General features: G+C 36.0%; 6 protein-coding genes and 1 non-coding gene across 8 annotated transcripts; 3 read left to right on the top strand and 4 right to left on the bottom strand.

The window, feature by feature from the left end:
• Positions 1 to 4,648: 4,648 nt before the first annotated feature.
• Positions 4,649 to 10,391, bottom strand: LOC126970194 (DNA-directed RNA polymerase III subunit RPC8). Its single transcript, XM_050815977.1, has 4 exons — positions 10,195 to 10,391; positions 9,938 to 10,121; positions 6,483 to 6,623; positions 4,649 to 4,875 (listed from the first exon to the last, which is right to left on the bottom strand). Exons 1-4 carry the CDS (start codon positions 10,303 to 10,305, stop codon positions 4,667 to 4,669), a joined length of 645 nt encoding a protein of 214 aa, XP_050671934.1. The 5' UTR covers positions 10,306 to 10,391; the 3' UTR covers positions 4,649 to 4,666.
• A 149-nt stretch (positions 10,392 to 10,540) lies between these two features.
• Positions 10,541 to 23,466, top strand: LOC126970146 (ecto-NOX disulfide-thiol exchanger 2-like). Of its 2 annotated transcripts, XM_050815894.1 has the most exons (10): positions 10,541 to 10,694; positions 11,306 to 11,437; positions 12,379 to 12,998; positions 13,150 to 13,377; positions 13,621 to 13,804; positions 18,133 to 18,239; positions 19,057 to 19,170; positions 20,121 to 20,264; positions 21,291 to 21,434; positions 23,169 to 23,466. In XM_050815894.1, exons 1-10 carry the CDS (start codon positions 10,688 to 10,690, stop codon positions 23,349 to 23,351), a joined length of 1,863 nt encoding a protein of 620 aa, XP_050671851.1. In that variant the 5' UTR covers positions 10,541 to 10,687; the 3' UTR covers positions 23,352 to 23,466. The 2 variants fall into 2 exon arrangements, with proteins under 2 accessions (XP_050671851.1, XP_050671852.1); XM_050815895.1 differs by lacking the exons at positions 18,133 to 18,239; positions 21,291 to 21,434; positions 23,169 to 23,466.
• Positions 23,467 to 25,082: 1,616 nt separating this feature from the next.
• Positions 25,083 to 35,875, bottom strand: LOC126970155 (dynein axonemal intermediate chain 2). Its single transcript, XM_050815928.1, has 11 exons — positions 35,661 to 35,875; positions 35,012 to 35,159; positions 33,079 to 33,331; positions 30,924 to 31,033; positions 29,404 to 29,555; positions 28,683 to 28,817; positions 28,011 to 28,092; positions 27,760 to 27,938; positions 26,668 to 26,800; positions 25,698 to 25,802; positions 25,083 to 25,339 (listed from the first exon to the last, which is right to left on the bottom strand). Exons 1-11 carry the CDS (start codon positions 35,873 to 35,875, stop codon positions 25,139 to 25,141), a joined length of 1,713 nt encoding a protein of 570 aa, XP_050671885.1. The 3' UTR covers positions 25,083 to 25,138.
• A 2,915-nt stretch (positions 35,876 to 38,790) lies between these two features.
• LOC126970163 (meiosis-specific with OB domain-containing protein-like) lies at positions 38,791 to 48,466 on the bottom strand. The gene is made up of 9 exons (XM_050815937.1): positions 48,220 to 48,466; positions 48,068 to 48,129; positions 47,502 to 47,655; positions 46,471 to 46,551; positions 44,529 to 44,622; positions 43,380 to 43,546; positions 41,965 to 42,124; positions 39,779 to 39,881; positions 38,791 to 38,971 (listed from the first exon to the last, which is right to left on the bottom strand). The coding sequence occupies exons 1-9, from the start codon at positions 48,464 to 48,466 to the stop codon at positions 38,813 to 38,815; spliced, it is 1,227 nt and encodes a 408-aa protein (XP_050671894.1). The 3' UTR covers positions 38,791 to 38,812.
• Positions 48,467 to 50,424: 1,958 nt separating this feature from the next.
• On the top strand, positions 50,425 to 50,617 carry LOC126970381 (U2 spliceosomal RNA). Its single transcript, XR_007730631.1, has one exon. It is a non-coding gene; the product is annotated as a U2 spliceosomal RNA (small nuclear RNA).
• Positions 50,618 to 52,467: 1,850 nt separating this feature from the next.
• On the bottom strand, positions 52,468 to 57,462 carry LOC126970160 (DNA polymerase delta subunit 2). Its single transcript, XM_050815933.1, has 8 exons — positions 56,730 to 57,462; positions 56,526 to 56,647; positions 56,006 to 56,099; positions 55,321 to 55,472; positions 54,595 to 54,771; positions 53,993 to 54,064; positions 53,649 to 53,885; positions 52,468 to 52,600 (listed from the first exon to the last, which is right to left on the bottom strand). The coding sequence occupies exons 1-8, from the start codon at positions 57,092 to 57,094 to the stop codon at positions 52,488 to 52,490; spliced, it is 1,332 nt and encodes a 443-aa protein (XP_050671890.1). The 5' UTR covers positions 57,095 to 57,462; the 3' UTR covers positions 52,468 to 52,487.
• Positions 57,463 to 59,107: 1,645 nt separating this feature from the next.
• LOC126970169 (activating transcription factor of chaperone) lies at positions 59,108 to 98,236 on the top strand. The gene is made up of 5 exons (XM_050815946.1): positions 59,108 to 59,275; positions 62,109 to 62,214; positions 64,464 to 64,585; positions 80,996 to 81,163; positions 97,072 to 98,236. The coding sequence occupies exons 3-5, from the start codon at positions 64,483 to 64,485 to the stop codon at positions 97,824 to 97,826; spliced, it is 1,026 nt and encodes a 341-aa protein (XP_050671903.1). The 5' UTR covers positions 59,108 to 59,275; positions 62,109 to 62,214; positions 64,464 to 64,482; the 3' UTR covers positions 97,827 to 98,236.
• The last annotated feature ends 7,935 nt before the right edge of the window (positions 98,237 to 106,171 follow it).

Here is a 106,171-nt window from a genome sequence, read left to right as displayed (position 1 = left end):
AATAACCTCATATTGTGCCTCATTTTGGATGCTCGCGTATAATTTTAGGTCATCCGCGTAAAGAAGCCTATACCACAATGTATAGCAAGCAGGATGTCATTATAAGCCCTATCGAAGGCCTTACAAATATCAAAGTAAAGCACATCTACTTGTAATCATATATCTAATTGTGTTGATATAAATTCTGTTAATGTTAACCAATTTGATTTTACTGACCATCTGCATCTAAAACCATGCTGAGCATTATTAAAAAGTTTAGCTACCTGTAAATAAATTAGTCTGAGGAGAACATTTTCAAATATTTTAGATGGTGAAAATAGAATTGCTATGGGTCGATAACTTTCAACATCGGATTTATCAGAACTCTTCGGTATAGGCGTTACACGCGTTGTTTTCCATCGGAGGGGATAGCAACTTGTTTGCAAAGATAAATTAAATATATGACATAAAGGGGAGGCAACGCATGTCTTTAAATCCTTGAAGAGAAAAGATGGTAATCTGTCAGGTCCTACTGAACTGGAAGATTTTAATTTATTAATACCATATAGAATAATCCTGAGATGTGAATTTAAGTATATTTACATAGTTGCTATTATGAGAAGTGTCATTATTATTGCTTGTGCTGTATTTAGTTGGGGAATATCGGTACAATACACACTTGCAAAGAACCTGGCAAATGCATCAGCAGCTGCAGCTCCCGTAAAATTGTCACCCTGGAACTTTACCGTTGGCTCAAAACATCCATTGGAACGAAGACTTGCTATGTGCTTCCAGAATTCAAGCGGGTTAGATTTAATATTATTTTCTACGCGTATTAGATATACTTTGTAAGCCTCAGCAGCTCGACGTTTTAATGAACTTCTCATATCCGAAAAGGCCCGGAAGTCACCTGGCCGCTGGGTTTTCCTCCAATTTCTATAAAATTTAAGTTTAGTGTTACTATAATACGAGGGCGGCACTGAAAATTTCGGTAATCAAGGAAGTGACACAACATTACTATTTAAAAATGTATTTTTTGCTTTTCGAAGTATTCTCCGCGAAATTTGACACATTTTTCCATATGATGGAACCAATCATTGAAGCAATCATTCCATTCGGAAGTTCTCCAAAATGGCCGTTTTGTACGCGTCCACAGTTTCTTCAGGTGATGAAAATCTCTGAACACGCAATTTATTCTTCATTTTAGAGAAAGTATAGAAATCATTAGGGCTTAGGTCGGGGCTGTACGGCGGATGGTCTAATAATTCTATGTTTTCTTGCTCTAAAAACTATTTTGTTCTGTGCGCGGTGTGAGAACTCGCATTGTCGTGATGGAGGATGATGCGGCGGTTGCAGTTCTCTTTACGGAGTTCAGAAACGACCTGTGGCAAACAAATGCTAGCATACCATTCTGCATTAACGGTTCCTTGTCCCTCAAGAGGAATAGTCGCAACATGGCCGGTTTTGGAGACATACGTGCCCACCATTTTTTTTGCAACACTCCGTGAACAATTTTTGTTGGCTTTACCTCATTTTCGAAAACCCAAACTCGTGACTGGATTTTTGTTTCAGGTTCATACGCGTATATCCAGGATTCGTCACCTGATACGATGTTGTATACAGCATTTGAGGATCCTGCGGGGAATCTTTCGAGAGTTCTGACGCACCAAGTAACGCGAGCCGCTTTTTGCTATTCACACAGCAAATGCGGTATCCATCGGGAAAACAACTTTTTTACACCTAATTGTTCATGCAAGATTATTTGAATTTGACTCATGCCAATGTCTAAATTTGCCTGAATTTCGCGTTACGTCACATGTCGATCTTCCTCAATCAGCTTACGCACAGCATCAACATTTTCTTTGGTGACTGCAGTTTTTGGATGACCTTGACGGGGATCATCACTGAACTTGACACGTCCACGTTGAAATTGAGCAAACCAGCGATAAATTGTGGTTTTGCATGGGGCTTCATCACCCAATGCAGAAATCATTCGGTCAACACATTGTTTTTGTGTTAAACCACTTCGAAAATCATAATAAATCATCGCTCTAGAATTATCTCGAGTCAATTTCGTTTTCTCAACGACTAAACAAGTTTGACAAGACCGAGAATCTTTTTTTAAATAAATAAATGGTATTCGCTTTTTAAAACCAAGGAGTTTTCAATTAAAAAGATTTTAATATGGCAGGAACAGTGGAAATATTCCATTCCCGATACTTTTAGTGCAGCCTATGTTGTCGTATTACTCGAAAGATTCAGCGTTCAATTTGGAAATACGAAATAGTTTATGAAAGTGACACTAGATGACGTTTAATCTAGGTATTATTTGTTTTTAATTTAAACTAAGATGGTGTGTGTGTCTGTGGTTCAACGCCATCTAGTAAAGTCTAGGAAACTAACTTTCACTAGCCACAACACTTCTTATTGCAAAATAAAATAATTTTCAAAAGTAACGCTAGGTGGACGACAGGAAAATACAATGCTAATTGTTGCCTTATTTATAAGTTAACAAAGCCTGTTTTTATTTAAATGAGAAAAACGTTACTATCAAATTTTTATGAGCAGATTTTACTGTCCATATTTTTCTCATACCGGGCGCCTTATATGAAAATAGGAAAGGACTATACTACTATACTAAAGGAGTACACTCCAAAAAGGCCTTAAAAAATAAAAAAATTCAATTTTATTTCTTAGTCAACCCTAATTTTTAAAGAGAGGGCCATTTTAGGCGGAGCCCACGGCTCCGCCTTTGTATACAAAAAAAGATACCTTATGATATTAATACGAGGACGGTCCAATAATATATCCATTTTTTTACTTAATTTACCCGTGAAGAACAATTTCTTAATAGGAGCCCCTTAGAATTATCTTATTGGGTTGATAAAGTTATGCATAACATGCCAATGTCTAAATTTGCCTGAATTTCGCGTTACGTCACATGTCGATCTTCCTCAATCAGCTTACGCACAGCATCAACGTTTTCTTTGGTGACTGCAGTTTTTGGATGACCTTGACCCTGCATAACAGGGACGAGACGAGTTGGACGTTCAGCAGATGGTAGTTGATACGTCCTGCCCATTACAATGCATGCATTACTACAGGAACAAATAATCGACATTCGGGGTGATTCTTATTTTGTATTCTAGCCTCCGATTGGCATATTTTTCGATAAACTAATGGTAGGTACAATAAAAGCGCGTTCCTTTTCTTCAACTAATTACATACATAAGTGCGCACTTCACAGTCGTCACTTTGACACATAATACTTAAGTATGTGAAACACGCATGCTGCACATTTCTACTTGACCTTCGCGCCTGGGCGGCATCCTGTGCTAGAAGCCACCCACTGGTGAAAATTACTAACGAATAGTAACTGGTATTTTAATGTAGTTGTGTATCAGTCTTGTAGTAGAATAAATAAATAATAATGTAATCCATGTATAAAATATTTTGAATTGTGGAGAAATGGTAGGTAAAGTTGTTAAAAACTTCCAACCCTGAAATAAATTTAATTTGTTAAAAACTTTTTTTTAAGACAAACTTGTTTTCCAGGGTATCCTTTTGGCATATTATCATCAACATATCTTTCTATGACAACTTTTCTCAAATTATAAATGTGGCTAAATTTGACTTTTGGGTGTACGTCAATTTGCCTAAATATGGCATAATATATTAATATTCGAAATAGATTTCAATACTTTTAATGTTAAACAAAATCTTATCATATTTTTCGACCATTAATTTTTAAAAGGTTAAATCCTTCAGAGATGAAATATAAATCAGGAAATGATTCGAGCAAATGACACTCTTTTTGAAAAATAGGTTTGGAAAATTCGTCACATCTCTCTTTTGCTACGAACTGGTACTAATTCCCGTTCATTATCTCGTGTACGGGAAAGCTGAAAAAAGTTAGCTTTTTACAGATTTGCGGTGTAAAACAAGTAGCAAACGATAGACACGTCTGTTACACCCTGTAAATTGCACTAGATTGTAATTGTTCGCGTTTTTGTAAGCCGTTTACATTCACAGGTAATGACTTTGTACACAAAATACAATATTGCTAATCATTGTTCTCTGGCCCTTTTAAAGAAGGGCGACTCTATAGTTTTAATTTCTGACTATATTCTGGTTGCGTCCTTTCATCTTTCTATTTTTGACAAGCGGCTGAGAAAAGGATTGAATACTTGTCAATAATTGTATCATATTTAATGAAAAAATATTCATTGTACTAAATTATTTATGCTTTTTGCAAACCAATCTTAAATAAATAAAATAAATTGACCAGTGAAAAGTTACACCACATTTTTTTGCGTCGACAGGTAGGTGATTGACATACGACTAAGGAGAAAAGTGTGCTTACATTTTCTTTAAGCACACTTTTGTCGTTCGCTATTAGACTGCGATTGATATGTCCCTAAGTATATAGAACGTCATTGTATATTATAATAAATTTAGGTTGCATACTATTTTTACGGTGTAAAAGGTTAATGCGTTAAATGCTGATGCCAAAGTGGTATCGCTCAATTAATGCGTCAAGGAAGGGCCCACGCTGGCATTTTTAGTTTGTTTTTTCTTAAAAGTTAATCGTGACATTTAGTATCCACTTCCTCTCGTATGTCGTGTTGAATGCATTTTCTAATTCAGGAAAGATATATAGTTAAAACAATTTATTAATTTATAACGTTTATTCATCATTTTCCTGTTCCTCACTGCCATCAGCATCATCGTTCTCCGGAGTTTCCCACCACGATAATAACCCTAATCCCGGCTCATTAATACCACCAATCAGCTTATAAGGTGCAGGTACTTGTACTGTACGCTCAGAGCCCGGCGGCTTATTAGGTAGACTTTCCTCAAATGCTTCACTTGTAACTCTAAATCTAATTGATTCACCTGCAAACAGAAACATCTGTCAATTAATGTGAACTGGTGATGCCGTATACACAGGCCATGCAGATCTCTCCCGGGAAATCGTGGACTAGACCGCGAGAAACTTGTCATCTATCGAGTCTTCTGTTAAAAAGGTCGCGGGATGAGGAAAATTTAACCTTGTCCAAATTAACCGCCCAGAAGACTCAAGTTTTTACGCGTTTACCACAAAAAAAAAACCCATTTGTCGGATGACCGCTCTTCGACAACGCTTCTCTAAAAGCCTTAGTCTAAGGAAGCCTAAGCCTAAGTCTAGGACTAAGGCCTCTCCCAAATATGGCCATGACTAGATCGTCGGTCCGTCTTGTAGGCGCTCGGGGCCCTACCACTACGACTTCCGGTATGTGCCCTGCACACTGTCACTTCGGTTTCGCAAGTATCTGCGCTATGTTGGTGATCACCGGCGATCTTGACCAGATCGTCAGTCCATCTTGTGGGGGACCTACCAACACTGCGTCTTCCATTACGTGGTCGCCATTCGAGGACTTTACCGGACCAACGGTCATTTGTCCGTCCAACTATGTGCCATGCCCACTGCCACTTCAGTCTCGCAATCATTTGGGCTATCTCGGTGACTTGGCTTCTCCCACGGAGCTCATTTCTGATTCGGAGCATAGCCCTCTCCATTGCCCTCTGAGCGACCATGAACTTTCTCATCAGGCCCATAGTTGGCGAACACATCAACCTGTGACTGCAGTCTTGGTTGTGTTATTCTGGCCGACAAGATTTTACGGAGCTTCCCGAACGCTGCACATCGCAGTTGGATTCAACGAGTGACCTCTTTCCCGAAATTGGGCCTGCCCAACTGGATTATTTGTTCGAGGTAGACATACTCGTCAACAATTTCGAGAGTACAGTTCTTAACTGTTACGGGAGTAGGTGCGACATGGACATAAGCCATGATCTTCGTCTTGTCCATATTCATTGTGAAACCTATTCCTTGGGAGGCTGTATTGAGGCCAACGAGCATGTGGCTTAAGTCTTCCATGATTATGATATCATCTTCGAATCGAAGGTGAGTGATGTATTCGGCGTTAAAGACAATGCAGCGGTGAACAGCTTTGACGATATGACATCGCCTTGTCTGACTTACTGCTGCAGTCGGAAAGCCTTCGAAAACTGATACTGGAGAGACTGACACTGTGGCGTTTTCATACAAGCACTTAAACGCTTTGTTATTATATCGATAATCAATATGGCACCTCTGCAGAGACTGAGGCACCAATCAGATCTCTATTGAAACGGCTTTCCCATAGTCCACGAACGTCAAACATAGTGGCTGGTTATACTCCTCCATCTTCTATGTATGTATAACCAGCCGAAGAGTATGTATGTTGTCTATGGTGTTAAAATGGTTCGACGACTTCCAGCCAGAATGTGTCAACAGAATGGACACAATTATTCATACAGAATACTTGTGTCAAAACATACATACAACAGGTTATCAATTGCTATTTGTCAGGCAGCCATGTCCAAATTATACACACTCAATAAAAAAAAGTATTAAAACCTTGATTATCATCTTAAATTAATGCTTTGGAAATATACGGAAGTATAATTAATATTGTAACCTGAGTCCATAAAAAGGTCATGTTTTTCACCATCCTCCTTAGGATACTCCCATACCCATGCCTGGTCAGTATCATCAAATCGAGATGGGTGTTGCAGTGCATTGACAGGTATTAATATATCATCGAAAAATCCCAATGTCACTGAAACAACATAATATTGTCATTATTGTTCATGGTGTAGCATTGAAACCAGATGTACTTGGTTAAAGAATAAAAATCGGTCATCAATTAATTATTTTCGAGTGATACACTGGCAAAATGTCAAACCATACAAAACAACACACTAAAATATATACACCACATTGGAGAGACATTTAAATATTAGTTCCATATATAAAACGTTTTCACCGAGTTTAGCTATAGAAAGACTGTACCTACCTGCCTATATCAAGAGACATATTTTGAGTAGAATTTATAAAAAAACATATAAATACTACATACTTATTTATTGTTGTGGTTCATTTGACCCCCCTCTTTAAGTAACATAATTTGGTTTACAGTTGTAGGCAATTTGAAATTCTTTTATATTATATTATCCTTCGTTTCTTCATTGATTACAGTTAACAAATATCACAATTCACAAAATAAATACCCTCAAAATGGCCATGACATATATTGAATCCAAATTGAAGCGCAGTTTACTGGAATTATATTTTTATTTATTCAATAATAATATTTTAGATATATTATAAAACTATATACCTATCTTATGAAGCAAAATAATGAATAAAGTAGGAAATTCACAACATGAAATCTGAAGATTTTTATTCTTTGTATTATTATGTCGTGATAATTTATGTTTTCTGTTCAAAAAGTGGCAATTTAATATGCTTCCCAGTACTATATAATACACGTACATCATAGAACAAAAACAATAAAAAACAAGACAAAGGAAATGATCCTTCAAAGTTGTTATTCCATTTGAATGAATATTTCAAGACTTTTTTTTTATGAACGAGACAAGCAGGACGTTCAGTGGATGGTAATTGATACGCCCTACCCATTACAATGCAGTGCTGCTACAATTGCACTTGTCACCTTGAGACATAAGATGTTTAGTCTCATTTGCCCAGTAGATTCACTAGCTATGGCGCCCTTCAGACTGAAACACAGTAATGTTTATACATTACTTCCTTTACGGCAGAAATAGACGCCATTGTGGTACCCATAATCTAGCCGGCTTCCTGTGCAAGGGAGCCTCGCACTGGTGAAAGTGAAGTCTAATTTATACCAACAAATACTATTATAATTATATAATATGTCTCATATAAAAAAAATGTGTCACAACAATAGCGACTTACCAAATATTGCGTATAATTCTAAAAACAATGGAAAACTCTCGGACTCACGAATTTTTTTGTATGGAGTGTTCAATTCTATCGTTTAAGTCTATATATACTTTATTCGCCTTCATTCCATTATAAGTTTAAAGGGAATCGGATGAGGTCATGTGGATTTCGTCATTAAGACAATCGACTAAGTTAGTGAAACGGCGCCGTTAGATTAGATAAATGTTACTTGAAATTACCAAGCCCTTGACTAGGACCCGGGCAAGATTACGCGGGAGCACGGTTAACAGCTGGCACCGACGAAGTGAAGAGACCAAGGTCCTATCAGACAAACACCCCCGAAATTCACCAGAAATGTTTAGGAGATAGAAATATAATAATGCATTTTGATTTTTATGGATACTACGGAAATGAAATTTTAGCTAGTAAATGCTAAATTACGACTTCTTCTCTGACAATAAAATACGGATTACCATAATCAGCGCTTAATCAGGTTCAAACTACTAGCCTCTGCAACTCAGGATATCCTATCGCAGAGGGTAGGGCCCAAAACATTTTGTACCACATATTATTAGTTGAATAAATGATTATTATTATAAGCCGAAAGATATGGAAGGCTGGATTATTTCGAAATTACATTAAAGGTACCAGAGTACTATGAACTGAATACAGAGGCAACCTCGCTTTTAGCTCGTGATTTCAACAAGGCTTGACTATCACCTGCAATTTTAGCTGGTATTAACTCATAAATCGGTAATTTAAAATTGGGCGTCGGGTTGCACAAGCACAATGTGTGTTCTTTTGAAAGCTAAAAAAAGTTAACCAGCAAAGCTCTTGTCGATGTAATCTTTGCAGCGGCTTTTGAAGGTGGAGTTAAGCTTAAAGACTTTATGTAATAAGCTTCAACGTAGTCGGCCATTTTACCTGGATTTTCACTGTGATGATCATATGCGCGCCTCAGATGACTAGAATTGCCGAATACAAATAGTATGCCTCCCACATCTAGTAAGATATTTATAAAAAAGCAGCGTGATGCTGCAAGGAAACCAACTATTATATTGTTAGGTACTTTAGGTTAATATAAACTCATGCATTACATTGATTTGGACCAGAATGCCACATGCAAAATACAAACTCCAATATTTAGACTTCAAACTAGTACTGTTAAGCCTAATTTAGCCAAATTGCAACTATAAATAGTTATATCTACAGTGCCTTGCTAGAAAATCAATGGACACCACCTGGGGCAGGAAGAGCACCAATAGCAGAGATGAGGACCTACTACTTTTGCAACTAATTATACTTATACAACAACTTCCTTGGCTCGGAGCCTACTTTCATTACAGTGTGATACTTTAATTAATGTAACCCTAGCGACAAACTGTATGTTCACATGTCAATGACTAGCAAGTGTCAAGTAGCAAGTTGGTGAGGGGGACAGCTTCAGATGATTACAAAATGAATATTATAATGGTTACATATGTATTGGAATACATATTAATTAATGTAATTCACACTTGCACACAAAATCTCAAAAATTAGCTTAATATAGGTTGCTTGAGAAAATCTGATGACACATACACCCACACTCAACACAAAGTGGCACTGGACTGTTAGCTGAGTATCTCACTGCTATACATAGGGCATGCATGGCCTACTGATGTATGGCACTCTAATGGAGGGAAGTGAAAGTAGAATTTATTCTTAAGACTAGACGAACTACAAATAGTGCACATTGATTTCATGAAAAGTGAAGAGAGACTATGTGATAGGGGTATTAAGGAGAAAGCAGTCTAGCAAAAAACCAATATACAATATGATGTATAATCAACCAAATCTGCCCTATAATGTGTAACATGTTGAGGTAATGATTGATCATGCAAACAATCAACCATAGGTGCATTTATTGACCTAGAAGAATATCACAAGAAAACTTCTTTTACTAACAAAGGTCTAGGCCGAATCTTCGAGAAGTTTATTTAATTGACCACCAAATGGAGAGAGAGCTAATGAAAAGCTTAGATCAAGGAAAGTTAACATGAATTTCACAGTAGAGGTACATACATACTGTTTTATATTTCAAAATGAGTGAACAATGGATAAATAGGTATTAAACTTTGGAGCTTGATGATACAAACATAAATATAAAATTAATAACTTACACACCATGAACTCCTTCCCTGCTACAACTCCTTATCTTTCCAATAAGTATTTCTTCTACTATAGGCCTAAAAACAATATACCTAAATTTAACCTCTGTGTGTGATGATCCATCTCCAGGAAATATGTATGAATGCCCAATATGTGTGATATCAAATAAGGCTATACAAAGCCCAATATTTAGAACCACCTAAAAGTATATTTTATTAGTTAATTATAATAAAGGATTGGAAGAGTAATTAAAAAAAAATATAAGTAAAAACCTTGTTTGCTAATTTTCTATTCAGTAACGAAGTAATAGATTCCAATAAACTTAGATGAAAGTGTGCTGGATTTACACGAATAACATCTTTCATTTCTGTTAAAACAAACATGTTTGTATTTTAATCTCATCTAAAACTCGCAGCACACATTACTTTATAGTTATTAATTTCACAGTTCAGTGTTCACTTGAGTCGTACCTATAGGTACTCAATACTTATTCCTGTCCACACAATAATTAACAAAGAGAATTTAAACACTACGTAATACGTTCAACATTGAAGAGAAGAAGACGTAGTGTTTAAATTCTCTTTGGTAAGAACATTCAATTCACATGACATTGAGTATTGACATTTGACTGAGAATCAATGTTTATTGTTGAATGCGATGCGCCATTATCATAAAAATAATACAGAATTAGATTGATTTAATGAAACATCAAAATTAACTTCAAATCATAAGTTTCACATTTACAAATAGATCGAATCCAAAGCAATGTTAAGTGAGTATTTTGAACCAAAACAATTATAATTTATTTTGATATGATAATAGATTTCCTACCAACAGTTGGTGTGCTGAAGAGTCGTAAACTCTGTTGATTGTAAACATAAAAAGTCGAATATTTTCATGTGCATTTTAGAAGTGCGAACTGCGAAGTGTAAGTCTGAACTGGCGCGCATAAGTATACAAATGATAAAGACGTGTACGTTGAAAGTTCTATTTAAAATGGAATTTTTAAAAATTTATTTATTTAATAGAATTATCAATGGTTTTTTTCTTTTCGTGTATTAACAATCATGGCCTTTTTTATTACTTTGAAAGGTAAAAAGCTCGTATTCTATTTTAATTTTTTGTTAAGCTTCTTTAAAGTTGCATACTCCTTGTAAAGAAGTTAAACAAAAGTGTTTTACTAGATATTTGTTTATTACTTAAAAACATACTACAATTTTGTTTCCAATTTACACTGTGCATGGTTCATGAGGCACATCACTTGAAGATATACTTTCAAGTTTCAATTAAGTACTGACTACTCAGGAATTCATTCTCATATTTAATAGTGCACCCAAACTTATTGGTAATATGTTAAGGTAATAAGTTATATTTTTTTCCAAGGCAGGAGAGATAGATCAAGATCACCAAATAGTTGGGGATTTTCAAAACATTCCAAAGACAATGGCCAAGAAAACAGTTCAGACATGTCTAATACAATGAATAGTATGATGATGCCAAATATGTTTAGCCAAGGTACTTTCTTATTTTTATAAGATAATATATCTGATGGTGATATACATAATATAGCTTTATATTTATGTTAACTTCATCTTACACCTCTTGATTTAAATAATGTTGACTGAGAAAAGCAATATTCACTGAAATACTACAACTTTCAGTATAATCTAATCTATAATAATAAACGATTCAATAATACAATCTGAGCAGGAAGTTGTTTCTGTGTTTGAGAATTTTTTAACAAATTTTCAATTTCAGTTTTGTAAGTTCTATAGAAATAATTAAAACTTTTAGATCTCTAGATAGGAAAAATCTGCTGATATATAGGGCATTTCTGTAAAAATAATAACTTCAATAATTGATGTCATAGCACCATACTTTGCAATAGTTTTTAACACTTCTAATATTAAGCATGGCTTATGTGCTGACCTTTTGAAATGTAGTAAAATGAAACCAGTATTTATGTCAGGATATACTGTCTGATGGAATAACTATCACCCTGTAGTGATGCCATCCATTAGTAAAATTTTTGAAAAAATAATTTCACTGCATATGAAACAGTTTGGTTTTACTAGGTGATATTAAACTGTGGATGCAGTTGTGAGCTAATTAATAAAGGAATTGCAGAATGCTCTTGGTCTCATCTATGATTTGTCTAAGGCTTTTGATTCTGTTCAACATTTAACGCTGGTCTGGCAGCTACTAAGAATTGTGCTCAATCTTCTGATTTCATATTTAAGCAATATAATTCTGATGGTTGATGTCAATGGCAGGAGATCTTCTGGGACTCCTCTCAGTATGGGGTACCACAAGGGTCTATTCTTGGACTGTTCCTATTCCTAATCTACATAAATGATCTTCCTAAGGTGGAGAATTCGGGATTTTATTTATAGTTTTAATAATCTAGTGAATGTATAAAATGTCAATAACATTTGTCCATATTGAAAAACTTTTAGGAAATATGATGATGGGGGGAATGTATAACATGATGATGCCTAATGGTATGATGGCACAAACTATGGTACCAACTACAGGAATGGATATGATTTCTGCCTCTGGCATGGATATGATACCACAACAACCAATGGATATGCAAGCTATTGCGAGTCCATCTGTACAGGGTGGTCCCGCTAACATGGACATAAGCATGATAGGTGGTGTGATGGTGGATCCCTCAATGATGGGATTGTATTCTACCATAAACACCGAGGCAATGATAGAAAAAAAAGAGATTATCCTAAAACATTGTAAGCTGATACCTCCAGATCCCGGGGCATTAGTTCCTCCGAAGAGAGCTAGGCCTCCAGGTTGCAGGACTATCTTTGTTGGCGGTTTACCTGACAAGATTAGGGAAAGCACAGTCAGGGAAATATTTGAGGAGTATGGAAGGATTCAAATTTTGCGTCTGTCTAAGAAAAACTTTTGCCATATAAGATTTGATAGAGAGAGCTGTGTAGATGCAGCCATGGCTGTGTCCGGCTATCATATAAAGTTAACAAGTAAAGATGATAAGGACAAAGATGAGGATGAAGTCCCACATGCAATCAGTGGTCGGCTTCATGTCGATTATGCCTTGGTAAGTAACTGAGCATTTTTAATTTTATTACTTATTTAATTTGTTCAGATCAGAAGTAGTCTAGAAAATGTCATATTATCACAAATTAAATACAAATACTAATTAATAACATATTTCGAAAAATTCAATTAATTATTTTAAATATTTTTAGAGCAGAGATGATCAAAATGATTATGAAAGACGACAACGTCAGGCATTGCGAATGCAACAGCAACAGATGCAGCAATTAAATGCACAACAGGAGGCCCTCACTACCACGAGGAACATGAGCTACAATCACTCACCGTCACCTCCAAGAGTTCAGCCGTTCTGCACTTCTGCTGTTATGCAAATAGCTGAAAAAATTAAAAGTGAAGACCAATTCGCTGCTACTCTTCCTGTAAGTCTGAATGAATTCATATTTGTTATTCATTTTATTTTATTAGAGCACATCTATTCATAGTATCTCAACTGATTGCATCATAAAACTATTAAAAAAATATATATATTATTAGTTATATACTTATGGAATAATATTTTTTTTTAACTGTATATTTAATATGGTGAAATCAATTATTATAATTATAGTAAGAAGTATTATAGTAATAGTAAGAAATATAATTGTTGTTATTAAATTTTTCAGACATTGATTACTTGGCTGGAGCGTGGTGAATGCTCAAAAAAGAACGCAACTCAGTTTTATTCTATGCTACAAGCAACAAATTCTCACATACGTAGATTATTTAACGAAAAAATCATGGCAGAAGAGGAACTGGCGCAGTGTAGGGAGAGAGTTAAAAATAATATTGAACAAGTGATAAACCAACGTAAGTATTATTGATCTATGTACATATGCTACTTAATATTATATTGCTCTGACAGTTATTCCTAATCCGAACAAACATGCATCAAGTTCTTCAATTACATTTACTTATGTTAAGGTAAGATCTCGAGTGTAGACCACCAATATACCATACAACATACCACCTCATATTACTAAAGAACCTTAAATTGGACAGATGTTATGATTAAAATGATAAATTGTAACAATAGTGTAGATATTATTAGGAGACATAACTTGTTATATCTCTTATAGTTCTATATTTTATCTCTCCTCTATGATGCAGCGGTATTAATACTCAAGAATGGCTCTCGAGAATTCCCCCTAAAACTGTATGGGTATGTAAGTCATCCACTTATATAAATTACTTGGCATACAAAAGTGTTCAACCTATTGACAGTTTGCCGCAAGTACCCGAAGTGTAACGTTATGAGGAAACATTAGCCGGCCCTGTTCAGGTGTAAGAATTTTGAAACATCATTGTGATAACAACAGCTGTAAAAAACTCAAAAATCTGGCTCAAGAAAAGCAAAACAGAGAGACACAGATAATGGTGATATAGATCTTATTTGGTATAAAAACCAAGTACAAAAGAGTCAAGCATGTTTGTATGAAACAATGTCTGCTAATGTACCCTCTTAAATATTCACTTTGTCATTTACGGTAAAACCTACCACCTACAAATCACTGGAGAACTAACAAGCTAACATGGTACACACTTTGGCACATAACATCCTCTTAAGTTTTAACATGGGTCAATGTGTAAGGTTTATTCTATGTATAGGCTTATTTATAATAAAAATTTTAACGGTACCTACTAAAAGTAAAAAATAAATTGTGGATATTTTTCGTAAAGGCTGGTAAGTAGCAACACTATTGATATACTCCAGTATTACCGTGCCTCTAAATAAATTAAAAAAAAATAACTCCAGTATTAGTACAGGGGAGCGGGCATCAGTACACTCTGATGACTACACGGACTTTACTCGTATATTTTTGCATTCGTTGTATCTTAAAAAATTGAGCAGCAAGTCATTCTGCAAGAAGGCGAATGCTACTCCGATATGTACCAGTACCCTCACCCTTATGTGATCTAGCTCGTACAAGTGCATTTAGTCCGGGTGTACTCGTATAGTGAAATTCCCGTGCGCTCGTTGGCCTACCTCTGCACTTGTTATCGTGTTATCAACCAACAAATCAATTTGTAACCAACCAAGTCATAAATATAGCGATAGTATTTAAGTGTGGCCGCATACAAGCAACTTTGTTTATTATGCTACGCCACCAGGGGCATGCATTGGTTTTCCAGCAAGGTAGGCTCAGCTGTAGATCATTATCATCATCAGCTGGAAGACGTCCACGGCTGGACAAGAAGCCTCCCCCAAAGATCTCCACAACGATCGGTCCTGTGCTGCACTCATCCGACGTATTCCAGCTACCGTTTTTTACAAGATTATAGCCGTTATCTGTCAATCTATCGACAACTGCAAGTTTCATATAATTGCATTTTTCTTAGAGAATTTCGCTAGGCTGCATTACATATTTATCTAGCCTACCTTTATCTGGTAAATTGTAGGTATGCAACGCCGCCTGCGTTGGAATAGGCAGTGTTATAGAGTGCAAGTGAAAGCTTTTTACTAGGTATTTAGCGTAATCTAAAACTTACTAAGTGGGTGTTCAAAAGAAATATGTGGACTTAACACTAGTGGTATATATTAATTTAGATTTAAGATTCATATTAAGGTAAGCATTGCCTAATTGCCTATATGGAGTGCACGCCCCGGTATGCCACTACATGGCTTTTAATATCTGCATACGCGCACCCTACATAAATATATGGAGACATCTACTAGGTGAGGTTATCCATAGAAGTCATGAATGGCCAACTCAAATGCCTACATACAAGAGATAGAGAAAATACCGGAGTTCATGGAGGAACATATATAGTCATGATTCAATCCTCCACTCAAGGTAAGGAGCCAGACACTAATGGTATACGAGTTTCTGGAATGGCGTGGCCTAATAAAGCAGTTGTAGTCAATAGTTACGTCGTACCGTAGCGATCTTATTAAATAACAGGCACTGCCTTCATAATATATACGCTGGAGAGGCTATCGAAAACTAATACACTGGTTCTATTTAATGTTCGCTATTATGGCGCAAATAGATGTCTCAGGTGAGTGTACTTGGAACCTTAGAATAATAACGCTTAGAACGTGATTAGGCTCACCCGAAATGAAGCAGTTTCAATGTGGTCTTTTATGACCACATACGTTTTCCGCCGCGTCAGTGTCATTCTGTCAACTTCCATGACAATCAGTGCGCGAAATTTAATTGAAAAATTACTAACTGTGCACTGAAAGGGTGTCACAAAGCGTCTTATAATAAAAATTATGATAAGAAAATCATATTTCACACCTAAATACTATTTCACAACTTTTAATTTAAGCTTATACATTCGTCAAAACAGCAAAATATTTTGTAAACAAAACAGACGCCATTAAAAAAATATGTTGCCAGCTATGAAAATACTATATACCCCGAGTTCCTCCGCTGGAATAGTTTTTTGTGTTTATTGGTAGATATTGAAAGGAGGCTATAATGTAGTGTACATGCCACATGATGTTATAAGTATACAAAGTCAAAGTCAAATAATCTTAAGTCAATTACGCTTAAACTAAGGGCTTTGAATAGTCACTATAAATATTTCTTTAAAATTACTGAATTTACCATAGGTTTGGAAAAAGTTGAGCTCGTGAGAACATTACCGGCCACTCTTTTTAACCGACTTCAAAAAAGAAGGAGTTTCTCAATACGTCGGTATGTTTTTGAAGTGAAACTTCTTAATCGACGTATGAGAGACATTTTATAGCAAATTGTCATGATTTTCCGTTACGCGCAATTTTGTTTTTTTAAATGCAAGATGGCTGCCGCGCAAATTTATGATTTCAACAATATGGATATCGTATCTGAGGTTCTCGAGGGTGCAGAGAACTAATTTGGGATCATTTTCGAAATTTAAGATGGCCTCCGCCCAAATTTATGATTTCAATGATTTTAGTTCCATGTGGCACAACAACTTACGAATGATAAGTTGTTTGGCATTAGGGTTATCATTATAACCACCACGCATAACTCCATACGTATAAATCCAAAAGAATTTTTACCGCATTGGATTTTAAAAAATATCCCAAATTCGTTCTCTGCACCCTAGAAAACCTCGGATATAGCTGGGAACGGCGCCTCTATTGTCTCGCTTTTTCGTTTCATCGAGTTTCAAAAAACAACTATTCTAAAGAACTTCTTTACTTACACTTCAAAAATTGTTGCAACAATAGTTAAATACGTGATGTTTTTATTAAATTCTTAATTTATATTTTATTTTTTCTTTCTTTATTACATATAATCTAGCCTTTCTTGCAATTTACTGAATTAGGGAAATGTCTATTCACTTGCAACATTATTTGTCTGTCTGTGTGCGTGTTGGCTAATGAAAGTACGTGACGCTCACGCACACATTAATTATAATGTTACTTCTATATTGACAGGAACTATGAATGAAACTATCGTTCTGAGCGTTATTATTATATGCTTGGAACTCTACTTGTACCAGTGTTCGAACAATTGACATTTAAAAATAATTGTTTCACCCGATCTCTTTTTGTAACGAATATTTATAGATATGAAGAAATGAGTGTGTCTAATTATTACCAATATTTATTTTGGTCGCTAACACGTTCTTTCTATTCTATTCTCCCTACTATGGCTCCTGTGAAAGGTATACTACAAGTTTGCCAATGTCACGTTAAGGTAGACCACCAAGCTTAGAGTATTTTTGTATTCTAATTTGATTAGTAGTTAGTGATCGGTGCTAAAGATTGAAACAGTTTTTTAGTTTTGTTTAAGACACCATAAATTACACCGATACATTAACATTAATTTAAACTTTCAAAAGCATTGGCCATTTGTAATATAATGTCAAGAAAGTTACATGGCACACTCACCGTGACACTTTGGTTTGGCACAAAAAATAGCTGTCACTCTGTACTGGATAATAAACCCAGCGTATATAGTTGAGGTAAGTGGATAGAGGCGATTCAATTGATGGTTTCATAACGCGAAAAGCTGGTCTGCGGCCGCACCTATAGCTGATGTAAACTTTTCGTTGTCCTGGTGAGGGTGAGGATAATAAACCCGGGTGGTCAACTCAGTACTGGTAGGATGAAGTGCATCCGAGTGACGTCGGGTCGATCGCGCATGTACAACGGTTTGTTTCTCGCCCACGTTCTCTGCCTAACATGTTGTGAACCTCAGTCGAACAGGTGGTGAAAGTGTTTAGTGCGGCCACGCATCAGCGAGTCTGGGACCACTTCACGAAGGCGCAGCGAAAAAATATTGAAACCTGGCAAAAAATGACACTGGTAGGTCCGTTATGTCTTAAATAGTACTAAAACGTGTTTAATTTTATTATTTGGCTCAATTTTGTATTCATAATTTCATTTTAAGTAACGTATTGGGAGTTGGAATATTAATATTGCCTCTTCGGTAAAAGACATGCCTTAGACCCCGGCGGGTTAAGTCCACCTCCCAAAGGTACCGCTAGATACACCATCGTTGACTATAATAAACTTCCTAAACTTATTTAATTACTTTTATCGAACGTAGTCATATAATTTTGACCTATTGTTTTTTATATAAATTTGTATTACGTATATCGGAGCCAACATGTCCGGGAGATCGAACGTGTATGTGCACCGATTTTATATTAAAAGCTAAAGTATATATATAATATCAATTGTGATATTAGAAAGTGCTCTCTTCTGATCGCAGTTATTTGACATGATAAAATTTCTTTTTCCGAGACAGACACGAAACTCTCAAATCTATGTATGTATATTGTTATGAATAAAATTAAAGAAGAAAAAGATAACGCGCATGGATTTACAGTAATGTATAGCAGCTCTAAGGCCGAATTATTAATTGTAAGTGAAATGTTAAATAAATGAACCAATCTTTGGTGTACACTTAACTGTCAGTATCATTCTAATTCACTTGTTCATAGCTATGTGCTCTAATGAAATATAAACAAAACCAAATATATGAGCATTTTAAAGTCATCTGAACAACAGTTTCCCAGTTATTACGATTCCACTCGTCTGGTTTTTTTCATTACCTGTTAGAATAGTGTGAATCATCTATTTAAGAAAAGCACATTTAATGAACAGTCGATTTTTGCAGGAGTTCAATGCACTGAAAGAGGAATTCAATGAGAAATTCTATGGAGAAGATGAATTTAATGGATTAATAAACAGAAGTGGCGACGGTAACACTGATGAAGTAAAGCAACTGAAGGTAGATTTAGAAGAAAATATAAACACTTATTTAATGTTATAATATGCCAATATACAGTGTAATAAAAATACTGATTACATCTTAATATATATAATACGAGGAGAGTTTGATGCTCCAGATCTGCATGAGCAATTGTGTCGTATACGTGTCCGTAAATTCAATAATCTTCGCCCACGAAAAAATAAACTTTTCGTGATCCCGCTCCATCGCACCATGGCACCTATACCGCGTTCATTGTCATCTTTCAACGCGCTCTTGGACAAGAATGCTCCATTCAATGAAGAAAGGATAATTAATTTAATTATTCTTTAATATTCCTTTTTGTCTGTGATTTTTTCCTTTTTATTATGCTTTTATTAGTTTCATACGTATGTTAGTATGTAACGGAATCTTTGAACATGATTTTGACCCTCTTCAAAACGCCGGATTAACTTCAAATTTGGCATACTTATAAAGGACCGATGACAATTCAATATAAAATTTTATTGTAAAAAAAGCGTGGGGTGCTTTTCAGGATATTATAATAACCCTTCTACTCATATCTGTTCATAAAATATTTATGACTATTGATCCCATGCACCCCGCGCTTTTTTTTTTACAATAAAATCATTTTTTTCTTACACTATTTTTAATTCAAATTTATTAATGGATGTATCTATTTTTTAGATTTACTATAAAAGCGTATTGTTTTTGTTTTTTTTTTTTGAACTATTATTTATATTTTGTGTTTCGTCTCATTAGTGTAAGTGGCACTGCCGTGCTAATTGGACAATAATTAAATAAATAAAAACTTTGACAATTCTGCTGTGAAACAATTTCATTATAACAACATTTTACGAAATGATTCTTGATGTTATAAAATATTATTGACAAATTCATAAAGAACAGTATTTTATTTATTTATGTACAGAACATGGTCTGTCGGGTCAGCTAGTTATTTTGTATTTTAGAAAGAGAACGAAAGCCTGCAGTTTGAACTGGATGCGTACAAGAATGAGGTCGATGTTATAAAAGCGGAGGCTTCACAGGAAATGGAGAAGTTCAAAGCCCAGTTTATTGCTCGGCAAGCTTTACAAGGGACGCTCGACAATAACGTAAGTGGAAAAGTATGATAATTAGATTTATTGCAAATAGGATTTACAATAGATATTAAGTCTTTCGATGATTTATTATTCTTTTTGATTGTGTATATTCATGTCAGATGATCAATTGGTCAGATGGTGACATGATGACAGCGGTGGATTTACACTAGGGGCAGTTGGGGCAAGTGCCCAGGGCGGCAAATTTTTTAGTCTTATCAATGTTGCTTAATATAATTAATTAATTCTGTTAATTAATAATTTCTGGTTTAATTGATAATTCAAGAAATTCAATTTATACATTATTTGTAAGTTATAATTTTGGCACGTTTAGTAAAAATTAAAAATAAAAACGATTTAATCAATTTATTCCCTTGGAGATTTAAGATATTAATCGAATTTTTTATTTTCTGCAATTACAAAAAAAAATAATTAGTATTTGTTTTGATAAAGTTTCTGCAACAAATTAGGTATTTTAGTTTTGAAAAATAAAATATATAAACTATAAGTTTAAGTAAAATTATTGGGGCGGATTTTTTTCCGGTGCCCAGGAGCGGGATTCTGTTTAAATCCGGCCCTGCATTATGATCTAGTGTAACTATTAGTAATGAACGATGAAATGAAATTTTTGTGGTTTTGTGTCTCGGGATGATTTTAACAAAGTTAAACCCGGATGGTGGGTGTTATCAAGATCTCGGTTGTTTCTTATTTTTAGGAGAAACAATTTTACGGCCACGGCAGTAGGGTTTATTAACGAACAAGGGAAGAATGTTAGCGATTCCTACGAGTTCTTACAACAAATTTATAAATAGAATACAAGGATTCATATTTTAATTGTTTTAAATTCACATTTAAATTGACATAGTTTGTATAGAGTCGTTTACGAAAAAAAAGGTTAATTGATAATATTAGCAAAAAAATGATGATGTAGAGCAAATCAGGCACACAGCATATTTTAAATGACGCCCTTTCAATGTCACGTTAATACGAAGACACGTTCCGAGAACATGAAGTGTTAGATATGTTTGTCTGGTATCGCAGCCCCCACTACCTTCGCCGGTGTCGAAGCCTCCCCCGCCACCACCACCGCCGGAAGACATCGACGCCAAGGTTCTGGTCCGCGATGAAGTAGACGCCGTTTGTGGTGAAGCGAAACTTATTGGAGTTATGTCAGCGTTCTTGCAGGTACAGTACATTAATTATTTATTGAATATTTATCAAATCTTCTGTCTTAAGTATTCCCACGCATATTTTAGTCACAACAAACTTATTGTTTTGTATTAAGTGTACGATCATCAGTCAGAGTCAAATTCTGCCAAAGGAATATAATTTATTTTGAATTTAAATAAAGCACTTTTAAAGGATTAAAACGCGTGTAATAATTGTAACTTTAATTGTGTTTATACATTAGATTTTTGCGGAAAAGTTACATGTTTATTATTAATTTAGTTAACCCGACATTTCAAGACCTTTCCAGATCTGTCAGTCTGTTCACAGACTCACGATATTTTTTCGCAATGATTTTTTATCGTAGTGCGTGCTTAGCCTAATCTTCATGATTAAGTATATTGGTATTAAATATATCGTTGTCCGGCCCCCATAGTACACGATATGTAGTTTGGGGCAAGATCCTTTGTGTGAAAGTGCGTTATTTATAATACTACTAACTATATTATAAAGAGAAAGAGAAAGCCGATCTCCTGTGCACTCTTTTTGCCTACGTGCTTAGAACGTGTGCCCCTGAGTTGACGCCGGTGCTAACGCGTTTATTCCGGCACTCTTATTCAAAAGGCGTAGTCCCTGACTCATGGAAGTCAGCCCTTGTCCATCCGATCCAAAAAAAAAAGGAGACAGTTCGGATCCGGCAAACTACAGGCCTATAGCGATTACCTCCCTGCTTTCCAAAATCATGGAGAGCATAATTAACCGCCAGCTCTCGGTATACCTTGAGGGTCACCAGTTGATCAACGACCGGCAGTACGGCTTTCGCCATGGTCGGTCGACTGGCGATCTTCTGGTATACCTAACACATAGATGGGCGGCGGCTATTGAAAGCAAGGGGGAAGGCCTGGCAGTTAGCCTGGATATAGCGAAGGCCTTTGATCGTGTATGGCACAAGGCGCTCGTCTCAAAACTTCCATCATTTGGGCTTCCCGAGAGCTTATGCAAGTGGACCTCCAGCTTCCTCACTGGGCGCAGCATACAGGTCGTTGTCGACGGTTATTGCTCGATTCCAAAGCCCGTGAACGCTGGAGTGCCCCAAGGCTGTGTGCTATCTCCCACGCTGTTTCTTTTGCATATCAATGATATGTTGGACACCTTCAACATACATTGCTATGCAGACGACAGCACTGGTTATACCGTATACACGGGCCATGCAGGTCTCTCTCGGGAAATCGTCGACCAGTGCCGGGAGAAACTTGTGTCTTCTATCGAGTCCTCTCTCGAGAGGGTCGCGGAATGGGGTAAATTGAACCTTGTCCAATTTAACCCCCAGAAGACTTTACGCGTTTACCACTAAAAAAACCCCATTTGCCGTATCACCGCTCTTCGACAACACTTCCCTTAAAGCCTCGCCTAGTATCAGAATACTAGGTCTCGAAATCTCGATGTGTGGCGGTCCTCCACAGTGCGGTTGTCAAGGAGCTTTCTTCCACGTACTACCAATCTGTGGAATGAGCTTCCTTGTGCGGTGTTTCCGGGACGACACGACATCAAAAAAAGAACCCTTCAAAAAAAGCGCGTATACCTTCCTTAAAGGCCGGCAACGCTCTTGTGATTCCTCTGGTGTTCCAAGAGAATGTGGGCGGCAGTGATCACTTAACTCCAGGTGACCCGTACGCTCGTTTGTCCTCCTATTCCATAAAAAAAAATATATAACAGGCGGGCGACACTCATCATCATCATGTCGTGCAACAGGTACATCCCCAAGGCGCCAGCCTGGACTACGTGGTGTCGTACGTGCGGGCTCTGTTCCCCGCCATCACCCAGGCCACCATACACCACGTCCTGCAGAAACACAGCGAGGTCTTCCAGAGAACAACCAGTGGGATCGGCGCCAACATTGAGCACCGATGGAAATTCGTCGCTTTTGCGTCCTAGCCCTCGACTCCGCCTCACCAGTATTAGATTTATATGTCATAGTTTAATTCATACCTTCTAAGTATTCGATCAAATTAATTTTATGGATCACTTTGAATATATTATATTCAATAAACACACATTTTTATTATTGTTCTTTGAACTAGACGTAACCAATATAATGTTGTCATTAGTTTTTATAAACATAATATGATCTGGTAATACTAATATTCCAGGAGGAATCGGCGCATGAGTACCGATAACTATTCCACCTCAATCTCTAAAAAAGACTTCACGAGATTTTAATTTTTAAAGGTTTGAAAAAACTAAAGTTTGGTTACTTTTGACCCATGTAAAATATATTAAAAAACTAAAAAAAAAAAATTCAAATTCATTTTTTATACCTGTTTTTTAATTGTTAATTACATATTATTGGTAATTACATATTTCTGCCAATTACTGCCAACTTCTAGTTTGTAACATGCAAAGCTTCGATGCGACGCTTCTCTCTTTCATGGAAATAGAAATATATTTATTTATCATAAGGAGTCACAAAACATACAAAAATGTAATAACACAAATGGTACATGTCATGAAGCTACATCAGTTCGTAAAGGGGTTTTAACATGGAGAGAAGAACTGATAAGAAACTCCCAGCCTATCTTTTAAATCATGTAACAACTTAGCCTACTTAATATAATATTATACAATTTTAGGTGGCCTGCGCAGAACCAGACAAGAATCATGCATTATTATCCTCTATATAATCTACTAAACAATAAGTATTATTTGTCAAAGATGCTTTAATATATTTCTTTAATTTGTGCTCAGTATATCCTAGTATACTGTTTGGTATTTTATTGTAAAATTGAATACCAAGGCCTATGAAGGAGCCCTTAACTCTAGCTAACTTATTATTAAACGGCACGTGTACAGTTCTTTATTTGTTCTTGGATTAAATGAATTCAATTCACAACTTTTTGAATTCAGTAGTATTTTTTCTAATTATATTCATTGTGAGGGAAGAATTAGGATGTTTATCAACTTGAATGTTTCTCGATGCGAGTCTTTTGGTCGCATATTATAAATTGCTCCTGATAGCCCTATTTTGGAGCACAAAATACTATGAACATCGCAGCATTTCCACACTAACAAACCGTATGACACAATGCTATGGAAGTATCTAAAATAGACCAAACGAGCTGTCAACTGCCAAATTAGCTGCTAACTCAATCTATTTGCTAAGTTAATGACTGATATGTGAGCCCTACTGTAATTTACTATCTATGGTAATGCTGAGAAAAGCAGGCCAATATACGAATTCCAGAGCTTTACAATCTAGCATTACCTTTTCCTCTGTTTGTTTCATATATAGTAGTCGAAATCGAATACGTTTTTAAACTAGTTAACTATAGCTATGTGAACCAATTTAATATTTTTAACATAGTAAAATGAGGCATTTTGTTATCCACCGTATTGTATTATCGTTTTATTTTGAATAAAAGTGACGTATCATCAGCATATAAAACAATATCAGCAAGTTTCTCTACCATAAATGGAACATCGTTAATGTAGACTAAAAAGCATAACGGGCCAAAGATCGAACCCTGTGGCACCCTTATCTCTACATCTGAGCCTTTGATTGTATACCGCAAATGTCTATAAATCGCACCACATCGTTGCGCTGTCTAGTTTAGTCAATATTTTGATTTGTTATACATTGTGATAATATGTAAATTAATGATACACAAATTCAGATATTGAAGCGTGGCCGGGCTTACTAGTATGCTTCCATCTTCATCATCAAGCTACAGTGGTTTCAGTTGTCCTTCAAGCTCGCTAACAGTCTGCATGTAGTCGGCAGTGGCCTCTTCCAGGTCTCTGTCGTTCACCGTGGGGTCCGACTCGGCCACTTGCGGCGGACCGTCGCGATCTTGACGCATCTTCAGCCTCAACTCTCGCATGCGCGCCTCCAGTATACGTTCACGTTTATTTTCACGGTCTAATATCTGTGAAAGAAGTATTTCATGTTTTATTACCTACTCAACTGCACATTATTCCACCGATCAGGTTTCTTGGGTTTATTATGAGTGCATGAAAGCCACAACTTGTAAGAAAAATATATTGATGGTAAATAACAGGATAGTGGGGGAGTTTGTTGTGCTGTATCATCGCCCAGAGAGTCTTGAGTCCAAAATGGTTTTACTGACATCATAAATCATTGCAAGGAAATAAATTTTGAAAAAATAAATGACTAAGGTACAATTTGAGCAATAATAATGACATTATGGATTATACATAGATGTTAAACATTCCATTTTGAGTTTCATGGCGCCGTGTGTTATTTGGGGCATGCTTCGAACTTACGTGAGTTAGTAGTTGTTTATCATTCTTGTCCGCTGTCCCGAGGTTAGGAGATAACTCGGCTAAGTATATCGTGCCTTTGCTACTGCCACATGCCACAAGTAAACCCTGAGAAATAAATAACGGAACATATGATGAATAGTTGACTACCTATGGCGTAAATCTTGCGTCGTTGTAACTTCACGCCACCAATACACATTCCATACTAATTCTCTATTAGTTTACCATGCAATATGCTATTCTGAAAAAACTCTTTCCTTGATGACATTCATGGTTAACTTTCAAGTGGTGATTTGACATTTGACCTACAAATAGAACTACTCAAGCTGGGGCACCATCACGCTATAGGGGTAAACTTGGGCTCACATGGAGTTTTGTTCTCACCTCTGGACGATCAAGTCATCATCGACAAGATCGGTTTGATTCTTTCAAGTTACATAGAAATGTGGGTTCTCTCTGCATCCTCTACTGTATATATCACGTTGAGTGCTCAGAGGAAATGTTCATGTTGATATCAACAGCTGAATTCCACCAGCGGAAATTATATCGAAATGCGAAATTCCTCTCATATCATATTGATGTCTAGCATTCTAGACTTGGAATGGAATCAATTACCACAACAATATGCAGATACGACGTATCTCAGCCCGGCAACGCATCTCTTGAACCCTGGTGTTCGGATTCGGATGTCCATGGCCAAGTAAATGGAAAAGTGCTGAGCCAGCACTTTCCATTACTTGAGCCTCTTTCTCGTTTGCCCCCTCTTATATAAAAAATATACCTCTCATATCATATGAAGCTTTTAAATACGAATAGCGTGTAAAACAGCACAATCTTATTGCATGTGTAAAAATACATAATATTATGTTGTGTTTTAGCAGCTGATGTGTTGATTTTTCTTTTCTAAAAATCTTGTTCCGTACTTGGACATCTGAGTACAGAAATGGTACAATCTAGTGGTTGTGATCGTTACCCCTTCGTGTGGTCTTAGCTTGAGCAGAGGTTCATCACAGAGCTGTGCGGTCACGATGGGTGCGCTCCGACGACGCAACAGGTCCCAACACGACAGACATCCATCCCACTGTGTTACTAACATCAGCGAGAACCTACAAATAATTTATTCATTCATGTCATTTCAACAATCTTTTAAAAATATATGGAAATCTCCATGTACTAGACGACAAAGGTAATTTGGACAACTACATATTTATAGAACTATAAATGCACCAGTTGAAATGGACTTGGTATCAATAACACATAATAATTTAAATATATCACCGCAACATCATTTATTTAAGATATTTACATAAGCTACAAATCATTTCAATTACGTTTACGTATCGTCCTTTCACAATTAAATTTTAAATAAGTTAGTTACTTAAATTAGAACATTTGACTAAGGTTTTTAATATGTTAAAACAATTTATAAAAAACTGTTTTGGTAAAATTCATAGTTTAGTCTGTAGGGGGCGTGGGACACTCGAGTCCGACATACGGGCCCCGTGTAGGGGTCTTCAATACGTACCTAAATATATTTTCATCCTCTGCAAAAAAACACACTCGTCACACGATTCATTCTGTCGCAAGCAACCGAGCAGTGCGGAACTTTACCCAATTATTGATACTTGCCTGCATAAAAAAAGGATTGTTGGAAGAAATTATAGTCTGAATTACTTCCAATATGAACAATCGAAATAATAATGAAGAGAATCACGTTAGAAATACTGCCGCCATTATTTATAAAAACAATACGGCGTTATGATCTTTCTTGGTCATATATTTTATAATCTACCTAACTGCCTGCACGGCGGTATTCACCGCCTATCTTTATTCTTGTTATTTTGGTTTATGGGAATTATTAGGAAATTTATGGTGCGGTCACTAATTTGAATTGATATGGACGATATTTTTTTTGCAGCACAAATAGGGTGTAGACCGTAGATATTTCTCAGAGGATGTATGTTTAGTAGAAGCATATAAGTAGTATGTTATAAAGCGCGATGCTGTGAAAGTTACTGGTTGAACTAGTATAGACAGAGTCAATGTAAATTGTATGTTTAAATACCTAATAGGATTCCAAGCACCATCAGTGAGCTTCGTTTTGTGCGAATATGTCCACAATATTGAGGATTCTCTGCAATCCTCGCTCCATACTCTGGCAGTCCAATCTCCGACTGTTAAAAAGTTCTTGAGAAATGTTGGATTTCTTTGAAGTGCGTACACCGGGCCCAGGTGAGCTTCGTACTGAAGAATATTATCATTTAAATATTTATTATTAACAACAATATAATGCTACATTATTGTTACAAAACTTACTTTAGTTGGTAACTTTTCCAAAGGTGTTTTACCTTTACGGTTTCCTCCTATAACCAAACCTGTTTCAGTTCCAACCATAAATCTGAAATACATTAAATTATATATTCAAAGAGATATATGTATTCGTATGTACATGTATTTGACTATACAAGTCATTATTGGGCATATGTTGATGATTTATAACTGTAACGAAACAGGGGTGATATTCACTAGTTGCACATAGATACTTTTATGTATGTGTTATGTGTAGGTACAAGTATTCTGGGTTATATAAACATACTTGATTCATAAATTCCGATGGGGCAACGTACCACCAACGTATTCACAAAATATGTAAGACCCATGAAGTACTTATAGGACGTTTCGGCCTCTATTTGTAAATTTATAGAATCATCTACTCCAAGAATTAAAAAACTTACCACAGAGACGATTTCCTGGAGTCATGTTTAAAAGGTTACTTGACTATTTTTTTTATAATGTTAAGAGTTTTTTTTTATTTTAAGAAAACTTTTTTGGGAATAGAAGAGGCTACTATAAATTTGAGATTTAAAATGTATTCTGTATTTGGCGCAAAAAACAAATACCATTTGATTTCATTTCAAGTTGTAAGTCAATATGACCCACTGTAGCGTGGCCGGGCTTATAAATTAAAAATGATATTAAATCAGTGACCTCGTCGGTATAGTTGGTTCATACTCCAATGCGGAGATTCCAAGCGCTCTGTCTATACTCTGTATATCTGAGGGTAGTTTCACAAGATCTATGATCATAGTGTCCGTTGGCTCATTCATACTTCGAGTATCCCACCTGAAAGATAGTATAGTTCTCCTCACTTCTGGGATTAAGTACACAAATAAAACTGAAACTACAATTTTATGAATGATGTGGGACTCATACGCGAGAGGTCGTGGGTTATTTGAAAAATTTCGTTCAATTCACAATTTTATTAATATAGCGCTAGTTTCTCGCCTAGCGCTTTTTTAACTATACGGTAGGTCCTTGATAATTTTATCATGTTGTGAGACTTAATGTATGGACTCAATAATTATTTCATACCTACTATAAAAAATTGAATTTTCGAATAAAAGAGGTTGTGTGACTTGAAGTAAGTATTTTTTTGTGTTGCTAAGCCTCCAAGGTTTTCGACTTATCTAGTTTCGAGTTCTACTGTAATTCCTTTTGGTTTTTGTTGCAATTTAAAGGAATTACTCGCGTGGTTGTTAGTATAATATCTATTAGTAACCCATTTCATATTATAAATCATATTAATCGTCACTTTAAGTAGCTTTAATTCAAAGAGAGCTCAAAACGTTAATAAATTTGTAACCATCTATATTTTGACATAGAGCTGTACTATCATTAAAACTTTTCTTAATAAAGACCTTACACATACCATTTCACAGTCCCATCAGGAGAAGACGAAAAAAACTCAGCCCCCGTTTTAGAATTGATAAACAATACATTCCGCACTAGATCTCTGTGTGCAACGTGCGGTGGGCAAATAGATACTGGTTCGCCTCCTTTTCGCATATCCCACCAACCCACCTAGAAATTAAAAATATTCGGAATATTTAGGAAGTTATCATGGGTACCGAATCAGCAGTAGTGGCAGAAGTACCTAACCTATTACTACACGTCATTCTATCACGGTGTACTGTTATTTTCTGGTTAGAAGGGTGTTAATGCTAGGGTAAATAGCCCGTACTTATGAAATGACTTACTTCGGCCCGTATTCAAATAGACTAAAGTCTATTTTGTCTCTTTTATGCACAGTTATGAAGACAGGGACAAAACACATTAAAACTCGGATTAAGTATTGACACTACTGCTGGGTACTATTTTTTTTTATATGAGAGGGGGCAAACGGGCAAGAGGCTCACGGGATGGGGAGAGGTGAGGCAACCGCCCCTGGACATCCGCAACAACAGGTGTGTCAAGAAATGCGTTGCTGGCCTTTAAGGTGGAAGTATGCTTTTTTCTTGAAGGTCCTTAAGTCGTATCTGTTCGGGAAGACCGGTGCCGGTAGTTGATTCCACAAAGTGGCTGTGCGAGGCAAGAAATTTCGAAGAAAACGCGCGGTTGTGGAATGCCAGACGTCTACGTGATGCCGATGGTACTTTGCACGTAATGTCCGATGGTGGAATTCGGCCGCTGGAATCAACCCGAACAGCTCCTCTGAGCACTCCCCGTGATAAATGCGGTAGAAGATGCAGAGGGAACCCACATCTCTACGCAATGCTAGAGAATCAAGCCGATCGGAGATGACTTGATCGTCGATGATTCGAGCCGCTCTTCGTTGTATGCTTTTAGTGAAGTACTGTCTCGCCTTACTGAGTACACCAAGCTTTTTAGAGGCCAGTTTGGCCTTCTCTTCCAAGTGACCACGGAACTGAACGACGCTCGATATATCGACTGTACTACTTTGTATCGCTGTTATCTCCTAGATGGAACAGAGCGTACGATTACCAGTGGGAGGTTCCTTTGCACAGGATGCCGGCTAGATTATGGGTAGCACAATGGCGCCTATTTCTGCCGTGAAGCAGTAATGTGTTTCGGTCTGAAGGGCGCCGTAGCTAGTGAAATTACTGGGCAAATGAGAATACTTACTTTCGTCTCAAGGTGATGAGCGCAATTGTAGTGCCGCTCAGAATTTTTGGGTTTTTCAAGAATCCTAAGCGGCAATGCAGTATTGTAATGGGCAGGGCGTATCAATTACCATCAGCTGAACGTCCTGCTCGTCTCGTCCCTTATTATCATAAAAAAAAGTATTGACACGCCTTCTGGGTACTACCTTGTATTGCTGTTACCTCCTAGCTGGAACAGAGAGCGTCCGCAGTATATCTCGATCTATTGATTTCGCTCCAGGTCTTCCGATGGCTTTCGGTTCCTCAGAGAAACTCTAAATATACTCACCTGCCCGTTGCTCATTCCTCCAACCAAAGTATGCTGATCCCGCGGGTTATATTGCAAATCCAACAGTGGATGCGGAGGCTTTATTATCAATTCTGGAGCGTTAGCGTTTTCTAAAAGTAAATTTCATAATTATTTCGGCTTTTAAGAATCATAGCAATTATTTCATTTCTTTATTCATATTCACACAAATCTCTTAATAAATTATCAAGCTTGCTACAAAATATTCATACATGAAATTAATAAATATTGTTACGAAGGTCAATATCAAATAAACTTGCTTTTGAATCGACACTAGAAATATTTCTTTAAAACTACTGTACCTTATGTTCGGAAAAAGTAGAGCTCGTGAGAAGAACATACAAGAAACTCAACGGCCTCTCTTTTTAATCAAATAGAGTTTTATACAATGGCTGTAATATATAAATACTACATAAAAAAAATTGTATGTACGAATTATATGAATCGTGTTTAAAAGCTAAATACGTTTTAAATAATAAGGCATTTATTTTCTCAAAATTGATTCCTTTAGAATTCTCTTTGATGTCATTTCTAATAACTACTAGATACTACTACCGCTTCGGAAACAAATGGCGTTCTGAGAGAGAAGAAGCGGCGCAAGAAACTCTCGCAACATTCTTTTTTGCGCTCTTTTCAATAAAAATATACAATATTGTACAATCATTTCTATCGCTATAAAATAATCACAATCTAGTCCCAGGCTGTCCGATCATTTAGATATTCAGCAGTGGAGTAATAGGATTTACGACAGAGCCTTTTTTTAATAAAACATTTAAATTTATCTATAGATAATGCCTGAACAGTGGCTGGGACTTTATTATAGAAGTGTATACATTTACCCTTAAAGCCATTATGTATCTTATATTATATTTTACTTACTTTATATTTCATAAAAAGTAATAACGAATACTAACGAAACACGATTCATCAATCGATTCGAGCTTGAATTCATTGTTTGTGTAAGGATGATTGGCTTGCTTCGTGATTACTGTCATAATTATTAATCGTATCCAACAAATCTATATATATAAAAGAGATTTCCACGTATATAGTCACTCATCACGATATCTCTGGAACCATTAGATCTAAAGACTTGAAATTTGGTAGGAATATTCTTTTCCCCAGTAGAGGTCAGCTAATAACGAATTTTACGAAATTTCAGTTTTTTTTTATTATGAACAGAACAACGTCTGTCGGGTCAGCTAGTACAATAATATATTAAGTATAACAGGTCGACCTGCCACCACAAGCAATACCCGTTTATGAAACGAATGGACCAGCTATCCTTCTCTGCGCCCATAATTGAGAGAAGGATTCATATTACATTCATAAGATTATACAATATTTATATGAAGAATTATTATTACGTTGACCAGGAGCATCTATTTTCCAAGCTTCTTTATCTTCTATATATCTTTTCATCGTATATTAAGTAGGCTTTTTGAATAAGGCGATTGTTTATATTTCTTTTGAATTTAGAACGAGTTAGACATAATAATTATTGTTTGGAATTTTATTAAGAATAATAGTAAGTAATTTATAATGGTAGTAAGTTAGGTTTATCGTAAATACTTATATTAAATATAAAACATCAACTTTTGTATTAAAATAAAAAAAAACAGATGACTATGAATAATTAACAATAAAATACCTGTTTACACCTGGCAACCCTAACGTTGCGGCTGATTAAGAGCTGGCAGTCACTTTTTTTTAATGTTTTACCTAATTTCCTTTAAAATTACATAAAATTGATTAAAAACATATACCTGCTCACCCTTTACTGGAGATTTTTTTTAAATTCTTTACATAATTTCTGTTAAAGTGACGTACAATTTATTAAAAAAAACATATGGGTGAAATTTACATCAGAAAATTAATTATACTAAAATTAATTACAAGTACTTGCGGCCAAATTTTTATTGGCAATCTATGGTAATACATTGCGTACTCCCTAAACGTTTATTTAAAATTAGTTTAATCAAAAAAACACGTACAGAATCAAGCAGTGGAATCTTGGAATATTCGTTGTGTGTACTTATCTTAAATTAAACTACGCTAAAAAAATTAACGAAAATGGTTTGACCGATTCCTATTTTTAACTTTCTAAGATATAGATGTATTATGTTATCTGTTGTACCTATATCCCAAATGTATGAAAACTGCAAGTTTCTACTATTCCTCAAAGTGTCAACATCAGCGCTGGCAGAAGCGAGTCTTGCACCCTCCACCTGCCAAGATAGAGACCTGATAGGTCGCCGGGTGCCGGGTTCTCTGTACACGTTCACTGTATGACAGCTACTGCGTTCCACTGGCGGTATGGATGGCAGCTCAGAATAGTATGTCTGGTACATGTCAATGGCGTTGTTTTGTAGGATATTGTGCTCCATGCTCTGGAAAATTTTGACGTTTGATATTATTGAATTAAGCAGCGTAATAAGAGTGATGTGGAGCTCAAGAATATGTAAACACTAATAGTTGATTGACATTGAGTAGGGACAGGAAATTGTTGTAGTTGACATACCTTGGCCTACCTTACACGATATAAATATGCGTAGGTCACACTAAAAGTTTTGCGTAACTTGAAAAACAACCTGTAATAACAAAAAAAAAAGGTTTATTGCTTTTAAAAATATTCTCCTTTACATTTTAAACATTTTTTCATGCGAATGAACAATTTTTTAAAACAGAAGGACCACAGATTGGAATGCATTTTTTCTACGTGCCGATTGAACGCCATCACTGCCTCTTCGGAATTGGAAGGGTGTCCAGTCCTCCAGGGTGCTAGGACGGGGCTATATGCAGGATGGGTGACGAGTTGTACTCGTACTTTTTCGGAGGCTAAAAATGACTTAGTTTTGTTGGCCGTGTGTGAAGAAGCGTTGTCATGATGAAGGAGAACGTGGCTTTTTGGTCGTCTTTCGCGAACTTTTTTAACACCCTGAGTAAACAAATGGTAGAATACCACTCGGTATTAACACTCTTTTGATCTTCAAGTGGAATTGTGCAGATGGGACCCGTAGCTGAGAAAAAAAATGCGATCATTTTTTTACCAACGTTTCTCGCCTGCCTCACTTTTATTGGCCTGTTCTTTGTTTTTTTTTTCGGGTTCAAAGTAATAAATCCACATTTCGTCTCCTGTGACAATGTCATAAACAGCATTAGAATGTTCGTGGTTGTACTGCATTAGTATCTGTGAGCACCAGTCCTCGCGAGCCCGCTTCTGCTCCGCTATCAGTTCATGAGGGATCCAACGACAACAAGGTTTCCGAACTTTCAATTGTTCGTGTAAAATTTTCTGAATTTGGCTCATACCAATCCCCAATAGTCCTCGAATCGTCTCATAGGTAATCCGCGGGTTTTCTTCAATTAGCTGCTTAACAGTTGAATGGCGGCCTTCAACGGCAGTTGAAGGCCGCCATTCACGAAATTTGTTCAGTTAAATTCAGCAAACCATCGCCTCACGGTGCTCAAGGAAGGTGCTTCTTTCCCAAAAGCATTTTGAACACGTGCGGCACAGTCTTGCGGAGAGAGAGAGAACTTTTAAAATCATAAAAAATCATCGCTCTAAAATCTTTTCGTCTTAATTCCATTTTCGTTGCGTACGTAGAACTTTGATGTGTGATAAAAACAATTGACAAATGATTTCACTCCAATTTTTTTTTTATTACTAAGATATTGCAATTTTTCAAAAAATAAAACATTCAAAATTCAAATAGTTCCGATTAGCTAAAAGTGCAAAACTTTTAGTGTGCCCAATATAGTTCATCGACGTGTATTTCAGTTTTTCACATATTCCGCGGGAATCATGGGTATTTTCTGGTATAAAATGTCTCTCTTACATTCACTATTATAATATTAGTAGGGTAGTATATATACATTCTCTGAAATTTTATGGTTTTAAAATATATGGCCTCAATTCGCAAATAAGTTTAATGGCTTGAATTTCTAAAAAGACCGTGAGGGTTTTCCGAACATTTATGCAACTAATTCACTGGTAGTTTCAATATTAACCTTTGATTTACATACTATATATATTATTATTTAATTATTGGTATTGACAGCAGACTTACGTGTCCAAGATGCATCACGGCGTGTATGTAAGCATCGTCCTTTTCAATTTTCCTACGATATCTTTGAGTTGCCTCCGGATCGTTCATGTTGATATCTTTAGGCCATCCTCCTTCTACGTGATTCATACCGGAATTTGTGTATTCAGCTCTGCAGATTATATTTTGGAAACCGGCAGAATGATAATAATGTTAAATATCGAATATTCACAGAGTACCTATTATAAAACTGGGACACTTCATTTTTTGGTTCAGTACCCCTAAAGAGAAATAGGAACCAGTAAACTATCTTTTGACTACCATAAGGTCCAGGATGTTTAGGTAGGTAACCATTGACTTAATGACGCCTGTTTCATCATTGCAAAGTTTTATTAAAACATGACGATTGGATTTTTATGAGGATAGAAATAGGAATAAAAAGCAACGGATTTAGCAAGCGCTCCGAAAATTACTATTTTTTCAAATGTGGGTTGATTTTATGTTGACGCTTAGAAAATAATATTTCCAGATAAAAATAAAATACTTAATTCAATATTAAACTATACTGAATAGTAATGATAATAAATTAGTTGTAAAAAAAAACCTTCTAATGGCATTCATGGGCCGTAAATATTTAGACAAAAAGCGGCACATTTGAATCCTATTGACTTACCGAACTGAGTTAACCCAATGTTCTGACATAGTGCTTGTGTTTTGAACAGCAACATTAACTGGGTTCCGAAGTATATAATGTTTGTATAACGCGGGGTTTGACGGTATACTAACACATAATTCCGGTCCGTGATCCTCGAACAGCGTTTGTCGGCCAAAATATTTTCTTCGTCTCGTACATTCGTATGTAAGATCATTTTTTTCGGATTTCTCCATTCTACTATAGGTACAAGATAATCACTTCATAAGAATGAAGTTACTACTAAGTTAAATCGATGTGTTGCTAAGAAACTCCAGTCGATCGCTATACGGGGTGTTGTTAACTTAGTTCTGATTTATAATTTTACTAGGTGTCTTCCTCGTTTTAATCAGGGTGGAATTAAGTGATAAAAAATTAAATGGAGTGAATATCCTACATAATATCAACACATTTACCATAAGTAACTCTAGGTTTAGAATGGAACTTAACAATAAAGACCTTAAGAGCATTTGGACTCCCCCCACAAAAAAATGAGTTTGATGCTCAATTTTTTGAGGTTAATATAGTACGATATTATTAGGCGACAGTTAATAATGATAATGATAGAGCGCCTCAAAATATGAGCGATGGCTCCATTGATTCTAAATCACGTCTAGAAGAATGTACTTATCGAAACATCTTTTTATTAGCATATAAAAAAATTGTTATTATCAATAATATCAATTGAAAAAAATAGCACCTAGTTTTTCGTAAATAAATCAAAACTATTAATATTTAATTTAAATAAAATCATCAAAGATCATCGGGATTTTGACTTGGTTTCTCAAAGTACGCGGCCTTTATTGAGAAGTGATATCGGGAATGTATTTATTTTAATCAAAATGTATAGGATAAAAAAGTTATATGGTTGAATCCAAAACGTAGTTATATTAGGTACTAACTAACTGCGATACGCTGTAACTCCGTAACGCGCAATCCAATTTGCAACAGGTGTAGAGTTTAGAGGCCGAACCATGTGCGAATATACATACCTACCTATATTTTGATTGATCCCATTATACAATGTGTCCCTGTATAACTTGACGTATAACTAAAACCGCCGTTGTTTTACAAATTAAGGTGAATATTGTTAAGATTAAAATATAGTAGCTTCAGACTGGTAAGGTTTTCGAATTGACCCCCTATATGGGGTATTTTCGTCGATGAAATAGATTGTAGTTACTACTCCTAAAGTTTTATTATTACATGCCGGGACACATTGTATATGGAAGACGAAGTATTCAAAAATATTATTGTTCCTGTATACACGGTCGTGGGCAGGACACATAGTTCGACGTGCAGATTGCCGTTGGGGCAGTAAAGTCCTCGAATGGCGACAACGTTCCCGAAGACGTAGTGTTGGTAGGCCCCCCACAAGATAGATCGACGATCTGGTCAAGATCGCCGGAATAGGTTGGATGAGGGCAGCGCAGGAGCGATCGTCGTTGAAATCTTTGAGGGAGGTCTTTGTCCAGCTATGAACGTCTTCCAGCTGATGATGATACACGGTAGCCGTAATGTTGGATGTTACCAGGAATAGAGAGGTTTTTAGACGATGTCACGAAAAATATTTGCGAGTTTGCTCTATTCTTGAAGGTCATTCATAAATCGAGCGGGCCCGATGGCATTCCCCCGATAGTGCTGCGGAAATGTGGTCCGGAATTACCCGTCTTTTCTGGCTCTCCTACTCATCAGGCGTAGTCCCGAAATTATGGAAGGTGGCTTATTGCACCCGATCCCTAAGAAAGGTGTACGCTCAGATACATTTACTCCAAAGTAAGTGAGAGTCGATTATCAACCTCCAGCTCTTTGGATACCTAGAGGAGCTCCAGCTGATCAGCGACTGCCAGTACGGCTTCCATCAGGGTCACTGAGATGGTTATCTTCTAGCACACCCATGAATGGGCGCAAGCGGTTGAGTCTAAGGGAGAGGCGTTGACGGTATGTTTGGAAATAGCGAAGGCCTTCGATCAGGTGTGGCGTTAAAGCGCTTATAGCGAAATTGCTATCCTATGGGCTTCCCGAGAGATTGTGCAAATGGGTCACTAGCTTTTTGGCTGATTAAAACATCAAGGTTGTTATCAACGGTGCATGCTCGGGCTTAAAACCCATAAACTCTGGTGGCATGGCTGCATGCTATCCCCTGCACTGTTTCTTCTGCATATCAATGATATTCTATAAATCAGCAGTATTCATTGCTATGCAGACGACAGCTCAGGGTATGCGTCGAACATCGGCCGTGTCAACATCGCCCGGGATAGCGTTGACGAGAACCGGAACAAACTTGTGTTTGAAATCGAGACTATGCTTTGCAGTCTCGGAATGGGGCCGACAAAATTTAGTCCAATTCAACCCCAAGAAATCGCAAGTTTGTGCGTTCACCACTAAAAAGTCTCCCTTTGTCGTATCCCCGCGAGATAAATCCTCTAACTTCCACAGCCTGTATCAGCATACTTGGCGTAGATATATCGAGCGACGTTCAGTTTCGTGGTCATTTGGAAGTGAAGGCCAAACTAGCCTCTAAAAAATTGGTGTATTCAACAAATCTGGGTGTGTGTGTGTAAGGCGAGACAGTACTTCACTATAAGCCACCGCCTGCAAATGTATAAGGCGCACATTCGGCCTCACATGGAGCACTGTTCTCACCTTGGACGGGTGCTTCCCAGTACCAGCTTCTTCCATTTGATTGACATTAAATTCCACCACCGGACATTACGCCAAAATGTTAAATAGCACCCGCATCACGTTGACCTGTGGCAATCCACATCCGCAAGTTTTGCAAGAAATTTCTTGCCTCGCACAGCCACTATGTGGAATCAATTATTGGCTGCTGTTTTCCGGAACCAATACAATTTAGGGACCTTCAAGAAATGAGCATACACTTGACACCTGTTGTTGCGAATGTCGATGGGCGGTTGCCTCACCTCTCCTCATCCAGTGAGCCTCTTGCTCGTTTGCTCCCTCTTATATAAAAGGCTAATAAGTTACAAACAGTACGGTCTACCTATCCAAATAGACGTTTTGGTTAGTTTACTTTTATCAAATAAATACAATATAAATTAGTAGGTAATTATGGTCCCATATGCAAGTATAATATTAATAAAAGTCAGTGTAAAGGAGTTATATCAATTTATCTAGTACAAAGGGATAGGATGTGCCGCGGACGCTCGTCTCAAAGTCAGCACAATGATTCGCGGAGCTGCCACAGCCAACTTCGCAGTACATTGCTCCAAGAGGAATCTCCAACGTATGGCTGCTCTCTCGTCTGGAGACATAGCTCGCAGTTGATCCACCTGTCAACAAAAAAAAAATAAACCATTATCTATAAATAATAATAATAAATAAATAATAATTAATAATAAAAAATAAAACCCTATTAAATTATGAAGCAAGCTTTATCTAAAAAATCGAATTATTTACGCAGCATAGTGGTTTAGCAATATTGGAAAAAATAATGCATAAGTGATTAAACGGGCAAAACAATCTTAATATATATTATATAGAATGATGATGCATAGTTCTTATCTGGTTCAGCGCAGACCACCTAAAATTATATAGTATCATATTAAGTAGGCTAAGTTGTTAAAAGATTTAATATGGGCTGGGACGAACTGATGTAGCTTCATGACCTAGTGAAGTTGCAATATGTTATGTTATTGTCACTGCCTATGGTAAATAAATATTATTCTATTCTATTCAATGCTATTTTCTATTCTGTTTTGCTATGTATTCATCAAGACCATTACCGGAAAATAGTACCAAATAAAAACATTGAGATCAAACCCCAATAATAATTAAAGCAAATGTCTAAACATGCTTAGGAGGACAAACGATAGTATCAAAATCCTACCAGTAAAGGAATTATTTTTAATATTGATTGATTTATATTTTAGTTGTGAAGAGAAATAAAAAAATATACAGCTTTGGAGAACTCCAGCGTATATCAGGTCAGGACCATCGATAGCACAAAACTTTCGGGAAGCTTATAAGATGAAAGTTTCAATAGTTGTAATTCTGTTGTCGTAAAGAGTACCTAAAGTAAAAAAAATCCTTAATTAAGATCCATGACCTGAAATATGGTACTTAAATAATCTACTTACGGTATACCCGCACGTTTCCTGCAGAATGTTAATTGGCAAGCGAGCTGTCAGTTCACCGGTGTGATCTGTGAATTTGACTCTTATGTCTTCTAAGTTAGGGTCGCTGAAATAAAATTGGCTGCAGTTATCGAAGTTGATCCATAACTATAATATAACGGTTGTACAATAGTACATTGAGATAAGTCTCTCTGTAGGGTCAGTCTCTCATATCTGAGGATCGTTGTCAGCATTATGGTTGCCGTTTATAATTTGGCTGACGAGTCTTTAATTTGGTCAGTCCATCTTGTTGGAGAACGGGTGAAAAGTGTGTTATAACAAACCGCTTACGGATCTTTGCACAGGATGCCGGCTAGATTATAGGTACCACAACGTCGCCTATTCCTGCCGCGAAGCAGTAATGTGTAAGCATTACTGTGTTCCGGTCTGAAGGGCGACGTAGCTATTGAAATTACGGCAAATGAGACTTAATATCTTATGTCTCAACGTGACGAACGCAGTTGTAGTGGTGCTCAGAATTTTTGGGTTTTTCAAGAATGTTCGGCACTGCATTGTAATGGACAGGGCATATCAATTACCATAAGCTGAAAGTTCTGCTCGTCTCGTCCCTTATTATCATAAAATAACTAGCCGTCATTAAGAAACCCAAGCCGAGCCGAGTTTTTGTTGTCACGAGTGTGCAATTACCTAAACCCTCGTACTTAATCAAACGACGTTTTTCAATACTGTTGTGGGAAATAGTAAAAAAACAAATATAAGATTTAAACATACATACGTAGGTACCTACATAGATAAATAGAAAAATGAACACCTATTTAATTATGAAAATTAAGAGTAAAAATGTAGAAATAAGTAAAAACACGAGTTAAGCTTTTTAAATAAATCTAACTTGCAAAAGTAATGATCGAGCTCGTAAAAAGAAAGAAAGATGCCTTTGCTTTAAGTTTCAAATCATAATTGAAGCCCCTGCGAGTACCTTCGCCATGTTTAACAACTGTATTGAAAAATAAACTAATCACTATGTGAATGAGCGTATTAGGCTAAGATCTATAGAGCGTACTTAGACTTTGCTCAGACTTTACCTACGTAAAACTTAGCTTAGTGTAAGCTTAGCATGAGTTTTTATTTCGTTTTATAGCCATTTGGCAATTGAAATTATGCTGAAATTTTAGCCGAAACATCACAATGCAAAAGTCGAGTTCGCGTTATATCACACTCAGCAAAGTTTTACGTTAGTAAAGTCTGAGCAAAGCTTAAGTTCGCTCTATAGATCTTAGCCTTAGTATGAAAAAGATCCGACGTTCAAAGTGGCTGCACCAACACCGTGAAGAGTGGGAGAGTGGCTTGGACACAGCTCGCCTTTCCTTCCCAAATTCCAATTATTATTAAACAAAATGTTTTATCCCTTATGATCTTATCTATACACATATAAATAAAATTGGAGTGTCTGTTTGTAATATTGAAATAACCGTTTTTTACTACATGTAAATGAATATATACTTATACGATAAATACACCATAATAACATTTTTTACAATTTTTGTCTGTCTGTCTGTTGGTTCCGGCTAATCTCTGCAATGGCTGGACCGATTTTGACGGGACTTATAATGGTAGCTGATGTAATAAGGAGTAACTTAGGCTACATTTATTTTAGCAAAAATATTTTATTTTAGAATAATAAAGTAATGTTGCAATGTCCAAGAAACCACTTAGAAAATATATTAATACTAAGCTGACCCTACAGACCCTACAGACGATGTTCTGTACATAATAATAAAAAAAACATTGTTTTTTTATGAATTTGTCAATAAATTTTCGTAACATCAAGATTTTTTTCTTAACGTATGCTCCTTGTTGTTGAAATTATTTCACAGCAGAAGTGTCAAACCGTGCGCTAGTAAATTCTCACAAAGAAAATATGTCCATACAAAACAAATATTGGAAATAAAACTATATATGGGTCCCAAATTGAAATAAAAAGTATCCTATCTCTCAAGTTGGACTAAACTGCTCTCCATGAAGTAATCCCCATTAAAATCCGTTCATTAGTTTAGGAGTCCATCGCGGACAAACAACGTGTCGCTTCATTTACATATTATTAATATATTTTGTAAGTGGTTGTAAGTTATATAATAATTGGCTATCTAGGAAGCCGGTCGTGATCTACATCAAGTGTACTATCTAGTTACTTGGTAGCGGTGAGGTCGTCCAAGTCCAAGTGAGTAAGCAGCGCGTGCAGCGCCGCACAGAAGGGTGCGCCGCTGACGAGGCGGTCTCGGACCTGCGCCACGGACGCGGTTCCGGCTCTCTCCCCGCTCCACGCAGACCATGCCGCGGCCTCGCCACCAGCTGAACACTTAATTAACTTAATTCTGTACCCACAAACATATTCATATCATTAACCTACACCCATGCTTTAAATCCTCTATTAAAGATTCTGAAACAATTAGCTAATTGGGTGTTTTAATGGTGGCAATAAGCCAATATTCTAATAACATTTCACGCTTTCGTCCACGCTACTAAGATAAATAATTGTTTCATTAATATTTTCTTTATTTGTGTATAATCAGTAATGAATGATATTAGGTTACTACTAGGACTGGCGTTATAATGTTAGCAGTAAGCTAACTGTTCCAGAATCTTTTAGAGGATTCATATTCTGGGTGTAGATAAAGTCTTGTATGCAACTGTTGATAATTAGGTATTAAAACACTCATGTCTCAAACAACACTTGGCTTCGCCTCTTGTGATAAATCCACATTCGTGTTTTAATACCCCTTATTACACAACAGTTGCTTAAATAACTATTATTATAACAATACGGCTTTCATGTAATTTCATGTCTAAGCACTTTGTTATGTTCTGAAGTGATAACCCTCACTTCTGGGATTAATACATACATACATATAATCACGCCTCTTTACCGTACGGGTAGCCAGAGACCACTTCTTTCAACTTGCTACGACCCTTACATACCTACTTGTTTCGCTTCGTCCACTTTCATTATTCCTTTCATACATGCTCATCGGTTTAGGGTACTCTTGACCTGGCCTTTTTTCAAGACGTCCCTTATTTTTGTCTCGAAACGTCCGCCTAGGTCTACCAACACTTTCATTCACACTGGCCTTATACACTTTTTTCGTCAATAGTTCTTCATTTATTCTCTCGACATGGCCAAACCATCTCAGCATACCTTTCTCCATTTTTGTCACAATATCTTTTTTCATCCCACAACGTTTCCTTAATGGGATTAATAGATACACAAATAAAATTTTGTTTTAAATTAATTTATTTGTGTAATTTCATGTCAGTATTTTCAGACGTTCAAGGCTGGTTATTACAATGATAAGTGACAAGAGAAGCAAGGCAAGTATTCACCTGAAGGAAAATTTTACGCTCTGGCGTTTCAAATGCGGTGCCGCTCATATTTATTGAAAACCCAAAATTATGTGCAGCTCCGCGATAGCGCTCGTAACTTTTAAACTTGAGATGTTGAGTCACAATAAGAAGTAGGTTTATAAAATATATTATTTAAAATTTGAAACGTCACTCCACCACGGTTGGTACACACCAATCAATCTTAATTAATAAAACATCCACTAACTCGTAGCTTGATTACGTATGTGGAGGCGCAAGGACTCAGCTTCAGGCGTGTAGGGTTGATGTGTGACAACGCTACGCGAGCACAGCTGCACGCGAGCTCGACCCCGCCACGAGACTCTAGCATCCGATATAAACAAGACGCTCTCCAGTATACGCCATTCTTCAGCTCTATAATAATAATAATAAAACTTTATTTCAAGTATCATGACTCATCTTAATTGTTAGTAATACATCCAACTTATTTTAGTTACAGACGCGTGTCACCGCTGCGCCATTCCGTTAGAAATACTGCAGCTATGACCCACATATCTGCAATCCAACCTGCTCGCAATCATCTTCAGAATGCTATTGGTACTGCCCCGCACTCTGCTTACCAGGGATCCATATCTTTTGCGTATAGTCGCATAAAAACAGTGTATGGGAAGGCACGAACAATAATGTTATATTATGTCACCGGAATACAGCGTCGTCTATTGATGTGAATCAGTACGCGTTTTATCGAATTATGTTCTCGTTGTAAAGCACACCACACTTAGTACTCTTGTTGTGTACACTTTATATGTCAGATTGGACACGTAATAATTATTGATGTAAGGATTAATCAGGGGCCGATAGATTAAAAGCATTTTCATGCCCAGCGGTAAACACCTGATTGGACGGGCAAGCAAGCCTGGAAAATGATTGTCACGGAACGTCAGAGTAGGTACAGGGATGCTCTGGTAGTGGCTGCTCGTGGGAGCAAAGGGTGTCTTAGACATGGTGCTACAATTTTTATTATTTCAATAACTGGGGAACGAGATATGTGTTCAAGTTGTTGGGCTTAAAAGATTATTGCCAATCATCAAGGTTTGATTTAACGTGGTTTCGTCACGTTTGTATTTTACTATTGCAATTTTGCCCACAAATTTGTTATGGATTATGTTACAAAAGTGCTGCCCACATTCATTTGATAAACTTTTAATATTAATATAGAGTCTTGCTGCATTTAGGACAAAATTTTGTTAATATTAATGTTAATTACATGAAAAAATGCATTGCGAAACACTCTCGTATATAATTGGAAAATAATATTTCAAAGATTTCTTCACTTATATAACTAGTTAATACTGAAACAGATAGCAACATAAAAATGATCTAAAAACGAGTTTACCTTTGTATTGTGTCAACATCGAATATGTCTAGTAGAACGGTAGCCGGCGTGGTGTTATCAATTATCTCTACAGCACGCACTGACATATCTGTACCTGTTAACATTGTATTTAATATACAAGAAGTTAGGCCCCAACGTCCATATTACAGAAGATCAAATGTATTTTGCCTATTATATGCAAATAAGAATAGAGTGACAAAATATATCAATAACATCCGAGAGTGGACTGGCATCGCGAGTCCGGCAGAACTATTTCGCCTCGCGAAGGACAAACATTTGAAACTACACAGCTGACCGCCAACGTTCGCTAGTCGGAGAGGCACGCGAAGAAGAAGAAGACAAAATATACGTGAACACGGATTATTGAGAAAGCTTCTGGGTGACCGGCCTAAGAACTGTAGATGGCTGAAACTTGGGAGGTTTCATAAAACAGGCACATGTAAAAAGAGATAGATATCTACACATTGCAACAGATCGCACCCCGTGTTTTCTGCAGTAAATGTGTTTTTTTGTAATAAAAATAAGGGACGAGACGAGTAGGACGTTCAGCTGATGGTAATTGATACGCTCTGCCCATTACAATGCAGTGCCTCTCAGGATTCTTTAAAAGCCCCAAAAATTCTGAGCGGCTCTACAATTGCGCTCGTCACCTTGAGAAATAAGATGTTAAGTCTCACTTGCGCAGTAAGTCAGACCGAAACACAAAAATGTATACTTATTATTGCATACGGCAGAAATAGGCACCGTTGTGGTACCCATAATCTAGCCGGGATCCTGTGAAAGGGAGCCTCCCTCGAAATGTAAAATGATTTATAAGCGTTTTTTTATATCTTGAACTTAGCCCTCAAAAAATAGGAATATTTTAATAATGACTTAACAACAACGTTAACAAAATGCACCCACTTAGAAAGCACCTACCATCGTTCATCGTTGTCGTTTGCAGAAATGATGTGCAAAATTACGGTAATAAAAATAAAATAAGAATCTTGGTTGTCAGTCAAAAACATTCCCCATATACTTTATTTAAAATACAACAGTTTAGTTAAAAAAAGGCTTAGGTACCGGTGAATTGATTTTTTTTTTAAGTATAGCCGTGTGGAAGAGCTTCCGTAGTTATAAAATAATACTAGCTGACCCGACAGACGTTCTGTACATAATAATTAAATACTGTTTTTTATGAATTTGTCAATAATATTTCATAACATCAAGAATTATTTCGTAAAAAATCCCTGTTGTTATAATGACATTGTTAAAAAAATTACAGCAGATATTTCAGACTCTCTTAGACTCTCTCTCTCTCTTGTTTCTCTCATAGAAAATATGTTCATAGTCCATACAAAAAACAAACATTGAAAATAAAAATAATTATGGGTCCCAAATCGAAATAAAAACTATCCTATCTCTCAAGTTGGACTAAACTGAACATTCCATGAAGTACTCCCCATTCAAATCTGTTCATTAATTTAGAAGTTCATTGGAAACAAATATCAGGACACTGGATTTATATATATTACTAGCTGACCCAGCAAACGTTGTATTGCCGATATTAAAATCGCGATACAAAAGTAACTGTTGATCGTAGATGGGTGAAAATTTGAAGTTGTATGTATTTTTTAATGCTGACTCATAATCAAACAAATTAAAAAAACTATAACTAATAATATAACTTTATTGGATATAATTATGGATAGATAACATTTGTTATGTCATTAAACGGTGATAGCTATATATCCGTAACTAGAGATACGTTATTGAAAACGGCCGTTAATGTCCATATTATGACTAAGCACCTTCATTCCTTGCGCAGCGATACTCATTGGCAGCGAGTAATTTCGTATAATACACTTTTGCACGGAAATTCACCAGGTGCTAGTCAAATCGACGACTGATATTCCGAAATAGTAGAAACTTAATATATTTAGAGTGCGCTGTGCTTACCCACCTGTTTTAGTTCTAATAGTTTTTGCTGGCTGAACGGATTTTACAACAACCAAAAGATCAACATAAATGTTTGCCGTTTGTTCTGAAATAAAAAGTCAATTAAATAATCCATTTTTCAAATCGTACGTGTTCAAATAGAAATTGGATGGCATAGGAAAAAAACGACCATGTCTCCTGATGTTAAGTGATCACCGCCACCCACATTCTCCTGCAACACCAGAAGAAACACAGGAGCGTTTCCGGCGTTTTAGTACACTTTTTTTTAAGGTACCTATGTCGTGTCTTCTTGGAAACACCGCACAAGGAAGTTCATTCCACATCTTGGTTGTAAGTGGAAAAAAGTTCCTTGAACACTGCACTGTGGAGGGACGCCGGTGGTATGCAGCGGCGGGAATCATCTCAAACAACTCGCCAGAACACTTCACGTGATAAATGCGGTAGAAGACAAACAATGAAGCGACGTCTCTACGCAACACCAAGTGATGAAGCCGTTCACAGAGCACTGGATGCGCAACAATTCGAGCAGCTTTGCATTGTATGCGGTCAATTGTTTCTAGCTGATACTGGGATGCACCAGACCAGGGATGATAGAATACTCCATATGTGGCCGAAACTGCCCTTTGTAGAGCGCTATAATGTGGGCCGGCTTGAAGTATTGCCGTGCTCTATTCATGACGCCCAGCTTCTTTGAAGCTAAGTATTCCGACTAGGCGATGCATTAAGCGTAGTGTTGTCGAAGAGCGGTTATACGACAAATGGTTTTTTTTGTCGTAAATGCGCAAACGTGAGTCTTCTCTCCAGTAATATCATCCGCATAGCAATGTATGCACTAGGTATATATGTTGGGTGGCTCAGCGGAAAAGCGTTCGGATGGAACCCGGGAGGTCGCGGGTTCTAGTCCCGTATCGTTCGTAACTTTTGGTTACAAATTTAATTTAATTAATCCCAGAAGTGAGGGATCTCTATAAAAATAACAAATTTTAGTTACAAGTTTTATTGTTACGCAATTTAATTTAAAAATAATTAAAATACCTGCAAATTTTAGAACCTCGGCCAATCCACAATATCCAGCGCTTGACTTAGTTGGTATATGAAGGAGTGGCAGATAGTTAGAGAACGTATCACCGCTGAATATGCTGACGTCCGATACGCCCTCGTTCAGGGAGAGATAGAATGGTGATGAAACCTGCAATATTGCTTGATATACTTAGTTCTGTTGTTGGATGTGAGTTCATTGTCCCTATTTATTGTGCTATACACAAAAAGAGTTTTTGCTGGTCAAACAGAGTAAATACAGTAAAGGTACATAGTACCTCACGAACACTAGAGTATAATTATTTATGTTACTTTCATACGCATCCAATATACATAGTTTGGTAAACACAAAATTCACAATGAAGGTTTTACTTGTATTATTATTAGTATTATCACAGTGTATTATTTACCCTGTATTTTACAAAAACAGGTTCCCGTATGACGAAATGTTCTATTTTCAAAAACTAAGCGATATTATGAGAGTAATTTTCATTTAAAGTTTTTTTATTTGTTACTTAATTTATCCACCTAGGTAGTGTGGATAAGTATCATAGGTGAAATACCTGAGGTCTGAATGCTTCATTATCTCCGCCTTTTACACATATTTTGGGAGACGCAATTTCAACTGAAACGTAATGTTAAAATTTACAAAAGTACAAAACATATTGTTTCTTCAATTTTATAAAGCTATCAAGTTATTTGGAATTCTATTTACCGACATCGCCGACTAAAAATCTTTCGTAGAATGTAATAACAAAATATTCCGTGCCCCAAACATCTATATTAATAGTATCAATATCAGAATCTCTCAACGTGAAGGACATAACTCCTCGAGAATCGCCACTTTTCTTTTTCAATCCTATTACTCGAGGTGCATTTTTTGCTATTATAATGCCTATAATGAGTGCATTCTTAATATTAATATTTAAATTATTTAGACACACTTTTTGCACTCCCGCCATTTTCAACAAAGTCTATAATATGCGAATTTTTTATCAAGTTATCCCCTTCGGGCGAGGCAAGTGTCGTAGACCATACAGCCTCATCAATTGTTGGTAGGTACGCATATTTTCAAACATTGTTGTAACACCCGTGTCTCTATCCTGTTTTAAAATTTCTGATGTAGTATTAAGTATTGATATCATCATGACATATAACAATCAGTCCACAAATCACATTTCGCGAAACTTTTACCTTATTAACACCAGACATTCACTCAAAAACAATAACAACTTTAATATTTTACATACATGTAAAAAGGATTCCGGTTTATTTGTTGCGAGCATATACTAGCGATTACAAAAAATATACATATATTAAATAACTTTAATTTAAAAAACATGAAATAGAGTTTCTGTAAACAGGATCATCCACCCACCACAAGTTCACGAACATACACCAGCCATCGCCTACCTAATAAAATTTCCTATATTACTATGTATATTCTATGAACAGTGTGTGTGACTCTTAGAATAAAAGGTGTGACTGCAAATGTCGCTGTGAGTTTATAGTCTATATCTCTATCTGTATTAACTTTAAACATTTTCCATCTTATATACTAGTAGGTACTTGTATAATATTGGTTGTACAGCTAATAAGTTGAACATCTTCCCTACTAGCGTTGTATCCTACTTACTCGCGGCAGTGAGCTGAACATCACGCTACAACGCTAGCAGGGAAGATGTTCTACTTACCTAGTCGCGGCCGCGCGCTAAACCAGTGGGAGGCTCCTTTGCACTCCTATTTCTGCCGTGAATCAGAAATGTTAAAACTTTACTGTGGTTCGGTCTGAAGGGCGCCGTAGCTAGTGAAATTAATGGGCAAATGAGACTTAACATCTTATGTCTCAAGGTGACGAGCGCAATTGTAGTGCCGCTCAGAATTTTTGTGCGTTTTCAAGAATACTGAGCGGCACTGCATTGTAATGGGCAGGGCGTATCAATTATTATCAGCTGAACGCCCTGTTCGTCTCGTCCCGTATTTTCATAAAAAAACCTTCACGATACAAATTGTATTAAGAGATCAGATAAGTATAAATAAACGAGATTTAAAAAAATTGAAATAAAATAAAAAACGTCTTTAAAAAAGGTGGTGACGGTTTCCATCACATAAATGACCTTGTTAATTGGGATGGGGTTAATAAGCACATTGGGAATGGAGCGACCGCCCTCAGGCTAATTAAATAATAAATTATATTGTAACGACATCCTAACACTCTCTCGTCGTGCAATCTGTGTCTCCGGAAAATCTTCAAGCAAAACAAATATTTCCTTGCACACTGTAGTTTTAAAGGCATACCTTTTTTTATTAATCAAGTTTATTCAAAACACCAAATTTTTTTAATACTTTATAAATGTGAGACGCTGTTATTTCCACCACGGTAGCAATTAGTATAATATAATGAGAGCACAGCTGCCGCAGGCGTAGTAGTGCCGCCCCGCATTATCAGATTGCCTGAAAATTGCTAACCAATATTCAATGACCAACCGAATGAGGTCAAAAATGAAGTTTAGAAAATAAATTAATCAATTGGCACGATGAAGCTTGCATGAATGATGTCCCCATTTGTTGGAGTCTATAGCATAACAAATTAACACACTACAAAATCGCCATTAGAGCCCCATGTAAACGTCAACTTAAGTAAAGTACTGTAAAGCAGTATGTATTTCGATTTTCGGGTAACTACTAACTTGATTAACAAGTATAGCGACACGCTGTGTTATTGTTTCAAAGTATACCACCAGATGTCGCTAGTTTCAACCGCTGCATTTGCCTTGAATATTGCCACCTTGCTTTTATTCAGATCTGTTAGTTTCTATGAGCGACGATAGATGTCAGAATCACATTGTTGCCATTTTTACGAGGCGCTATAAGAATTTATTGCAAACTAGGCAGTATCTGTTGTGGAGATTCTTGCAGTATCGCTTCTCGGCCTTTTGGCTAAGATCAAAGTGTAGTATCTGTTCTTTTCAGCTTAATATCTGAAAGTTCCCGCATTGCGGGACCAGTATATTAAACTGATTTTTGTAAAATGACGGTGTGTTAGGGGCTCGCTCCACTCCTGTCACGGGTCGGCCCGGCATTGCAGTGCCGCCGGGATTGGCCCATATAATAAATTAAAATATCAGTATTATATATTGTACAAACTGTATTTGGTCTCCTACAAACATTAGTCATTATTATAGAAAACTTGTATAAAACTGATTTTAAGACTTTGCTGTCACGCAAAATAAAGTAATAAGCCTGGCCTGTTATAATGCGTTGCTTAACTTATCTGAAACTTGTCTGTCGGTTCCATGACAGGCATTTGACAAATGTTGATTTTGTCAAGGTTTTTTATATCGAAATTAAACTTATTAATTTAGTGAATATAAGTAAAACTAAATTGGGGCATGGAAGATAAAAATACTAGCTCTCTATTAAATGCATTTTATTACATTATGAACCATAATAATATATTCTTTAGGCTTGGTTCATAAAATCTCTCAAACTGCTAACGAACTTTCACTAGCAGATGGTATTGTACATAGATCAATAATACGTCTAGATAGACCATGTCTTACAGCAAGAGACGCTATCTAGATTCTAGATGCATAAATTATCTAAGGTATTGTATTCCGTAGATGCTATAAAATGCTTCTTTTAATATCGAAATAGGATTCTGCTTATAAATTTTAAACCCAAACAACATGACAAGAAGCATTTCATCTGATTGAATCATATCATTGCCTACTACTCGGTTAAGTCGAGTTAGTAAGTCTTTTATTGGGCGATGTGCTCTTACAATATGATCCCAGAAAATGTACAAAACAAGTGTGTGACGAAATTTAAAAGAATTGTTAAAGAAACGTTTGCGTGGGAAAGGTTACTGTAGCTAAAACGATTTTCTTATTGATACCACAGACTGGGAATGAAGCGAACACCCTCAGGCTCTCTTATTATAAATGTTTATTATATGATTACATTGTAATCCATATTTTAAAAAAGGCCCGCTGAGTTGAGAGTGTGAGGTAGTCTATTTTGTATGGGTGGTAGTCTTATGACGTTCAATAAGTGATTTTGAATCTTATTTTGAATAAAAATATTTGAATATGAATTAAAACACAAGTCGGAATGTTCCATTAATATTTAAATATTATTTCAGTCGATTAGCGGCCGATTTCAATTACCTATCTATAGTTCTCTTTATAAGAGGTAGAAAAATCTATCCTCTACATATTTTTTAATAACCTATCGGCAGATAGCATTTTCTACCAAAGTTACGTATCTATCGGAGGACGGAAAGTCTACTAGAGATAGGAATTCACATACCTACTGAAGTTACTCTCCGATAGACGTAGCTAACCCTGGAAACGTCATTAATTGTTTATCTGTCAACAGCGGTCGATTACGCGGCCGCGGCGTGCCGAATAGTCTCTCTTTTTGTGCATAACGAAGGTCTAACCCAGAAGTTTTTAACCAGTGTGCCGCAGCACGTCGGTGTGCCGCTTATATTTTCAGGTGTTGCTGCATTAAAATCAAGAATAGCTATTTTAATGAGAGTAGTACGAAAACAAATGACGCTAGATGTGTGCGATTCGCATTACATTCAAATTAAAATAATGCAGATTTAATTTTTAACCACAAATTTATATTTTCGTTTCTTTATGGGGTTGCGTACTTAAAGGTCAACGAGACCCTATTAATAAGCCTCTGCTGCCCGTTATGTTATACATATTATGGGTATACTGTAGGGAACACTCTACGCGCAAACTTTGACGAACAAAAAGTGTGCCGTTAAGACCAAAAGGTTGAAAACGCCTGGTCTAAACTCTAAGGTTAGTGGTGGCTTTGTATTTCGACTTCATTTATAAGACTAGTGTTTCTGGGTGAAAATAAAATTAAATATTGTTAGTAATACAAAAATACTGTAATAATAAAAATTAACATGAACGTTTGTGTAACTAAGCAATTGAAAGATTAATTTACTCAAAAACTAATATACTATGTAAAAACCATACTATAACATTCCAAATTTCTCAAATTAACTAAAGCGACAGTCCTGGTTTCACAGAAGTCAGGAACACTTACTAATCTAACCTTTTGTCCCTCTGCACCTGAAACAGTAATATATAAAAGTTACCTCTACAATCTAAGAATACTTCATTTATCTGCTTGTGTTTTCACAAGGAAAAAAGAGCTTATTACATTATTCAATCTGCAGGATATCCAATTAGAAACATTTTAATTACGATGTTTGAAGCTAGTGATCACCCAACACTAACTGGGCAGTGGGGATACAATGATACGACTCGCATTCTCGAAGTAGAATTATACAAGCCACACATTTCGATGTCGCCGTATCTCTCAAGAGAACAGAAGATAGGGCTTGCCCTAGCTGTAACGGTGGAAACAATGGACACGAGGAAAAAAAAGAAAGGGAAAGTGCTGGGTTAAAGAATATTTGAAAATTGTTCATGAAATAAAAATAAAAAATTGAGTTGGTACTGTATTATAGGGATCCTAGATTCCTAGCCATTATCCTACTAATATTATAAATGTGAAAGTTTGTATGTCTGGATGTATGTTTGAACTTCTTTAACGCAAAATCTACTGAATAGATTTTGGTGAAACTTTACAATAATATAGCTTACACACCAGAATAACAAATAGTCTATAATTTATAAAACTATAGTGTGAATATACAAAATATAAAAGAAGTGTGATTGTTACTAATGAATACAACCAGCGCCATCTCTTATCAACTAGCAAGCACGAGATCATTACAATTTATATGGCAAAACAACGTTTGCCGGGTCAGCTAGTATATTATATTTGATATTTAAATATATTGTATTTTATATCTCTGTACAATTTTTTTACGGAAGAGGAGGAACGTCTCACATCCAGGTTGTAGTTGATGATATCCTAATTTTTCTCTCATCGTCAAGACGTCTCACAGTCGTTCACAGAGCACTGCGTAACCGACAATTCGAGCAGCTTTGCGTTACACGCGGTTAAATTACCTATACAGTGTAATACACTGTAATCTTATATGCTGCATGTTCCCACATAATATAATGTGAACCATATTTTTTTTAATCGAATAATTTACAGTTGAATATTAGAATAATACATAAAAAAAAATATACAAAATATTCTTACCAATAAAAAGGTCAGTAGCAAATTCTTTTCCATTACCAGAAAAATAAATAGCTGGACAATTATACATTGTAAATGGGTCTGTATCTAAGCAAGGAGCGCATGGGACTGTGTCAGGGCATGTAGGTGCTATATGCCTCCACAGTAGGGTTTTTTTCATGATTTCTAGACAATCCTCTAACTTGCTGTATCTCATTATGTCTTTAATAGGTTCCCCGGCGGTGCCGAGACATGTTAGCCCTGTTAAATAATGGCATGTTTATTAATTTGTTCACACAGATCTCAATAAATATGCCAAGGTTCCACCCGTGTTGTATCATGATCCATAATAAATAATAATTATTTACCTCCAATATCACACTCATATGGATTAGAAACTCTATTGAATGTATTATATTCCACTGCTTTTGGAAATAAACCTGAAAATAAATCGTTACAGTTAGGGCAATGAAATAATGAGAATTGAAAATTGTGTTTGCATCAGTGACGTAATATAGACAACTAGACTAGCAATCGCCTATTAAAAGGTCGTCAAAAATGTCCGAGTGACGTTGTAAATACGTATTAACTTTTAGCATTAACAGATAACATTGAAATATTCATTCAAATTAACATCTTATTTCATGGCATTAATGTTCAAAGTGTATTGTATACACACAAGAAGCTCATTGATGGTGGTGGGAAACATATCGCACAGTTCTTTGGCGATGTATTTTGTTTTAGCAATTGAAATGTAATTATTTAGCAAAATTATTAAAAACGTCAAGTTAGTTCCATAATTTTGTTAATTAAAAGGGGGAACTTACCCCCTTAGTGGAATAATATATTGACTGCGAAATATATTTCTGTAACTGTAGTTGCATCTATTACTAAGCCTCAATAAAAAGCTAAAAAAAACTCTGCAACAAGATGTTAAAAATAATACCAATGTGCAAAAGGAAATACTCACAATAATGAAATGGTTTCTGTGGTAACATGATACCAGTAGGGTCTTTACATCCAGGCATGAGGTCAAGAGGTGTAACAGAACTCAGTGCTGCACAAATTGAGTCTACATGGGGGGCAGCTGCAATCACATCTGATTCATTCAGAGTTCTTTCATCAGAATGACTTGAGAATATACCTCCTAAAACATAATATTCAGTGATAAACTTCTGATACATACTTAGGTTCATATATTGCAATTAAAGGTTAGGTATATTGCAATATATTAATTACAATTTTCATGAGTGGTGGAAAATATCATGCAACTTTTTAATTCACAGGTTTTATCCTGTCCGGCCACCTGTTCTCAGGCCTAAGGCAATAATAATAATAGCTTTCCAAACCTTGGGTTTATACCAGCAGCCAAATTACACCATTCCGTACATTGTGTTAAAATGCGAAATTCCACCCACATCATCTGGCATTCTACAAATGCACATTTGACAGAAACTAATGCTGTATGTAATTTTCCCAAACCAAGCTTCGAAATGATACCTTCAAGCTTACTCAAAACTTAAAGACTGGCAGCATATATCTCTTGACTCCTGCACCAAATCCCATCACAAAATATTTATGCCTGTTTGTCCCTACTTATATTGTATTAATACTAAACTAAAAAGAATTTATATGTGAGTATTATATACATAATATTAAATTTGAAAGCAGTTATCATTTTTGATATAACAAATACCTGCTATTATAACTCTGACCACTTTGGAAATCTCTTCTTGATAATTAGATGTTCCACAAAACCCTGATATCCATTCTAGAAACAGGTTTAAAGCAAACAAATGCTCTGTTGATTGCAATGCTAAGTTCAGACCGGACATTAGCACCAAATAACTAAAATTAAAAAATTACTATATATTTAATTTGAATACACAGTTTAAAATAAGCACAGCTAGTAATTATACTAACAAAAAAAATCTCATTGCCTGTTGTGGCGTAAATCGATTATTAATAAATATATAGATGATTGATTTTCTAGATATCCATGTGAAAGGGTGAAAAAAGATTATGTCCACATATAAATAATTGAAACTTTGTTTTTATCATTCTATAAGTATCATTAAAGGTCTTTGAAATTTGTTGTCTTTTATATGAGTTTAAATTTCAACTGATTCTCTATCAACCTTAGCCTATTAAAGGTAGTATAATATTATGTATATTTTGTTAAATTTCTTTTATTTAGGTAAACTTTCAGTGAACTTATAATAAATAATGAGATTGTATACTTATTAAAATCCTGTTTTAATACATAAGACATAATTTTAGTCTTCTGTTGAACTTCATTGAAGTTTAGATAATTCTTAAAATAAATATTCATTTTACTGTCATAAGTAGTTCAAAATTTATTTTTTATTTTTATAACATACCTATCATTTTCTAGTTTAGGTAATGGTTTCTGTAGCATGCAACCAGGCCAACATACATCAATCACTGAGAAAACTCCGTCTTCATCTTCAGAACCTACCGATCAGTAGTCAAGTAAATAAAATTATTATCATGAATCAGGTTTGTTCATTTAACACATTTTTTAATCTATACACTACATATGAAAAGAGATTAGTCTGTTTTTCTATGGTAATATTATATAAGTAGACAATAATGAAATTTCAGGTTTATATCTATAAATAGGCTTAATATGTTAAGCCGGCTAGCTCTAAACCATCTAGATGGTGGTGTACCTCTATAGTTTGGTTTTCAAATACAAACAAACAATAGAATGAGCTCTTAAGTGTGCTGTTTGCAAGTTGATATACCAACTATGTGACCAGCTACAATTGTGCTACTTTGTTGGTGTTTCAAGATGGTGTGTGCAGTAATCACCTGCCATTAGGTGCCTCATACACATTGTTCTCCATGAAATATATGAATACAAATAAGCAAACAAACCTAATACGGCAACCACAACACCAGTTACAACTTCATTCACATTGATACAATCACCCGATAATTTTATCCTTTGTAGCTCATCTTCCAATACTACAGTGTCTGTTTCATGAACAAAATGAGTCCTAAAAGAGAAATTTATAAAAATATTGGAATTTGTAACCTACATTTTTACGTTTTTTACATATTTTATTAAAAATTACAGACCTTACTGGTTGGGGTAAAACTTCTAGTTGATCTGAAAGTTCCTTTAAAATACTGGGCTTAAGCTCCTGTAACTTAAATAAAGTACCTATTATGATACACTGCTCTCCCTTCTCACGCAAATCACATAACTTAACAAGTTTGCACTTTTTAGACCACTTCTTGCTTGCTAAAGGACTCAATATGTTTCTAAAAGTATTTAGTCGAGCCGAATAGATATGAGCATATTGTTTAGAAAAGTCTCTCGATACTTCGTAAAACCGTTTTGAGCTGTCGGCATATTCTAGAGTTTGTCTTTCAACATCTATGATATCGAAGTTCAACTTATTTTTATCTTCGTTTGAAGTACTACACCCTTTAAACAACATTTTACAGTTCTTCACAAATTATCGGTTTTATTTTAATGTAGTAAACGTTATTACCCGAGTTTTATAAACATGGAACTTTGACTATTACTTTAACATATAACACAGAACTTGTATTCCCACAAAACAAAATACATTTAATGAGGAATGATTACAATTAAATGTCAGTAAAGTTTTAACCTTCCACCAAAGGAGCTTTTAACATTACATTGATTAGGTTTATTCAAAGAATATAATATTTAATTAAATAATTTAAATTTTATTATGTCTTTAAAATTACCCTCAGAACTTTTGTTTTAATGAATATTCAATATTGAATTGATATTTGATAGTTTGATACTCGATTAATTACAAGAAAAATCCCCGCCGTTCTTTGAACATTCTTTTTTAATTAAATGGCTCCGTCGACTGGATGATTCAGCCCCATCAAGAATGAGATATTTTTTATTTTTTTATTTAGCTGATTGAAGCTGAGAAAGAACTATAATAAGTAAAAGGAACTGATCGGTTGATATAGCTGTGGTTTCCTTTTGTGAACTAAAGAATAGGCAACAAGAGTTAGTACGGTTAGTAATAAACACACATAGTATTAGCTACTTTGAATCTAATCAAATTTTAAGGGGAAATGTGTGACTGTAAGTGGGAATATGTGCCTAAAAGAAGCGTAGAAAGAATAGAGGATAATAATTACAATTTAATATTGTTGCGGGAAATCCTTCTGTAGAAGGTCATATTAAGGAATTGACAATTTGGGGCAATAGAAAAAAAATGTTCGATGGCGACGTTCATACAGGATGAGCCCTTACCCGGATCTTTTCCAAAAATACTAGAAAATAGACAAATCCCAAGCGAAGTCGTATGATAACAGAAATACATTGACCTTATTATATATTTTTTTATGGAAGAACCAGGGCTTTCCGGGAATAAAGGGTTGGATAGAACCGTAGAATTTACCTTCAGTTTGTTTTGTGGTTTGACATTAAGCATACCGTGAATCAGCCAGAAAGGGTTTAGACCTAGCGCGCAGATCTCGAGGAAAACAGTAATTATATTTTAATACTCCAGACTGAATCGCGTCTTTACCGCACGAGCCTGCAATTTCATTACCAGTAATCCCTAGATGGCTAGCTACCCAAGCTAATGCAACTTCTATTCCTATTGTGTGACAGTGTACAGGCCTTTGTTCCTACATTAATTGCAAAGTTGTTTGAAGATTTATAAGGATTTTTAAAGTGAAACTTTTATTACATCGTCTCAAACTTTTTCGTCTGTAATGTATAGACTATTACTCATTTGTGCCAGTGCTCCACGCTATTTTGTTTGTTTTTGTCAGTATTTAATGTAAATGTTGTTTGTCAGTGTTTATTGTAATCCTTTTCAATCAATATTCTTAAGCAGGGCTAAGACACAGAGTTCAATAAAAATATTAGTTGGAGTCTTAGTCTACTTTTATTATTTCCCATTATCATTCCTATTTTCCAAGTATAAAATTAAGATTGATAAAGCAATTTTTATACCCTTAATGGAATATTATTCCAAAAATTTTTAGTTAAATGTCTGTAGCTGTACCTACAACCAATAACATCAACACAAACTACTCAAGCAGTTGTTTTATTTAATCTCCAAACGCTCAGTCTCCAAATGTCTATAATGTGAAAAAAAGTTTCACTTTTACCGTAGTTTCATAAAACCACACAATCCTTTTTTTCCTAGGTCCATCAAGCAGCTTGATGAGTCAGACAAGATTAAAGCCTTGTTGATCTTATGTGATTCAATATATGACACCGCATCTGGCAAGGCAATAGATTAGCCAGTAAAGGTGGAGTTCTGCGGGGGACTTTTGTAATTTAACATTATATGAAACTTAGGGATCCAAACTGCACAACCGACTCAGCTATTGTTGGATAATTTGGATGCGTCAGTTGTTTTTTCTTCAATTCTGTTGGCTGCCTAATAAAATGTACTCTGTGGCTGCGCCCAAAGCCCAAGCGGCCGCGGCGTTGACAATCTATCCCCCACCCCATGTCTGAGCTCTAATGTCAATTTCTATTACTCATCATGGGCTACAATTAGAAAGACGTGTTATTGTTTCTTTTCGTGTTAAAAATTGTGATACGATGGGTTTCTAAGTTTTTTTAGTGCGTTCGCACACCACCGTGTGCTGTTAAAAGATATCAAAATGTTGTAAGTATATAACCACAACGGTACTGAATTCCGTTCCTTGCATACTCTTGCTTTCATAAAGCCTGAAAGGCGTCTAGCATATATTAATTTCATATTTATTACCAATTTAACCATATCTTCTATGATATATACACTGCTACAAAATTATTAAATGAAATGATTATATTGCTTAAACTTGCACAATCTTTATCGACAAATTTTGTTAGTATTTTATACTACGTTAAGCAAAATATGTTTATTTTGTTACATATTTCTCCACTTAAAAGTCTTATTTATAAATGAATTTTTGAACTTAAGTAAAAAATTGCACGTTTACGTATTTCATATTTTGTAAACCTAAGCAAAACATTCTAGCAGCCACCTATTGTCATCATGTCTACTGTGCTTATGATTTTAACAGAATTTTTCATCAGAGTGGGTCATGAATCAATTTTGTCGATGGTACCAAGAGACCTTGCTTACTGCAATTTAGTTTGGATAATGTGCACATCACATTAGTATTATAATTGATGCATTTAATTTGAATGTATTTCATTGGAATAGATTATATATTTTATAAATATTCTCATTTTTTCTTATTTTGAAGTCATAAAATGTACCAGGCTCATTATGTTCATTTCAACTTGGAAAGTCCTGATATCCTAGATGAGGCATTGCTTCTTTAAACTTTGCTTGGCCATCCTGGAGAGCAGGAGGGGGCCATATTTTCATATAATAGTCAATGCAATTCATAATATATTTACAGACTAGTAGATGTACTATGTAGGCCAACAATCAGGCCCACACAGCTGACTAATCATGTGTTTACAGAGTATTTACTCTGTTACAATTTTAATAATGATTATCAAACTTAACTAAAAATAATTTAAACATTATTCTGTATTTTCGTATTCTAAAATCATACAATTGACTGGAAGTGGAGCACTGTTGTATAAAGCATTAAAAAGAAATAATTGACTAGATTTTCCAACTAGTTAGTTAATTCGACTAGTTGGATTATTATGTACAGCTCACCAATTACTGGATGAATTATACAGCCACAATAGCCTTCTAATCGATTTGTATGAATCAACTGAGCAAATCAACAACAAAAATGAATATAAACAATATAAATTGAAACACAAAAATGTTCAAACTTTTTTATAAATGAAACATCTAAATGTCTTTATTGTTTAATAATATGAAAATAACATCAATTTAAATCATAAATAAAAAAGCTGATATAATCATAAGTAACAGCCACATTTTATTAAACTTCTTACTTATGTAAGATAATAAACACTTATTTAATTAGAACTGGCAATAAAATGGGCCTATCATCTGTTATTTGATGAAAACCCACTCATTAACCTGTATAATATTCTGTATAACATGTAGAACATGGACAAGACGAAGATCATATCCATGTTGATCCTAGATGTGTAGGAGAACTAAAGTCACTGACATAGCCCAAATGATTGCAATGATGAAACTGAAGTGGTAGTGGGCATGGCACATTGTTTAACGGACAGATGGCGAAGGAGGCAGTAAACTCCTCAAATGGGGACCACATACTGGAAGACAAAGTGTTGGTAGGCCCCCCCACAAGATTTTTTTTATGAAGCTGTTGATCAGCTGATGATAATTGATATGCCATGACTACACATTACTGCTTCACGGTAGAAATAGACGCCGTTGTGCTACCTATAACCTAGCCGGCATCCTGTGCAAAAGAGCTTCCACTGGCAAAGATAGGCCATTAGAAGAAATTATCCAACCAGATTGGATTGAACTTCCTTCTGTGTTATTTTTTTTCCAGGCAAAGCCCTTACAGACCTAGTTAGTGTCACCCAGGGCCAGGTATACATACCTACTGTTCAAAGGAAGTATCATTGAACAAAATTTTAATTATTAAGATCAAGTCCTCATTCTTGTTGATTTTTAGTAAAATTTATGCATAAGACTTACCTTAATATAAATTTGTAGTCTCAGTCTGAAAATTTGAGTTTTAGTTTAAATTTGAAATAGATTAATCTATCTGGAACTGTATCTATTTATAAAACATTGTTGATTTCTTTTTTTGTTTAAATTCCACCCTGAGATTAAACATAATATTGTGTTTCTCAAGGCATTGTTACTAGGTGTGTTAAACTTTTTGTTTTATCTTTTGTATAACTCAAGAACAGCTTGATCAAATTTGATAAAAATTTGTATGTAAGTATTAATTCAAAACTGTTTGAGATTCTCAATGATGAAAAGCTAAATATTTTTCTAATTTCTTACTGCTGCAGTCATGAGTTTAGTATTAGGAAACTCATGTATTAATGAACTCTTGTAGAGTGTTTACAATAGACTGTATATGATTGTGACATAGTAGTCTTGGGATGCAATATAATGCTTGCTTTCATGTTTGCTTCTTTGTAAAGGTTGAAGTAAATGAGAGATCAAATGATGAGGTATGATTCATGTTGTCGACCCATAAGGCCAAGTGGTTAGCGATCCTACCTACTAAGCTAGAGGTCCCAGGTTCGAATCCTGGTAGGTGCAAGCATTTTATTTTATTTTTATGATGAATATGGATGTTTGTTTCGGAGTCATGGATGTTTAAATGAATTTATGTATGTTTAAGTAAGTATATTGTATTAAATATATAATTGTCTTGTAACCCATAACACAGGCTATATATGCTTAGCTAGATAATTTGTGTAAAAAGTGTGTCAATATTATTATAATTATGATGGTTATCTGCACTTCGAGTTTAATCGATGATTGAATTGAATGTCTTATATCCATTCCTTAGCATAGCCTTTTTAATATTTTTATTTAAATAATCATAATACTTTTCTGTTTCTAGTGCCACCATGGCGTTCATCCAGGATAATCCTGTCCCTCGACTACAATCATCATCATCACCGGTATCCACGGGCCATCATCATTCCCGATATAGTTTAAAATCCCTGGCAAGTATTTATTTTGGTATATTTCACAAATAAACATAGGACTTAAAATATCTGGAGCTTGTTTCTGAAATGCCAACAACTTTTTAATTAAGATAGCTCCATATTTGATAGAATTAAATGTCCAACTTTTTTGAGTTATATTGCACGAGTGCCAGAATCTGGTGAGTCAACAGCTCGTGCGGATGCCTCGTGTAGAGGAGTCTAGGAGAAACACGTGTCTAATATATTGACGTCAAATATGAGCGGAATTTACACTTAAGAAAACTAATTATAAAAAAATTTATTATTATGAATTTCTGCAATGTAACTACTAATTTAATAATACGATGAGATGTAAGCAGTGAAGGGAGATTCAAGGAAAGCACAAGTTAATATTCAAATTTATTATACTAAACTGCCCTATGTCCACTAAGATCCATTGAAAAAATCCATTGATGCATCTTTTTCCACTTTTATGTCCATTTTGATCCATTAATTTCCGCAATATAACACCTAATTCAATGCACGAGAAGTTGTTCTACCCGACGGCGTCTGACGGTACCATTTCTACTTTTGAAAGAATCAGGCCCCACGAACCTTTTGTAAACTCGTGAAATCGTGACATAATTTACATTTGACACATAAATTGTGGACATATCAATGGATTTCTTTAATGAATCATAATGGACAAGTGCACTGATCCTACGCCATAGACTTACAATATACTAGCGTATAGGTACAGCGTGGGAGAACGAAGAACATCTCTAACGGAAATGCAGCAAGATAGAAAAGGATAGAGATAAGCGTATCTATAGTTACTATATTATCATAACGATTTTGATTGACAAGTCGTAAAAATTCAGCCACACTTGGCAATAACTTGTTAATAATAGCAACATAATGAAATAGTCACACTAGTAATTATGTCACCAAAGTGTACCACTTCATCACATTATATTCGTTTTTTTCACTTCATATCTACCTAATATATAAAATTATCTTGTCGTTGTATTTGTTACCAAACTCCTCCGGAAATGGCTGAGCCGGTTTGTATGAAATTTTGTGTCCATATCGGGTAGGCCTGATTCTCAGGCAAAAGCTATTTTTCTTTTATTAATTTGTATGGCAATACAACGTTTACTGGGTCAGCTATTTTATCTATAAAATTCTGAATAGTAAAATTGACAGTGGTAATAGGTCTAGGAGAAAGAACACTGTATTTTCTACTTTCAAATGTATATCACCTACAGCACACGCTAAATAACATGATACTAAAATTGTTTTTTTATGACAATTTGATTCCAATGTAAAATGTCCAAAAACCACCATTACATTACATTATTATGAATGCTCCGTTTGAATTACAATTGATAATTTGAAGATAAACTTTGACTTTGGTCGTGTGCACGCGATCATAGCATGAAATATATCGATGTTTGTATGTCTGTCAGTCTTGTATGTGTGTTGAGTTCAGTGGATATTCTCGCTCGGTTTTCTGGGTAATGTAAATGCTTTGAAATCTTTAATAATAAAAAAGGGATAATCTTTTTCTTTGTTTTTATGAAGTTTATAGAGGACTGCTATTAAGCTTCGTTTGCATTAACTGTAAATTATCCGTAGTGTAAAAATGAACTTATTACGGGTCCAAAGTATAAATCTATTAAGCCGTTTTTAAGTTAACTTTTCTATCTTTTTGAGCTCTTCGACGAAGCAAATGTCTGTTAACAGTTTCATAAATCATTATTTTTTGAATTTTCAAACGGCAAGAAATTTTGAATGAATGAACCAATTTTGCTAATAATTGTTCACACACACACACACACACACACACACACAATTTTGCTAATAATTGTTCACTGGGCCTTTAAAAAATGAGCGACTCTATAGTTTTCATTTCTGACTGTGTACTTGTCGCGTCCTTTCATCTGTCTCATTCTGACAAGCGGGAGAGAAAGGGATGTGAATACTTGTCAATAAATGTACCATATTAAATGAAAAAATATTTGTTTTACTAAATTAATTACGTTTTTTGCCAACCCATCTCATATAAATAAAATAAACTTACCGATGATAAGTCTAAGTATTTGAGCACTTTTTAAGGCTCACTTAGACTTGGTGATTGACACACGACTAAGGAGAAAAGTGTGCTTACATTGTCATTAAGCACATTTTTGCCGTTCCACTGTTAGACTGCGTAATATTAATTGTAATTCTAGTTGGTAAGCCTTTTTATTAAATAAATACTCATTATTGTACCATGTGACTTCCAGAGTTCTGTCATCGACCAAAATGAGCCTGAACGACTGGGATTGGTCAACGGCTACGGCCGATCTGCTCACCTCTAACGAACGATCTTTGCTGCTTGAAGTGGATCTTCTTGACAGCGATGAAGGTATATACAATTTATTCTTTATTTTCATCATTCTTCTTGTTGGTAAATCTTAATTCTAGAAAAGTCACATTGTCGGTTTAAAAGCTAGCTTTTTTTTATCACACCGACGTACCGGTTTTAAAAAAGTTGTGAATGCAGTATTGCATATTTTTTAATATTAAATTTTATCTTCTACATTTAAAGTGAAGTAAGATGCCAGTGGGAGGGTCCTTTGCACAGGATGTCGGCTAGATTATATGGGCCTACTTCTGTCGTGAAGCAGTAATGTTTAAACATTATTGTGTTTCGGTCTGAAGGGCGCCGTAGCTAGTGAAATTACTGGGCAAATGAGACTTAACATTTTGTGTCTCAAGGTGTCGAGCGCAATTGTAGTGCCGCTCAGAATTTTTGGGTATTTCAAGAAAGGTTTCTGAGCGGCACTGCAATGTAATGGGCAGGGCGTATTAATATCGTAACCGTGGGACATCCTGTATAAGACCTCAAAGTCCATTATTCAATTTAACTTAGCTGTTGTCAAAGTGTGTTGAAAATATTTACGCAAATGAAAATCTACGTGTTACAAGTATAATTTGTGCGTTAGTGTTTTAGTCTCAGGTGAATGCTAGTTCCCAATACAGTATTAGTTAAAACATTTATTTTTTATTTTTTTATTGACACACTTTTACAAGACAATGATATATTTAACAATATACTTACTTAAATATACATAAATACTTATAAACATTCATGACTCGGAAACAAACATCTATACTCATCATACAAATATTTGCACCTACCGGGACTTGAACCCGAGAGCTTTAGCTCAAAAAGCTATAGGGGTCAACAACATTCACACAAGAATCTGTCAAAAAACTACGGACTTCCCGTAGTTTCTTGACAACAACACCGTGATCCGCGACTAGTTCACCAATAACGGGCTTGGAAACTGTTTTTGTACTTTCGCTTTATTCATTGACTAACAATTATTGAACGTACTGCATCAAGGCATGTATCGGCTGTGTTGGAAGTGAAAGTAGAACACTTAACATTCATGTACCAGTTTTATGCGATGTAGTGCCAATTGTTGATGTGGATGAAGTACAAAGTCGATTCGCTTATTTCGTAATGTAATTTGTAAGCATATTCAAGAAAAGATCCATTCTCCTGAATATATTGTACTATAATATTTTCTTATTATTGGTGAACGCACGATTGACGTTTATTGGATCCATGAATAATATATTGATGTGTCTTTATTCTTTTAAATTAGGAATTATTATTATTTTTCCCAGTTTCGTCAAAATCTTTTTGTCTGACATCTCTGTATGGACATGCAAGGACTTGTATGAGTCAAGAAAATAATGATAGATTCGGAAAAAGGTGTATTGAAACATGTTAGTAAAAGGTCTAGCAACACCAGAGGAAACACAAGAGCGTTGCCGGCCTTTAAGGAAGGTGTACGCGCATTTTTTGAAGGTACCCATGTTGTATCGTCCCGGAAACACCGCACAAGGAAGCTCATTCCACAGCTTTTGTAGTACGAGGAAAAAAGCTTCTTGGAAACCGCACTGTGGAGGACCGCAACACATCCAGATGGTGTGGATGATATCCTTACTTGTGGAGTGTCGTGCGAAAGTGGTATTCAACGGCAGGAATGAGGTTAAACAGCTCTTCGGAACACTCCCCGTGATAAATGCGATAGAAGACACACAATGAAGCGACGTCTCTACGTAACGCCAAGTGATCCAGCCGTTCACAGAGCACTGGGTCCCCGACAATTCGAGCTGCTCTGCGTTGCACGCGGTCAAATGAATCGAGCTGATACTGGGGTGCGCCAGACCAGAGATGACAGCCTATTTGGCTTTGCTCTCCAGATGGCCTCGAAATTGACAATCACTCAAGATTTCGAGACCCAGTATTCCGATACTAGGCGAGGATGTAAAGGAAGTGTTGTCAAAGAGCGGTGATACGACAAATGCGGTTTTATTAGTAGTATACGCGCAAACTTGAGTCTTCTGGGAGTTAAATTGGACAAGGTTCATATTTACCCACATAATAGGGGCAAGCCTCCACATTTCTTAACTCTGGGCTGCTACTCAGAAATTTCTTATTAAAAACCCAACGCTTTGCAAATGCCCGGCCCGGGAATGAAATACCTATCTATTTATTATTAATACGAGAATGGTCAAAGACATCAATTTTTGACTAAAGTTATCCGTGAAGAACAATTTCTTAATAGGAGCCTATTAAAATTATCTTTATTGGATAATACATTTTTTTGTGTTAAGAAGGTACAAGACGAGCTGAACATTCAGCGAATTGTAATTGATACGCCCTGCCCATTACAATGCAGTGCCGATCAAGAGTTAAGAAAAACCCAAAAACGCGTGCGGAACTACAATTGCTCTCGTCACCTTGAGACATCAATCATTCAAATAAGTGACATTAAGTAACATTAAAGTGCTGAGGTAATAACTTATCAAAAATGAGAACTCATTTAATTTCCAACGCAACAAAAGAATCTTGAATTAAAAATGGTCCGGTGTGTAGGTTCCTTTACAATCGGCAATCCCTTTGATTTTACAAACACATAAACATTCTCCAATCACAGAGCAGAAAATATTTGAATCATGATATTCACATTCACACAATTCAAAGAGTAAAAATGCCGATAGGCCGAACTTTTTAACCTACAAATATGCATTACAGAGATTCATAATTGGATTAGAATTACCTATCTTTATTGGTAATTAAAGTAAATACAAATTTAGAATGATTTTCAATGTCAGCTAAAGAACACATACAAAATAACTTCGTCTTCATGGCAAAATGAGATTTTAATTTTCCTCACAGGTGCAATGAGCAGTAGGCATTTTACTATTATCTGATATTATGTCACATCTACGTTATTCATCTGTTTTAGGTCGAAGAGAGTTCAGAAAAACAGCTGATAAGGGTTGCGGGATGCATAGTTTTTGCGAAAACTGTGGACTTTAAATATTGTATTAAAATATAACGCTAATTCATTTCTGACTTCACATAGTCATTAGAGACGACCTAAGGAATGTCGGGTTCAAAGCATAGTATACCCTTTTTTATTCACGTTGTATATACATAGGTATTATATTGGCAATGCAAACATTTCAGCGCGGCAATTCAGAAAGAAAAGAATTCGGTAGGTGTGAGTTAGGCCGCGGTTCGTCTACCAACTGAGGTTAGCAGGCCACATAATGCTCGCTGTCAAGTAATAATATAGCGTAATTGTAATTGGTCAGATAATAATCACAACATGTCGTAGACAATTGCTACTGGCTACTGTGGATTTTATAAGACCTGTGTTCCTAATGGGGTGTTATAATATGAAAGCGTTCGCCCTTGGACCGGTTTAAAGGTGATTGCAATGTCAAGGCGGGAGTGATCATCTATCACGAGAGAGAGCTTAATTCATGCCCGTCCTTTCTTACATAAAAAAATCATTTAGAATTAATTACTCTCATTGTGAATCCTAAAAATTAATTACATTGTTTGTTAACCTATAAGTATGGACGTGATTTTTTCTTAAAACTACTGTGGTCGTGGAGTCTCACAGGAGTCATTGAGGACAATCTAAATGGTCTCCTATATATATGCGCACACATTATTTAGGGGTATTTGATATAAGATCGCTTTAAAACTGATTGAATGTTATGGGATTCAGCAATAAAATTATGTGCTTATACAGGGTGCTTTTTTGAGAAGGGCGGTGATGGCCAAGTCGGGACTTAGACTACGAGACTTAGAGGAAAGTCGTGAAAGGAGTCTTGCCCATATTTGGTATTTTAATATTTCTTAAACTTTTGACGGAAATCGACCCGAATGTTTTTTCAAAAAAATGACACCCCGTATTATTGAACCAATGGACTCTGTTGCTTATAAGGATCCACCTGGCTCCACAGGAAACCATCCTGTATAATCAACTTTATAGAAATTTTAAAAATAAAAATTTTCTTACTTTTCAGTCTTAATCTACATAGGCTACATTTTTAGGTATTAAAACAGCCCACCTTATTCATACGATAAAATGAGAGTTTTTTTCCTCAAATGGGTGGTCATCCTATGTTTTTTCTCGGGACAGATTCGACATGCTCTTCTGGTTCTTTGACTGGTTTCCTGATGCTGCACATCTGTAACCATATCATTATTTAAAATGCGAGTCATGGTCAACCTCAGCTCTCTTGGCAATCTTAAATTTTTAGCACGTCTTTGCACATGAGGCACCAGAAGCACACGTGCTAACTTAACGTGTTAACGATGCGGGGCCTGAGCCCACGACCTCTGTCGTTCCGTGCCATTGCTCTCTCAACTGAGCTAACCGTTCGAGTGACGTATCCTCATAAAATCTTGTATTCTTTGATCAACTTTGAGGTTGTGGCTTCATCTACAGGATCTACTTTACAGTTGATAACCTGCTCAACCCCTATATTTGCATATTTGCATCTGAGTTGATACTAAATCGAGAGTTGAACAAAGCATACAAGATTTTATGACGATACGTCACTCGAACGGTTGGCTCAGGTCGTGAGTTCGAGCCCCCGCATCGTTCATAAAATTTTGTTTTCAATTTTTATTTGTATATATAAAGATATTGAAGGCTGCCAACTTATCAGTTTTCATCATCTCTAATCGTAGACACAATAACAAAACCAGAAATCTTGTTTCTGACATTCCACACCTAAATGTCCCACAGCCTGTGCCATCTGTTCGCTACTAGTAACTCGTGCTTATATCATTTGATTTCACAAAATAGCTAAGTAAAAACAACAGGCCAATAAAGGCTTTGAGTTCAACCATGTCCATATCATTCAATTCAGGCCTGTTATAACGGACACACTTGGTACTGTAACTAGAAATTCTAACATTGATCCAAGTTAGAATGCACTGGAACATTTCCTCATCGAAAAGCTTATTACAAATACTGTAGTGATTTTTACCATCAAGAGTAAATTTTGATGAACCTGCATGAGATGTTCTATTATTATGTTGAGGGGTACGCACCCTAGCCGTAGGCGGCGTCTTGGCCCATTTATACCTATTTTTGCCGTAGTAATAGTTAGTTGTCACTAAGTCCGATAGTGGAATATTGTCCGAACTATTACTACCCGATTCTTCTCCTAGGTCCTGGTTCTGTTTCTGATTTTCATCATTGCCACTTTCATGATTTAGTATCAGTTCGGCCTTCAATATAATAATAACTTCAATATTCTTTTCAGTCCGAAGCTAACAACAACTCACTCACTTCTTGTTTAAAAGATGGTTCTACTGCACGAAAAGTTTTTCTCGCAGGCCCGTGAACAAGACTTGCAGGTGGTCGTTTTGATTAAGAACTACCGGCTTTATTGTTTTTTTGATATCTTGTACTACAAAATCTGAAAACAATATAATCGTTGTTATAAAATATATCATAGTTCAAACAATCGACGTGTAGCCTGACAGGCCCCGGTCAATATTTTGATGGTCATTACTTACGTAATATTCATCGAAAAACGCTACCTTCTCCCTTGTTGCTTATTTTACAACTAAAACAAAACTACTGAGCCGCTCAATGGCGAGGAGTGGGGGGAATTAGGTGAAACTAAGAAAAAGAAAACATCGAGTAAGTAGTCTGTGAGACTCCACGACCAGGTTAAGGCACGTTTTTTCATTTAACGAGATTGAATTGAAAGAGTCACTGATTAAATAACTTACGCATCAAACTGCCTTTACAATTTACGTATATTACTATTATTTAAAAAGAAATTGTATCGATTCATCCATCATTGCTCACAGCGAGCAACGACTGTGTCGCTTCTATCTCCTTCCTTGCTTACCAGTAACTGAAGGATTCCGATTGTGAGAGTATCGGGGCTTGTAGCCGTGTATCGTACTAGTGCCCGTGTTTTGTGGCTCTCGTCAGTATTTTATACTTTTGATGGGCGATTTTTAATGCGCGAATTGCGACCATTGCCAAAAACTGTTTGAAGTCCGCGTGTAAATTGACTTAGCATTGAGAACATGTCCTATAATTACCTCAAAAGAAAATAATATATTATCTCCCTTTTTTTTATTTAATTACAGTATCTATTAGCTGACTCCTATTTATTGTATACCAATGTTCAGATGCCACTCGCCACCTTAGACGGTCCGCAGTCGTTCGTCGCTCCGTCAATCCGAGGAATATTAAAACTTGTAATTCAAAAGATTTTAATATTGTCTATTTGATTCAGTAGTGTCAATAGCTGTATGAGGGCTTTAAAAATTTTATATTTTTAGCAGGGTTTTAGCAGGCGCTTGATAATCCAGCGCTCGCCAAACTGGCACGTTCAGTAATCAGGCAACCCGCTCGATACCGGAATAAACGCCAGATTTACTGAGCGATTGAATATAAAATGTAAAACTTAGACACATCGTATTGTCCTTATTAAGTAAACAATTTCGGCAATTTTATATCACTACATATTATAAAACAACCCCTCCCCCGCGTCTGTTTGTCTGTCTGTCTGTTCGCGATAAACTCAATAACTACTGCGCGCATTTTCATGCTGTTTTCATGAATGGATAGTGTGTTCCGATAATCGGACATGGAGGGAAAAAATCGGATGCCGGATGACCGATTGCATACTGTAGTTTTACTAGTGGTGTTGTTTTCTCGTTACATGCAATTGTCTTTAACGGTCGCTTTCAGTATGCGATCTCTTTTTTAAGATTGTTCAGAATACAGATTGATTGGCATCCGTTAATCGATCCTGAATCTGCATTTTCTTTAATGGAAGAGAGTTCGGGTCACAGCTGCCCACATTCTTTTGCAACTGCAGAGGAATCAAAGGAGCTTTGCCAGCCTTAAGAAAAGTGTACACGCCGTTTTTTAAAAATATCCATGTATCGTTCTTTACATAAAATCGTTCTTCATTATGTCGATCTTAATTTTCAAATATACGATTCCATGTCATACCATGGATGGAATAAATAGACTGGGACCGTCAATTTAGGGCTGCGATAGAACATAGAAATCGGCCGTATAACTGCTATGTATATTTTTGATAAAAATCTTCTTCACGTGCCTCTGCATTACTGGAGGTCAGCAGTCAGCTTTTTAAACTTCTCCTTGTTATGGTTCTTCTCTTCTTCTCCATGGTTAGGCGTAATAGTTCTTGGGCTGTCTTGATGCTAGTCCAGTCCTTTATATTTCTGAGCCAAGATTTCTTTCTTCTTCCGACACCTCTTTTGCCAGCAATTTTCCCCATTAAAATAGTTTGCAGCAGGCCGTAAAAATCGTTACGCAGTATATGACCGAGGTACGAGATCTTACGCTGCTTGATGGTTCTCACTAACTCGATGTTCTTCTGCATTTGAAGGACCTTTGCGTTAGACACTTTAGCCGTTCAACTTATTTATTGTCCAATTAGCACGGCAGTGCCACTTACACTAATTAGACCAAAATCTAAAACGAAAAATTACAAACATAAAAGGAATATTAAAGAATAATTGAATTAATTATACAATTTCAATGCTCTCCGCGTAACTCAGTATTTCAGAAACTAGGGAAGTCCACCCATCATTGAATGGATCCCTTTGAGCATTCTTGTCCAAGAGCGCGTTGAAAGATGACAATGAACGCGGTATAGGTGCCATGTCTCGGGCAACGATCACATTTCGAAGGCTTTAATCTTTTTACGTACGTAAGTCTTCCACTAAGGTCCATGCCTCACAACCGTATAAAACAACGGGCCAAATATAGAAGTCTGGTACGGAGTTTCAGAGAAAGTTGATGGCTGCAAAAAAACTTTTGTCATCTTCATAAAAGATGCGCGAGCAATTTCTTTGCGAGCTCTGATCTCCGTTTCGCTTTTTCATGAGTCTGTTAGCCATGACTCAAGATATTCGTACTTGTCAACTCTCTCCAAGATATTAAGTACGATATGTATATGTGACGTCGACTGTGGCTTCCCCTAAATGACCATATATATTGTTTTTGACATTCATGCTTAACTCTACTTTTCGGCTGCATTCGTTTACTTTATTTACAATTTCTTCAGGACCTTGCTGTGTTTTTTTTATGAAAATCAGGGACGAGACGAGCAGGACCTTCAGCTGATGGTAATTTATACGACCTGCCCATTACAATTCAATGCCGCTCAGGATTGTTGATAAATCCAAAATTTCTGAGAGGCATTACAACTGCGCTCGTCAACTTAAGACTCATTTGCCCAGTAATTTCACTAGCTACGGCGCCTTAACACATTACTGCTTCACAGCAGAAATAGGCGCCGTTGTGGTACCCATAATCTAGCCGTCATCCTATGCAAAGGAGCCTCCCACCGGTAACTTGCTGTGTGTACGCTATTAGGACGGTAACGTCAGCATACCGTAGATTATTAATAAAAATACCGACAGAAAAATATAACAAACAACAGATATAATGGAAAAAACACCTGTTAAGCGATAACCTACGCATCATGAAATTCATTTTTGTCTTACACAATATAATGTATTCTATTATGTTGACCGAGTCATATTTCGGATTCATATTTTACAAACACATCACAAAGCTGTAGATAATAATATGAGTTTGTTTGCTGCAAATACAAAAGGTTTGTTTGCGAATCAAATATTAACATTTAATTTACAGTACTCATAATTTTAATATTTAAATTACATCTGAGCTAATATTTATATGAAACACATGAAATAAATATATAGTTTTTATTTGTATGCTTTTCGCTTGTTATACTACTTTATTGCTGAAAATGATGATTGCCGAGTGATAGAGTTCTCGCCAAACAATGGCTGTGAGCATGGCAGGTAAACTTCCAGCATATTCAATCTCTACCTACCTATATTGCGGTCGGCTCTTGTTCTAAGTACGTAAAACGAGATAGAACCATTAAACCTACTTAGTGTAATAGGTACCTATCATGAAATTTCATAATAATCATAACCACTTTTAAATAGATTATCTTTCAGTGTCTTTGGGAATCTTAAAAATTTTAATTTAGATCGCAATGACCTCGTGTTTTTTATGTTTCTCCATTTTTAAAATATTAGTCGGATCGGTGAAAGATAAGAAAAGATAGCCACGAAGGCTTGGTCTCCGCGTTCTTTCGTTTTTGATACCTACACGGCGAATGGGACAGGAGACAGGCCTGGCCTGGTGCAATTGATATAGAACTAATTATAGGTGAACATTTTACTTGAGATTGAGTCCTTATCCACCATGTTTTTGTTTTGTAACTATTAACTATATAGTAGTAACTATTTCAGATATGATAAATTTCAGAACACATTTGGCATAACTTCTTTAATAATATTGGTGGTGGCGATCTAATTTGAATTTAAAAAGCCAGATTTGTATTAAAATTTGTCAAATTATAAATTCTTTTAATTCAGTTAGGTTATAAAATTTAGAGTTAGGCCGCTTTTGGCCACTCAAATATTGTACAATAATTTTATACAATCAATCAGATATACTATGTGTGTAGATATACTAATATTATGTACTCCCATATCAGATCCACAACAGAAAATTCTGCCATATTCAATAGAACCTGGATCGAAAATGCGTCCCCGATTTTACCTTTAAAAAATCTCCTATTTGCTCCTTCCTGTACAAATGAACATAGGTAGTTTGTCCCCCAAAAATATACAAAGCCTACATAATGTAACTAACGACGGAATAAGAACTATGGAACGAAAGAGAAATATTATAATATGTAACGAAGCGAGCCAAAGAGAAGAAACACCTTTATTTGAATATCTTTTGCCATCTTTCTTTGTATTGTCCACATACATTATCATCGACCTGCTAAATTGTAGTATCACAGTTTAATTAGGAACACATTAATTAGGAAGATAATCCTTTATAAATAAACATAGTTAGTAGCTATAGTGTGCTTATTTATTTATTCTATTTATTTGGAAAACCAACAGCTTTAAAAACTTAAACGATACTTAAGATAATTACAGAGAGCCAATTATAGGTTTCCACAATTAGTGCTAGAGTAGAAAAATTGAACTGACAACGTGAGCATATACAATTCGAAAATTACAATTTACATTATCATTAAAGTTAAAGTTAATGTAACAACTTAAGAAGATGTAGGGTTATTAGTAAAGAATTTGTTGGCTAAGGCACGTCTTACAGAGTTAGTCTACGCTTGAACAGAAGAGATTTAGATAGATAGTGCTTAGGGTAAAAAAAGAAATAAATTGTAACAACACTTGGTAAACGACATGAAGCTACAACAGTTTGGAAGGGGCTTTAACATGGGGAGAAGAACAGATATGAAACTCCCAGCCCATATTTTTAATCGTATAACAACTTAGCCTACTTAATATCTTAATATGTATAAATTACGTGACACGTTGTTTGTCCGCGATGGACTCCTAAACTAATGAACGGATTTTAATGGGGATTACTTCATGGAGTGCAGTTTGGTCCAACTTGAGAGATAGGATAGTTTTTATTTCGATTTGGGACCCATAATTATTTTATTAACAATATTTGTTTTGTATGGACATATTTTCTATGAGAGAGTTTAGTGACGCACGGTTTGACAGGGAGCATTTTTTACCAAATAATTCTTGATGTTTTGAAATATTAATGGCGAATTCGTATAGAACAGTATTTTTTTTATTATCTACAGAACAACGTCTGTTGGGTCAGCTAGCATACAATTTTAGGTGGTCTGCGCAGAACCAGACAAGAACCATACATCATTATCCTCTATATAATCTACTAAACAATAATTGTTCTTTGTCAAAGATGCTTTAATATATTTCTTTAATTTGTGCTCAGTATGTCCTAGTATACTGTTTGGTATTTTATTGTTAATTTGAATACCAAGACCTATGAAGAAGTCCTTAACTCTAGCTAACTTATTAAGCGGCACGTGTACTCTTAATCCTTTTCTCTTGAATTGAATGAATACAAATCACGATTTTTCTTGAATTTTCTATTTTATGTAACATACATTATATTTATACCCATATATATATATACGGGTAATGATATGTTGACTTTCTTACTTGTTACTTACTTTGTTAACTGATGTTTTCCCATTGTGAATATACCTATAGGTATTAGGAGTGTAGTGGGTTATAATGTCATGATAGTTTGTCAGGAACAGCTCCGAATTACATTTAATTGTGAGTTATCTAATGTCTCATGGCCCCCCACGAAATCACCTCGTGTACAGATAACCCTGAGGGCATCAAACAATTAATTTGTTTTCATCTTAGTATTAGAAACTGCGTAAATTGCTTAATTATTGATTCTATAAATTTACAACTTTATATTTATCGGATTGTTAATATTTCTGCTATCCCTGGGCTAGCAAATCAATTTGGAAGGAGTATAAACGTTCCATACCAAGGTCAGTGAGTTAAAAAATTTTTAAATTCCTGGAGACAGATTTTCAGTTCATGAGGCTCGGATGAAATGGAGTTGACGAAGGGACACAACACAATTCAAACACCCCAGATTCTGGGGAAAAAAAAAATTGTATGAGCTATGTGTAAGTAAAATAAAAGATGTAATCCAAGAAAGAAAGGGAACATTTCTTTGACTAAGGAAGAATATACAAATGATTTAAGTTTTCTTTAGTGCTAATTCCGCAAAATATTTGTTTTTAAAACAATTCGAAACTTAAATCATTTATATAATTATGGATTTCCGCAAAGTGACGCCTAATTCAATAAATTTTCTTAAGGAAGAATATACTATACAGTAGGAACTCGATTATCCGGACTAACAACCGCGACCAATACCTTCAAGTCGAATTTATGTAAGCATGAACGAGCCGGAACTGGCATTACCCCGCCCGATGGTAATGTGAAATGCAGGACTATCTTAAAATGAAGTACTGGATCACTCGCTTGCCTGGAAAACAGCTCTCAAGTGTATTGAAAAAGTGAAAAACAAACAGAGATTGATTATGAGTTTACTACACATTCACACGAATTCGTTTCGTGATACAGCAGCAATGAAGAGAAAAATGGCTTACGAGTTTCGTGACAATATACAATGACCTAATTTAATCTGAAGAATATATGTATATACATAAATCGATGCGGTCTACATCGTATGTTGGAAAATGCCTCTCTTTCAATCTCTTATAGCCTAAACACATTCGCATTTGGTACGGCCACCGGGCGGGCCGGTGGCGAATTTACAAAGGCTATAACCATAAGAGTGAAAGTGCAAACTGAACTGGCTTAGCTTTTCTTTGCCAATATTTTTTATTATACTTACTACTCTAGTACTACTATTATATATTACTAGCTGACCCGACAGACGTTGTTCTGTACATAATTAAATGATATACTGTTTTTTATGGATTTGTCAACAATATTTCATAACATCAAGGATGATTTCGTAACATATGCTCCTTGTTGATATAATGAAATTGTTTCACAGCGGAACTGTCAAACCGTGCGTCAATAAATTCTCTTATAGAAATTATGTCCATACACAACAAATATTGCAAATAAAAATATTTAGGGAGTCCCAAATCGAAATAATAACTATCCTATCTCTCAAGTTGGACTAAACTGCACTCCATGAAGTAATCCTCATGTAAATCCGTTCATTAGTTTAGGAGTCCATCGCGGACAAACAACGTGTCACGTAATTTATATATATTAAGATTTATATAAAACGTATAGGAATTGACCGAAATCGAGTTTAAATTACGTCTGATCGTTACGTCGTTGGTCCCAATAAATATGTGAGATGAGCATCAAATCTTCTAGTGGACATGAGTCGATTCGGTTCTGGCACTGTGTATTTTCTTTGAAAATATCAAGGAATGCTTAATCCATTTGAGTATTTTTTTTACTGAGTTAGATTAGTGACTCATGACTCAAATAGAGCCTTAGTAAATTCGCGGTCCGGTGGTCGCCTCGCTCTAATTGGTCGTACGCTAACAGTAACCCCCTTATTCATAATAGTCTGCTAACTCAAAGCATTGCTAATTCTCACTCTGTCTTCTTCTATTGACCTAAGTCAGAATGAGAAAAAACACTCATAAGCGGCTGTTTAAAGTTAGCGGACTATTATGAATAAGGGGGTAATTATTTTGTGCGATGGACAATGCGACATACCAATGACTATGGTCCGCTTCGAGACCGCGTCGGATGGTTCGGCCGTACCAAAAACCGATCCGATTTAGGTTATTAATAATTACTTAATAAACATTGATATTCCTTAATAATTAATTCCGTGTTTAATAAACATAACAATAAGTACTTCATAATATAGACAAAACCCGCTTTTCTTCATACATTCGATTATACTTTACCAGTGGGAGGCTCCTTTGCACAGGATGCCGGCTAGATTATGGGCACCACAACGGCGCCTATTTCTGCCGTGAAGCAGTAATGTGTAAACACTATTGTGTTTCGGTCAGAAGGGCGCCGTAGCTAGTGAAATTACTGGGCAAACGAGACTTAACATGTTATGTCTCAAGGAGACGAGCGCATATGTAGTGCCACTCAGAATTTTTGAATTTTTCAAGAATCCTGAGTGGAACTGCATTGTAATGGGCAGGGCGTATCAATTAAAATCAGCTGAACGTTCTGCTCTTCTTGTCCCTTATTGTCATTTAAAAATCCTGATTTTCGATTATCCGAATGCCTAACGACAACAATAATTGGTCCGGTTAATCGACTTTCTACTGTTAAGGGTTAAAGTTTTATATTGAAAGATTTAAACCTTTTTTTTGTAAGGTAAACGACATGTATTTAGTAGGAGAAAACCTCGTTATCAATACATTTCTGTAATTTCGATTGATTAGCTGATTTTGGGAATAATAATAATATAGGTAATATTATGGAAGTAATTATAGATCGCATATTGTAAGCGACTTGTAAATCCTAGGTAAATTCAATAAAAAGGTAATACTATCTATTGCTATGATGATAATTTTTTTTTGTTCAAAATAACTGTAAGATTCATATGACAACGATCATCATCTTGTGAAGGCATACCTCAAGAGTAAACTTCCGCCTGGCAGCGTATGTAAGCATTATTTATAGTTCTATACATAATATATTTAAATAATGTGTCATTATGTACACAAGAAAGATTAACATTTTCTGCTACATTTCAGTGGTGGGGATAGCAAATATTAAATTTTGAAGATATGTCTAAATGCTAATTATATTATAATAACGTCTTTCAGGCTTGATAAAAAGTTATCTTTATCACGCGAAGTTGTGTTAAATTTAAATGTACGCCATGGGTTGCTATGCCGAACGCGTGGGTGTGTCTTGATAATCATTTATTCGCCGTGTGATAGTTCAAAGTTGTTTATATCATAGAAGGCAATGACGTCAAAGCTTCTTCAAAACATACATATTTGTTTGGCCCTCTGCTCATGTTTTCGTTTCGGTATCACGACAATTAAATGTTTTCCATTCGTTATCTTGTCGCTAATGCATTGAAAATATGGCCGTAATAACTCTTGTTTATGCCGAAGTCCGTGTGTCTGTCGGTACAGTGTTTATCTTATTTATAATTATATTACCTTGGTCATCTTGATAATAATATTTTCTCAATAATAGTCCCAGTGGAATAACACTCTGATATTAGTGTACTACTTATCTCGATGGCTTCATACCTTCCTAATGACACGAACACAAGACCGAAATTCTATCGGTCAATTCTATCTATAAAAAAGCGTCAATTTTTCAGGAAGTTCGTAATGTAAAAATCTTTACGTAAATATGTTGTAGAAAAAATTTAAAATTTTTCGTTAGCTACTTTTAAAATTTTTATATGTTTGAAGACGGTAGGTATGCTTTGTAATTTCACCTAGTTTCACATCAGATCTAGTATGGAATATGAATCAAGTGCAATCAAATTACTCAAGTATACTAAGCTAAGCAATATATTATAGAAAAAATGCGACTGATGTCAATTATAATAAGGCCATAAACAGAACATGTTCATACATGTTCGATCCTACAATTTCCGTTAAATGTTTAAATTTTGTTGATTTAAGTACCTAGCTGTTCGTAGAGTTATATTATCTTGTCATGATTCGTAACATATTTATTTGTAGAAAGTATAGATTTGGGATATTCCCTCAAACCTCATAAATTCCATTTTTCATGTATCTTTTCTCGACAAAAAGAAACCCATATCGGTCCATAAACATGGATATTTAAAGTTACCAAAAGATAAATAAAATTCAACACGGCTTGAGAAAGTTTGTTTTATTAATTCGGTTTAGAAAAAAAAACACTCTTATTCCCTTGTTTTTACAGACCTTACATAAGTTCTATGTAACACATTGCCCAGCAAATATAGGAATAATTCCTTATTAACCTTTAAAATAAATTACCATACTTTATTCACTTAAGATTTTCTCCTCTTTGGCCTTCGCACAAGGGACTTCTAAATCACGCGTCTCTTTGTTGACCAATTATAAAGAAAAAAATGTATTTCACCCATCATCAGACAGACCCTTAGGATCTTGCAAGTCGTATCAATGATATTTAAAGTACAATCATTGACATGTGACCCAAGGGTCTTTGGGAGTGGAAAGTATTCCCGAAGTTATCGCACTGACGACAATCGCACATGAATTGTGGATGTTTTCTAAGTGTTGGGGCATTATCAAATGTGATATATTCGAAAGCGTCGTGGCATCTGGGCGTTACTGTGACGTAACATCGTGTGACAGATGTGGTTCATATATATATTGACGTCTTCGGCCCCACGCTTGTATTTCGTCCGCTGCTTATCTGAGCTCCTTACCTTGAGGCATCTCTCATATATTCACACAAATCGTTCGCATTGCTCTAAATTGTGTCAAGTCATAGTGATATTAGCTTGCTTCTTGTATTTCTATAATTATTGTATTTGACAAAATGTGTTGTTACAAGAACAATGGGATGTGTCAGCTGTGTAGAGAGTTTCAGTTGTCGTGGTTGCAAAGTAAGAGATATTTTCTTTTGTAATGGGTTTGAATTAAGTTTATCTTACACACCTTCTTATATAAAAATTTATTTGATTCATTTGTCGGATATAAATATAGATATCGATGAAATTTATAAATCCAAATTATTATATAAATACATTTTTTATATTCAATCATGAATGAAATTCGGCCAGCAACTTTATCTAATACATAAATTTTCTATTTTTATATTTTATAAATACATAAAATTTTATATTTTTATTTTGAAAATGTAATATGGAATTTAATATTAATATAGTTATAGTATATTTACTTGACTTTAGGATAAAAACACATCATCTACTAATTACCAATTGCTGAACCGAACCAAGCCAGTCCTTCTCTTTTTTCTCTTCCTGGTCCCCTTGTTCATTCCTGAAGGGGAGTCTATACTATAAATTCTCGCATAATGCTGTTAGTCACAAGAAATTAAACTAGGAATAATAAATGACAGATCTACTCAAGAACATCTCCGGCGCTGCACCGAAGTTCGGGTCCGGTTACCATCTCGGCGATGACGTCAGCAACACCCTGTACCCGCCGTCGCCGGTCGAAATCAAGCCGAGCCAGGCCGAGCTCACCACCGATTTGTTGCAGCAGCTGGAGACCCAGTGCAAACAAGGTATGTCCACCACGACCTATGTGGGAACCGCCTGTAACAACCATAACCCTTACCCACCATACCTCCACAACTCTCAGGCGCTTGTGAAGTTTTTTTTTAATGAAAATAAGGGACGAGACAAGCAGGACGTTCAGCTGATAGTAATTGATACGCCCTGCCCTTTACAATGCAGTGCCGCTCAAGATTCTTGAAAAACCCAAAGATTCTGAGCGCCACGACCATTGCGCTCGTCACTTTGAGACGAAGATGATAAGTGTCATTTGCCCAGTAATTTCACTAGCTACGGCGCCCTTCAGACCGAAACACATCACTGCTTCACAGTAGAAATAGTCGCCGTTGTGGTACCCATAATGTAGCCGGCATCCTGTGCAAAGGAGCCTTCCACTTTCAAAGATACCAGGAAACTGCTGCGCCTAAAGACCAAGAGCCAATCTTGTTACAGTAAGACATGCAAAAATAGACGGATAGACTAATTGGCGACTCATTGGAAGGAAAAATACATTTTTGTAATAGTAGGAAAAGTGGACGCTAGTCAATAAGTATCACTGCAAGCATTAATGCGTTTTATAGATTCACAATGTTCGCGATTCTCCTAGTGCGGTCAGAGTGTAAGCAATCTGGTGATCACTTGTGGGCGGCGGTGATCACTTAACACCAGCTGACTCGTACGCTCGTTTGTCCTCCTATTCCATAAAAAAAAACTTACACGTGTGCTCATTTAACTCTTTATTTTATGGAAAAGGAGGACAAACGAGGTCACCTGGTGTTAAGTGATCACCGTTGCCCACATTCTCTTGCAACACCAGAGGAAAAACAGGAGCGTTGCCGGCCTTTAAGGAAGGTGTACCCGCTTTTTTTGAAAGTACCCATGTCGTATCGTCCCGGAAACACTACACAAGGAAGTCTTTCTTTCACTATATCTTGTGGGAAATTTTTAAATACGGTTGTTCATTGACGGTTGCCTCTCAACGGTTCATCACGTGAGCTTTTTGCCCATTTGCCTCTTCCTATATTAAAAAAGGCAGTTTACGGAAAAGTCCTTTGATTCATGTTTGTAATGTATATTTTTTATTAAGCTTTACTTAATACTCACGTCTCCTAATAATGTACAATGTAAGGTAATTTCGTTAAAATATTATGAAAAGAAACCGGCGCTCACCACTTAGCCCGCCTTGATGTCGGCTATTTGCTAACCGACTTCAAAAAAGGAGTAGGTTCTCAATTAGACGGTTTCTTTATAGGTTTGTTACCTTAGAACTTTTGTCTGGGTTTTTGATTTTGATGATTCTTTTTTTTTGAAAGCTAGTGCTTTCCGTGTGGTCTATTGGTGGTGTTTTTCAATTTAGTACAGTTCTGACAACGGCATCCATGAGAAAACTATATAAGTCTTAATTTTCACGAACTATGTGCGCGACAAATGATCGAATAACTCAATATCACGCCATCCGATTTCGATGATTCTTTTTATATTGGAAGAATATAACTTCAAGGGTAGTTTGATGAGAGTTTGGTTATTCTGTTTAGTAGAACTATGACGTTTGCGCGGGCAATGTTACGAGGGGCGGCTGAAATATTTTGAGTCTAAGGTACCAAATGCTGTTAAGAATGTTTAAAAATTTATTTTTCTGTGTAATCCCCCTGTACTTCAATGCATTTCTTACATTTTTCAAAAACTGTTTTTAACCTAAAAAAAAATATTCGTCATTTTTGCCTTGAAAATGCTCGTCAACTGCCGCCTTCATCTCTTCGTCGTTAGAAAAATCTTAGCCCTCAACGGTCTCATATTATAAAAAACATAAATAATTGCTGGGGGCTAGGTCTGGGCTGTATGGTCGGCTTTTATTTCTTTGAATTCTGTTTAAGCCAGGGTACGCCTTGCAACTCCTGCTGTGTGAACAGAAATTTTGTCCGGCAAAAACAGGACACCTTTCGCTAGTTCTCTTCTCCTTTTCTCGACAGCCACTTGACGCACCTTTATCAGCAATGTAGTCGCGTAGTTGTTTCAGGAAGGTAATCAATAAATAAAATCCCTTCACAATCCCATAATACAGTGCCCATGAGCTTGGTTTTTCTTGACTTGCAAATGATTATGCAAAATTTGGCCACAACTTAATTCGCCGTTCTTAGAACAAGTTTCTTTACTTTTTCAACATGTATGTATGTATGTATTCGGTAACGACGTATTTGGACGTCCAGACCTGGGATCACCTGGGATCTGGGATCATCCAGCGACTCTCTGCCATGCATTGAATTCTTGGCTCAACGTTTGACGGTGGCAAACAAAAGTCTAGGTTCCCTGTAAACTGAAGACATCCCTTCAAAATTTGCCACGGCGTTTTGTTTTACTTTCTGAGGTTTTTTATAACAGCTTGGTACTCAAATTTCGTACATTACGCGGATGACTCGGGCATGGTGACTCTTACGGGTCAATAACTAATATTTCAATGACTCTTACGACATGAAATTTGGTATATATACTAAATAGGCAATGCTCAATTAGTGACATACAGCGCAAGTCATTTGTGACACCTAAATGGTGTTAGAAGTAGAATTGCCGGTTATTTTTACAAGAGTTCATTGTACGCTCGTTTATAATTTCAATAAAAAAAAAATGTCTCGACAATGCAAAAAAACCGTTTTGGACCCGGTATATTGAAGAAAACTGTCATGATCTTAAAAATACAAAAACTGTAAAATTTAGGGTTAAGGGTAGATCAAAGCCAATGGGAAGTTCAGGTTGTACCAAAGTACAACCAATTCGTCTAAACGTTAACAGAATTCGTTACAAGATACAAGATATTCATTAAGTTTTTTTCGGTTTCCAAGCCTTAGATTGGCCGTAGTGGAAGGTTGTCGCGGCTACGTTCTTTCGAATAATCGTAAGTAAATGTTTTTGTTCGTATAGTCGTAGTAGTAGTACAAAGAAGCTTAATGAAATAATATTAATACGTGATGTAAAAAAAATCGGAATGAAAAGTCTCCATAGAAAAGAACACCTCAGTAGAACTTTGATGTAAACGTGATGTTTTACTATTAAACAATGCAATATTTGCAACTTAAATAACACTTGAAAAATTGATAATTTATTTTACGATATCTTTACGAGATAATATTTTAACTTCAATGTTAGGGTTCCGTACCCAAATGGCATAAAACAGAATCCTTATAGATTTGTCATGTCTGTCTGTCTGTATGTCACAGCCACTTTTTTTGCACTTTTTTGCACCATGCAAACTTCCTCCGAAAATTGGTTTGAACCGAGGTCTTATTTTAATACGTCATAAATCGTATTATCAATAACTTAATTAAAAAATATAACACTATTATTGGAACATAACACTATTATTGGAACATCGATCAAAGTTACAACGAACCTATATTATATTATGTTACTTGCTGCTACGGAACCCTTCATGGGCGACTCCGACTCGCACTTGGCCGCTTTTTTATATAATCCAACTAAAAATATGTTATGTGGCGCTTACGCATATTGCTTTAGCACACTTGCTATCTCTGTTGTCTGGTATTGGGATGAAAGGTTAAGGCACGCCTATTTCTGGATTTTTTTCCAATATTTGATTGTGATAATTTCTTATGGGTACATACTTACTGTAATTATGGCTTTTTATGACATTAAGGGACGAGACGAGCAGGACGTTCAGCTGATGGTAATTCATACGTCTTGCCCATTACTATGCAGTGCCGCTCAGGTTTCTTGAAAAACACACAAACTCTGAGTGACACAACAATTTCGCTCGTCCCCTTGAGACATAAGATGTTCAATCTTATTTGCCCAGTAATTTCACTAGCTACGGCGCCTTTCAGACCGATATACAATAATGACTACACATTACTGCTTCACGGCAGAAATAGGCGCCGTTGTGGTACCCATAATCTAGCCCGCATAGTGTGTAAAGGAGCCTCCCACTAGTGTGATGCCTTCATTATCTGTACACGCTATAGTTGGATAACTTGTTATTATAGACTATCACAAATAGATAGATAGGCAAATTGTTGCGCATCAGACTTAATAAAAAAAATACTACACTATCTTAAAAGTAATTGTACAAAGATTCTAGTATAACTGAAAGCGATAGCAAAAAAGAAACGGCCAAACTTGACCAGCTTAATTAAGTGTGCTGTAAAGCTGTGAATCTCATGTTTCCTGCATGTTCTTGTCAAGCTCAGGATGGCGTATTGGCAAACACGAGCTGTGTTACCAGTGGGAGGCTCCTTTGCACAGGAAGCCGGCTAGATTATGGGTACCACAACGGCGCCTATTTCTGCCGTGAAGCAGTAATGTGTAAACATTACTGTGTTTCGGTCTGAAGGGCGCCGTAGCTAGTGAAATTACTGGGCAAATGAGGCTTAACAGCTTATGTGTCAAGATGACGAGCGCAATTGTAGTGCCGCTCAGAATTTTTGGGTTTTTTGAGAATCCTGAGCGGCACTGCATTGTAATGGGCATGGCGTATCAATTACTATCAGCTGATCGTCCTGCTCGTCGCGTCCCTTATTATCATAAAAAAAAATGTGTTTTACTTAAAAAATATGGGAAGCTTCAATTTAAAAATTGGTACTTAAACATTGCAGCTAAAGGAGCAGGCATTACGTTTATTATTTCTTAAAGGATCAAATCAGCGACCATTTAAATATTCTTATTGACGCTGTCATACAACTTTCTTTATTGCTTTGGACAGGAGAAGTGGCTTAACAAGAAGAAAACACTCAGACTAGAGATGGTCGTAGATATTTTTAACAATATTACTTGACAAAATTTATTATCAAACGATCACGACGAATATATACTTATATCACGACCCTAAAAAACTTTACACAAAAAGAATACCGATGTCTTATATATCTTAATATATATAAATCTCGTGTCACAATGTTTGTCCTCAATGGACTCCTAAACTAATGAACGGATTTTAATGGTGATTACTTCATGGAGTGCAGTTTGGTCCAACTTGAGAGATAGGGTTGTTTTTATTTCGATTTGGGACCCATAAATATTTTTATTTTCAATATTTGTTTTGTATGGACATATTTTCTATGAGAGAATTTAGTGACGCACGGTTTGACAGTTCCGCTGTGAAACAATTTCATTATAACAACAGGGAGCATTCTTTACGAAATATTTCTTGATGTTTAGAAATTTTATTGGCAAATTCCTATAAAACAGTATTTTTTTATTAACTACAGAACAACGTCTGTCGGGGCAGCTAGTAAATATATATATAACGGGGAAAGAAGCTAAAAATTAAAATAATATCTGAAGAAAGTTTTGAAGTTGGTATTATTTGTTATGTTGTGGTTGGAATTAATAGCACTTTTCGTTATGACTGGTTTATTTTATTAATATCTTAAAGTTATTAATATTAAACGTGTTGTTTATTATAAGTTTATATTTTATTATTATACTAAGTACCTGACCCAGCAAGCGCTGTATTGCCATATAAAGTAGTAAGAAGAAAAACAGCAATATTTTAAATGTCGACGATGACGACTTAAGATTTATCCATCTACATAAAAATAATCTGAAAGATAGTTAACAACTGTAGTAAATCTACCAACGATAGTTAGCTAAAACTAAGTTTATTTCTTACCCCGTGAGAAAGACATAAAGATACGTTATATTAGTTATTTTAAACAATTCTTTCAATTTGATTTCTGAACGACCGCGGGAGACACATCAAAGGAAAATCATTAGTATTGATTTTATTTAACTGCATTATCATATTTATTCACCTTTTAAGTCTTCTCTGGACTTCCACAAATAATTTAAGACCCAAATAAGCCAAATCGGTCCAGCCGTTCTGGAGTTTTAACGAGACTAACGAACAGCAAATCATTTTTATATCTTCTAATATATAAAATTCTCGTGTCATGGTGTTAAACTTTGAACTCCTCCGAAACGGCTTGACCGATTCTCATGAAATTTTAAGTGCATATTGGGTAGGTCTGAGAATCGGACAACATCTATTTTTCATCCCGCTAAATGTTAAGGGTCCACACGATTTTTTTTTTGTTTAATTTTTTTGACATTGTTTTTAAATTTGTTTGATTATGAGTCAGCATTAAAAAATACATAACACAACTTCAAATTTTCATCCATCTACGATCAACAGTTACTTTTGTATCGCGATTTTAATATCGGCAATACAACGTTTGCTGGGTCAGCTAGTATATATATATAGATCTTGCAAGCAAATTTTAAAGCAGCTTTTTCCAACCGGTTGAGCTAAAACATGGCATAGTTAGACATTCATTCTTTTATGAAGATACAGACATAAGGAATTCGCGGGTTTACCACTAAAAAACCCCATTTGTCGCATCACCGCTCTTCGACAACACTTCCCTAAAAGCCTCGCCTAGTATCGGAATACTGGGTCTCCAAATCTCGAGCGATTGCCAATTCCGTGGCCATCTGGAGGGCAAAGCCAAATTAGCTTCAAAGAAACTGGGCGTCATTAATAGAGCACGGCAATACTTCAAGTCGGCCCACATTCTAGCGCTGTACAAAGCGCAGGTCCGGCCACACATGGAGTATTGCTGTCATCTCTGGTCTGGCGCACCCCAGTATCAGCTCGATCCATTTGACCGCGTGCAACGCAGAGCAGCGCGAAGTGTCGGGGACCCAGTACTCTGTGAACGGCTGGATCACTTGGCGTTGCGTAGAGACGTCGCTTCATTGTGTGTCTTCTACCGCATTTATCACGGGGAGTGTTCCGAAGAGCTGTTTTACCTAATTCCTGCCGCCGAATTCCACCTTCGCACGACACGCCACAAGTTAGGATATCATCCTCACCATCTGGATGTGTGGCGGTCCTCCACAGTGCGGTTTACAAGGAGCTTTCTTCCACGTACTACAAAGCTGTGGAATGAACTTCCTTGTGCGGTGTTTCCGGGACGATACGACATGGGTACCTTCAAAAAAAGCGCGTACACCTTCCTTAAAGGCCGGCAACGCTCCTGTGATTCCTCTGGTGTTGCAAGAGAGTATGGGCGGCGGTGATCACTTAACAACAGGTGACCCGTACGCTCGTTTGTCCTCCTATTCCATATAAAAAAAAATGGAAGAGATACTTCCTAGTAAAATATTAGTCATACTGTTCAAGTTGGTACACGTAACACAACTTTTACATTATCTTGAAAGTTTCAAATAAGAAGCAATGTAAATAATTTGGTTGATTAGGGTTGATTTTTAGACATCGTCGACCTCCAAAAGAAAGTTTTCATTTATGTCGACCACAAGTAGTACTGACCACTTACGGACCACGTAGGGTCGATATAAATCACTTTGGGAATCCCGCTCTATACTATTTCGAATAATATAATAGTTTTGTGAGATAGGGAATATCAAAAATCAGTTTTATAATGTCATTATAACAAAAAGCTTTCTTGCAGCTGCAATAACAACTATTCGAGGTTATTATAATTAAATTAATAAATCACTAAAATGGCTGAAAACCAACCAACGATACAGTAAATTGATAAGTTTATTTATTGCCAAGATAACTGCACAGTTATTATATTACTATCGTTATAGCCCTTATTTACTTCTATCAATTGTAAACAAGCTGGCACCCGCGTCTTTACCCGTGCGGGGTTTTTTATGTGCCAATTCGTCGGTTCAATTGGAATTGTTCACAATTTAATGGCTTTTAATTATGTTTTATGGCATTATATTTCATTTCCATAAGTTATTCTTTAAAAGCTAATTTTACTGAAAATCCTATCATTAGCGGTTTAGCTCTTTTTTAAAAAAAACTGTAACAGATAGTAAAATAGTAAAAATAAACTCCCCCTTTCTAAAGCTAACATGACTGATGCCGGTCTAATATCTCTTAATTCATATTATAACAATTAACTTGTGTGAATGATTGGGAAGAAACAAATATCAAATAAGTTAAATCGTCTCATCTGGTCTCATGCTGTTTCTCCATCACCTATATCTGATCTACAGTAGTAGAAGTAGGTGGTAGTCTTACTCTAATTGTAACTGACTTTGTAACATCAATATATGCAGCGTTCGTTTATTAAGCTGACTGTCTGTCCAGCGGTCTCCCGTGACAGTAGGTGCCAACTACAACCATACCTGTTTCTGCCAAAAAATTGCGGTGCAGTTGTACTATTGTGTCACCAGGAGAACATCGGGTGCAGTACAATGAGACCAGAATCATTGCAAACGAAGCTGCGCGTTAATCAGTTGCTCATTTCGTCATAAAAGAATATACAAATGCATTATCGATTGCAGTTACTGTGCCGTTTAACGGTTTAATTGAAGCTCGACTGGCGAGAGTTAGGATATTTAAAATGCATTATTAAAGTTCTTTAAAAGTTCAATTACGTATTGAACTGGCCGGGTAGAGGGGCGAGGAGTCCGGCCCGGCTGGCGAGAGGCGAGCGGTTGACATTGCAACGCGCGCGCACTCAGTACGGGCGTGACACGCGACGCGACTGCAGGCTAACTGACACCCGTGACAATAAATTCATATCGAGCACACAACCTCGAGCGCGCGCGCTCGCATAGCGACCTATGCCTGTCGCCAATGTGCCGCTGCGACGCCCTTAGAATGAAGTACCACTATCGCTGCATCTGGAACAAGGAGATAGTGTTCAACTCACAGAAGCTTGTCAAGAGACGTTAGGACGTCCCGACAGAGGCTCACCCAACGACGACTACAGCATCCCGTGGATTACAGATTCTGCAACAGCACTGCCTTTATATTATTGTGTAGTTTTCCGTGTTCTAGCTGTAAGAACAATTTGTAAGGAAGAAGTATATCTTAGTAGCGGACTGCGCGATCATGGCTCTCGTATTTACCGGTACGTGTTTTGAAGTGTGTCAATGTTACAATTGTTTTAACACTTCGATGAAAGCTAACTTAATCAAGGTCTCTATGAAGTAATTCCCTTGGAAACGAATCAAGGCAATAATTTCCTGATTTAAGTAAAGTCGTTTTAAGAAACGACTTAACAATTTTATAAGTAATGTTCGTAAACAAATTTTGCTAATGTCAGACACTCGTTGCCTATGATATAAGGAGGTGTGTGTCCTCTCTGTCGCACCTCACGTAGGTGACGGCTTACGGGAGGCGTGTTGATGTTAATCTACAGCCTAGGCAAAGCTTATATAGTTCAGTACATTTTAGAGTATTGTGCGTCCATGGGGTATGATATTTGGCAGTGGTATAGTTCACATTTTACAGTGAGATGAACACTAGGATTTTGATATCATGTTATTTGTATCACAATATGCATTGAGTTAAACGAGTTCTTTGTAACAATGTCAGAGACGACGGACACTAGAGTTTGTCGCCAAACAAATTTAAAAGGACCCATGACAATATTACTATACACCTAACTTAAAAAATAATATTTTATGGTTGAATCCGAATCGATGGATATAGCCCTACGCATTAATCTATTATGGTATGACACTGTGGGTATCAAGAGTTTGACATTAGTAAAGTTGACCCTGAAAAATGCTCGTATTCCCCTACAAGTTGAGATGGTGCTAACTGTTTTGGCCATAACTTGACAACAAAATTATTAAAACAAACCGTTCTCTTTGTTTCGAAACTTGGCTATAAACGAAGGGTCTCAAATGGAAAGGTTTCAAATGACAGATACAAAAACAACACAAGATGTCGTACACAATCGAATGTAAACACGATAACTGGAATCGAGCGCTGTTCCATATTTATAACGTCAGTTATTTATTGCCGCATGTCACAATAAGTTACATTTTGTTTTGCATTGCATGAACCGCGCCACCGCGTTACACGTGTTAACTCGGAATTTATATGAACGTGTGTTCGATAGGTTTTTAGATATTTCGAAATATTTCTCGGAAACATTATTTATTATAATAATATGTTTATTCTCTTAATAAAAAGAATGTTGAACTTACAAGGAGAGAGGCCTTAAGAGAGGATTAGTTTGGTATAAATTTAACGGTAAAATGTAGATATGAAGATAAAGATTTGGCTGATAGAAACATTCACATTAAAAAAAACTCATTTAAATCGCAATATAATAAATAAGTTTGTCTAGGAATTGTTTCTTCATAAGTATTTTTTAGTATTAAGGGACGACCCCTATAGTGGTTAGTCACCCTGCCTACTGAGCTAGAGGTCCCGGGTTCGAATCCCGGTAGGTGCAAACATTTATATGATGAATATGAATATTTGCTTCCGAGTCATGATGGATGTTGTACCCATAGTACAGGTTATGTCTACTTTGGGGCAAAGATAATTTGTGTAAAAGTGTGTCTATTTTTTTTTTTTTTTTTTTACATATTTTTCGATTAATTCATTCTCTTTCAATTATGCAGTGATATTATTTATAATGTAATATATCGACTCGATCTGAGGTAGTGGTATCTGTTAGTGATAAACCAGTTGGTAGGTAGCGACCTCGGCCACCGCTCGACTTAAACATGAACTGCTCATTGGCTGCTTGTGTTCGTTATTGCGTTCTAATTGATTAGATGTTGTTACTTGGCGCGTGAACTTATTTCCTTGCAAACTACTATCATTGCGTTGCGAATGTAATGTTGTTGTTTGCAGTGCCGCTCAAGATTATTGAAAAACGCAAAAATTCTGAGCACTACAACTGCGCTCGTCACCTTGACTTATGATTTCAAGTCTCATTTGCCCAGTAATTTCACTAGCTACGGCGCCCGTCAGACCCAGACACAGTAATGCTTACACCTTACTGCTTCACGGCAGAAATAGGCGCCGTCGTGGTACCCTCAATCTAGCCGGCATCCGGTGTAAAGAAGCCTCCCACTGGTCGAAAGTCTGAAAGTCGAAGCCCATTAAAATAAGGTGTACGGATTGCATTATAGTTCAGTTGGACTGAGTGAATGTTTGGATCGCGAAATCAATTGCAAATATAGATATATATAGATGAAATGGATGGCATTTGCTTAAACCTGTTTTACCACATTCATTTATCAGTAGACTAATTAAACCATTTTGACGGTAATCTTATGTGACGTCTCAATAAATATTGGACACTTATGTTGTTTACTAGTTTTAAAATATTTTTGATACAATTTCAACTGTACTTGTATGTAGTTCATCTGCAAAATGTCTATAGTTTTTCCGAATAAGGATTTCTTTTTTTATATTACAAGCAATTTGATTAAATTAGTTACATTTACAGCCATTAAAACCTTTAACCTGGCCTATAATAAATTACTAAAAAATATTTTTAAATGAATCACTGGAAAGTACTGTTTAGTATATTTTAGAGAAGAAACCTCCGCTATTTATACCATATTCTGGTGCATTTTAATCCTTGCACTTCCATATACACGCAGTCCTACTGAAAACATGGTCTGCAAAGGTGAAACGTGGGGTTCAAAAAATAAATATAGAAAAAGTAACTTTTGCGGAAATTCCTTATGTAAAAAGTAGAGTTACACGTACACGCATTTTAATACGTTCGCTATAATCAAAGACAATACTATAATTTTCTTTATTACAAGTTTTTAGATTCCAAAGTTTCTTTAGTTATGCTAAAGTTGACACCTAAACGTCTCAATGACCAACTCAAATAAATACACTACAATTAATGAAGACATCTAACATTAACATCTCTGGTCTGGCACACCCCAGTATCAGCTCGATCCATTTGACCGCGTGCAACGCAGAGCAGCGCGAATTGTCGGGGACCCAGTACTCTGTGAACGGCTGGATCACTTGGCGTTGCGTAGAGACGTCGCTTCATTGTGTGTCTTCTACCGCATTTATCACGGGGAGTGTTCCGAAGAGCTGTTCAACCTGATTCCTGCCGCCGAATTTCACCTTCGCACGACACGCCACAAGTTAGGATATCATCCTCACCATTTGGATGTGTGGCGGTCCTCCACAGTGCGGTTTACAAGGAGCTTTCTTCCACGTACTACAAAGCTGTGGAATGAACTTCCTTGTGCGGTGTTTCCGGGACGATACGACATGGGTACCTTCAAAAAAATGCGCACGCGTACACCTTCCTTAAAGGCCGGCAACGCTCTTGTGATTCCTCTGGTGTTGCAGGAGAGTGTGGGTGGCGGTGATCACTTAACACCAGGTGACCCGTACGCTCGTTTGTCCTCCTATTCCATAAAAAAAAAGACATTAAAACCGCTTCTGAACTGTTTATCCGTATTTAGTATATGATATAAAAATGCTGGAGTGAAGTTTCAATATGATAAATAGGTTTATTCAACCGAGATACCATGTGAGACTAAAGGTTCATAGTTCCCTTATCACCCAATGGTAGTTAAGTATACTTAGTTTGACATATTTTCCATCTGCGCCACTTACACAACGATAAAAGTTTCCGACGATCGTTGATTCCTGTATCTCCACAAGTTACTGGAAAAATCTGTGCGCAGTTTATAACAGTGGAGGACGCCCGGCGAAGACCTGATAAGCGAGAATTGATAAGCTAATCAGGGGTCAGGTTTATTTATTGTATCACGGCTCTTGTTGTCAACGAGTCAATAATAACATATCTATATAAATAATTTAGAATATTGAATAAATCAGACTGGCAGCGTATATGAAAAACAACACACGATTCCAAAACGCATAAAAAATCTGATGATTGACATATATAGTTAACTAGCTGACCCGGCAAACGTTCTTTTGCCATATAAATTAAATTGTATTGATCTTTTGCTTGCTAGTTGATAAGAGATGGCGCTAGTTGTATTCATTAGTAACAATCACACTTCTTTTATATTTTATATAATTCACACTATAGTTTTATAAATTATAGCCTATTTGTTATTCTGGTGTGTAAGCTATATTATTGTAAAGTTTCATCAAAATCTATTCAGTAGATTTTGCGTTAAAGAAGTTCAAACATACATCCAGACATACAAACTTTCACATTTATAATATTAGTAGGATAATAATGTTACAAAGTTGAGTTTCTTGTATGTTCTTCTCACGAGCTCAACTTCTTCCGAACATATGGTGGTTTTAGTAATTTAAAAGAAATATTTAAAATGGTGATTCAAAAGCGCATGATCATCATTAGCCGCAAGACGTCACTGCTGAACAAAGGCCTTCCCTAAGATCTACACGACTATCGCTCCTGCGCTGTCCTCATCCAACCTATTCCGACGATCTTGACCAGATCGTTGGTCCATCTTATGGTGGGCCTACTAACACTGCGTCTTCTTGAAAGCGTTTAGTTTAAGCCTAATTGAATAAAGTTTATTTAACTTTGACTCTGAATCGATAGGTTCGGATTTTAATAATTACATATTTGAGTATGGTGGTCAGATATATATGAATAGTACAATAGTAGATACAAGCTATCTAGCTGTTTACAATTGACCTTATATATTCAGATATTGATTTTTGTGAAGTCAGCGGAAAAAGCCTTAGGTAGGTACATACTTTAAATTTACGTACTTACAATAACTCCTATAAATCTATAGGCAAAGACAACGTTATTCAGTATGTACATTCGAAGGCACCTACGCACACGGAGTAGAAGAATCGACAGAGGTTCGAAATTGTCGCCATTTAAAATCTCAGATGACAAAATATTTGTACAAGTTTTACAAATTAGTGGTAGTGTAAAAAAATTTTAAACGTCTATTAAATTTTGTCAAAAAAATTGAATCATCGAAAATTGATTTTTTTCGTACACTAGGTACTTGAATAACACTGTTTAATGTTGATTTTTGACTTTACTAACGACTGGAATATGTTTCTGGAAAATTTATAATAGGCACAGTGCCACTACTTTTTTTTAATTTTTTTTTTAACGTAACCACGTTTATTTTAAAAGAGTAACATGTACTTCTGTCACCGCAAAACAAAGGTACCTGAAGCCTGAAATATGTGCCGCGTTCATTCAAATCTTCGTCTTATCGCGACAATGTGGCCGCAGTATAACAAGTTAAAACTATTTTGAATACGACACTCTACTGCACTATGCCGCAAGGCTTAACATCGGAATTCAACACAATAATTATTCAAACCGTTTAACACATAAAGGTTTCGTTGATGAAACCGGTTAAGAACGATTTTTTCAAACTATCTTCAAGGCGGAGCCATTGTTTAAAGTGGTGCTGTATATTGACCACTTGACCACACGATCACAACGAGTCAAACGCGTACTCATCAAGAATTCAAGTTTCAAAAAAATATACCGAAACACAGTACGCAAAACCGGAGGCCACCTTTTCAATATCAATTTATATTCATAACGTTTAAAACAATTTTGTTGTTTGATGTTTCAATGATAGAGTTGGATGTTAATTACTATTGAACTTTATATAGGCCAGCTGTTTGAGTTGTGTTGGAGTAGCGTATCGGTTCACTAATCAGAGCGGTGACAATTAGAATCAATTGATTTTGTTTGTTGGGAGTCGGGAGCGCCCTCGACACACTGTCGCTACAATCTGTTAATGTTCAATATCAATATTCCACAAACGCTGCGAGTCAGAAGAGTCGGTTTACCACCTCCCCCCCACCTTTGAATATTGTAGAATCATAAAATCACTCCTTAAAAATAGATTTCTTAGAGTTACAGTCAAAAATAGCTTATCTCCCCCACATCCAGTAGTAGCAGGTGTTCCACAGGGCTCCATCATCTCACCCAGGACATTCTTACTCTATATGAGAGATATCCATAAACCTCCTAACACGGCCCTCGCCCTGTACGCTGATGACACAGCTTATCTGTGCAGCTGTAAGAGCATCGATTCTATAGTCCCACCTTAATACATTCTGCAAACAACTACTTTAACAAGTGGAACCTTAAAATCAGTGACACAAAGACCGACGCGATACTTTTCTCATACAAAACATAGACTACTTTATTTTCATCATTATGCATCTAATCTAACCGACCTAGCCCAAATGTTTGCGCAACTGAAGTGGCAGTGGGCGGGGCACAAAGCTCGACGGACAGATGGCCGTTGGGGCAGTAAAGTCTTCGAATGGCGACCACGTACCGGAAGACGTAATGTTGGTAGGCCCCTCACAAGATGGAACGACAATCTGGTCAAGATCGCCGGAATAGGTTGGATGAGGGCAGCGTAGGAACGATCGTCATGGCGATCTTTGGGGTAGGCCTTTATCCAGCTGTGGACGTCTTCTGGCTGAAATGAATGAATGAATCTAATTTAACATAATACGCTAATTGAATAATTCTAATATAACGCGTAACGTCACGTCTTACATATTTTAGGCTTCAGGTACCTTTGTTTTGCGGTGACAGAAGGTACATGTTACTATATATATACTAGCGGACCCGACAGACGTTGTTCTGTTATAACAAAAAAACTTGCGGATGGAATTTCTTATAATATAAGTAACGTGTAGATACATATAGTTTAGTATATAGTATAGTTTGTACCTCATACCAAGTTAAATGTATGTAGACGAGACATTATTTCACGTAATTTCTCTGGTTTATAAGCAGTAAGATTGTTAGTGTGACCATATCTAAAAAAGGGTACCATAACATTTTCTCCACTTCAATTCACAATAATTTATGTTATAAATACGAATAATGTTCGTTTTATATTAGAGGCTATGTATTTTTGATATAAATTGTATGCCTCGCTATTGCATAAAAAATAAAATTAAAAATTTTCCTATTATTTTCGCTGTCGCGTTGAAAAACGTCTTATGAATCACGTCTGCATTGATCACAATAACACAATAACACTCTTGGTTCTTTTATCTAATACAGCCTTGAACATATTAAGGACAAATCACCCTAGTTTAAAGTACATTCGATATCGTAATTAGAATTTAGATATTTATATGCTGTGAGAAGAATTTTTGAAAAAAAAAATGTTACGTACTTTATATTATAATAGTTTGTAGGTCTATCTATACTTATAACCCCTGTTCATATTTCATTCTTTTTTTTTACAGAAAATCTATTCTCCAACTGGTTGGAGGAGAAGGTGGATCTGCCTATGTTCGATAACATCTCCCACGTACCGGAACGTGTTGAAGTGCCTCAGACGACCTTGGCGCCAACCCTTCCTTACCCTTACCCGACGCAAACCGTGCCTCAACCGACCGAGGAGCTGCTGCGCGAGTTCGAGACCGTGTACGGCGTCGTGGAGCTGACCCACCTCACTCCTCCGCAGAGTCCGCCCGGGCCGGCCACCCAGCTGCTCCTCAGCTACGCCCAGCAGGCTCAGTGCGTGCCGTTGCCCACGCTGCCCCAAGCCCCCGCCGGCGACACCTGGTGCCCGGCCTCAGTACCGACCTCGTTGTCGGACTACGACTGCGACTCCCAGGCCCTCGAGGAGCTGGTGCGGCACCGCGCCGCGCAACTCGCTTCGCCCGAGCACTCCGGCGAGAGCGTTTCGGACTCGCCACCGTCGTCGCCGTCGTCGCCGCGTTCCACCGACGACGAATGGTCGTCGCCGACGCGCCCCAAACCCTACTCCCGCAACGTGGTCGACCGGCGCTCGCGCAAGAAAGAACAGAACAAGAACGCCGCGACGCGCTACCGACAGAAGAAGAAAGCCGAGATCGAGGTTCTTCTCAACGAGGAACAGTCTCTGAGGCAGCAGCACGTCGAGCTGGGAGACAAGTGCGCCGACCTTCAGCGCGAGATTCGGTACCTCAAGGGCCTCATGCGGGACCTGTTCAAGGCGAAGGGCCTCATAAAGTAATCACCCTTCCATCCTCACAAAGTGAAAGAATTACCTCCGTTGCGTCAACGTGCGCTCTGCGTCAGTCCTAAAAGAAGTTAAGGAGATTAATATTGGATGTTAACATAAGTTTATTACGTTAATTATAAGTTTGTACTTTATAGTTAATTATTACTTCGAGCAGCATTTGTCATTCATTTCATTTGTCGAGGGATAACAATGTACATCTTAATTCACAGGCGACGTTCTCGCCTTTTATTAGAGGATAGGTTGCATTCATTGTAATGAAAACAACATCATTATGAAGTTATCAATGTTTTGTTATATTTTATTATTATAAATTGTTATTTTATCAAATTCACTTCATCATATTTTATAGTATAATATCTGTTCTTTGTTTTCATACAATATATGGAATGCGACGGCGTAAAGGGTTGTTTTATTTTGCATTTCTTAATAAATTGAATTTCTGATATTTTAAAAAAGTACCTAACGTGCACTTTCAGGTGATTTATGCATGTTGATAGAATGAAAAAAATAGAAAGACGGCTCAAGTTTATGCAACGAATTTGAATCAAATTGTGAGAAAACGTCTCCCTATGCGACTATTAGTTCGGGAATGTACAGTAAAGGGACCAGGCCAAGAGTACTAATAATGAAAGAAGTACTGATTTGATTATTAATAATAATAACTATTAACCAGAACAGAGTAGTGTCGAAAATGCATCTTTGCATCTACAATTTACAATAAGTTACTGATAATATTAAACGTGAAAATATATTCTACTTTAAAAAGTTACTGAATTCTAACTTAATAAAAAAATATACTGCACTTAAAAATATTATGTTTACTATAAAGATTGCAAATAATAAATTACTACTTACTGACGGACATCAATATCATTATATGACATCTTAATAAATACAAAAATCCAGTGTCCTGATGTTAACTCCTAAACTAATGAACGGATTTTATTGGGGATTACTGCATGAAGTGCAGTTTAGTCCAACTGGAGAGATCAGATACCTAGTTTTATTTCGATTTGGGACCCATACTTATTTTTATTTTCAATATTTGTTTTGTATGGACATATTTTCTATGAGAGAATTTAGTGACGCACGGTTTGACAGTTCTGCTGTGAAATAATTTCATTATAACAACAGGGAGCAGATTTCACGAAATAATTCTTGATGTTATGAAGTATTAGTGACAAATCCATAAAACCCATAGATACCTGTTGCTCGTAACATGGATCTTATTATTTATTCAAGTTATTATTAAGAAAGCAAGATTTAAACATAAGGTAGGTTATTTATAAGTAAATATTAGCTATGACAGTTCTAGATGAAGCATTCTTAATTTTACTTGGCATTGCGTAGAGACGTCGCTTTATTGTGTCTTCTACCGGATTTATTATGGGGCGTGTTCCGAAGAGCTGTTTCACCTAATTCCTGCCGCCGAATTTCACCTCGCGCCACGAATTAGGATATCCCCACTGTCTGAATGTGTGGCGGTCCTTCACAGTGCGGTTTTCAAGGAGCTTTCTTCCACGTACCTACTATAAAGCTGTAGACTGAGCTTCCTTGTGCGGTGTTTCCGGGACGATAGGACGTGGGTACCCTCAAAAAAAGCGCGTACACCTTTCTTAAAGGCCGGAAACGCTTCTGTGATTCCTCTGGTGTTGCAAGAGAATTTGGACGGCGATTATCACTTAACACCAGGTGACCCGTAGGCTCGTTTGTCCTCTTTTTCCATAAAAAAACTAAATAGACATTAAACATTACATTACACGTTTCCATATAAACACTAGCATGACAGGTGTTTTATATTTTATCACAATCATTATTCACATAATCCAAATAAACAATAATTTATTTACTATTTCTCTACATAGTTTCAGTATATTCCTAGATATTTTTTGTTTACTCAAGGTAAGGCTAAATTTTGTTTGTTTGCTACAAGCGACATACTTGAACTACAAACTCTTAGGAACCTCAATACTTAAACGATAGTCCACCTTAAAGGTCGCCAACGCCTTTCTTGGCCCCTGATGTTGCGGTTGTCCATGGGTCTCACCATAGTAATGTCAAAGGATATAACGGCATTCTACATGGTTTATCTTCTCAGTACTTAACACTCATATCTACATTCCTAACGTTTGGCACAGTAAACATTATCGGTGTTTTTACAAAAAAAATATGTAAACATGACTTAGTCACGTGTTTTGTTAGACACTGAATAAATATAACAACGTCAGCGAACTAACAATAACTACGTCTAAAACGGAGTTTATCTTTTTCTATTATAGAAAAGTGTTTAACTGAAACGTCGTTAAGCACGGCAAAAACTGAAGTGTGCAGGGACAAAAGGAACGGAACTCAATTTTTGTCAGTCATCATATCAATCTGTCATCATATAGATTATAGGTAATCTAAATCTTCCTTACTAATATAATTCAAATTCAAATATTTTATTCAAAATAGAATTCAAAATCACTTATTGAACGTCAAAAAATACCCATATACCCATTCAAAAAAGACTGCCTCAGACCTGAGAAGAACTGGTGCAAGAAACTCAGCGGGTTTTTTTTATATATAAAAATATAGATTAGAATGTGATATCGTACAATAAACATTTATAATTATCAAAGATGAATGTGGTGTCATTCAGAAAATAGTTTATGCTATAGTAACCTTTCCCACACAAAGTTTTTTAACAATTCTTTTAAATTTCGTAACACATTTGTTACATTTTCTGGGATCATATTGTAGAAGCATATACATCGCATAATAAAAGACTTACTAACTCGACTTAACCGAGTAGTAGGCATAACAAGTTTATGTTTGTTCCTCGTGTTAACATTATGAATGTCACAGTTTCTAGCAAATTCCTCAATGTGTCATCTATCAATCTATCCGTTGTTAAAGTTGCCGCACTTTGCAATTACGTCTGCGGTATCTACTTAGTTGGAGCGCAGCGGAGACCAATCCTCAATCTAAGTTTATGGTATTATTTATTCTTGACTACGGCTGACCCGACAGACGTTGTTCTGTATATAATAAACAGAATAGTGTTTTTTTATGAATTTGTCAATAATTGAAAATATGTCCATATAAAACAAATAGTGGAAATGAGAATAATTGCTTTAGATTGTAAATTTTCTCTTACATTGAACAGCCACTTCGTCAATGGTGGGTGAATTAAACCTCTTTGTGGGTTCACCGGCAGGTGTTTTGTCAGCTCGAATGACAATATTATGGCTGTTTGATTTGCACGAACTCGTTGCATTCTAAGCCTGTGTACTTCATTGTCACTCACAAACTTATGACTTATCAGTCTACATAAAAATAGTCTGATAGATAATTAACAACTGTTGTTAATGTACCAACCATAGTTAGCTAAAATTAAATTTATTTTTTTCCTGAGAAATTTAGAATGATATAAAAATTCTTATTAGTTATTCATTTTAAACTATTCTTTCAATTTGATTTCTGAACGACCGCGACGGGGGACACGGGAAAGGAAAAACAAAATTGTTGTTTTTATTTAATTCTGAGTATTAGCCTTCCCTGGACTTCCACAAATAATTCAAGACCAGAATTAGCCAAATCGGTCCAGCGGTTCCCGAGTTTTAGCGGGACTAACAAACAGCAATTCATTTATATATATATATATATAGATTACATAAATGAAAATAAATAACAGCAACGCGATCAAAATTATAAGCGTCAACAATGTTAAATAGTGTGACAATCATTGGTAACAATTAATGGTGTCATGGTATAATCCAGTTTGCAGCAATATAAGGAAAATCTGATTAAATAATTATTTAACATAACTCGTTACATTTGCAAGTTATTTCACGTAGGTAGCTGCTTACATATCATTGTTATATTCTATACAAATATAAAAAGTTATTCGTATGAGTGTGGGCGAAAATCTCGGAAAGTATTTGAGCGGTTATATTTACAATTTGTTATGTTTTTAAAGTGATAACCCTCATTTCTAGGATTAATACACAAATAAAATTTGAAAACAAAATTTTGTTATACAATGTTATCTAATATATAAAATTCTCATGTCGCGGTGTTTGTAGTTAAACTCCTTCGAAACGGCTTGACCGATTCTCATGAAATGTTGAGTGCATATTAAAAATAAATTGTATCTAATAGTACGACGATAAAACTGTAAAATAATTCGATTCCATTTTGTGTAATATCAGTAATATGATGCGATGACTTTAAGCAAATGCTTTCAGTGAAACTTCGCCACAACACTTTAAAATTTAAAGAGCACAATGAAGAAATTTGCATCGACTTTATGCGCTCATCTTAAGAATTATAAATTTAAAACATTATATAGTTCAAAAGGGTCTTTGAAGCATATAATCAATCATCAACTAGTTTTTTATGTCCTGTAAAACATCAGTATTAAATGAGTAATTGAAATTCAAGGAAATTACAATTAATTATTAAACCTCATTATTTATTTCTAGTGCATTTAAAAAATTATGTAATATTTAATATTAGGGAAAATATTTTTTCACAAATTTAATTTGAAAACAAAATTTATGATCGATGCGGGACTCGAACCCGCGACCTCTCGCGTTCCTTGCGAGCGATCTTCCACTGACCCAACCGTTCGACTGACGTATCCGTTTTTTAAAGTTAACTTTAAACATAGTACAATTAATTATTAAATTCCATTATTTATTTCTAGTGCATTTCAAAAATTATTTAATATCAGGGAAAATATTTTTTCACAAATTTAATTTGAAACCAAAATTTATGAACGATGCAGGACTCGAACCCGCCACCTCTCGCGTTCCTTGCGAGCGCTATTCCACTGACCCAACCGTTCGACTGACGTATCCGTTTTTTAAAGTTAACTTTAAACATAGTACAATTAATTATTAAATTACATTATTTATTTCTAGTGCATTTCAAAAATTATTTAATATTAGGGAAAATATTTTTACACAAATTTAATTTGAAAACAAAATTTATGAACGATGCGGGACTCGAACCCGCACCTCTCGCGTTCCTTGCGAGCGCTATTCCACTGACCCAACCGTTCGACTGACGTATCCGTTTTTTAAAGTTAACTTTAAACATAGTACAATTAATTATTAAATTACATTATTTATTTCTAGTGCATTTCAAAAATTATTTAATATTAGGGAAAATATTTTTACACAAATTTAATTTGAAAACAAAATTTATGATCGATGCGGGACTCGAACCCGCGACCTCTCGCGTTCCTTGCGAGCGATCTTCCACTGACCCAACCGTTCGAGTGACGTATCGGTTTTTAAAGTTAACTCTAAAAAAAGAACAAATTTAAATTTGTGTAATTAATTCCAGAAGTGAGGTTTATCACTTTAAAAAAATAGCAAATTGCTTAAAATATTTTTACATTGGTATGTATTTATATTTTATCCTTACTCTGTTTCAAACTGAAAAGTCAAACTAAATATTTATAGTAACAAGAGTTTAAACAGTGTTTTAAAACAAACTCGCATGTTTGCAATGGAACTACATTCTAATATATTATGCTAGCTTAATCAAATTATGATTGTGAAAGGGGTCGTCAGAGGTTTGGTCAGACAAAGTTGTATGTTTGCTGCAGGATTGTCGAAATTTCGCTTTCAAAATTCTAGTTATTCTGAATCGTATGATATCCATTGAGTATTATATCAAGAATGGTTTACTCTATGTGCTAGCAGACATCATAATATTGTATATGAAATGGTCGCGCAATAGGTTTTGCGCTAATTACGTTTCTTCTTTATTATCGGAGCAGGCACCGAAAACTATCCTTTGAAAGTTGGGCCAAGCTTTCTGGTCGTAGCATTAGATTTGGATAGCGGATGCACGACTGTAAAGACAATTGTTAAGTGGCTCAATAAAAGCGTACAATACTTGAACCAAATAAGTTAGCTCACATTCTAGTATATAGCAGTGAGAGATAATACAAATTAACCAAAATTTATGAACGATGTGGAACTCGTACCTGCGATCTCTCGGGTTCCGTCAGAATGCTCTTTCCAATTGAGTCAACCGTTCGAATACGCATGGGTGTAAATCTTGTATGCTTTGTCCAAATTTTAGGTTGTGGCTCCATCAACAGGATCTACTTTACGGTTGATGACCTTCTCAACAGTTTTTCAAATCTAAACAATTTGGTATTTTAAAGTTACTTTAAAGTTATTTTAAAACAAAAGATGAAAGAATAAAAAATGAAAGAGCGACACGAGGAAGGGTGCTGGTCTGGGACGCGACTTGCAACGACGCTCTGGCTCCTTCCCAAGTTATGTCAGTTGGTGCTGAGGCTGCTACTTCGACTGCCGAAGACAGTAGCATTGCAAATATGTTGGTATCAGTGAGTCTTACATCTTTGTGCCGTTTGGTGTCGAGACACTTGGCTCGTGGGGCCCAGATTCGCGGATATTGTATAAAGTACTATCTTATATATCTTAATCTTAATCTTATCGCCTCAATAAGGCTACTGGCAACCCAAGCGCTGGCAGCTATTTCGCTCAACGAATCAGCCTAGATATCGAACGTGGAAATGCTGCCAGTATTCTTGGTACGCTTCCCCGTAGTGATAGTTTTAATTTTATGTAATCATAGTATTGTAAATATAGTTATAAGATTTATTTTGTTTAAATTCATATATGCATTAATATCAAAAGTGAGTGTTATCACTATAAAATAACAAATGGTTTAGTTAGGGATTAATCAAAGAGGAAGGGGATTGCAGAGGCAAGACTTTCAAAGAGTTGTAGCATCGCAAAAAGTCTGAAGGAGTGTGAAAGAGAATTGAAAACAGTTACAAAGTAAAATCACGTTTCATACAAGTAGTAGTTTATAGAATGTAACCGATACTCGATTCTGCACGCAATTATTTAAACCTCCTAATGATCGATGAGTCCACATCGAAGAAAGACGTGCTCGGCAGTTAATTGTGTGGATTAAGGGTATTGTATCTTTTCTCTACACGCGCTAGTAAGGCTCTTAAAATGTCTGAAAATACCGTTTTCAGATAACGTAAACTTTATTACGATTTCTCAGCGATGACTCATGTTAGCACAAGGGTGAATAAATGTTATTTCTACAATAAATTGGAATATCCAGTTTTGAGGAATTCATGTTTAAAGTTTAATGAATATTAGTGTATTCCATACATGTAGGTTGGACTACTAACTCATGATGTCATTTAAAGAGTGACAGCAGGGCCGCCATTTTTTGTCAGTCCGTTAATAGGAATCACGTGACCAGTTTTGTGTTCTTAACTCAATTTCGACATGAATGTGGTTTGGAACGTTTTACGGGAATTACGTCTAATTAATTATACCTAGCTTGTTCTAAATACTTATAAGTACGTTATGAATTATGATCGAAGTAAACTTAAAAGTAGAAATTAATTTTTAAATCTGTAGAGTTGTGTAGTGATCATAATATAAAACCCTCTGAGAAAAACCAGACACCAGTAGATTGTATATCAATATGGAACAGACTTTTTAATTTAAACATTATTAATTCATTTTATTTTGGTTTGCTATTAAAGTATTTTTATTTTAGTTTTTGTACTGTACATTATTTCCTTCTTTATTCGTCACAAAACAGCATTAAAAGTACATCTAATATATAAAATTCTCGTGTCATGGTGTTATACTTTAAACTCCTCCGAAACGGCTTGACCGATTCTCATGAAATTTTGAGTGCATATTGGGTAGGTCTGAGAATCGGACAATTCACGGCAATTTTTATTTTTTTGACACTTTTTAAATTTGTTTGATTATGAGACAGCATTAAAAAATACATACATTTTCACCCATCTACGATCAACACTTACTTCTGTATCGCGATTTTAATATCGGCAATACAACGTTTGCTTGGTCAGCTAGTATATATATACAATGTATAACTAGATGTCTTTTTATATCGTATCTGTCGACTTTTTTTTAAATTATGACCATGAAACCTGGTGATGATACAAGTCCAAAATAAGAAAGTATGGGATTGCGAGGCTCTAATCATAAACTCAACTCAGAATACAAATAGGAGGCCAATACATTTTGTATTGAAAATACTAATTAAGTTAATATTATGAATTGTAACTCACGAAAAAGCCGGCAAAAACTTTAGTTTCATAGTCGTGACTTGTATCAAAGCCACGACATAGAAATTGAATGTTTCTTACTTTTTGCTCTTAATAGTGATTTTCATTATTGTAACACTAGAAATATAAAATACATAATAGCTTTAAGGGTAAATGTACACACTTTTATAATAAAATCCCAGCCCCTGTTCAGCTATTATTTATAAATTTAAATGTGTTATAAAAAAATGGCTCTCTCGAT

Source organism: Leptidea sinapis, chromosome 20, assembly GCF_905404315.1.
Source record: "Leptidea sinapis chromosome 20, ilLepSina1.1, whole genome shotgun sequence".
Taxonomy (NCBI): domain Eukaryota; kingdom Metazoa; phylum Arthropoda; class Insecta; order Lepidoptera; family Pieridae; genus Leptidea; species Leptidea sinapis.
The sequence above is the reverse complement of the archived record's forward strand: the minus strand, read 5'-3'. Positions and strand labels throughout refer to the sequence as shown.

What these genes read in the sequence shown, in the direction of transcription:
- LOC126970160 (XM_050815933.1), bottom strand. Translation starts at nt 57,094, where the DNA reads ATGTTGTTTAAAGGGTGTAGTACTTCAAACGAAGATAAAAATAAGTTG. An exon ending in CCTAAACTAGAAAATGATAG is followed by an intron (nt 55,473 to 56,005) that starts GTATGTTATAAA and finishes TTTTAATTTTAG; the next exon opens with TTATTTGGTGCTAATGTCCG. An exon ending in ACAGAAACCATTTCATTATT is followed by an intron (nt 54,065 to 54,594) that starts GTGAGTATTTCC and finishes ATTTATTTTCAG; the next exon opens with GTTTATTTCCAAAAGCAGTG.
- LOC126970163 (XM_050815937.1), bottom strand. Translation starts at nt 48,466, where the DNA reads ATGGCGGGAGTGCAAAAAGTGTGTCTAAATAATTTAAATATTAATATT. An exon ending in AACTATTAGAACTAAAACAG is followed by an intron (nt 44,623 to 46,470) that starts GTGGGTAAGCAC and finishes CAATGTTAACAG; the next exon opens with GTACAGATATGTCAGTGCGT. An exon ending in GATGTTGACACAATACAAAG is followed by an intron (nt 43,547 to 44,528) that starts GTAAACTCGTTT and finishes TTATTATTATAG; the next exon opens with AGCTGAAGAATGGCGTATAC.
- LOC126970169 (XM_050815946.1), top strand. Translation starts at nt 64,483, where the DNA reads ATGAGCCTGAACGACTGGGATTGGTCAACGGCTACGGCCGATCTGCTC. An exon ending in TCTTCTTGACAGCGATGAAG is followed by an intron (nt 64,586 to 80,995) that starts GTATATACAATT and finishes AATAAATGACAG; the next exon opens with ATCTACTCAAGAACATCTCC. An exon ending in GGAGACCCAGTGCAAACAAG is followed by an intron (nt 81,164 to 97,071) that starts GTATGTCCACCA and finishes TTTTTTTTACAG; the next exon opens with AAAATCTATTCTCCAACTGG.
- LOC126970146 (XM_050815894.1), top strand. An exon ending in TGAACAAGTGATAAACCAAC is followed by an intron (nt 13,805 to 18,132) that starts GTAAGTATTATT and finishes TGTGAACCTCAG; the next exon opens with TCGAACAGGTGGTGAAAGTG. An exon ending in ATGAAGTAAAGCAACTGAAG is followed by an intron (nt 19,171 to 20,120) that starts GTAGATTTAGAA and finishes TTTGTATTTTAG; the next exon opens with AAAGAGAACGAAAGCCTGCA.
- LOC126970194 (XM_050815977.1), bottom strand. Translation starts at nt 10,305, where the DNA reads ATGTTTGTTTTAACAGAAATGAAAGATGTTATTCGTGTAAATCCAGCA. An exon ending in ATAGAAAATTAGCAAACAAG is followed by an intron (nt 10,122 to 10,194) that starts GTTTTTACTTAT and finishes ATATACTTTTAG; the next exon opens with GTGGTTCTAAATATTGGGCT. An exon ending in TGACCTTTTTATGGACTCAG is followed by an intron (nt 4,876 to 6,482) that starts GTTACAATATTA and finishes TTCTGTTTGCAG; the next exon opens with GTGAATCAATTAGATTTAGA.
- LOC126970155 (XM_050815928.1), bottom strand. Translation starts at nt 35,875, where the DNA reads ATGGAGAAATCCGAAAAAAATGATCTTACATACGAATGTACGAGACGA. An exon ending in CCGTGATGCATCTTGGACAC is followed by an intron (nt 33,332 to 35,011) that starts GTAAGTCTGCTG and finishes AAAATTTTCCAG; the next exon opens with AGCATGGAGCACAATATCCT. An exon ending in GAGGAATGAGCAACGGGCAG is followed by an intron (nt 29,556 to 30,923) that starts GTGAGTATATTT and finishes TTTAATTTCTAG; the next exon opens with GTGGGTTGGTGGGATATGCG.